The sequence below is a fragment of the Lissotriton vulgaris genome, chromosome 2_2 (genome assembly GCF_964263255.1).
Source record: "Lissotriton vulgaris chromosome 2_2, aLisVul1.2, whole genome shotgun sequence".
In the NCBI taxonomy this organism is placed as follows: domain Eukaryota; kingdom Metazoa; phylum Chordata; class Amphibia; order Caudata; family Salamandridae; genus Lissotriton; species Lissotriton vulgaris.
In genome coordinates this window covers 87,548,194-87,692,372 of record NC_141688.1, presented here as the reverse complement: position 1 = coordinate 87,692,372, position 144,179 = coordinate 87,548,194, and positions in this window count along the sequence as shown.

Here is a 144,179-nt window from a genome sequence, read left to right as displayed (position 1 = left end):
TTGTATTGCTAAGATAACCTGCCTAGTTTACTGATAAAGACTTTGAGAATCTATCCTTGTGTGGTGTCCGTCTGTAGTGGCGTAGTGTTCGACCTGTACGATCCTAAGAGAGGAACCTCACTCAGAGGCCTCTCGACCGCGCTCGGAAGTTCTCAAAGGAGGGGTGAGACTTGGGGTGGTCTGGCAGGGAGCCCCTGCCCTCCCCCCTAAGGTTGTCTTTCTAACATTGGTGGCAAGCGGTGCGATCCGAGCCGACGCAGATCGTACAGAGAACGACTCAACCACTACTAACGGAAACACACGACCATGACTACCAAGGAAACCAGACCAACCGCAGAATTCTAGATGGAACGGCTGGAAGACTACAGCCACAAAGAATTAAAACAATTCTGCAAAGACCTGGGCATATCTACCACTGGACTAAGCACCAAGGACGATTTCAAGCAGGCCCTGCAAACTTGGGTAGACACAGGTGTAACGCTACCCCAGAACGAAGTTATCACGATGCCAGATACCCAGCCAGAAGCCATCGCAACTCCAGCGGAGGAAAGAAATGCCAACATGAACATGGGCCTCTCCCACGAAGACGCCCGAGAGTGAGAGAAAAACCGGCTTCACGAGTTGGAGCTGGCCCGACTCCGTCTGGATGGAGAACTACAGTTGGCCGAGAAAAAGATAGCCCTCGAGCAATTACGGCTACAAGGGGACCTAGAGGAGAAAAGAAGGCAGAGGGATTTAGAGGAGAAGAGGCTGGCGTACGAGCATGAGCGGGGTTTGAAAGAACTCGAGATCAAAGCCAAAAGCGGGGTGGCCGGTGCCTCCGAGAGCCGGAGCCCACCTCCTCCTGCAGACACCAAGGTCCACATCCCCAAGGATGTCATCAGAGAGTACTATAAAAACAACGACATCCAACAATGGTTTAAAGCCTACGAAGTAGCCATGACCTCACACCGGATACCACAAAAAGACTGGGGTGCCGGGTTGTGGGGGAGATTCGTCAACGAAGGGACATACGCCCTACTACAGCTTCCCGACGCCGAAATGACCTCCTACGAGCACATGAAAGCCGCCCTTCTTACGCGCTACGGACTCACTCCCGAGATGTACCGGCAGAGATTCCGAGACTGTAAGAGAATCCCCGGTACTACCTGGGTGGGGTACGTGAACTACTACAGCAGAGCCTTAGAGGGGTGGATTAAAGGCAGCCAAGTCACCACCTACGAGCAACTGTTCAATCTCATTGTATGGGAGCACCTCTCCAACAACTGTTTTGTCGAGCTCAGGCAGCATCTCCTAGACAGCAAACTGACCGAGCCCCGTAAACTTGCCATCGAAGCTGATCGCTTGGAAAGCACCCGGGTCTTCAGAAACTCGATGGGAGACCAAGGCAGAACCCCCCAGGGGTCCCACCGTCCGCGAGGCGGAGGAGCCGGACAGACACGGAACTGGGACGCCCCCGCAGTGCCGTTCCCGACCAACACTTCGCCCTCCCTGGGCCGGGGAGGAGCCCCCTTAGCCCTGCCGGGGCCACGCTCAAACGTCGTCTGCCACAAATGTCAGCGACCTGGTCATTATGCCAATGACCCCAACTGCCCGATGAACCAGCGACTCAGCACAACTGGGCCGCCACACCGTCAGATCGCCGCCGCCGCCCTGGTAGAGGAGACGGGCGAGGAAGAGAACTATGACCCAGAACCGACCGAGTGGGAGCCCGCCGCCATGTCCCTGGTATGTCTGGGTGAAAGAGACATGGTCCCCGGGCCCCGATCCCGGCCAACACTCAGAAGTACAGCCAGTGGGTCACCATTAATGGACACCGGGCCGAAGCCCTCCGCGACACAGGAGCCAGCGTGACGGCCGTACGTAGCCACCTGGTGACCCCCTGACCAGATCCTGCCCAATATACTGTGCCCAGTACGGTCCGCAGACAATTCTGAAAGCCTGTCCCAGATGGCTCGCATTCCCTTCGAGTGGGGGGGAGTATCGGGCCTACTGAAGGTGACCGTCCGGGATGATGCCCCCGTTGACTGCCTCCTCGGGAACGATCTGGAAAGTTCCCCCTGGGCGGACGTCGAGCAAAGAGAGCATCTGGGGATGCTTGGCCTCCCTGAATGGGCCTGTGCGACCACCCGATCCATGACCGCCCGGGCCACCCCCCCCGTAGAAGAGCCGGAGTGGCCCGAACCTCCACCACCCGCCGTCTCCGAAGACTCCGACCCTGAGGCCGGTCGCCAGGATCCCAACCATGAAGAGATCACCCCACTCCACGACCTTCCGGAACTAGCCCAGTGGCACCAAGAAGGTGGCCCCACACGAAAACAATTCCGACAGGAACAGAAGACCTGTCCCTCCCTCGAGGGGATACGACAACAAGCCACCGCTAAAAGCACCGGAGACTCCTCGGGGTCCCACTGGGTCTATTGGGACAACGACCTCCTCTACAGTGAGCAGAAAATTGCCGAGCTAGGGGCCAGCCGGGTGCTGGTGGTTCCCCTCCGGTTCTGAGACTTTCTCCTGTATCTGGCGCATGATGTGCCCCTCGCCGGGCACCTGGGGCAGGACAAAACGTACAGCCGCCTGGTGACCCATTTCTACTGGCCCAAGATAAGGAACGATGTGAGCAATCACTGCCGGACTAGCCCCACCTGCCAAGCCAGCGGGAAGAGTGGCGGAAAACTAAAGGCCCCTCTACAACCGTTTCCCGTCGTCAACACTCCCTTCGAGCGGGTGGGGATCGATATCGTGGGGCCCCTGGAACCCCGAACATCCCAAGGTCACCGGTTCATCCTCGTCCTGGTGGACCATGCCACCCGCTATCCCGAAGCCATCCCTCTCTGGACCGTGACGGCTCCCGTAGTGGGCCGGGCACTAATGGGGATCTTCTCCCAGGTGGGCTTCCCCCGAGAAGTCATCAGTGACCGGGAGACGAACTTCATCTCCCGCTACATAAAGTCCTTGTGGCAACAATGTGGGGTCACGTACAAGTTTACGACCCCCTATCACCCCCAAGGGAACGGACTGGTGGAACGCTTCAATCGAACCCTCAAGGGAATGATCACAGGCCTGGAGGAGCCCTTACGACGCCAATGGGATGTGTTGCTGCCCTGCCTTCTCTTCGCATATCGAGAAGTCTCCCAGAAGTCCCTGGGTTTCAGCCCCTTCGAACTATTATACGGGCACCCCGTCCGGGGTCCCCTAAGCCTGGTCAAAGAAGGCTGGGAGGTGGCCGCCCAAGATGCTCCACCCGACGTGTACCGGTACCTCCTAACTCTCCGAAACCAGACTCGGCGGTTCCGGGAACTTGCCAGAACCAACCTCGAGGCCAGCCAAGAAGACATGAGGCACTGGTATGATCAAAACGCCTCATCCATTGAGTTCGAGCCCGGCCAACAAGTATGGGTCATGTCCCCGGTCGAACCGTGTGCCCTCCAGGACAAGTGGAAGGGGCCCTTCAAGGTGGTGGAACGCAAGGGCCCTGTCACATATCTGGTGGACATGGAGTCCCCCAGGAACCCCCTCCGGGTCCTCCACGGCAACAGACTCAAACCCCACTTTGTCCTATCAGAACTTAGCCTCCTGATGGCTACTGATAGTGGGACCGAAGACGACTCAGAGCCTCTCCCGGACCTCCTAAGCACCTCCGAGAAAGACGGCTCCGTGGAGGGAGTCCACCTCTCCTCCACCCTAACCCCCGAGCAATGCTGAGACTGCCAAGAGCTGTTGGGACAATTTGCGGACCTGTTCTCTCTCACCCCCGGAGTCACCCCGTGGTGCGGCTATGACGTCGACACCGGGGACAGCCCGCCTGTTCGGCACCGGGCCTACCGAGTCCCTGAACGAGTTCGGACTTGCATACAGGCCGAAGTAACCAAGATGCTGGCTCTGGGGGTGATCGAACCCTCTGACAGCCTGTGGGCCAGCCCTGTCGTCCTGGTCCCCAAGGCCGCCGCCCCGGGCGCGGCTCCCGAGCTCAGGTTTTGTGTGGACTACCGGGGTTTGAACGCCGTTACCTGGACGGACGCCCACCCCATTCCTCGGGCTGATGAACTGATCGACCGCCTGGGGGCGGCCCGCTACCTGAGCACCTTCGACTTAACCTCCGGCTACTGGCAAATCGGACTCACCCCCAGGCGCCCAAGAACGCTCCACTTTCTCGACCCCCAATGGCCACTACCACTTCAGGGTGATGCCCTTCGGAATGAAGAACGCCCCCGCAACGTTCCAGAGACTGGTGAATAAGGTGTTGGCGGGACTAGAAGCGTTCAGCGCCGCCTATCTGGACGATATAGCAGTCTACAGCCTCCACTGGGCTGAACACCTTCAACACCTCCAGGAGGTCCTGGCAGCCCTCTGCCGGGCCGGATTTACCATAAAAGCAAGCAAATGCCAGCTCGGCCAAGGGTCCGTGACCTACCTAGGACACCAAGTGGGAAGCGGCCAGGTGGCTCCACTCCAACCCAAGATCGACGCCATCCTGGCCTGGGAGCCCCCGGTCACCCAGACAGCGGTCCGAGCCTTCCTGGGGCTCACTGGGTATTACCGGCGCTTCATAAAGGACTAAAGTATGGAAGTATTGTGGGCCCTCTCACTGAACTAACTTCAAAGAAGCAACCACGGAAGGTACACTGGACACCCGAGTGTCAGGCCTCCTTTGAGACCCTAAAGATAGCGATGTGTACCGCTCCCGTGCTCCAAGCCCCCGATTACAGCCGGGAATTTGTGGTCCAAACAGATGCTTCCAAGCATGGTGTCGGGGCAGTCCTGTCCCAGGTCAACACCGAGGGAATTGATCAACCGGTGGCCTTCATCAGCCGGCATCTGCTGGCCCGAGAGCAGCGTTGGAGTACCATCGAACGAGAAGCCTTCGCCGAGGTGTGGGCCCTCAAGAAGCTCCGACCTTACCTGTTTGGCACCCATTTTCGGGTGCAAACTGACCACCGGCCCCTACGGTGGCTGATGCAGATGCGAGGGGAAAACCCGAAGCTACTACGTTGGTCCATCTCTCTGCAAGGGATGGACTTCACTGTGGAACATCGCCCCGGCAGCGACCACGCCAACGCCGACGGCCTGTCCCGCTTCTTTCGCCTCGGCGAGGAGAACCCCCAAGAAGATGGGTGACTCTCCCTGCCTTCGGCTGGGGGGGACGTGTGTTGGAACCGGCCTCGTGGCGTGGTCCTGCTCCCCCCGCCTGGCGGGCCCTGGCCAACATCCCCCCTGTCCTCCGGGCTGAAGAGACCCTCTCCAACCCTGCATGAGGGCCGCCACCATGGGCGAACCCCGCTCTCCCTCCATCAGGACATGGCGACTCCGACTCGCCCACACTACGGGCCCGATACCTATCCTGGGCCACCCTCACAGGCCTCGACTCCATCTTGGGCCTCCCTCATCCAGGCCTCGTGGCCTCGGCCCGGCTGAGCCCCCAACGCAGCCCCAACATCGAGGCACCAAGATCCGCCCAGGTGGTAAATCGCCCACTTGGCACCTCACTTAGGATGAGAGTTTTGATGGGCCTTTAGCCGCACCCGGACGCCAGGTTTCGATCGCCCTCCTGCCTCCCTGGGCGCTGGCTCCACCCCCTGCTGAGTGTCTGGTCGCTCTCATCCCGGCCCCTCTGGCCCCCAGGTGCGAGGGTCCGGACATCAAAGGACTTCAGACCTATATCTGGGGCAGCCCTGGAATGGGTCTGCAGTTGTATCCTGGAGTCGAGAGACACCGAGAAGAACTCATTTGAGACCTGCTGGCGCTGCCGCAGTCCAACCTCGCTGAAACCATCTTTGGAGCACTGCTGGCGCTGCCGTGGCCCATCCTCGCTGAAACTATCTTTGGAGACCTGCTGCGCTGCCGCGGTCCAACCTCGCTGAAACCATCTTTGGAGCCCTGCTGGCGCTGCCGTGGCCCATCCTCGCTGAAACCATCTTTGGAGACCTGCTGGCGCTGCCGCGGTCCAACCTCGCTAAAACCATCTTTGGAGCCCTGCTGGCGCTGCCGCGGCCCATCCTCGCTGAAACCATCTTTGGAGCCCTGCTGGCGCTGCCGCAGCCCATCCTCGCTGAAACTATCTTTGGAGACCTGCTGGCGCTGCCGCGGTCCAACCTCGCTGAAACGATCTTTGGAGCCCTGCTGGCGCTGCCGCGGCCCATCCTCGCTGAAACCATCTTTGGAGACCTGCTGGCGCTGCCGCGGTCCAACCTCGCTGAAACCATCTTTGGAGCCCTGCTGGCGCTGCTGCGGCCCATCCTTGCTGAAAACACCTTTGGAGACCTGCTGGCGCTGCCGCGGCCCAACCTCGCTGAGAACATCTCCGGAGCCCTGCTGGCGCTGCCGCGGCCCGACTCTAAGTAACCCCCCGGCTCGAGGATTGAGAGCTGAGCGCAGAGTATCCCCGTACCCGACTGGTACCAAGACTGTCCCGCTACCCTATTCCCCCAGCTACCAAAGACTTTACGGATCCCTCGATCCCCTTGTATTGTATTGCTAAGATAACCTGCCTAGTTTGCTGATAAAGACTTTGAGAATCTATCCTTGTGTGGTGTCCGTCTGTAGTGGCGTAGTGTTCCACCTGTACGATCCTAGGAGAGGAACCTCACTCGGAGGCCTCTCGACCGCGCTCGGTCAGTTCTCAAAGGAGGGGTGAGACTTGGGGTGGTCTGGCAGGGAGCCCCTGCCCTCTCCCCTAAGGTCGCCTTTCTAACAGGGGGCTACGCTGGGGACCTGACTGGAATTCCCTCTGTATTCCTTGGTTCCCCCCCCTCTCTGGCGGGGAGGTCCCTGACTGTTTCGGGCGTAGTCTCCCACGGGGCCCCGGGGGACCCGGGTGTTCACCCATCGATCAGCTCCGACGGCCAGCTTCCTTGGATCTGTGAGCTTGCTGTCGAGGAGATGCTGGCGTAGTTCTACAAAACAATTTGCGGACAAATGCTCCCAATCAGGTCGAATAGTTCCTCGAAGGTGGTGGCCTTGCTGCCCTTGATCCACCCTTCCAAGGCCCTGCTATAAAAGTTCACGTACTCCACCCAAGTGGTGCCAGGAATCTTCTTGCAGTCTCGGACTCACTGTCGATACATTTCGGGGGTGAGCCCATATCTGGCTAATAGGGCCTCTTTCATGTGGCTGTAGGAGTTCAGTACTGTAGATGGCACGTCTAGCAGGGTGTCTCTCCCCTCGCTTAGGAACCGACCCCACAACCCAGCCCCCCAATCCTTCTGTGGGACTCGGTGAGAGGTCATAGCTACCTCATAGGCCTTAAACCATTGCTGGATTTCGTCGTTTTTATAATACTCCTTCACCACCTCCTTGGGGATGTGAACTTTCGGTTCCACCGGGGAAGAGGTCTCTCGGTTCCCCGGGGGCCTGGTTTCCTCACTCCTCACCTTGAGCTCGATCTCCTTTAGGCTGCGCTCGTGCTCTAGTTGCAGTTTCTTCCCCTCGTGCTCTCGTTGGAGTTTCTTTTCTTCCAACTCCCCTTGCAAGCGTAACTGTTCCACAGCTAGCTTTTTCTCTGCCAATTTCAGTTATCCTTCTATCTTCAGTTTGGCCAGTTCTAGTTCGTGGCTGCGGCTTCTCTCTCAGTCCGCTAGTTCTTCCGGGGATAGGCCCCCATCTGGTGCATTGATTCGTACCTGGGTGCCGCTGCTTCCCCCTTGGGAGATACTGGGTTCGTTCGGCTGCTCCACCTCTCCTTCTGTTTGGGGAAGAGGGGCTCCGGACTCCACCCAGGCCTTTAGGGCTTTCTGAAAATCTTCTTTGGTGCTTAACCCAGTGGTAGGGATTTTAAAATTCTTTACAAAACTGCTACAATTCTTTGTGCGTATATTCTTCCAACTGGTCCTCTCAGAACGTAGGACTCGCGTTGGTTCCAGTGGGACTCATAGTGGTTCTTTCTTCCGTCTTTGTTCGGTAGTGCGTCAGCCGCTTACTGTACGATCTCTAGATGTGGGTTCGGATCCCGTCGCTTGCCACCAATGCTAGAAGGGGCGATCCCAGGGGGGGCACAGAATATGCTCCTGACCACCCCGAGACCCACCTCTCCCAGGAACACTGCCGAGCACTGGCGGGAGACCCTTCAGGGGAAGAGTCTCGTCTCTAGGATCGCACGTGCTGAGCTCGCACCACTCGAAAAAGGGACACCACACAGTAGGTTCTGAGGAACGGTTCTTTTATCGATCAGAATATCTGGATCTTTATGATCCTCAGGGCACGTATGTACAAGCAGAACAAGGGTTCATAGAGTCTCGGTAAGGCTAGCGGTAGCGGGACAGTCTCAATTGTTCAGGGTCAAAGGCAACAGCGTATCCGGCGCACAGCTCCCAATCCTCGAGCCGGGGGATACGGTAAGATCTTGGGTCCAGCCGGTCCAGAATAGTCTCCGAGTCGTGACCAAGTCAGCAGGGCTCGATCAGGAATGAACAGGAGGTCTTACGATCTTCGGGGAGCCGCGATCCAATCAGCAGGGCTCAGGGGTTCTTAGAGTTCAAGGGAGCCGCGACCAAGTCAGCAGGGCTCGAGCAGGGATGAACAGGAGGTCTTACGATCTTCGGGGAGCCGCGATCCAATCAGCAGGGCTCAGGTGTTCTCAGAGTTCAAGGGAGCCGCCACCACGTCAGCAGGGCTCAGATGGTTCAGGCAGAAGTCCGTCTCTGCCAAGCTTGAACCGCAACGATGTCAGCAGGGCTTGCCAAGATTCAAGAGTTCAGGTAGCGTTTCTTCTTCGATGTTCCGTTGAGCCGCGACCATATCAGCAGGGCTCTCTTCTTCCAGGATTCAACTGCCTGATCGTTCCAAAGCACCCCTTGTTATAGGTCTGTTCTTCTTTGAAGTCCGGAGTCCTCGCAGGCAGGGGTCCTAGCGCCTGGGGGCCACTTGTCAGGGTTTCCTGCCACCCGGCCCTTTGATCCTTTGAAGTTGGGTCTGGAGGGATCCCAGACACCCAGCATGCGTGGAGCCAACCCCCAGGGAGGCCGGAGGGGCGATCGAAACCCATCTCCCGAGAGGGGGTCAGAGGTGTGAGCGAAACTGCTCCTCCCTTTCTTGCTCACGGGAAACTCTCTACCCCCCCAGCTGAGCATGGCGTGTCTCGGGCCGAGGTCTTGCTGGGGCCGGGGTCGGCCACTTTAGGTACAGGGGAATGGTTACCGGAGTGTGATGCGGTGTGGGGGCGTCTGGTACCGGGAGGATAGAGGGTGGTGACTGGGAAGTCTTGTCCTAAGTGTGGGGTCATGGAGAGAATGGGTCGGGTGGGCCATGATAATCAGGGGTCTGGTGTGGTGCACGGGTCAGGGTTGGGACGCTACGGGTCAGGGAGGCCCACCCCAAGAGGACGGGTCTAACATTGTGTGTGTTTATGTGTGTTGTTGTGGATGTGTGTGTTTGGTTGTGTGGGTGGTTGTCTATGTGTGGTTGTGTGTGCATTTGTGTGTGTGGTTGTTGTGTGTGTGTGTGGCTGTGTGTGTGTAGTTCTGTGTGTGGTTTTGTGTATGTGTGTGGTTCTGTGTGTGTGTGTAGTTTGTGTGTGTCTGGTTGTGTGTATGTGTGTGGTTGGGTGTGTGTGTGACTGTGGCTGTGTGTGTGTGGTTGTGTGTGTGTGGTTGTGTGTATGTGTGTGGTTGTGTGTTTGTGTGTGTGGTTGTGTGTTCATGAGGTTCTGTGTGTGTGTGGTTGTGCATGTTGTTGTGTGTGTGGTTGTGTATGTGGTTGTGGTTGTGTGCGTGTGTGTGTGGTTGTGTGTGGTGTTGTGTGTGTGGTTGTGTGTACGTGTGTGGTTGTGTGTGTGTGTGGTTGTATGTGTGGTTGTGTGTGTGGTTGTGTGTGTTTGTGTGGTTGTGTGTGTGTGGTTGTGTGTGTGGTTGTATGTGGCTGTGGTTGTGTGTGTATGTGGTTGTGTGTGTGGTTTTGTGTGGTTGTGTGGTTGTTGTGTGTCTGTGTGTGGCTGTGGCTCTGTGTGTGTGTGGTTGTGTGTGTGTGTGTGGTTGTCTGTGTGGTTGTGTGTGTGGTTGTATGTGTGGTAGTATGTGTGGTTGTGGTTGTGTGTGTGGTTGTGTGTGCATGTGTGTGTGGGGTTGTGTGGTTGTGTGTGTGGTTGTGTGTGTGATTGTGTGTATGGTTGTGTGTGTGTAGTTGTGTGTGTGTGTTTGCATGGTTATGTGCTTGTGGTTGTGTGTGTTTATGTGTGTGTGGTTGGGGTTGTTGTGTGTGTGTCTGGCTGTGTGTGTGTGGTTGTGTGTGTGGTTGTTTTGCGTGTGTGTGTCTATGGCTGTGTGTGTGTAGTTGTGTGTGTGTGGTTGTGTGTGTGTGTGTGGCTGTGTGTGTGGTTGTGTGTATGTGTGTGGTTGTGTGTGTGTGTGGTTGTGTGGTTGTTTGTGGTTGTATGTGTGGTTCCGTGTCTGTGTGTGGTTGTGTGTGTTTGTGTGACTGTCTGTGTGTGGTTGTGTGTGTGGTTGTGTGTGGTTGTGCTTGTGGTTGTGTGTTTGTGTGTGTGTGGTTGTGTGTGTGGTTGTGAGTGTGGTCGTGTGTGTGGTTGTGGGGTTATTGTATGTGTGTTTGTGTGTGTGTGGATGTGTGTGTGGTTGTGTGTGTTCATGTGGTTCTGTGTGCGTGGTTGTGCATGTTGTTGTGTGTGTGGTTGTGTGTGGTTGTGTGTGTGGTTGTGGTTGTGTGTGTATGTAGTTGTGTGTGGGGTTGTGTGTGTGGTTGTGTGTGTGTGTGGGTGTGTGTGCGGTTGTGTGTATGTGTGTCACCCCCAGGCCCCACAGGCTCGTCCCTGGCCTCGATGCCCCTCGCTGCCCTGCGTTTCTTCTCTCCCCGCTGTTGCCCTCATTTTGTGTATTTCGTGATTGTACTTATCTTTATTTCCGTTAAATAGATTTTGTGCCTTCGTTAGTATTGTACCCCTGGTGTGCTCCCCCGCTCCCCGCTTCCCGCCGCTGCTCCCTCGCGGCCCGCCCCCTTTTTCTTTCTGTAACCCCATTGGCCGCCCCGCTCCCGCCTCCCAGCTGCTCCTCCCTCCCACTTGGCCTTATACGGAGCCCGCGCGGCGCAGGCGAGTGTGACCTGACCCAGGACACCCCCACGCTGCACGGCTCGCCAGCTGTAGCGCGTCTCTGCCCCGGCGCCACAGGCTCGTCCCTGGCCTCGGTGCCCCTCGCTGCTGCTCGTTTCTTCTCTCCCCACTGTTGCCCTCATTTTGTGTATTTCGTGATTGTACTTATCTTTATTTCTGTTAAATAGATTTTGTGCCTTCGTTAGTATTGTACCCCTGGTGTGCCCCCCCGCTCCCCGCCGCTGCTCCCTCGCGGCCCGCCCCCTTTTTCTTTCTGTAACCCCATTGGCCGCCCCGCTCCCGCCTCCCTTCCACTACGCCTCATATGGAGCTCACGCGTACGCGCAGCGGGCGCGCCGATTGTGCACCGAAGGCAAGCCCGTCTACGCTTGTCCGCCCCTGGACCGCGCCCAACGCCAGGACCCCTGGTCCTCGACGACACCAGCCCACCCGACGGACTTACGACACCACCACCCTCCACAGTCTCAACGCCAGCCGAACCCCACCTGCTACCGAGCCACCCCGAAACGCACCCACGGACCCTTCACCTGCCAAGCCTGCAAATTCACCTGCCTCCGAACCTGCACCGCACCCGCCAAGCCGAGCACCAGCAACAACCACCTCAAGTGCATCCTGCTCAATACCCGCTCCGTCCATAGGCATGTCGTCGAACTCTGAAACCTCCTCAAAACAACATCACCAGACGTTGCCTTCCTCACAGAAACCTGGATGAACGCTTCCTCAGCCCCCGACATCGCCATAGCCATCCCGGAGGGTTACAAGATCACCCGGAGGGACTGCGTCAAACAAACCGGAGGAGGCATCGCCATCGTCCACAGAAACACCACCCGCATCACGACCAACTCCGACGACACCCTCACTTCCGCCGAGCACCTCCAATTCCAGATACACACCGACCCCAAGACCACCCTCAGAGGCACTCTCATCTACAGATCCCCGGGACCACACACACAATTAAGCGAAGCCATCGCAGACTTCGTCAGTCCGCACGCCCTCACCTCCACAGACAACATCCTCCTAGGGGACCTCAACTTCCACCTGGAGAACAACAAGGACTGCAACACCGCCGCCCTGCTGGACAACCTCGCCAACCTCGGACTCAAGCAACTTGTGAACACACCCACCCACTACGCCGGCCACATGCTTGACCCCGTCTTCTCCTCCAGCAAGCACATCTTCAGCCACTCCACCGGACTACACTGGACAGACCACAGCTGCGTCCACTTCAACTTCAGGAGAACCACGACCCACCACCACCCACAACAGGTTCCCCGCAGAAGCTGGAGCAAGATCACCGCCGACCAGCTGGCCACCCCCATCAGCCAGAACCCGCCCACCAACATGACGGACCCCGATGAAGCAGCCCGCAACCTCATACAGTGGCTCACCGACTTCCCCGACGAACTTGCACCACTGAAGAATCCTTCCAGCAGACCCGGCAGCAGAAAAGCCTCGTGGTTTACCAACGACCTCAAAAACTCCAAGAAAACCTGCCGCACCCTCGAGAAAGCCTGGCACCACGACCAAACAGCAGAACACATGACAGCCCTCAAGAACACCCCCCGCAAACACCACCAGCTGATCCGCACCACTGTTAGAAGGGGCGATCCCAGAGGCCAGGTTATATCTACCCGACTCCTCCGTGACCCGCCTCTCCCACCAATAATGCCGCGCCTTGTGAGAGACCTCCACCGGGGAAGACCTCAAGTAGCAAATCGTACACACGAGGACCACACCACACTTATGAACAGACACAACACTGAAGGGTTCGTTATCAACTTCTTTATAATCACGAATAAGGGTATTATCACACTTATGTACAATGATCGAGGGATTGCAGAGAGTCTCAAGTTTTTAGGGAGGAGGTAGCGGGACAGTCTTAGTCTCATAGGCCAGTACGTAGCGTACCCTGCGCACAACTCTCAATCCTCGAGCTGGGAGGATACGGGAGGTGGTAGTCGCACTGGTGATCCTACTCACTTGAGCGTGGCTCTCTCGTGTTGGTAGCTTCGATAGTCCAGCCGGACTAGAATGTTCCTCGAGCCGCGACAACGTCAGCAGGGCTCGCTCTGGAGGAAGTTCAGGAGGAGCTGCGACCACGTCAGCAGGGCTCAGAAGGTTCGGTAGAGGTCTTCAAGATTCAAGCTCGAGCCGCAACGAGGTCAGCAGGGCTCCAATGTTTCAGTTCCAAGAATGAGTCACGACAGCGTCAGCAGGGTTTAAAGAGTTCATGAGGTTCAGTTCAGCCGCGATCAGATCAGCAGGGCTTCCTTGTCCAAGATACAACTGCCCGCTAGTTCAGGGGCGGCCCTTGATATAGTCCAGTGACCCTTTGGTGTCCGGACCCTCGCAGGCGGAGGTCCGAGGCTGTGGGGGCGGTCCGTGGGTGAGGTCCGGCGGTTGGTTCTTTGATCCCTTTGAGGATGCGGCCGGGAATTCCCAGACGCCCAGCAGGTCTGGAGCCAGCACTCGGGGAGGCCAGAGGTGCAATCAAAACTGGCCCTCAGGGGGAAGACCAGAGGTGTGATCGAAACCAGTCTCTCAAGGGAGGCCGGAGGTGCCATCGAAACTCCTCGTCTTCTCTCACTAGGGTAGCCCTCACCCTCCCAACGGGGGCTGGCGCGTCTGAAGCCTACGCTGTGCTGGGGCTGGGGTCATGCTAGGCCCACGGCATCAGGGATCTCGGGAAGGGAAAATGGCTGCCGATGGGCCTATGGGGCCTTGCGGGTTTGGGGGGCGCGGGCTGGGAAGGTGGCCGGGGACAGGCCGATGATGGCCATGGGCGTTTGGTCGGACATGGGCTGGGCAGCTATGGGCTTCTAGGTATGGAGCTGGGCTAACGGGGAGCTGAGTAGAAGGGGTGGGGGGAACCACGCAACGAGGCCGGGTCCAACAACCACCAAGAAGACAGCATTCAAAGAATGACTGGACAACAACACCCACAACAGCAAGGTACTCTTCAGCATCGTTAAAGAGCTCTCCAACCCCAGCGCCTGCAACAACAACATCACACCCTCGCAAGACCTCTGCGACTCTCTCACCTCGTTCTTCTACCGCAAGATCGCCGACATACACAACAGCTTCGGCGAACTGACCACACACTCAACTGCCGAACCAGCACCCCCCACCACCACCCTCTGCACCTGGACCCCTGTCAGCACCGAAGACACCACCTGCATGATGAACACCATCCACTCCGGCTCCCCTACCGACCCATGCCCACACCACATTTTCAACAAAGCCGACTCCATCATCGCACCCCATCTCTCGAATCATCGTCAACAGCTCCTTCGCCTCCGCCACCTTCCCGGAGAGCTGGAAACACGCTGAACTGAGCACCCTCCAGAAGAAACCCACCGCGGACCTCACGGACCTCAAGAACTACCGCCCCATCTTGCTCCTCCCCTTTCTAGACAAAGTCATTGAGAAGACCGTCAACAGACAACTCTACTGGACCTCTCAGCAGCCTTCGACGCCGTATGCCACCGCACCCAGATACAGCGCCTCAGCAACCCTGGAATTCAAGGAGCAGCACTGGATTGGATCATCTAGTTCCTCGCCGGAAGAACCCAGAGAGTCCGCCTCCCGCCGTTCCGTTCCGCGGCCACCGAAGTCATCTGCAGCATACCGCAAGGATCCTCACTCAGCCCCACCCTCTTCAACGTCTACATGAGCCCTCTCGCAGCCATCGCTCGCCAACACAACCTCAACATCATCTCCTACGCCGACGACACCCAGCTGATCCTCTCCCTCACCAACGACCCGCCACCGCCAAAGCCAACCTCCAGGAAGGAATGAAAGACGTCGCAGAATGGATGAAGATCAGCCACCTGAAACTGAACTCAGACAAGATGGAAGTCCTCATCCTAGGACCATCTCCCTCTGATGGGACAACACCTGAGACGATCCCCAGACTGCGTGCCTGTACCCGTGTACATGACCATCAGACTTCATGTTTGGCCATCCCGGCCGGCCGGCCGCCTTCTTTCCTTTCGGCAGCCCTGGCCGCTCCTGACGGCCGCTAAGCCTGCGCGTCCGGCGCGCCCAGATCCACCCGGGGGGTGAACGACTCATCAAGTACCCGAAACCAAGACTTCCATCACACCTCCGGCCCCCTTCCGAGGAACTGGCTTCCCTCACACCTCTGAACTATCCCTGGGGGCTGGTTTCGATGGCACCTTGGGCCTCCTAGTGAGCTGGCTCCAGGCCCTGATGGGCGTCTGGGATTCCATGGGTGCATGGTCCAAAGCATCAAAGAACCAACCGCCCAGACGATCAGGCGCCTGGCCCTCGGACCTCCGGCCTCCTGCCTACGAGGGTCCGGACATCAAAGATCTCGACGACTATAAGACAGCCTGCCTTCCACCTAATCGACAGTTGTATCCTGGACAAGAAAGCCCTGCTGATCTGATCGCGGCTGACTACGAGGAGAACAGACTCTGACCCACCAAGCCCTGCTGACGCCGTCGCGGCTCATCCTACAACCTACGGAACTGAACCATCGGGGCCCTGCTGACGCTGTCGCGGCTCCCTCTTGAAGCACAAGACCTGAATCTCGGGGCCCTGCTGACGCTGTCGCGGCCCCATCTACTTACGAGTACGACGGAGTACTCCTGCCCAAGCCCTGCTGACCTCGTCGCGGCTTGACGAACTCTCTGGTCCGGCTGGACCATCGACGCTACCCTCACAAGCAACTTGAACCAGAAGTGAGTAGGACAACTTGTCCCATCGCCAGCACCCGTACCCCCAGTTCGAGGATTGAGAACTGTGCGCTGAGTACGTGGCGTGCCAACTGGCCTCCTAAGACTGTCCCGCTTCCCCGACCCCTCGTTACGAGACTTTCGCGATCCTTCGATCGCTGTGTAATGCTCTTTAATTAATCTTGATAAAGTCTTTCTTGATAAAGAATTACGGTGTGGTGTCCGCTCATAAGTGTGGTGTGTTGACAGTGTGTACGATCAGTCCTCCTCGGTGGGGACTCCCCCCTCGATAAGACTCAGCAGTAATTGTGGGAGAGGAGGTTCCAGGGTGTTAGGAGAGTCTACTTGACCCCTGGGGTCACCGCCTTCCAACAACCCTCTACACTGGAACAACAGCCAAACTCCAGAAAAGACTTCAGCGCATTCAGAACACCTCAGCATGACTCATCCTGGACATCCCTCACCGCAACCACATCTCTGCCCACCTGATTAACCTGCACTGGCTCCCTGTCAACAAGAGGATCACGTTCAGACTCCTCACCCACGGACACAAGGCTCTCCACAACACGGGCAAGAAGTACCTCAACAGCCGCCTCACTTTCTACACACCCGCCCGCCAGCTACGATCCGCCAGCCTCGCCCACGCCTCCGTCCAACGTTTTCGGAAATCCCCCGTCGGAGGTAGATCCTTCTCCTACCTGGCAGTCAAGACATGGAACTCCCTCCCCACTCACCTACTGCTGACCCGGGACCATCTCTCCTTCAGGAAACAACTCAAGACCTGGCTGTTTGAGCAGTAGTGACCCCCCTCCTAAGCGCCTTGAGACCCTTAAGGGTTAGTAGCGTGCTATACAAATTTTGTGATTGATTGATTGATTGTGTGGTTGTGTGTGTGTGTGTGTGGTTGTATGTGTGGTTGTGTGTGTTTGTGTGGTTGTGCGTGTGGTTGTGTGTGTGGTTGTATGTGGTTGTGGTTGTGTGTGTGTGTGGTTGTGTGTGGGGTTGTATGTGTGGTTTTGTGAGGTTGGGTGTGTGGTTGTGTGGTTGTTGTGTGGCAGTGGGTCTGTGTATGTGGCTGTGTGTGTGTGTGGTTGTATGTGTGGTTGTGTGTGTGGTTTTGTGTGTGGTTGTATGTGTGGTAGTATGTGTGGTTGTGGTTGTGTGTGTGGTTGTGGTTGTGTGTGTGTGTGTGTGGTTGTGTCTGTGTGTGGTTGTGTGTGTGTGTGTGGGTGTGTTTGTGGTTGTAGTTGTGTGGGTGCTTGTGGTTGTGTTAGTGTGATTGTGTGTGGTTGTGTGTTAGTGTTTGCATGGTTGTGTGTGGTTGTGTGTGTGTGGTTGTGTGTGTGGTGGTTGTGTGTGTGGTGTGTGTTTATGTGTGTGGTTGCGGTTGTGTGTCTGTGTGTGTGGTTGTGTATGTGTGGTTGTTGTGTGTGTGTCTGGCTGTGGCTGTGTGTATGTGGTTGTGTGTGGTTGTGTGTATGTGTGTGGTTCTGTGTGTGTGTGTGGTTTGTGTGTGTGTGGATGTGTGTATGTGTGTGGTTGTGTGGGTGTGTGTGGCTGTGTGTGTGTGGTTGTGTGTATGTGTGTGGTTGTGTGTGTGTGTGTGGTTGTGTGTTTGTGTGTGGTTGTATGTATGGTTGTGTGGCTGTGTGTGGTTGTGTGTGTTTGTGTGGCTGTGTGTGTGTGTGTGTGTGTGTGTGTGTGGTTGTGTGTGTGGTTGTGCTTGTGGTTGTGTGTTTGTGTGTGTGTGGTTGTGTGTGTGGTTGTGTGGTTATTGTATGTGTGTCGCTGTGTGTGTGTGTGGTTGTATGTGTGGTTGTGTGTGTGGCGGTGTGTGTGGTTGTATGTGTGTTAGTATGTGTGGTTGTGTGTTTGGTTATGTGTGTGGTTGTGTGTGTATATGGTTGAGTGTGGTTGTGTGTGTGGTTGTGTGTGTGTGGTTGTGTGTTGTGTGTGGTTGTGTGTGTGGTTATGTGTGTGGTTTTGTGTGGTTGTGTGGTTGTGTGTGTGCGGTTGTGTGTGTGTGTTTGTTTTGTTGTGGTTGTGGTTATGTGGGTGCTTGTGATTGTGTGTGGTTGTGTGTGTTTGTGTGGGTGTGTGGTTGTGTGTGGTTCTGTGTATGTATGTGGTTGTGTGTGTTTATGTGTGTGGTTGTGGTTGTGTGTGTGTGGTTGTGTATGTGTGGTTGTGTGTGCAGTTGTGTGTGGTTGTATGTGTTTGTGCGGTTGTGTGTGTGGTGTGTGTGGTTGTGCGTATGGTTGTGTGTGGTTGTGGTTGTGTGCGTGGTTGTGGTTGTGTGTGTGTGTGGTTGTATGTGTGTGTGTGGTTGTGTGTGGGGTTGTGTGTGGGGTTGTGTGTGGTTGTGTGTGTGGTTGTTGTGTATGTGTGTGTGGCTGTGGCTGTGTGTGTGTGGTTGTGTGTATATTTGTGGTTGTGTGTGGTTGTGTGGTTGTGTGTGTTTGTGTGGTTGTGTGTGTGTGTGTGGTTGTGTGTGGTTGTTTGTGGTTGTGCGTGTGGTTGTGTGTGTGGTGGTGTGTGTGTGTGGTTGTGTGTGTGGTTGTGTGTGTGTGTTGTTTTGTGTGGTTATGCGTGTGGTTGTGTGTGTGTGGATGTGCATGTGATTGTGTGTGTGGTTGTGGTTGTGTGTGGTTGAGGTTGTTTGTGTGGTTTTGTGTGTGTGGTTGTGTGTGGGGTTGTGTGTTTGGTTGTATGTGGTTGTGTGTGTGGTTGTTTTGCGTGTGTGTGTCTATGGTTGTGTGTGTGTAGTTGTGTGTGTGTGGTTGTGTGTGTGTGTGGCTGTGTGTGTGGTTGTGTGTATGTGTGTGGTTGTGTGTGTGTGTGGTTGTGTGTTTGTGTGTGGTTGTATGTATGGTTGTGTGCCTGTGTGTGGTTGTATGTGTTTGTGTGGCTGTGTGTGTGTGTGTGTGTGGTTGTGTGTGTGGTTGTGCTTGTGGTTGTGTGTTTGTGTGTGTGTGGTTGTGTGTGTGGTTGTGTGGTTATTGTATGTGTGTCACTGTGTGTGTGTGGTTGTGTAAGTGTGTGTGGTTGTATGTGTGGTTGTGTGTGTGGCTGTGTGTGTGGTTGTATGTGTGTTAGTATGTGTAGTTGTGTGTGTGGTTATGTGTGTGGTTGTGTGTGTATATGGTTGAGTGTGGTTGTGTGTGTGGTTGTGTGTTGTGTGTATGGTTGTGTGTGTGGTTATGTGTGGTTGTGTGGTTCGGTGTGTGTGGTTGTGTGTGTGTGTTTGTTTTGTTGTGGTTGTGGTTATGTGGGTGCTTGTGATTGTGTGTGGTTGTGTGTGTTTGTGTTGGTGTGTGGTTGTGTGTGGTTGTGTGTATGTGTGTGGTTGTGTGTGTGGTTGTGTGTGTTTATGTGTGTGGTTATGTGTGTGGTTGTGTGTGTGTGGTTGTGTGTGGTTGTGTATGTGTGGTTGTGTGTGTAGTTGTGTGTGGTTGTATGTGTTTGTGTGGTTGTGTGTGTGGTGTGTGTGGTTGTGCGTGGTTGTGTGCGTGGTTGTGTGTGTGTGTGGTTGTATGTGTGTGTGGTTGTGTGTGGGGTTGTGTGTGGGGTTGTGTGTGTGGTTGTGTGTGTGGTTGTTGTGTATGTGTGTGTGGCTGTGGCTGTGTGTGTGTGGTTGTGTGTATATTTGTGGTTGTGTGTGGTTGTGTGGTTGTTTGTGGTTGTGTGTGTTTGTGTGGTTGTGTGTGTGTGTGTGGTTGTGTGTGGTTGTGTGTGGTTGTGCGTGTGGTTGTGTGTGTGGTGGTGTGTGTGTGGTTGTGTGTGTGTGTGTGGTTTTGTGTGGTTATGCGTGTGGTTGTGTGTGTGGTTGTGCATGTGATTGTGTGTGTGGTTGTGTTTGTGTGTGGTTGAGGTTGTTTGTGTAGTTTTGTGTGTGTGGGGTCGTGTGTTTGGTTGTATGTGGTTGTGTGTGTGGTTGTTTTGCGTGTGTGTGTCTATGGCTGTGTGTGTGTAGTTGTGTGTGTGTGGTTGTGTGTATGTGTGTGGTTGTGTGTGTGTGTGGTATTGTGTTTGTGGTTGTATGTGTGGTTGTGGTTGTGTGTGTGTGGTTGTGTGTGGTTGTGCGTGTGGTTGTGTGTGTGGTTGTGGTTGTGTGTTTGTGGGTGTGGTTGTGGTTGTGTGTGTGTGTGACAGTAATACTAAAAACATTGAGTTTGTGGAAAGAGAAAGCACATTGTAAGTCAAACAGGCTCAGCAAAGAAATTAACACAACAACATGTTCTTTGATGTTTGATGTTTGATGTTCTTTGAACGAGAACATCAAAGGGGCGCTGCTAAAGTGATTGCGGGCGAAAGTGATCTCAGGCGCTTAATGAGTATAACAAGGTTTGCCATTTGGCGCCTCTGCTCCTAAGCGCGCACCTGTGCACATGCACTGTAGCTCTAGGCTGGCTAGGCTGGCCATGGTAGCATTTTTTGAGCCCTCACTAAATGTTTCGTCAGATCAGCCCATGCGCTGTGTCAGGTGAGACCTAAACAACCTCCAGAGACCGTCACAAGTGCTTCCTGGCAGGTCAGAAATCCCAGCAAGGAAGTTTAGGGGAGCTGGGGGTGAAATCTTTATGTTCCTGAGACAGGAGGCAAGCTCTACTCAAGGCTTTGGAGAATTTCCTCAAGCAGGGGACACAGCACACAGCAAAGTCCTTCTCCTTTCCTTGGCAGAAACTGACGGCCAACCCCAGACACACAGCAAGGGCAGTAATTCTCCTCAGTTTCTCCAGCACATCTCCCTGGCAAAGGGTCCTCTTGATTCCAGAAGTAGTCTAAAAGTCTGGGGTCTGGGACTCTCTTTTTATACAGAAAAATCCTTTGTTTTCTTGAAGGCAGAGAGTGTCTATATCCAGCCAAAACCAGTTCGGTCCTCACTGGTGCAACTTCCTGACAGGAGGTGGAGACAGCATTGTGGAAGGCAGACCAGGCACATTCAGGTGAAAGGATATCTCTTCCCCCTACTCTAAATGCAGCCCAGGTCTATTGAGCCCAGCCCTGACTCATCAGGCTCTCTGGAGCCACTGCATCTCTCCAGCCCCTGTCACACTAAAGCCAGACAGTCAATACACATCCTGGCAGAAACACACTGGATGACTAAGCAGGAAAATACCTCTTTCTAAAAGTGGTATTTTCAAACACAGAATGCAAAAAGCACCCCACTAAATGATACATTTTAACATTCTAAGTTCAGGCATATTAAACTTTATTTCTCTAGCTTGTTCCCATGGGATGGTATTTTTATAAGATGTTACAAATAAACCCCCATTCTGTCCTATGGGGCAAGCTAGCCTTTCAATAGTGAAAAATAAAATTGGCAGTATTTCACTATCAGGACATGCCACAAACACCAGTACTTGTCCTACCTTTCACATACACTGCACCCTGCCAGGGGGGTACCTTGGGCCTACTATATGGGTGGTCTACATGTATGAAAAGGGAAGGTTGGGGCCTGGCAAGTTTGTGCACTTGCCAGGTCGACATGGCAGTTTGCAAACTGCACTCAGACACTGTGCTGGCAGCTCTGAGTTAGCTTTTCAGGGCTACTCATGTGGGTTGCACAATTAGTGCTGAAGGCCCACTAGTAGCATTTGATTTACTTGTCCTGTCACGCTCAGTGCACTTTACTCGAGATTGCCAGCAAATCAAATATGCCAATCAGGTAGAACCAATTGAACAACAATTTCTACAGGGAGCACTTGCACGTTGATACTGATCGCAGTGGAAAAGCGCCCAAAGCATCCAAGCCAGCAAAAACTAAATCCAGCTCAGCATCAAAAGAAGAGGCAAAAAGTCAGGGCAAACCACGCCAAAGATGTCAAGTCTCACAGTGACCTTATGGAGCTTTTTCCAAAACTTGCTCCAAACCTCTGGAACTTCTTGCTGAAGTTCCTCTTGAGGGTTGAAAGTGTCCAAAACACAAATTCAAAGGTCTGGAATCTCCTAGATGGCCCCTCAGTTGTCTGAACTACAATTTCCACAATGCATCTGGCCAAATCCTTAAATGTTCACTAAACGCAATCCAGGATGGAAACTCTTGGTGAAGATGATGCAGGTGGGTTTTGTTACTCTGTAGCTTGCAGGAAGTCCACTCCTTAATCCTTCTTGAAGCAAGGCAAAGCCCTTAGGTATGCTGTCCCAGATTGTGCAGCAGGTGAAGTCCTTCAGAGTGCAGTCCTTTGGGTTCAAATCCAGAGTCAAGCGGCGCAGTCCTTTTTCTCCTGGTAGCTTCAGACAGCAGATCTGAGGAGCTATGCTGCTCTTCCATATTTATTCAGTGTTCCTGGGTGTCAAGCAGGGGTGTACCCCTGACCAATGGAATGCAGGGTTCCACCCAGCTGTATGACCACTTCCTCCTAAGTGTGTCATATTCTTGTCCCAGAAATCACTATTCTCTCAAAATCCAAAATGGAGAAAGTCTCTTTGGAGGAGCTGGACCAGGCTAACCCAACCTACTTGTGTTGCTAATTTCCCTCAACACACCCCTTACAACCCTCTGCCTAATCTAATAACAGGAGCTCCTGTGCGGCTGGGGTGGCAGGATGTGGGGGTCAGTCTGTGCTATACTAAAGTGTCATTCTCCCTTTGAAGACCAGTTTGGCTATACCTCACCCCCTTCCTGCCATCTGCTCTGCAGCTTGTACTTCTCTGCCCACAGGAAATCCTTTGTCTCTCTAGCAGGGTTTTTCACAACTCATTAGAGCTACCTAGTCAATCAGGAGAGAGCAGATGAAAGGCTTGTTTTTGGCTCTCTGAAATGAAAGTGTAATAACTTCCTTTCTGTCATAGTTATTATAAATCTAACAGTAGCAAGTTGTTGGATTTATCTTAACTATTATTCTGATATTTTGAAGGTGCCTCCTGTCAATATTTATACTTAAATAAAATATTACAATTTTAGCCTATGGAGCCATTTACTACAATGGGGAAATCGAAATTGGCAGTTTTTCCCTCACCAGAGGTTATAAAACATCTTTTATGATGTCCCTGTTTATAGTTACAAGTCAATATACCCCTGGGGCACCTGGGGGAGACTATAGGTGTGACTTATATGTAGAAATAAGGTCATTTGAGGCTCTGGAAGTAACTTTAATACCAAAGTCAGAGCTGCACATAATTAAAATTTAAAAGCACCCTGCTAAGCAAGGCTGGCTTTTAAAATGACAGCAGGCAACACAGCAGTGTACACTCTAGTGCAGGAAATCAACTGGGATTCAAAACCTTCCTGCCCTATTATATATTAGGGACCTAAAGGCAGTTTGAATCCCCCTTGCCTTATTACACACTAAGGACTTATAGGGGTCTGTCATTGGCAATTATAATTATACCTAACCCAGTACTTTAAATCAGAGCACAGGCTCTGGGTCTTGTTAGCAGAGCCCAGGGTACAATCTGAGTCAGGAAATCAGCACTTAGAAGTCAAAATGGGGGCAAAAGGTGAGTGACACTGCAATTAGGTCCTCATTTCTCACAGTATCAGAATATTAATAGCCGGTCTTTGCAGAACTCTGAGAGTAAAAGGGCAGAAAGAACTGGACAAACTGAGTACTGCAGAAAACACAGATATTGGAAGCAGAAGGGTGAAACAGGATGTGAAACTGAGATTAGTGTAAAAAAATGTAGAAAATGTCCCAACACCAAACACATTTTTAAAAAAAGTAGCCAGACCAGCTAAAATACATTTTGTACAAACTATGAATACTTCCGTGGAGAGAGACTTGGGTGATGATGCTTCTAGTCAGTGCAGCAGAAGTGACAATACTGCACCAAAATCTTCAGGCGGTTCTGGTGATGAATCTGACTGTTGAAATATACAAGTGGAGAAACCCTGTCTCCAGACAGGGTTTATAAAGTAAAAATCTAGTCAGTCACTTGAGCCTGGGCAGGAGACTACAGCCCCCAGGCTCCACGGCTGCTTCCTGCTTCCCATTTCTCTCGTTCGCACCAGGCGGCACATAAATTCCAAAGCGAGGCCCCGCTGGGCGGGTCCAGTCAGTCACTTGAGCTGGGGCAGGAGACTACAGCCCCCAGGCTCTACCGCTGCTTTCTGCTTCCCGTTTCTCTCGTTGGGACCAGGAGGCACATAAATTCCAACATGAGGCCCGGCTGTGTGGGTCCAGTCAGTCACTTGAGACAAGGTAAGAGACTACAGCCCCCCCGCTACACTGCTGCTTCCTGTTTCTCTCGTTGGCACCAGAAGGCGCATAAATTCCAACGCGAGGCCCCGCTGAGTGGCCAGGGCAGGCCCATCCACGCCCGTCGGTACCTGGAGAAGACTGGGCTGTGCCCCCCCTAACGCCTGATATTTAGGGGCTCCGAGCTATGGGATTAGCCCCCTAAATAGGGAGGAAGAAGGCAATCACGATGGAAGCAGATGGGGTAACTATGACAGCTCTTGATTTTTTTTTTGCTAAAGCTACCACTGCCATTTTAAAGGAGATTGCACTAACTGAAAGGAGGTTTTCACATGGCAGGGATGGGACTTTGGCCAATATAATGAATGTTACTACTGACACTGACAGTATATCTCAAGATAATTGAAGTAGTAAAGGTGTAACGGGAGGTGATAGTATACCCCATGGTGATTTGGTTCCTCCTATTTCCTTAGGCAACAATCTAACGCCCCCGCCGAAAGATATATCAGGTAAAAGGAAAAGAGGACCTCCTAAAGAGCCTTTATCCAAGAAACCGAACAGACTCACAAAGACTTCATCTATCCAGACCACTACCAATACGCAGCCAGTAATACAGGAAATGACACAGCCTGTGACAAATTTGGATATTTTATTCGACAAACTGGTCTTAATCTTGCAACCTATAAGGCAACGGTTAGACTCTTTTGAATCAAAATTTCTGAATATAGTGGAAACCGCTTTATTTGTTATGAGAAATTTAGAAGGTTATGCAAAACAAACACACCCAGAACAAAATGTATCTTTAAAATCACAAGTTATTGTGTCAGAACCTGAACCTACTATAACCAATCAAAGGAAACAAGGGGCTAATACTATTAAGAGACGGCCTATATTAGATCTAATGCCTAGAGCACAAGGGATAAATGCTCCTGTTTCAAATAAACGCAAAAACTGCTTAGGGGCTTATGCGATACCAGAGGCTGATTATCCCATTGTCATAGACTTAGCAGGAGAGGCAGATGCTTATTCAGCCCAGGAAATAAGAAATCCTCCTACTAGGGATCAAATGCACTACCCTATTTCTGAGAGTATGTAGGGAGGTAGCTATCGGGCATTACATATACCACCAGCTGCCTACCCTCTTGTCCTAGTATTGGTTAATACCCCACTCTTGAAACTGGCACAAATAGAAACTACTGCCCAACTTTTGAATAAAGCAAGGTACTGGCTAACTAAGCATGCTAGGATGGGGCTCTATATTCAAGACCAACTGATTATGGCTAGAAGAACACCATGGGTTGGCCAAACATCTATGACCTGCACAGTGGACTGTATTGTTCTTAATTTTAATAATTCAAAGAATGTGGGAGAGTCACTAGCACAACTCCCAAAAGCATTACCATCAGGGTCTCAGATATATCATGTTCCTCTTGGTTATTTTTATAGGCCAGCTCATAATCTGAAACCACAGCCTTATAGGTCAGAGACTGGTCCTGCCACTGACAGAAGCTGTTATATTCCAAAAGGTAATTTGACAATCCTTATTACAAATGGATTTCTCCCTTTAGATAATCTGAATTATTGTGATTGACTTGCGAGCTTTTCTTCTTTACTGTCTACTCCAACTAGTTTATTAGGGTCCGATAGAAAGAATGCAGAAATCAATGACTCTGTAGTTATTAGTAATATAATCCACTAACCATTAGAGGTAGTGGGTGGGTGCTAGTGGGGTATTAAAGGTTGGACACTACAAGGAGATAGAGGTAGCTGAAACAGAGAAATCTGAGGTAAATTACTCTTTTTTATCATGGAATATAGCAGGATACAAAAGCAAAAAGGAAAACAAGGAGTGGCTAAATGAAATAGCAAAATTCCAGATTATATGTCTCCAGGACACTTGGGAAGTGGAACCAATTTATTTAAATGGATACCAGTCTTTTAGAACCCCAGCCCTTCCATCAATAGGAGGGAGAGCGAAGGGGGGTATTCTTACTAAGCTAGCAAATATAATTATATTTAAAGTTTTTACATTCTGAATGACTCTCCCTAGTTACATATATTGATAACAAAAGGATATAACAACTAGGATTTATTATTAATAAATTTCTATGATAACAACGTTGAGAATCACACACTAGTGGCAGAATGCCTAGATAGTGTTATGGAAAACGTAATCCTTCATCACCGATCGAATTACAAATCATCTGGGTAGGGGATTTTAATATTAGGAAATGTCCAAGCAAAGAACCAAGATTCTGTGGGACAGTGAACCAAAATGGCAACCAAATATTCCACTTTATGCATTCATTTCATGGAAATTCATTAAACTCTATCTTAATGACTTGGATATTAGAACCTAGGAATTAGCAAACTTTAAAGACTATTAATAGGCTTCCTATTTACAACTTGCACCTGTTTTTCAAAGATCAGATCACAGATGTACAATTGATTATATAATTACCTGTCATAAGTTAAAAAGTAGTGTTACGAAAATTAAGGCTAAAATGACAGAATTCAGTGACCATGGGATGCTTGCATGTAATATGGCATGGAGGGATGAAGGCAAAAAGATCAGGAAATCTGTACCTAAACCCATTCTCGTACAAAAAAAAAATGGCTATATTTTAAAGTGGGACAAAGTGGATGAGGCCTCCTTAATCACTAAGACTATAAATACCATGTATAATGAGGTATTGCTGTGTTTAGATTAATCGATCAATGACTCAGAGGAGGTTGAAGCATTTAAAAAGATTGTACAAGAGTCAAAATTACAACTAACCTGCTCAAGGCCTACCCAAGCGGGCCATGCATGTCACTGGTTTGACAAACCCCGCTCTGAAGCGTCAGAAAATTTATGGAAAGCCTTGAAAACCCATCCAATAGAAAAACATCTAACTTGAACTATAAGGGCAAATTATAAAAAAACTAGAGCAAATAGGCAGAAGCAACTGAAGGTGGAGGCATGGGATACCTTAAAGTATGCTTCACTTCATAATGATAGTAAAGTTTTCTGGTCTGTGATCAATTCCCCTTTATGTTGGAAAAAGTAGGGGCCAAACCTCGATGTGCACATAAATGAAGAAAATTGGGTAACCTTCTTCCAAGCTATTTTTCAAAAGGACAAATATCCCACTACAATTGGGATAGCCTCCACCTATTAAGGAGACAAATGTTAAGTTCTTCAGTCTACAAGAAATTGAAGTTGCTCTCTCTCAGTCCCCGTCTATAAAAGCAGCAGGCCCAGATGGGATCCAGGCGAATGTTTTTCTAGCAAATACTGAGCTATGGTCCCTACTATTGACAACTGTTTTTAATTCAATAGCCAAAAAAGGGCCACTACTTTCATGGAAATATTCATTGATAATACCAGTTTACAAAAAAGGGGATCAGGCTAACCCGGCTAATTACCATCCTATATCATTGATAGATAATACGGCAAAACGTATTTTATTAAATAGGCTGGAGAACTGGGCAGATGAAACAAAACTTTTGGCTGCAGTTCAGTATGGTTTTAGGAAGGGGAGGTGAACCCTTGACCGATGCCTGAACTTTTTTTATTGTTGCATCAAAGTATACAGGCACAGTGTAAATGATCTGCTGACGTGGCCTCAACATTCAGCCACGAACAGCCAAGCGTGCAACGTTTTCTTGTTTTTATACAACTGGTGCAAATATACATTTCCTTGAGTAATCAGTGCAGATCGTACAAACATGTCCGCAGGCCGGGAAACAGTGAATCTGCATCGCCAATAGGGCGATGGATAATAGCAGGTATGTAGGATCCTGCCTCGTGAGCGTAGGATCGAGGTCTGTACTGTCCATACAGTGATGGCACCTGAGAACGGGGGGGACAAAACTGTGGGAGGGAAGCGTGTGGGCGCTAGCAGGGTCTAAGCAGGGGGATACCGGCGACGGGCGTCAGGGGGGGGCCACGGAGCCAGTCGGTCTGCGTTTCAAGAGAAGGGGGGGGAAAAGGAGAGGGCAGGGGGTGAATACCCCGGTGCATGTGGGCATCGCGGTGGGTGGCATGACATATGAGAGTTTGGTCAGGATGTAGGGGGTACCGGGAGACAGTCCCGGGAGGGTTGATACCATGTAGAGGCTACTGGTTCTCTCGGGCGGGGGAGGGGGGGGAGGAGTAGGCGGGTCTTCTGCATGTGTGGACTGCCGGAAGCTGTGGAGGAGCATGGCCCATTCCATGGATATGGGAATTTTACTCGCACCCCTGGCTTCTTCCTCTCTAAGGGCATCCTCTTTCGCCGCTGCCCATTTACCGACCGCACCCATCCATGCCGCTGCAGAGGGACCCTCCGGGGAACGCCAGCGCATGGCTATACATCTGTTTGCCAACAGGAGTGCTAGGGACACGAAGCGTCTGTGCACCGGGTCTCGCTTAGGAGCATGAAAGATGCCTAGTGCGCTGGACTCCCAGGTGGCTAGTGTAGTGAGACCTGTAAGTTCCGCCAGAGTGTCGTGTACCGCCCGCCAAAAGGGGTGAAGGTTGGGGCAGCTCCAGAACATGTGTCGAAAATCTGCCGTAGGGGAGCAGCATCTGGGGCAAAGGAATGATGTGGAGGGATAGAACTTCTGCAATCGCGCTGGGGTGAGGTATGCCCTGTGCAGGATATAGTATTGGATGTTCTTGAAGCGGGCGTTCCTAGAGACGCGTTTTGGGGCCTCAAGCGCTTTAGTCCACTTAGAGTCGTGTAGTGCGCGACCAATGTCCTCCTCCCATGTAGTTCGCAAAGTCGTAAGGGGAGCGTGTGAGAGTTCCCGGATGGATTTATATAACCAGGTGATTAAGTGGCGTCCCACTCCCATATGTAGGATTGTATGTATTACTGGATGCGTGTCTGGCTCGCCAGTGCAGAGATTAAAATGGGGCCGGTATCCATCGAGCAGCTGTCTATATCTGAGGAATTGGCCTGGGGAGAGTCCGTATTCAGCGACCAGGCGGTCAAGCGATTTTAGCTGGCCTTCCTCGAAGAGCGATTTCAGATCCGTGATGCCACAGAGTGACCATTCGGTGAACATTGGAGCGGTGAAGTAGGAGTCCTGCCTGGGGCTGCCTATCAGTGGTAGTAGCGGGGAGTACAGAGGTCTACTGGGGGACAACCGGTGGATCCGCATCATGCACCGGCGCGCTATCGCCACTTGAAGGGGGTATGTGCGCCGTGGCTTGGTGCCCGGGAGGAGGAGACGGGTGAGTTCTGGGGTTGCGATTCTGCCGGTCGAAGTGACCGTCTCCTGAGGGTAGTGGTCCGCCGTCCAGTAAGATAGCCATTGGAGTTGTGCCGCGAGGAAATATGCCTCGAAGGATGGAGCTCCGAGCCCTCCCTGCGTCGTGGGAAGTTGGAGGGTTTTCAGGGCGACCCTGTGTCGGCCCTCGCCCCAGATAAGGGTCCCTAGGAGGGAGTCGACATCGCGGAAGAAGGACCTGGGTGGTATAACCGGCAAATTTGTGAAGTGGTAAAGGAGTCGGGGAAGCATCACCATTGTAGCTAGGGCTAGCCAGTGAAGTAGTGTGGCTCACTGGTTAGAGGCGGCAGACCCGAGAGCAGAGGACGGCCCGGGACCAGGGTTCGATTCCCGGCGCGGCAGGTTTCTGGACCAGGTCAGCGGACTCGATAATTCTCTCGCCTCGGTGCCCACTCTGATCAGCGTTCACACTCGGCAACTCTGGGCATTAGCTTGCCTCATCTTCACTAACGGCCCCACCAGACCGCCGGGGATGCCTGGTCTCACCCTGGAGATACCCATTAAGGGACCATCTCTCGGGGAAGCCAGGAAGGGTTTCGCAGCGGTCGAAGCGCCTTGGGACCCTCCGGGTAAGTAGTGCGCTATATAAATGCCTATACATACATACATACATACATCCGTCCTATCGGGGCCAGCGGGAGTTTATTCCAGAAGGCGACAGTCGGGCGCAGACTAGCAAGCACTGCGCGGTGATTACCCTCAAACATGGCTGCTGGAGAATGGTACAAGCGGACCCCGAGGTACCGGGGAGCCTCCGCGGACCACGAGAGTTTATGTGGGCCGAGTTCAACTTCTCGGGGGGTAGGCTCGGGTGTAAGGGGTAGACTGTGGACTTGTCCCAGTTCACCTGTAGGCCCGAGGCATCTGCAAAGTCCGCCAACGTCGCCCCTATGGGGGCCAGGTCCGTTTCGATGTCTCGGACGTATATGAAGAGATCGTCCGCATACATGGACACGCAATGCGTGTCATCCGCGAGAGGGATGCCCCAGTCCACACCCTCCAGGCGCAGCCGAACCGCCAGTGGCTCGACTGCCAGCACGAATAAAAGCGGCGACAGGGGACACCCCTGTCTTGTGCCCCGCCGAACTCCGAATGCTGGTGATATGCGTTTCCCGATACGAACCCGAGTGGTGAGATCGGTATACAGGAGGCGCGTGTACGCCATGAGTGTCGGGCCTATATTGAGTCGCCGCAGGACAGAAAAGAGATAGGGCCAGGTGAGGGTGTCGAACGCCTTTTCCAGGTCCATGATGAGGCAGGCGGCGCGAGGAAATCGGTCACGTACCTGATCCTGGACATGGAAGACTCGGCGGAGATTCTGGGAGGTGTTTCTTCCCGGCACGAAGCCGCATTGGTCGGGGTGGACCAAGGGGCGAATGATCTGTGCATACCGATCCGCCAGGATTTTCCCCAGGATCTTACAGTCGGCCGACAGGAGCGTGATGGGGCGATACGACCCCAAGTGAAGCGGATCTCTGTGGGGTTTGGGAAAGGTGACGATCACGGACTCTCGCAGTGACTGGGGTAACCTACCTAGATGAAGAGACGCCCCGAACACCCGTGAGAGACGGGGGACCACTAGGGGGGAGAATGTCGAGCAGTATTCTAGTGGGAAGCCGTCCAACCCCGGCGCTTTATTACGAGACATGGCCCGTATCGCCTGGGTGATGTCAGACGGGACAATCTTGGCGTCGAGGGAGTGCTTGTCAACGTCCGATATTGTGGGTAAAGACAAAGGGTCTAGAAAATTGTCTACAGAAGACGGGGAGCACTGGGTCGGGGTCCCGTACACTTGTGTATAATGACGCTGGAACGCCAGAAGAATCTCGGCCTGTGAGCGCACCAGCACACCGTCCGGGTTGATAATATCCATGATGGGCTTGATTTCGGTGTCCTGCCTTGCCATCCAAGCTAGTAGCGCCCCAGCTTTGTCCCTGTCTTTATGCACTCTAGAGGCGTAAGCCCTAAAATTGTACTTCCGGAGGTCAGCGCAGGCGGCCTGGTATTCCGTCTTAGCCTCGGCCGTGAGTACAGCGTGCTCCTCCGAGTCGTCAGGCCGTTTAGTGAGTGCGGCCAGAGCCTGCTCCGAGGTTAGGAGTGTCCGCTCCAAGGTGCGGCGAACCCCTACCACCTGTTTGATGCATTCTCCCCTAGCCACCACCTTAAACGCGTCCCACTCCACTAGTACCGACGACGCCGTGTTCGCTTTATGTGTGAAGTAGTCCTGTATGCTGGATTTGTGTGTGTCTCTGAATACTGGGTCGGTCAGGCAATCCCTAGGGAGCCGCCAGGTGGGGACCGGTGGGTGAGGGGGGCTCCAGGTTAGACGTATAATGTGAGCGTCATGATCCGAAAGGATCCGGCCCAGGTAGTCTGTAGACGTGATCTTAGGGAGAATTGGTGCAGAACAGAGGAAGCGGTCTAGGCGGACCCGGAGGTTGTGTGGGATCGAGTGGAAGGAATAAATGCGAGCCAGTGGGTGTAGGTGTCGCCATGCGTCGGTGAGCGCCCAATGTGTGACCCATGTCCTAAAGAGCTCTGCCTGCCGGGGGGCCAGGGAATGTGCGGGGGGAGGATGTGAGCGGTCCAGGGCGGGGTCCAGTGTGCAGTTAAAGTCGCCTCCCAGTATCCATGGGACTGTAGTGAACTGGGCCAGAACGCCCGTGAGGTGATCCCAGAATTTATCCTGGTCTATGTTAGGGGCGTAGATGCTGCCGAGGAGTATTCCCTGCCCGTCTAGTATTCCCTCCAGAAGCGCATACCTGCCCTCTTTGTCTACTACCCGTCGGAGCACCCGGAAGGGAGTACCCGGCCTGACCCAGATTAACGTGCCACGTGCAAACGCTGAGTATTGTGTGGCACAGAAGGTCCCTCGCCATTTAGACTGTAGGCGAGTGAGTTCGGTAGCGTTTATGTGTGTCTCCTGTAGGAGTGCAATGTTGGCTGACATGCGTCTAATGTAGGCGTAAACAGAATAACGTTTGCTGGGCGTGTGTAGGCCTCGTACGTTCAATGTTAGGACATTAATGTCCGAGCGTGGGACTGCCATTCTTGGGGTGTCGTGGTGAGGAAGAGGGCCCCCCTATAGTACCCGAGGGCCGCCAGTGTGTATATGTCACGTGTATTTCTGCGCGCCAAGCTTCCACAATCGTAGGGGAGGGACTAAGGGGATTAACAACCAGTAGAACCTTGGGTGGGCAACAGTCCCAATACTGAGGATATATCACCGGAGGTGGCATATCCAAACTAGTGTCCCACTAGGGGAGAAATACAACAGGTAACTGTGTCGTTGCTGGGCTTGTGCGCAGGTCGGGCTCTTGTAGGAGAAGAGTCCATCGCTCGGTAGCGCATACAATAAGCAGGCAAAGCAGTCTAGGCTCCTAGACGTCGCGCAATACAGTGGGCAACCATTAGAAGGATACAGTAATCAATAGTTCATTGTTCATGAAGAGGTGTTAGGTTGGCCGGCCAGGGTAGCGTCCAGTGTAGGTGCCGCCAGGAGGGGGGAAGAGATTGGGCCAAATCCCGACATTGTTCCATCGCTGTCTCGGTCTTTCTCTGGGGTGAATAGGTGCGGGTGACCTTCCAGGTCCGATGCTGGGCGTGACGTGTGCAGTTCGGTCACCGCTCGTAGGGCGTCTCGTCGCTCTTGCATGATTTGCGTGAGGTCGGGTGAACCCGTGGGGGAGGACGCCTGGCTTTTGGGGCGGCCAGATCGGGCACGGCTCGCACCCCGTCTTCTAGATCGCCTGGAGTCGTTGTTGCGTGTCCTCTGGGGTCCGGGTTTAGGGATCAGTGGGCAGTGGAATTCAGTCCAATCTTGTGCTTCCGCCACCGTAGTGAAGAAGAGGGCTTTTCCATTGTGCAGCACTTTAAGGCGGGCCGGGAACAGCAAGGAGTATTGCAGATCGTTAGCACGAATGCGCCTTTTGACTTCCAGAAAGGTGGACCGCCGCTGCTGGACCTCCCGGGCGTAGTCTGGGAACACCATAACATGTTGATCCTCCACCTGCAGGGGACCCGCTGCCCGGGCCGCACGGAGCACCGCATCTCGGTCTCGGAAGTGCAGGAATTTAGCTAGCATGGGTCGTGGAGGGAGGCCGGGTTTGGGTGCCCGGGCCGGGACTCTGTGGGCCCTTTCGATGGAGAAGTACGGCGATCGCTCACTCTCCGGGGTGAACGATCTGGTCCAGGATTCCATATAGGTCAGAGGATCTGAATTTTCAATTCCTTCCGGCAGGCCCAGGACGCGGATGTTACATCTTCTCGAGCGTCCTTCTAAGTCCACCGTGCGTTCTTCTAGGGCTTCCACGCGGCGTAGGACCTCTCTCATGTCTTCCTCTTGCATCTTCACCACGGGTTGTAACTCGGTCACGGTTCGTTATCCTTCCTTCACCCTGTCCGCCAGCTTACGATGTTCATCGCGGATCAAGCTAATGTCCGTCGTCAGGGCACCCAGTCTCTCTTCCATGGAAAGGAGAGACATTTCGATCGCCGCCAACACCTGGTCCAATTTTGCCATCAGCGTAGGGTCTGTTTGCGACGCATTAGCTTGCGTCCACGTCCTGGTGTGTGGCATCTTCTCAACGGCCGTTTCAGGGACAGCCGTCACCTGCGAGGCCTTTGGTTTCCCCATAGGTGCCGTCAAGTGGGCCCCCGGGCCTCCGTGCACTCCGGGAACAGCAGGTCGACGCAGCTGGGTTAGGGGCAGTTCAGTGTCAGCTGGTCTCTCCTGTCCCACCCGGCTCCAGGGCGGCTCCCCCCGTCCCGGGAAGCTTCCACCAGTTCAGGGTGTCAGAGGTGGTCCGCGGCCATTGGGGCCGATAGTCTTGGCGTCAGAAGGCCTTGCGGGCCCCCCCCGGCGTGTGGCACAGTGTCAATACCGGCCGGGAGGGTCAGAGGTCAGGTGGTGTGAGTTCCAGGGGGTTCCGGGGCAGTGGACGGCCACCGGCAGTGTCTCGATTTCGGGGTGGGGGGCACCCCTGCTCCTGTGGCGAGGCTCGCGTTGCTCCCGGAGTCTAGGCCTCTGTGGGCGCCATCTTGGGGTCAGGCGCTCGGGTCCGCCGATCGGTGCAAGGCAGTGGGAGCACCCTGAATCCCGGGGTCGGCCGGCGGCGTGTGCCGCGTCTTCACACGGAGCCCCCGAGGAGGTAGGGGGGCCGCCGGGACCAAGATCCCTGGGGGAGGTGGGGAAGAGACGGGCACTCACCGCCTTCGTAGGCAGGTTGCGGGCCGCTGAGTGGCACACCACCGCGCTGACAGCGCGTCCGTCGGCCCTCCGCACCTCGCAGTGGTAGTTGGCCGATGCCGTAGGATGATTAGGCTCCCGGTGAGGCAACAGCGTCAGTGCAGCGGAGCCCCGGTGCGGCGGCCGCCATCTTGCGCGCCGGGGTGCTGGAGCGAGGGAGGGCGCCGTCCGGTGCACACTCCTGGGGGCCGGTCCCGCTGTTGCTCCGGGATCCCTCGCAGGTGTCCGCAGGTCTCGTCCCTCGGGGTCGTCGGTCACCGGGTCGGCTCCCGGCGGCGTATGGGCCCGCAGGACGGAGCCGCGCCCGCCATTTTGGGTTGCGGCGCTCGGCTCTGGCTCCAGACGAGTCAGTCCGTGTCTTTCGCTCGCCGCTTTCGGAGTTCGGCTAAATGGTGCCCCAGTGTGCGGGGGAGTCCCAGGTGCTTTTTTCGGTAAGCTGAGGCTCCCGGCAATCACAGGAACTGGGCAGGATGCTAGCCCGATCGCGGAGCCTCAGCAGGACACAGCCGCCATCGTGGCTTGCTAAGCCACGCCCCCCGACCGATGCCTGAACTTGAGCCTAATAGCAGGAAAATACACAATTGCAAAGACAAGCCATCTTTACATGGGATTTATGGGCCTGTCTGCCACTTTCGATTGAGTTTCACACAGTAAATAGTGGTCAATTATGGAGATGATGGGTGTCGAGAAATTGATAATAGATTTCATAGGAAAACTCCACACTGATGCAACAGCTTCAGCTTGTTATGGGACCGAAGGGGAGTGTACTAGATCTTTTAAGATGGAGAAAGGAGTCAGACAGGGTTGTTTACTGGCCTCTTTCTTATTCACTCTTTACACAAAGAATTTGAATAAAGCCCTGATGGAAAAGATTAATGATGTTCCAAAAGTACAGGAAACCACCCTTCCGATCCTATTATATGCGGATGACGCTGCCTTATTTGCTCGCACCCTATTGGCTCTTCAATCCCTTATAGAACAATATACAACCTTCATGGCTGATTTAGACCTAAAGGTTAACAAAAAGAAAACCTTAATTTTGACCATAGGAGGAACTGTAAAGAAGCCACCTAGTTTTTATCTAGATGGGAACAAGATTGAACAAGTTGATCAATTTAGTTACCTTGGCGTACTTTTCGACTCCAAATTGAGATGGAAAGAGATGGTTCAAGACAGAATAAACCATCTAGGTAAGAGCTAGCTGGAATTTTCAGATTTTCTAAAACATTGGGAGCCAAACCTATACAAGAAATGGTTACAGTTTATCTTGCAAAAGCAAAATCGATAGGTACATATGGGGCAACGATTAGGGGGACAGTAGATGCGGAAGGGTTACAAAAGATGGAAGATACATTTGTGAAAAGATTACTGTCTGTACCTGAGGTATGTTCAACCTTCACATCTCATAAAGAATTATATCTCCCCCTTATTTGTGACACTGTCAAAATGTATTGTGCCATTGGCCCGGAAATTTAATCTGCAATATTTTAAAGAGGCATTATTAGTTCTTCAAAATCTAGAAACCCTGTTTGTATGTTATGCAATCGCCTCTTATCTTTTGGCAGTTTTAAAAGTGCGTAGAGTCGCAAATATATGATTAACTGAATAAGAGTTGAGTGTGTTGACTGCTTTAAAAGGACTCCCGATGCTGAACACATGCGCTGATCATAAAAATATAAAGTATGTGTCACATTTTAAATTGTAATGATTTGGCAGCTACGTTTTTAATTGGCAATTGTGGTATATTATGTTTTATATGGTCCTTTTTGAATAATGAACCCTTCTTTTGATTAATTTTATAAAATTCCAATTGATCTGATTACTGTTCTGGATTATATTGTAATAATTTTTAATGTTGTATATGTATGGAATGGATTTTGTCAAATGTACTTTTATGCATTTTATTTTTTGAAATGCGAAATAAAGATGATGATGATGATGATGATGGCCTTTGGTGCAGTACGAACAATTAGTTTTCTCATTCCTAGACAAAAACTATTTTAAGGATTACATTTCCCGATTATATAAGGAATTTCCACCATCGGCAGAGAGGCTCAGTGAACCAGCAAACTATAATGTATTACCACCAAATTCCTCAGCCCTGCTGGAAAGGTTTGATGTAATCTTCTAAGAACAGGTACGAGAAATGCTGGAGAAGGTTAAATCTGGGTCTCTATCTGATCCTTGTCGGAGTACATAGTCTCCTCTATGTCAACTTTGTTAATTCCTTCCATAATATATCTACTTAATTTATTCTTGGATTCAGAAAAAGTACCAAAGGTTTGGAAGTTGGGACTTGTTGCACCAATCCCTACGATTATGTGAACTATTGGCCCATTTCGCTTCTTCCTTTTCCTGGTAAAGTTTAGGAGGGATTCATTAATAAACAACTCTCCAAATACTTAGAGGACAATTTCATACTGGACCCCTCACAACTGGATTTCAGAACAGTTCACAACTCAGAGACTGTCCTCTTGACAGTTATTGATTCCACAAAGACACTGCTGAATAAAGGAACTCCAGCAATGCTGGTATTACTTGATTATTCAGAGACTGAATGAGATAGGGACATATGAGAAGGCCTTAGCATGGTTTAAAGACTTCCTGGCTGACAGAACACAAGTGGTCTTTGTAGGAAGGTGGCTACCTGACTATGGTTACCCCAGATTTTTTGCCTTGTGTTTAGCTGGTTTTCGACTTAGTTGGCCTGGTTCCCTGCTAATCAGGGCCCCAGGCTATCTGCTCTCTCTGTAAAATGGATTCCATGTACCCTAGGTGCATAACTAGATTGGCTTGGGTCACCTTATCAGCCCCTGTACAGAGCACTATAGGTGCCCAGGGCATAGGTGCATCCAAGGCCTACCAGGGGCTGCAGCATATCTTTTGCCACCCCTGGCTGGCTATCTAAAATTGACACAACTGGCTGATCACTCAGCTGGGGCAAGTGGGTGTAATCATCCCTTGCTTAGATATAGTATACCTATATCTAAACCTATATCTGGACACATATATAGCCTGTAAGCCACTCCTATGGAAGGCCTCATCAATCCTGGGGGCAGAGTGCGTGGTTTTATGTGAGATGGAGCTCTGGCATGAGCTGAGCCTGTCTGCAGCTGTCGGGAACAACTCCCTAAGCTGATCCGGGATAATGCCATACCATATACTATTAAGTGCATTATAATCCTCGCGGTTATATGTCAACTTTGGTTTGGCTTTATCAAAACATGTCGTGTAAGGTGTCATACGATATGGAATACTACCCCCTCGCCAGTCCTGGCGACGGGGGTAGCATTCCACCCCTCTAGAGGGGACGACATGTTACTTTTGCTAAAACGCGGTTGATTTTTAAAAGAGCCTCAGATCCACAAAATGGATGCTTCTGCCACAGACACATGTCTGACCTCCTGCTGCTGACCGAAACTCAGCAGAGGAGGCCTGGACAAAGGATTTCCTGTCACAGGGGGGTGTGACACCACCCCAGACAGGAGATAGTGGATTGTAGCAGGGAGGTTTGAATGAAACCAGACAGTGCCTGGGGAGCACAAGGCTTCCCCTTGCATAATCCGGTCAAACCGGTTCTGGGGCAGCCCAGCCCCAGCTCCAGTGAGACCTGGGCAAAGGAAAGAGGGTGTAACCACCCCCCTTCCTGGTCCCACCCATAGGGGAGGGACCTAGCAGGAGATCCACCCCTCAGATTGGAATAAGAGTGGGAGCAGTGCCAATGCAACTCAGATCATCCTGAAATCAACTTTAAACTAAGAAGACGACTGGACTTCGACATTCTGATGAACAGAAGACTGAAGAGCATCTCCCTTGTGGCCTAGGAGGGGCCACCCTGTGAACACAGGCATCACCCAGCACCTCGACGTCTGCTTTGCCGCCGCCTCCCGCCGGAGCCCGAGTGCAGAGCCTGACAAGACCCAGCTTCCCAGATTTTTCCCAGCCCGATCCACAGTCCCTGCAAAGAAGGGACCCGTGGAGGCACCGAGAGACGTGGGAGCGGCCATCTTGAAAGACCCCCGAGACGCTGACTGCGCAGCACCCGAGGCACCCTCGACTCTGTGCTTTGGGGTTTGAAAAGCCCCGCAACCGAGCAGCATTTGCACCAAAGATCAGCCCTCCAGCATCTCCACGATCTGCGTGGGGCCCTTTTGTTTTGTGCCACTCGACTCGCCATCCCGGCCGCTTGTCACGTGGTCAGCGGCCATCTTGGCAACAAAACCTACAATTTACACTGTGGGTCTGGTTGCTCCAGACCTGCCCTCGCTCCTGTAGAAAGGAGTACCCGCTCTGACCTTGCTGGTTTGAGTAATAAGCCTTTTTCACTTTCCCCATGGCTTGCATTAGCCAAGGCTTGTTTGCTTCAATCGAGTTGCCGACACCGCCATCAGCTAGAAAATTCGAGGGACAGCTCGTGATCGACTCCTGGACGTCTTTGACCTCTTCGTGTCCACGCAGCTGCAGAGAGAAGCAACCCCTGATCACCTGTTTGCACCCAACTTTGCCTGGTTCCAATCTGGTTCCACGGTGGTCACTGGTCAGTGACTTTGAACATTGTCCCCTCTGCTTTCAGGTCTTCACCACTTCAGATCCACCCTTGGATCCACCGGACACTTCTCTTTCACATCGCCTGCAGCATCTTCAGCTTCGAGCGCCAAGAACCTGCGTGTCAAAACCCGACGCCACTTCGACCCTGTGCACCCACTTCCTGTGGGTGAGGTAACATTGCAACGCCAGTGTTCTTACACTGGTCCACACCTCTAGGGTCTGTGTCTTAAGTTTTGTTCCTCTAGGTTCAGCGGAAGTGTCCTTAAACTAACTTTGTGTAACTTTTACGCACCATTGACTTTGCATTGGTGCAAGCCGCACTTACCGTGCTGCACCCGAGTCCCGTGGGCTACATCCGACTTCAGCATTGCTAGTCCTGACTGCTCCCAGCGATTCACTAGGCCCTAGGCCTAACCACTGTTCGATTGGTATCTCTTATACCACTTTTTTAGTATATGGTTTGAGTGGCCACCCGCCCTCATCCATAATTGTGCAACTTTCTATGTTATACTGTGCTTTTGATTTAACGCTTGTGCCCCTTTCCTCATAAAGAGTACTGGGGAGTAATTTAGAAATAAATACATATATTTTTATAATATATACTTGTGGGGTGTCCTTTCATTTGATTGCAGGATTGTATGTGGTAAAACAGCTCGCTTAACACGACCTCTTAAGTTTAGCCTTTAAGGCTGCTTAGTCCATGCTACCACTAGGATAGCTTGTCTAACAAGGTTGACTTACAACCTGACATCTTTGGGGTTTGTTTGGACTGATACCAAGTAGTTCCAGAATTGGAAACACTACATATCAGGCCAACTTCTCACATTGGTGTGCAGCGGTGCGGATTTGAGCTTGCTGTTTGTTTTACCATTGCAATCTTTACATCAAATTGAAAGATCACATCAAGTACCTTAGGTACATATAAATCAAAAGCTTAGCATATTAAGTTCTACTGAACTTAGTAGTTGTAGATTAAAGGGATTAGCACACCCTGACTACAACTCACTAGCAAGGTACAGTAGGAAAACACTCAGTGTAGGTAAGTGCATCACTTACACCTCACTAGCAGTCATGTCTGATACAGGTAGAGCCTCAGGTTCTGCTCCTGTAACAGTTGACCCTATAGGGGCAACATCCAGATATGACAACCTTAGCCACAAAGACCTGAGTGCCTTGTGCACAGCCAGGGGGCTAAAAAGGGCAGAGGCCCTACCATTCCTTCCCTAATAGCTCTCCTAGAAAAGGATGACTTAGATAAGGTGAGTCAGGCTCCCTTAGAATCAGGTGAAGGGATAAACTCCCCTGAGAATGAGGATCTTCCAGATGAAGAAGAGGAGGAAGAGGAAGAGGAAGGCTCAGATGTAGAAGAGCCTGAAGATCAGGATCAGAGGGGAAACCAGGTACAGGTTGCCAGGCTTAACCAGGCCAACCTAGACCTACATGGGAATGGAGAGGGCCAGCACCACTCCAGATCTCATAACCAAATTCTCCCAGGTAACAGGAGGGTGAGATCTAAATCAGGGGATTCTCATCTTTCTAGTGCCTCAAGAGAATCTCAAAGAGGGATGACTCCCTCCCAGAGGAAAGAGCATAGGGCCAGAATGAGGGCTGTCCAACTCCAGATAGAGAGGGAAGAGGTAGCCTTGGCTCAAGCTAAACTTGCTTTAGCAAGAGAAAGAAAATTGTGTGGCTTAGATGCCACTGGTGGCAGCAAAGTTCCTAAAGACAGGTCCTATGATAGTAGAAACCTGACAAAGATTGTGCCCCCCTACCAGGAAGGGGATGACATCCACAAATGGATGACTGCTCTGGAGAGAGCCTGCATGGTACAGCAGGTTCCTGAGGAACAGTGGGCAGCAATCTTATGGTACTCCTTTTCAGAGAAAGGGAGAGATAGGCTCCTCACTGTCAGACATGAGGATGCCAGCAATTACAAAGTCCTGAAGAGTGTTCTAATAGATGGGTTTGGCTTAACCACTGAACAGTACAGGTTAAAGTTCAGAGATACCCAGAAGACACAGACTCAGGACTGGACTGATTTTGTTGATTGTGCAACTAAGGCTCTGGAGGGTTGGCTAAATGGCAGCAAAGTACATGACTTCACAGGATTGTATAATTTGATTATGAGGGAGCAGATCCTAAGTAATTGTCAGAACCAGCTCTTACACCAGCACCTGGTGGACTCATATATGACCTCTCCCCAAGAATTGGGAAAGAGGGCAGATAAATGGGTCAGAACCAGGATTAGGCCTAAGAATCAGGACAATAACCAGAAGAAGGAGTCTACCAAGCCTCAAGATAAGGGTGGGGATAAAAGTAAAGAAAAGACTTCCCCAGGGCCCCAAAATTCCAATGAAAAGGGTGGGCCCCGCGACACTTCTTCAACAGGGAAAAAGCCTTATTGTCATGCCTGTAAACAGGTTGGGCATTACAAAACAGACAGCTGTTGTCCCAAGAATGGCAATAAAGGAAACATACCTCCAAAGCCAGCTCCAACACCTCCTGTTACTGTCAGCAGTAATCCCCCAGGAAGTGGGAGCACACCCAGGAATCTGGGTGGGTTTACTTTTGGAGCCCAGGGGGACCCTGGCCTATCCAGGTCCCCATCACCCAATGATCTTGTTCATGAGACTGGCATGGGGTTTGCCAACTTCTCTGTTTGCCCAAATACCTTGAGCAAATATAGACAAGAACCCATCATCAATGGTTTGAAAGTTGAAGCCTTTAGAGACACAGGGGCTAGCATCACCATGGTGGCTGACTGTATAGTCCCCTCTAAGCAACTTTTACCTGGTGCCACATACCAGGTAACAAACATTGATGGCATCCAAACAAATCATCCCATGGCAGTAGTAAGTCACAGCTGGGGAGGTGTCATTGGCCCAACTGCCTACTGGGTAATGATTTAGAAATCTCAGCCTGGGCTGAGGTTGAACAGGAAATCCACTCTAGAATGGTAAACTCCAATGGAAAGGTTAGTGGGGCTGTAATAGCTACAGCCCCAACCCAAGATGTCCTTCCTGAAAGGGTTGGTAGGGCTGAGCAACTCTCTGCCCCATCTTTACCAGAAGCTCTTCCAAAACAGAATAGCAAAGCTGTTATGATAACAGCAGAAACCCAAACTGAGTCTCCTCCTGAAAAGGTTGGTGGGGCTGTGATGGCCACAGCCCAAACTCAAACAGATATGTGTGTTGTGAAGCCTGAAATGATGGATCACTCCACCCAAACTGAGAGCATGGAGGAGGAAGAGAAATCTCCCCCTCACCAGACAGTAGGACAGGATCAGCCTCCTCAGGGAACTGATCTTACCCCTGATGAAGGAACTGCCCCAGAGGTTGTTAGGCCTGGCCTGACAGAGCCGCTGATGGCAGTGGACCCTTCTCAGGTGGGATCCAGTCTGGAGCAGGTAACCTGCCCCTCTCTACCTTGCCTTAGTCAGCCCAGGGCTGCAGAGGACAAGAAGGGCAGTGAGACCCAGAGGGCCCCCTGTCAAATAAAGCACCCCCATCAACAGATTAGGGGCACCAAAACTAGTAGGCCTAGTAAGGTGAAAACTTTAAAAACTCCTGAGGGAGCCCCCTTAAAACAGTTAGGGACCTCCCACAGATGGATTCTGTTGGGCACAGCCAAACCTGGGACCCAAAGGGCCCAAACCTGAACTGTCCCTCCAGCAAGCCAAACAGAGGGACCCAGCCTCCAGCTTTAGGTAGCCAGAGGCTGACCCTGAGAGCACAGTGCAACTCAGTTGAAGAGAGAAGGGCACACATGGTGGAAGATAATTGGAGGAAGCTGAGTCCTAAATTAGTTAAGCCTCACTTCAAAACTCCAAATCCAAACCAGCCTTCTAACTTGCAAAGACACACCCAAGGTAGTGATTCCCTATGGTGGAGACCCTCTGATACCCCAAGGGTGAGGGACTGCTTAGTGGACCATGAGACAGGGGGTACCCATGCTAGTGCAGGTACTTCCTTATATGGCCACTCAGGCAATATAGGCTTACCTGGCCAAGGATAGCCTTATCTCCTTTCGTTTGGGGGGGGTTGTGTAGGAAGGTGGCTACCTGACTATGGTTACCCCAGATTTTTTGCCTTGTGTTTAGCTGGTTTTCGACTTAGTTGGCCTGGTTCCCTGCTAATCAGGGCCCCAGGCTATCTGCTCTCTCTGTAAAATGGATTCCATGTACCCTAGGTGCATAACTAGATTGGCTTGGGTCACCTTATCAGCCCCTGTACAGAGCACTATAGGTGCCCAGGGCATAGGTGCATCCAAGGCCTACCAGGGGCTGCAGCATATCTTTTGCCACCCCTGGCTGGCTATCTAAAATTGACACAACTGGCTGATCACTCAGCTGGGGCAAGTGGGTGTAATAATCCCTTGCTTAGATATAGTATACCTATATCTAAACCTATATCTGGACACATATATAGCCTGTAAGCCACTCCTATGGAAGGCCTCATCAATCCTGGGGGCAGAGTGCGTGGTTTTATGTGAGATGGAGCTCTGGCATGAGCTGAGCCTGTCTGCAGCTGTCGGGAACAACTCCCTAAGCTGATCCGGGATAATGCCATACCATATACTATTAAGTGCATTATAATCCTCGCGGTTATATGTCAACTTTGGTTTGGCTTTATCAAAACATGTCGTGTAAGGTGTCATACGATTTGGAATACTACCCCCTCGCCAGTCCTGGCGACGGGGGTAGCATTCCACCCCTCTAGAGGGGACGACATGTTACTTTTGCTAAAACGCGGTTGATTTTTAAAAGAGCCTCAGATCCACAAAATGGATGCTTCTGCCACAGACACATGTCTGACCTCCTGCTGCTGACCGAAACTCAGCAGAGGAGGCCTGGACAAAGGATTTCCTGTCACAGGGAGGTGTGACACCACCCCAGACAGGAGATAGTGGATTGTAGCAGGGAGGTTTGAATGAAACCAGACAGTGCCTGGGGAGCACAAGGCTTCCCCTTGCATAATCCGGTCAAACCGGTTCTGGGGCAGCCCAGCCCCAGCTCCAGTGAGACCTGGACAAAGGAAAGAGGGTGTAACCACCCCCCTTCCTGGTCCCACCCATAGGGGAGGGACCTAGCAGGAGATCCACCCCTCAGATTGGAATAAGAGTGGGAGCAGTGCCAATGCAACTCAGATCATCCTGAAATCAACTTTAAACTAAGAAGACGACTGGACTTCGACATTCTGATGAACAGAAGACTGAAGAGCATCTCCCTTGTGGCCTAGGAGGGGCCACCCTGTGAACACAGGCATCACCCAGCACCTCGACGTCTGCTTTGCCGCCGCCTCCCGCCGGAGCCCGAGTGCAGAGCCTGAATAGACCCAGCTTCCCAGACTTTTCCTAGCCCGATCCACAGTCCCTGCAAAGAAGGGACCCGTGGAGGCACCGAGAGAGGTGGGAGCGGCCATCTTGAAAGACCCCCGAGACGCTGACTGCGCAGCACCCGAGGCACCCTCGACTCTGTGCTTTGGGGTTTGAAAAGCCCCACAACCGAGCAGCATTTGCACCAAAGATCAGCCCTCCAGCATCTCCACGATCTGCGTGGGGCTCTTTTGTTTTGTGCCACTCGACTCGCCATCCCGGCCGCTTGTCACGTGGTCAGCGGCCATCTTGGCAACGAAACCTATGATTTACACTGTGGGTCTGGTTGCTCCAGACCTGCCCTCGCTCTTGTAGAAAGGAGTACCCGCTCTGACCTTGCTGGTTTGAGTAATAAGCCTTTTTTATTTTCCCCGTGGCTTGCATTAGCCAAGGCTTGTTTGCTTCAATCGAGTTGCCGACACCGCCATCAGCTAGAGCCTTTGAGGGACAGCTCGTGATCGACTCCTGGACATCTTTGACCTCTTCGTGTCCACGCAGCTGCAGAGAGAAGCAACCTCTGATCACCTGTTTGCACCCGACTTTGCCTGGTTCCAATCTGGTTCCACGGTGGTCACTGGTCAGTGACTTTGAACATTGTCCCCTCTGCTTTCAGGTCTTCACCACTTCAGATCCACCCTTGGATCCACCGGACACTTCTCCTTCACATCGCCTGCAGCATCTTCAGCTTCGAGCGCCAAGAACCTGCGTGTCAAAACCCGACGCCACTTCGACCCTGTGCACCCACTTCCTGTGGGTGAGGTAACATTGCAACGCCAGTGTTCCTACACTGGTCCACACCTCTAGGGTCTGTGTCTTAAGTTTTGTTCCTCTAGGTTCAGCGGAAGTGTCCTTAAACTTACTTTGTGTAACTTTTACGCACCATTGACTTTGCATTGGTGCAAGCCGCACTTACCGTGCTGCACCCGAGTCCCGTGGGCTACTCCCGACTTCAGCATTGCTAGTCCTGACTGCTCCCAGCGATTCACTAGGCCCTAGGCCTAACCACTGTTCGATTGGTATCTCTTATACCACTTTTTTAGTATATGGTTTGAGTGGCCACCCGCCCTCATCCATAATTGTGCAACTTTCTATGTTATACTGTGCTTTTGATTTAACGCTTGTGCCCCTTTCCTCATAAAGAGTACTGGGGAGTAATTTAGAAATAAATAGATATATTTTTATAATATATACTTGTGGGGTGTCCTTTCATTTGATTGCAGGATTGTATGTGGTAAAACAGCTCGCTTAACACGACCTCTTAAGTTTAGCCTTTAAGGCTGCTTAGTCCATGCTACCACTAGGATAGCTTGTCTAACAAGGTTGACTTACAACCTGACATCTTTGGGGTTTGTTTGGACTGATACCAAGTGGTTCCAGAATTGGAAACACTACATATCAGGCCAACTTCTCACAGTCTTAATTCATCCCTTCAAATCTAGAACAGTCACAATTGATAAGGGGGTACCTCAGAGCTCTTTCCTGAGTCCTACTCTTTTCAATATGTATGTCGCCAGCTTCCAAAGTTTGTGAAGGCCTGAGGTTTTGAACTATTATCTTATGCTGATGACATCCAATTGTTAATCTCATTTGGGCAAAGTCCTGAGACCTTGAAAGTTAGATCAATTGATTGTATGAGAAAGGTGTCAGCTTGGATGAGTCTCCATTGTTTAAGGCTGAATGGAGGAAGGACAGAAATGCTCTTGTTTAGGAAAGTACAGGAACCTTGGTCAGTAGACTGGTGGCCAAAAGAATTGTGGCCAGCACCCTGCCCCAAGGCAGTGGTAAAAAGCCTTGCCTTTTTGGTGGATAATAGGCTATCCATAAAGGAACAGGTAACCTCTATTTGTGGTACCTGTTTCAGCATCTTCCAACTGCTCAGAAAAGTGTTCTCATGGCTTCCTATGAGTTCCAGGAAAATGTTTATCCAAGTCCTCATTACGAGTCTTCTGCACTATGGGAACACACTTTTGGTAGCTGCAAACAAGACTTTCCTGCCTAAATTACAGTTAGTCCAAAAGACCATGGCCTGACTGGTTTGTAAACCTCCATCTGGCTCCTCCTCTGTACCTACCTTAAAAGCACTACATTGGCTGCCAGTCAGAAAGTGTAATCTGTTCAAGCTCCTGTATCTTCCTCACAAATCATTTCTCTGGAATAGACCCTCTAGGCTCTCTTGCTATTGCCCGGGCACAAACTTGTGATCTAAGTATAAAGCTCTCTTGAATCCTCGCATCGGAATGAACATGTTTAGGGGTCATTAGTTTTCTTATTTCGCTCATCACTGTAATAATCATCCTCTTTACATTTGATCTTACCCTGATTTTGAAGGTTCAAAACACTGATGAAAATCTGGCTTTTTTGAACATCTGTTATTACTTTCCTAGATCTTCTATTCTATTGCTGAGATACTCCTTCGGGAGTGAGTTGTTTGTGCTTTATAAGCTCACCTATATTTTAAAACAACAAGGGACCCCAAGTTGGTCAGCACAGGACCTCAGGGAGCAATTATTATAAAAACAACAATGGTCCCATGCAACATAGGATAAAGCATGCAAATGAATACAGACACAGTGGATTCTTTATTTAAGTGACTTGTCCAGCCGGATAGTGGTCAGAATGTATTTACTTATAGCAACAAATAAAGGGAGAATGTCCTTCGAAAGTCTTACGTTGTGGGGCACAAGCCTGTACCTCATTTAAACACAGACAGTTTAGTACACTCAAAGTGAACAGGAAAGGGCTTTTAGGCAAAAAGCTTAAGTTGTTCTTTAAATCATAATATGAACAGATATTTAGAAATGCGCCATCACATCAACATAGTACACAATATACACACTGTATAAGGCACATAAATTGGTCGACGGCGTTTCGATCCCACTTTTAATTCAAAGGGATCATCATCAGGACATTTGATAAGTGCCTAATAGTTGCAAGCCTCTAAAACCATGTTAAATCCAGGGCTTAGGGTTCATAGGGGATGCGATCACCGGAATCAGGACCGGCCAGGCAGAGTCGGAAGTTCCGATCGCTTGCAAGTTGCTGGGGGTACCGGATCAGTCGGTATCACGTCCCGCTCTGCAATGCGATCTGCAGTTCGCATTGCCGAGCGGGACTGCATAGTTAGCACAGTTAGTAGAAATTCATGCATTGTTGCTTGCTCTGCAGAAGGCTGATTCCGCAGTTCCCACACTAACAGTCTTGTATTCATCCTTCTGCATTCAAAGTTACAATGTCAATTTAGCACATTGGTGCCTGAATAATTAAAGGATTCAAAAGGTAAATTGATAAAGAGTAAACAGCTCAGGTGTAAAAATGGCTGTCTTAAAAGCCAAGTATCTGGGTGCAGCCAAGTTAGCCACACAGTGGCTAAGTTGTAAATACTCCCACAACCTCAGTTCAGATAACACACTAATGGCATCTTAACCTGGAGTAGAGTATTACCTAATGAGCTGGGTAAACTACATCTAATTATTGTAGCTCATGAGGGGCTAGGATCTGCCCACACTGGCAATCATGCCACAATAGCCATGCTACAGCAGAGATACTGGTGGCCAAACTTACCTAAGCATACTAAAACCTATATGTGACAATGTAATATTTGCCAACAAATTAAACCCCTAAGATACAAATTGCAGCACAGACTTACCTTACTATCCAAAATCAACTATTTGCTGTGATTTATCTTGATTACATCAGGCCAAACAAATCTACCAATCCATATAGGTAGATATTGGTTGTAATGGATTCATGCTCCTAATTCCTATGGGTTTGGCAAGATGGTATTGATGATGCCTGAGCGGTCATAAAAGACTTGCAGTAACAAGAAGCCATGGGTGTGGGTCATACCTTTCATCCGGACAATGATCCTGCGTTTGCCTTAAAGGCTTTCAGGCCTGCTATATCTGTTCTGAAAGTAAGTCTGCAATATTCACACCCGCTTACTGCTGAGCAACAGCTTAATAAAGCATGCCAACTGTACAATTAAACAGGCCTTGCACTCTAGGCTGTTAAGTCCAGCACTGAATTGATTCCATAATCTGTATGGGCATCATAAGGCATTAAATAATTTGGCCAGAGGAGTATCAGCTGGTCAAAATCCATACGCGATGCTCTTTGGAGTATCTATGTATGTGCCTGACCTAGTTAATCCTAGAAAAGTGACGGAAGTGAAAAAAAATGACCCAGATCAACATTTGAATGTTTTGCAGAGTGCCTCTTGTCAGACCTATCTAATTTGAAAATTGGCTATAGCTCTACTTACAATTTTTGATATACAGCACAGATACAACACCTCAGGAAAAGGGCTAGGAGTCAGAAACGTGCCGGCTCTCTTTGTGGAATTGCGCAGAATTCTGGAGCGTTGTTCGGTTATCGCGAACCAATGCTCCAGAGATTGGATGCTACTCATTGTGGAGACGGTACGTGAAATTATAGTGATTATACACCAGAAAATTCAAGATCTTGAGGAGAAACGTAAAGCGAGTCCAGCCCTGGACGATGCTAAGGCAAAGTTACAAAGTATAAATTAGGAGATTCAAGAATTTGATGATTACTTAATAAAGAAAAAAACTGGAAAACTCAAGAAGGATGTCAGATGGTTTTCGCAGGAAAAAATCTACCCCTATTTGATGACTAACTACTACCAAGAGGGACCAGTAGAGCAGGCCCAATACAATCCACGACCAAACAGACGTGGAAAAACTCTTACCTTTTCTGACACTAACTCTTCAGACTCAGATTTTGATGGTCTGGGAGTAGGTTAAGATCCTAATTACAACTATCATGAAAGGAATCAGAGAGGCCATTTCTCTGACCAATATCCAAGAGCGCAAACGCATTCCTCTTTTTTTATCGAGGGGCAGAGGCAGAGCCAGACCCTCCACATCAGCAGTTATACATGCGGACACAGAACCACCAATATTGGAGGTCGTAAAACATTAAAGATTCACAAATCCCTATTTTCAATCTATCATAACACATTCTGTCCACATAAGAAGTCAGTGTGCTAAGTAGGGGACTCTCGTTTGTCCCTAGTACACAGCTTAATCGATTCAAATTAAATCAGGACATGTTTTCATTTTTTCGAAAAATAAGATTAACATTTTTTTTCAAACAGCAGAAAGTAGAGAGGAGGAAGTCAACTTTTCAGGATGCAAACCACCCTCCACCTTCACATCAACATTGGATATGGTGTGGTGTGGCTCACTGGTTAGAGGCGGCAGACCCGGAAGCAGCGGTCGGCCCGGGACCAGGGTTCAATTCCCGACGCGGCAGGGTCGTGAACCAGGGTCAGCGGACTCGAAAATTCTCGCCTTGGTGCCTACTCTAACCAGGGATCACACTCGGCAACTCTGGGCATTAGCTTGCCTCATCTCCACAACGGCCCCCCACAAACGCCGGGGATGCCTGGTTTCACCTTGGAGATACCCAGGAGGGAACATCTCACAGGGAAAGCCAGGACGGGTTCCCCAGCGGTCTATAGCGCCAGGACGCCTCCGGGTAGCAGTGCGCTTTACAAGACACACACATTTACATTTACATTTACATATGGTTGGTCCGGAGGTAAGCATATTTGAAATTTTTTTTATCGAAGAGCTAAAAAAAATCACAAAATGTATCCCTAAACCTCAACCTAATCTGAGCATCACAGAAAGAAATGCTTTAAAAACTTTGGAATGCAATCCACATATCACCATTAAACCATGTGATAAAGCAGGGGGCATAGTGGTAATGGACACGGCCAAATATACAGAAAAAATAAACATCATGCTGAAAAAACCTGAACATTAAAGGGAAGGTAGCACAAGAGCCCTAACAAAATTGAAAATCTTGATTGACACCACTGTTTAAAAAGCATTTACTGATGGTTTTATTTGTCAAAAGGAAATGGATTTCCTTGTCAAATCCAACACGGTGACACCTGCCCTTTATGGTGTACCAAAAACACATAAAGATGTCTCTGACCCTCCTCTGAGACCTATTGTCTCTTCGAGAAACTTGTGCACTGAGCCACTGTCACAATACATTGACACCTTTTTATGCCCACTCACCACCCAATATGCTTCCTACATCAAAGACACGGGCACATATAGCAACTTTAAAGCAGGCCCCTTTTAAATCATGAAACACAGTTTCTTGTCTCCCTGACATTGAATCGCTTTATACCAACATTCCCCAGGACCTAGCCTTAGAGTCGGTGGCAGCACTCTTGGCTAGGACACTGAGTGAGAGACTAGACACTTTTATTTTAGAGTGCCTCACTATAGTGTTACAACAAAACTATTTTGAGTTTAAGCAGGATCTATACCAACAGATCAAGGGCACCAGCATGGGGCCTTCTTGTGCCCCCAGCATAGCGAATATCTTCATGGGGGAGTTTGAACGTAAGCATGATTTTAATGAGGCAGCCCCCTTTTATGAAAATGTAGCCAAATGACATAGATTTATTGATGACATTTTCTTTATATGGACAGACTCAGAATCAGATCTTCAGGAATACGTTTCTGGGCTCAACTTAGCAGATAACAACTTGAATTTTAGGTTTAATTTCTCCTCAAATCAAGTGGGATTCCTAGACATTTGGATTAAAGGCATGGATGGCATTTGGAAGTTAGCCTTTTTACAAAAACAACTGCTAAAAACACAATATTAGAACATAGCAGCTTCCACCCCCCATGCCAAAAAGATTCTATCCCCTTTGGGGAATTTTTAAGAATTCGAAGAAATTGTACCAGAATGAAAGACTTCATGTACCATGCAGAACAGTTACAAAATCGCCTCACACTGCGAGGGTATCCCAGAAGACTAATACGTCAGTCTCTTAAACGAGCTAAATACTATAATAGGGATGCACTGATCAGCAATACTCCTAAGCAGACCTCTGACAAATTGGTATGTGTGGTGGACCATTCCAGTATAAACTATAAAATCAGGCAGATACTGGATAAACATTGGAAAATTCTCAATACAAATGAAGGAGAGGACATTCTGCAGAAGCCCATGGTGGCTTTTAGGAGAAACCCCAATTTAAGAGATAAATTGGTGCACAGCAGATCCAAACCACATAGAGATTAGACAAACAACCATAGATGGCCTACCACCGCCGGCAGACAATCACAGATGTGGGAATGGCCACGCCTGTAATACTGCTATTACCACCCAGACATGGACGTATGGTGAAAAATCAGGGACCATTAGACATATGTCAAACTGTAGAAGTTCTAATGTCATTTTTCTTATACTTTGTCCTTGTGGACTAGGATACATTGGCAAAACTTCAAGGGAGTTCCGTATTAGACTCTCGGAACACAAGTCTGCAATAAAAACAAATAAATCACAAGCACCAATGGTTAACCTCTACCACAAGCAGCAACATACAGAAAATGACATGAGGTGGCTGATCTTGGAACGTGTTAAAGTGACACCAGGAAAATACCCCACAAAAATGAGAAAACAAACAGAAACCTACTGGATTTTCTCTCTGGACACAGTCCGCAAGGCACTAAATGAAGAAATAGTCTGTGTAGTTACAACCTGAGGTACACAATAGGAGTAGTAAATCTACTTAGGTCATTTGTTTAATTCTTCCACATATCTGAATGGGACCACCTACTCTCCAACTCATGTTGATCTACCCAATAGTAATTACAACATGGGTATTCTTGACCCTCAACATAGATAGTAGATTAGACACTTCCTCATGAGTATATAGTCCTTATGTGTTACCCACTCTTTGTATAACATCTTACTTAGATGGATAGTGGGTTCACCTTTCCCCCATGTAAGTTAATTTACTGAGACCCTTATTACATCTTGCTGGACCCTTGGTTCCTAGTAGGCATCTGGCCGTCACAGTCAATGAAATCCTTTTATTAGGACAATTTTGATATACAGTGACATTAGTGTCTTGTTTCTGCCCAGAGATGACGAATTCCATGAATGTGGGTAGTCCTTTATCCCCCCTTTTTTAGGAAGAGCTGTTTCCCTTTTTATTCATGAAACACATAATAATACATTTAATTACTACCCAATGTGTGTTCTTATTTACATCATTATTACACAATTTAGTGCTTGTCCTGGCAATCTTAAACAATATGTAGTTTGTTCATGCACAGCGTTGCCCTTTCCAATATGGCGCTCAGACATCACACGGTAACATTTCGTCCGCACCCACGTTACGTCTGGCCCACTATCGCTGTTTTCCTTCAATCATCGCTATAGTTTGAAGCATAAATAATGTTTGTCTCCTATAGTTCCCTCTTTGCCGACCTGCACTAGAAAGAAAACATGATGTTATGACAGCCGAGTAATCGGGTAAGATCTGCCCAGCTATTTCGTCATGTTATGGGTTTCTCATAGGGTAGCAGCCCACTCACTTAACCCGGCAACCATAAGATTTATGCCGACATAGTATTACAAACCATAAGAGTGTTTCCCTTGTAGTTTATGCAATTTCTTATAAAGGGTTCTTTTCTCGTTCTACTTTGGTTAGATTCTTACTTCATAACTTTAGCCATATATACGCTTCATTATGTAGAAGCAGCTAGACTTATCATCTCTAAACAATAATCTTAGCTAAAGGATAATATTAGCTTCACACGTTGCTTTCACCAACATGGCGCCCTTAACTTTATAGCCCATGCAACACAACTGTGGTGTCTTATTTTAATCAGCTATATACACGCTCCACTATGTAGAAGTAGCTAGACTTAACATCTCTAAATGGTAACATTAACTTTATACGTTGCCTTCTCCAACATGGTGCTCACGCAACGCCCGGCCACGACCGTGGTGTTTTATTTAATCATCGCGATAGCACTGTAGATAGATAGTGCCCGTTCTTAACAGCAACAATCTTGTAAGATAACACTAGGACACTAATAGGAGGTTGCGACATTTGCCTAAAGGGTTATGATCTGCCTCCTTTCACTGTTACGCCACGTGCTACCTTGATGATAGCAGCCCGCTTACTAATCCCGCAAACAAATAGAAGTCCAGACGGGATAGATAACATAAATAACTAGAGTGCTCTCCCTCGCAGCTCATACAGCATCATTCAAATGGTCAACGGGTCTGCTGGCCTTGTTTGACCTTATAAAAGTTTAATGTGCTAGCACTACTGTTTGAAATCTCAGTATAATTTGCCATTGCACCGATATCTCTTCTTTAATTGTATATCTTCCTGTTTTTGTAAATTGGCTACCCACAAATAACAGTTGGCTACGTGCCTTATTAGTATGGATATAAAATAAACAGGATCCCTATAGTAATAATCTAGAGGTTTTAATTAGGTAAGATAGCATCATACCATTAGAGTGTCGTTTGAGTTAGGAGTACTAATTAACCAAATCATTGAGCAATGTCCCCTATTTGCAGGTCTCATGCGATATCCTGAATAACCAGATATCGGGACCCACTGGATACAATTACGTCCAGAGCTCTCAACATAACCACAAAATCTTCTTATCACTATGGAGTAGATTCTCCATTTTCTTATTTAGCTGTAAGTAGCTCTTCTTAGGCATACCAATTCCTTTTGGCAAAATTCAGTATTGCTAAGACACCTAATCGGCAGGCACTTGTTTTCCTTCTTTAGCCACTGCCCTTAAATAAGACGGCGACATATCGACCTAGAGATATTGAAAATACTCCCGCATTCCTTCCAAGAAGATGCAGGTCATTGTCTGATCTTTTACTCATCTTGGTTGTAGGTTCTAAACAACACGGACTCAATTAGTCCCACTCTTGGTGGCATCTTCAAGCTCTTTTGCCCAGACTTGGGGCAATTTATTTCTGTTTCTTTATTCTTCTAATGATCACATTACCTTTGGTCTCTGATTTTAATGTGATGTTTAATGCGATGTTTGGTGAATGGTCACAGCACACTTCTAAGCCCATAAATGTCATAAATGTACTCTTTAGGAAATAGGAACAGTCTTTTTGGTATTTGATATATCACAGAAATGTATACATGTATTAAATGATTGCAGATACCACAAACCCCCAGTCTTTACTTGGAAAAAGTACTTTTTTGACCCTGATGAAGGTGATAACATCTTGCTTTCACTGAAACGCACGTAGGCCAACAACACACATCTGAGAATTCCATTCAAGAATGCCATTTGAATGAACATATATAGGACAAACTGTAATGCTTGTAACAGGTCCCTGTCTCAGATGTGGTTTTTCTTATAAATATGTTTGCATAGTATGAGAGTTAATATGCTTGAGAGGATTGAACGGTGAGATAGGTTGAATGAGAGAATGTGTCTGATTTCACTAGTGTTTCCTTGTGTTGTGGGGGTTATTGAAAGAACACATTTTCAATGGAGAAGTAACAAAATATGATGTCTCTTTCTTATCATGTCACTGTAAAGATTGATTTGTTATGTACTTTATGATGAATTAATAATTTGTTTGCAAAATATATATATTTGTATACAAAAAAATTAAAATAAGAGAAATCATGTTTTTGATAAATAAAACACAATCTAAATGAAAGTCAATTCTCCTCCCTTTTTCTGAGGTGTTGTATCTGTGCTGTATATCAAGAATTGTAAGTAGAGCTATAGTCAATTTTCAAATTAGATAGGTCTGACAAGAGGTTTTCTATTTTTCTATTATTGTATTTACCCATTCCCCCTCCTCTTGGGCCTTTAATAATTAGGGGGTAGCTTAGCTTTATAGCATGTTTTGCAGAGTGTCCAAGAGGTCAGAGACCAGTTATCTAATATGAAATATTGGGTCTCCGCCACCAGTGAAGAATTTTTTTTTAAAGCTGTTGACAGGTAGATTCTCAAAGTAGGTGATCTAGTGCATATGAAGCTCCATGGTAAACAAGTATTTGGCCCAATTTACAGACCACCCATTCTAGTTCTTGACGTAGAAGACACACAAACTGTAATCTTGTCTCTGTTATCTGAAGAACGGAAAGGTGTCCATTGATCATATAATGAGACCTATTCTATTCTGCAGATCCTCTCAGACACCAAGGATCCTTCAAAGTAGAGCCTCGCAACATCTCCCTACTCTAAAGCGGCTACCCCTGGAAGAGTACAGGGAAGATAATAGCTTAAGCCCCTATCTGAGGACCTCTGAGCTTACTGTGTCTCCATCTTTAAATCGAGTGTCAAATTCCATGGAAGAACAAGATGCTTCAATTTCTACATTTTCAGCAGTCCCAATTTATGCTGTTGTTTACTATGAACATCCAACTATGCCAACATTGATTACAATGATGCCTTTGCAAGAAATATTGAGCAGTTCTTAACCTGTGGCCTGGGATGCCAGGGGGTCCACGACGCCTACTCCAATGTTCCGTGACTGCATAGAAAATTAAATATTATTAACAGATTAATAAAGAATATTTGAATAAAGAAGCAAATTGTAAAACTGAAAATGTTAAAATATTCTGTAAATGTGAATGAATTTGAGATTAGGGACCTAAAATGAACTTGGTATTCTCAGATTGATTTGCGGGAACAGTGCAAGTGCATCAAACAGAATATAGCATGGATGATGGTGGCCTCAATTTATTTCAGTAAAGCTTCAACCTTCGCATTAAAATAAAAATGTTGATTTTTGATTGATGTGTTTGTGAATTAAAAAAATATTTCATTCATTTTGTTTGATGAATGATGTTTATGTATTTTGTGTATTGTTTTGTAGTTCAAATCATTGAAATTGCTTAGACCGTCTGGACAGACAGGGGTCCCCGGTGTCTAGTGATGTCTCAGTGGGGAGTCCGCAGATTCCAGTAATGATTAGGTGGGGGTCCACATGGGCCACACAATTAAGAACCCTGAAATAGTTGATTTACAAACACACTCTTGAGTCACTCAGCATCACTAATTGCTTGTTGTTTATCATTGGTTATGTGCCAGGTATCTCATACGATCGTGGTCCTTCTTCTGGATTGCTACAGGACGGTTCTTCCTTAAGTGGCTCATCATGCTAATTGTTATTTTGCTATTACTGAATGGACATTACATTTCCCATGGTTTCAGAACTGCAACCACATTCTTTTTCTTACAGTGCATGGTGTGCTAATCATGCTGTGAACATAACCGATTATCCTGTACTGGATGACAAGGCTTGAGAAGGAGTTCTTTGTCAATCCATGGGAACCACAGAGACTTTGCAAATTTTCGGTTGTAAAAAATGGATTTAAATGATGTAATAATTGTGGGATCTTTTTCAGATGCATGGGACATTAAAACTGTTCAACGTATGATATTGGACTTACAGTCATATAAAAACTCTGACAATGTGGATCTTTACTTAAATGATGATAATTATAAAGAAATGTATACTACCATCATTTTGCAGCCACAATGAAATGTTATATAATTGCCACAAGTTATAAAATATATAATGAAATGGAAAAATAAGTAGCTAAAGAAGTGGCTCAGAGAATTCGACAAGCTGACAGAGACACTTTACAGATGACATTTAACGTACGCTACGCAAACGCTCCCTAAAAGAGTGCATTCCCTAAACAGCATATTCCTTTTGGCCCTTTCCCTTCTAAGAAAGAGCTTAACTCTTCTCCAACATGGACAGGCTCAGTTGCTAACAATTATACAACTGAATTGGGCTACATTGGGCATTACAAACACTACAGTCTGGCATAGTACAGTGGCAGCTCATAAATAAGAGAGCCGTGTTTGAATTTTACAATTTGACTTCTATTTAAAAACCTATGGCTAAGAAAGAAAGAAGCCACTTATACCTTCTCAAGTGTAGAGCAAGTGGAAATAGTCCCATACTCTGTAGCAGAAAATCAACCTATCACTTGGCTACTATATGGAGTCCCTTCCTTTTTCAACTTTCCATTTTCACGAATGCCAGAGATAAAGGTCCTGGGCCTAGCATGAAAAAGTACATAACACTTTCCTCCACCATTTGTGGGGGTTACCATTAGAAATCTCCTGCCATGTTCAAAACAATCCAGGATTCATAAATACATCTGAATGCACAAATACCCTAAGGCAGTCACTCCTATATAATTCCTTAACGTTGCATGGAGCATATAACCCTTTGAAGTCAGGTTTAAGCTGCACATTATCAGTCGCACCTGTTTCATCCATCCCAACTTATAAAACACTTCTAATAAATGTTTCGTATTTAATAATCACTAATGAAAGTTGCTGTGGCATGGCCAAAGGCCAACCATATTTGTCAACTGTATCAGACAAACAGAATAAACATGTAACCCCCTTCTCGAAGGGTTCTCATGTTGTGGAGGTATTCTGGACAAGTGTTATGTAGTGCCTTGTGGATGAGGAGTTTGAATTGTGCTGATTTGTGTATAGGGATCCAGTGGAGCTCCTTAGGTGTGGTGTGTTGTGAGTGCAGTGCGGGAGGTTGAGAGTGATTCTGGCTGCTGAGTACATCATGGTAAGTAACCTCCTGGTGAGTCATTTGTAAATCTTCCTAAGCATCTTCAGGGTAGTGAAACATGCGGTATTAAGTATAGCAGCAGGGTCACAAGGACACAATGGGGACTCAGAAGGCTTGTGTCAGCCCACTAACAACTGAGGAAAAAGGAAATAGATCAAGAGTCACCTATGGCGAACTGGCATGTCAAGCAACAAATATAAATCAACAGGGTTCCGAAATTTTACCATAGTATAATGCAGTAAAGACTTTTTAAGCAAACCCTTCATTGTCCTATTTTCCTGGGCATAATGTAAAAACCCTTTCTTAACCCAGGCAATATCTTTCTTGGTAATTAAAATGGTTCAGTACTATAGTACTAAAAGAACCTTTGACATAATTTAACCAAGGTATATCAAGCCCTTGGTCCAGGGCAAGGCAATCACCTAAAATCCTCCTGTTAAACGTTAATCCTTTCTTGATCCATTGAGTAGTTATGATGGCTGAGCAAGGGCTTTATATTTATCTCTAACTTCATTTTGCAGTGGGAGGCCGAATTTTGCAAGTTCGTGAGTTGTCGAATACTTTCCAATTGCATTAGTATTATCTGATTTAATTGTGGGATGCATATAGTAGGAGGGGGGTGAGTTTTGCTGTCAGAGCTATCGAGGATTGAGTTATTGCTCTTCCTCCGTAGAGTCTGAGAATCTTCTGAAAGCTTTTGTAGTCTCAATTGCTTTTTGCAGTTTGGTGCTTATTTTCCCTCCATGTTAAAGAACAGTAGATGTCTCAGCACCCAGGCTAATGTCCTGCCTAGCTAAATACATATAAGGTCCCACAGGCGAGACTGATTGCCTTGCAAATGCTTGTTTATATTTTAGACATTAAGCTTTGACAGCTGAATCATCAGAGCTTTTGAAGTTTGTGAGAGCAGAACATTATTATCAGCATATGCCAGATGAGCGATACCATAGATACTGAGTTTTCTGGGGAGACCCTCCAGGCCGTCCTAGTGCTTTGGAGATCAGATATATATCAGATATATACAGCGAGGATAATAATGGAGCTAGAATACAGCGTTTTTAAGGGCCGTTGAAGTATGCATTTCAAGCGACAGTATCCATTTGTCTCAGTTCAATTCAATTAGGAGGTAAACTAGGTTTCAGTGACTCTTGCAGCTCCCCAGTTTGTTCCAGAGACTAGCACGATTGATTTTGTCAAAGGCAGAACTGTAGTCGATAAAACAAGTGTGAGGGGTGATGTTTTTCTTTGCCACAATAATTAAAGCTGAAATATTATTGATTGTAGAACAGCCTTGTTAAAAACCTGTCTGAGTGAATGGAATTAAATGTTTGTATTTGCCCAGTCTGACAGTAAATTAAGCAGATATTTAGCAAGTGGCTTTCCTTTACAGCCTAACAAGGCTATTAGACGATAATGTTGTGGGTCAGATTTCTGTCCTTTTTTTAAAGATAGGGTGAATAATAGAACCCTTCCAGGAGCTGGGGATAGATCCATAGGCAAGCACTTCAGTAAATAGCTTGTATATCATGACACTCCAAAGGTTGGGATCGCCTTTTAAAACATCTATTGCTTACCCATTTGGGCCTACTGCTCGGCAGGAGTGAGACTTCTGTATTCAAGTAGTGATTTCTTTGTCTGCGAGTGTAAAAACAGGATTCTCATAAGCAATGTAAGGTAAAGTGACCAATGTAGAAGAGAAATATAATGCTTTGAATGGGATGATCAGGAGCCAATAGAAATAAAGTGGTAATTTGCTGGTCTGTGTGCTCATGAACCTGAGCTGATCAGTGACCAGAATTGTTTGATATTATTTGTTTTAATGGCCTTTACTAACTTCATCACTGTCTCTTCCTGTAAGTTTCGAGTTATACCTTTAATTGTAGACTTCATCTGTGTCTTGGCAGATTTGATCAAGGTATTCCTCTCTGAGAAACCAGTTATTTAAAGAATACTGTTTATTGTTTGCAAAAGGAACCAATGATGGACGGAATGCTGAACAATGCAAACATTCGTCCCCAGTCACTAGTAGATCTGGGTTTAATCCATTGTTCTTTTGCTCACAACGCCACCCCAGCTTTGACCCAGCCATATGCAACTCAGTCTTGCCCCTGTTCCTCACTGGAACAGTCCAGCCCAAACTGCCAAGTCAGGTCCTCCCTGGACCGTAAACAAGCATCCTGGGACTGGTTTCAGGCATCACCCCTCATCAGCCAGGCTAGCTTGAATCCAGTGGCGAAGAGCACGGGAGCCATGTCTGGGCATACCCTTCCCACTTAGGGCGACAAAAGCAAAAGGATCGAATGATGGACGGAATGCTGAACCATGCAAACATTCACCCCCAGTCACAAAGATCTAGGTTTAATCCATCATTTTTTTGCACGCCACGCTCTTCCAGTTTAGATCCGGCACTGCTTAAATCAGTCTTGACCCTGCTCCCAATGGGAACAGTCCAGCCCGAACTGCCAGGCCAGGTTCTCTGTGGACCAGAAACAAGTATCCTGGCATGGTTTTGGGGTTTCACCCCTCATCAGCCAGCGATTTTATAGCTCTGATTATATGTAAATCGAAGGGTAATTACATTTGTCATAGTTGGAGACTGCAATACATGAAAACGGCTCAGTAGTTTAACCCTTTCTATGCTGATGAGGGAGCCGCTCCGTCATCAGCTGCAGTGGCGCTGTGCTGATGACGGAGCGGTTCCGTCATGGCCCTGCCGCCGCGCCTGCGCGCCGCGTTATATAAAGCGGGTGGGGCCATGATGGAACCGCTCCGTCATGAGCAAAGCCCAACCGCGGCTGATGACGGAGCGGTTCCGGCATCAGCATGCGGCTGTCGAGCGGCCGCCCCGCCCACTTAGCGCTGCGGCGGAATAGCCGCCGCAGCGATGTGGTTAAAGATTTTCTGATGGTTCAAAACTTTTGTACTACATATACAGATATAATTATACTGTTACAAGTGACTGGTTCTCCTTACAGCATTTCAGTACATTCTGATAACCAAGTGTCAATTTGGTCCACATTTTATTTATTTTTTCTCTCGAGACAGCAGAATTTATCAGATTTCATGAGTGAAATGAATACCTTAACCTTACACCAGCGCAGGTGTTCCGGAACAGGAAGAGTGGAAAGAATACTTTATCAACTATTTTTCCTATGTTTAAGGAGAATGAAATGACACCAGACAAAAAGAAGAAAAGACTGCTACATTGTTTGGCGCCAGGAGGCTTACAAGTCCTAAAACCTAGAAGTACAACGAGTTTCACAAATAACATGATTGTCTTGAAGTATCTGTTACCAGAAAATGCCTTTCCTAGCTGGGGGCATGCTTGCAAGTGTTGCAGCTTTTGACCAATACCAATGTTCCTTTGCAAACAGGAGATGTTCAAGCACACCTCCATTTGTGTGCATATTTGTTTATTTTGTCATTCCCAGCATCATGACCACTTACTTCTCATGGTAATTGAGAGTCAGACCCTGCAGGAAGATGCAGAATCTTGGTCTTGGTTTTCCTTCCTAGCTCAGTTCGGCTCAAGAGACACCTCTGGTGCTGCGTGGAGTGTCTGCAGTTGTGCAGGTTTGACAAAGGATTTCTAATATGGCTGATCAAGTAGCCATGATCATCTGGAGAACCTCTTTAAAGTGGCCATAAATTTCTCTACAACGCGATGTGCCTGGGGTTATAGGGGTGTCATCTTCCAGTGTTCAAAAGCTTGAAATGTTGCAAAGAGCAGACTCCATTCCCATTGAATGTGGGCTCATTTCTGATTTAACTAGGGGAGGTGTATGAAATGTGGAGACGACTTTATTCAAATCAGATATGACCACCTTCGCAGTAGTCCTAGGGACGGCCATGACTTTAGGAAAAGGACGACAATTTTCTATTGCAACAAGCAGATGTTGTACTGCTGCAGTGGTAAATGACAAACAAGTCAATGGTTTCATAAGGTGGTGTGAACATCTTAGCGAACATAGTCCATGGTTTTTTTTGGCAGAAAGCGTGTGGATGGGAATGTCCCCTGCATCGTATTACATGCTTGCACCCATGCTCTGGGTCGTCCTGGTTGTAGTTTATCTGGTGTCCTGATTTTGTTTCAGCCCAGTGGGTAGCAATCATGCCTGTGCGCTGAGGCCTACGCTTTTCATCCTGGTTCTGAGACCAAGAGCTTAGCTCTGTGGTTTGGAGGGGCGAACAAACTGTGTCTTCTAGTCAACATGGCACTAAAGCCTATGTCCCGGGTCATATATGTGTACCGTGTGTGTTGTATTATTTGTGGCTGGTACAGAACTCTGTACTGTTTGTGAGTGTGTGACTGCAGAAATCAGTGAGTTCCCTTTTGGGTACCCATTGAAAAACATACCAAAAGATAAAGCTTCCCCAGGCAGTGGAAGTGTATTGTTTGCATTGTTTTGGGGGTGGGGGCGTTTGTTGCATATTTTTATATAGCGCGAACTCGACCCGAAGGTATTGGAGTGCTTTACATGAGCACCGTATTTACATTACACATTCAGGCACGGGGAGATTAAGTTGTTTGCCCAGAATCACAGGATGTGGACACGACCTCGAGGCTCGAACCCTGATTTCCAGCACCAGAGTCGGCAGTAGAGTCAGACAATAAAGTGTGGAAGGGTGCAAATGGAGGCCTTAGTTATTCAACTATGACCTGACAGCAAGGGTCTGATAATGATCTCTTCTTAAGTGCTGTCCTTTGGATTGATTGTGGGGAAGGAGAGGTGAGTCATCAGATTTTCTTGCTAAAGGGAGGTGAGTCATCAGATTTTCTTGCTAAGGACAGGTGAGTCATCATATTTTCTTGCTAAAAGGAGGTGAGTCATCAGATTTTCTTGCTAAGGAGAGGATATCTTCAAGGCAAGGCTTGCCCCCGTTGTCTCTCAGAAGCCTGATAACCGGCAAGTGCACAATCTTCACACTTCATTGTGCTCGTGACTCAGCATCATCACTACCTACTGTGAAAGCATCATCTTTGACAAAAAAAACTGTGTCTGTGGTTGCTCTGCAGAAGGGCAAATTAAGAATGAAAAGAACCTCCTCTTCATTTGGTTCCTGGCCACTGATCAACACCTCCCCGCCATCACCCCAACCCCAACCCCAACCCCCCACACACACACACACTTGGTTCCAGTTCGTTCCAAGTACTCTGCAGAGTACTTAATGACTGCTGAGATTCAGGGCTTCTATCTTTGATAGCCAGTCTCCCAGGGGTGAAGGGACATTACTTGAAGGACCTGCTAAGTGAGGGGAAGAAGTGCCTGACCATGCAGAAAGAGGCGTCCTGGGGAGGAGGAGAAGCCCAGCTGCTGTGCCCAGAGTGTGGGACAGCTCAGAACAAGCAAACTGAACTACTGATCGGAACTGGTGCGGATCCGAGTCTGACGAGGGTCTCCAGGTCCCCTGCGAGATTCTACAACAAGCAAAGTGAGCTGAATTATTCTACGAACCCTGTAGGTGTGAGCCAGTGTGTGCCTGTCTTGAGGCAAAGGCTGGAGAACTGGTGCGGACTCTGCAGGGGCATCAAGTCGTCAGCTTATGCCTAATAATAACGATGGTGTGGTTGGCTGCTATAAAAGTTTCACGGGCATGGTTTTCAGTCTATTTTTCTATTCAAATTGTGGATGGTGTAGCCTGCCCCAAAATGGCATTAAGCCACTGATGGAGGAAAGTACTTTATTTATTTATTTGTTTTATATACCTAGGCAAGTATCAGTAAATAGTAATTCTGGGTTAAAACAACCAGTGATAGAAAGATATAACTGGAGTGCCTTTAAGATGTTTATATTTTAACTCCAGATCGATTCCCAAACACTGCTTAGAGGTCTGGGATTCTATTAATAGTGTAAAACCGGATGTAGCATTAATTACCGAAACTAGGCTCGGTGACCACACCACACCAGACTTATCTATGGCAATAGCAGATGGGTATAAAATAATAAAACATGATAGAGTGGGAAGGTCGGGGGAGGTGTGGCCATAGAGTACTAAGACATTCTTGAGTGCTCACTTGTGAACAATGACATGTTGGGAAATGTTTACTTTTTGCATCACAATGAATAAAAAGATAGTGCTTGTTGAAGCTTGTATTTACAGACCCCCAGGTACAACTCTGCCTCTGCAGCTAAATTAGCTGATATGCTGTCCCTGTTGGTGTTAAGATTTCAAAATTTCCTATTAGTGGGAGATTTTAACCTACATTTTGAGGACCAGACCGACAACCAGAGTAGATTATTGGGCAGTGAGATGAAGGCACTGCAGTATGAGCAGTGGCTAGAGGGACCTACACACAAGGCCGGGCATAATTTAGACTTATTTTTCTCTAATGTGAATCCTATAAAAATATAAAGAGTAGAGCCCAACACATGGTCCGACCACTTTTTGGTATTGTTCTCATTTTTGTTGGAGAATGGAGTTGGAACTAATAACACCCCTGTCACCAGTAAAGACGTCCATGGAGGAAAAAGAACCCTGAATCCTTTATTAACAATTTTAACCTGCCAACGATGAAAGAAGACTGGTCAGTTGACCAAGCAGTCGGGGAGTGGGAAAACGCTATATGTAAAGCTTTGGACATCTGCGACCCTGATAGGACTAATTACCCCCCAAATAGACATCCTACTGAGAAGTGGTATACTGGAGAATTAAGGAAACAAAAAGGGGAGTGTAAAATCTAGGAGTGTAAGTGGCGACCCCGAAAAAATTCAGAGGATCGAACGATTTATAAAAATGCATTGAATGTCTACTATTAACAACTAAGAAAGGCTAATTGACAGTATTTTATACTAAGAGTCCAGGGAGTTGTTCAAAATTATCAAAGAATTAGCTCAACCTACTGTATTGAGTCAAGCAATTAAAGCCTCTGCATATTTATGTGAGGACTTATCTAAATTGTTCAATGATAAAGTCATGTCCATCTATTCAACGTTTGGGGTACAAACCCCTCCTTGGAAAATCAACATATGTTTACTACAATACACCCAAATGCAATGACCAACAGGGGAAAAGTTATGGATCTGACAGTTGAAATGGTGGAAAGGACAATGAGAATTGTAAGGTCTGGGTCAGCCTTGGACCCTTGTCCTCATTGTTTCTATTCTCTTGTAATCCCCGTAATTGCACCTCAGGTACATTTCTCCTAGATAAATTATTGAAGGAATAAGACATTCCCACATTCTCGAAACAGGCCTTAGTAGATCATTAGCTAAGAAGAAAGGGGTGGATGCCTCCACTCTTTCCAACTCTATGCCTTTTTCATTGACACACTTATCTGGGTATGGTGGGAGAAGTGTGGTGCAGCATCCAGAGCGACACTCTGGAGCATGGGGCTCGAGGTTCGATCCCCGGTGACTGCTCATCTCAGCATCACGTGACTCTGGGCAATAGCTCACTTAATCTTCCCGACGGCCCCCAGTTCCTTGAAACCCTTAATGGGTGATATGTTCGTGCTTTACAAATGCAAATTATTACTGGAGTGATTAGTCAATGCTCAATTGACTCAGTATTTAGAGAACAACAACATCCTAGATCTAGTTCAAACAGGGTTCAGGGCGAAAAAAAGCATATAAACAACTTTTGTGGCAGTGACTGACAGTATCAGGACATTATTAGATCTATCTGCAGCCTTCGACACTGTGTCTCACCATCAGTTACTTTGAAGGCTGCATGAAATTGCTCTACATTCATTGGTTCTGTTCTTCCTTAAGCAATAAAACCCAATGGGCACAGCAGTCTTCCTTTAAATGTAGCCACAAAGACCTGCAGTGTGACGCTCCCCAGGGCTCCAAGTTGAGCCGAACACTGTTTAACGTTTATCTGGCTCTAATGGCCAACATTGCGAGGAAAGGAGTATTTGAGATCATTATGTATGCCGATGACACTCAACTATTCATCTCTATCGATGATAAGTGTGATGAAACAAGTGATAATTTAGTTGAGTGTCTGTCTGAGTTGGTAGGGTGGCTGTGTCCCCACTGTTTAAAATTATATGCAGATAAATCCAAAATTGTGTTTTTCTGAGGTGCTGAAAAATTTTGGACTGATTCATGGTTACCAGTTACGCCAGGCCTCACACCAACACCCAAAAAATGGTTAAGCATTTGGGTTTTCTCATTGTTAGTACTCTGTCCCTACAAGAATTAGTAACCGGGGTTCAAGGGATAATTTTCGGACTGCTAGGCATCCTATGGAAATTGTCCCAATGGATTTCAGTAGCTTGGAGAAGGAACATAATCCAAGCCTTAATCCTGAGAAGGATCAAATACGGAAATGCATTATATGTCGGCATGGACAATTACTTGCTCTCAAGGTTTCGAACTGATCACAATACACCTGCAAAACCTGTATGCAACATAGGAAAAGGTAGCTCAGAATCTGCGGGTCTTGACAAGTTTCATTGGCAGTTTGTAAGCGAGCTATCTATAAACTCCAGTACCAAACGCATAGAGCACTAGTCTATTGTTAAGCAAAGTCAACTTTCACTAACCCACTCAGAATCTCAGATCAGCCAGCAAGGCCTTGATATTCTGTAAAAGAATTAAGAAATCCGAAATGGGTTGACGCTCCTTTAATTTCTTAGCCGCCACTCACTGGAATATGTTTCCCCAGGATCTACGCAGTGTCAGATTTGCTGACTTTTAGAAACAAAATTGAAAACAAGCTATCTCCACTTTAATCCTATTAACCAGGAAGGAGTTATTTACTCAGACTAGCACCAGGATATCACTCTGGGGATGAGTTATGTGCTTACAAATACCATATACATACATATACATTAAAATCGAAAATGTGAGACTGCCCTGCGAGACTGGAGAGGATTCCAATGAGCGTATGACATTGCGGTATAGCTTGACATGTGCTGCTCAAATCCATAAACACTGTACTCAAGCACCAATGCTGAGAGTCACAGTAAGTGGGGATGCTACCAACAATATTGGGAGATGCACGCAGGACCATTCCCCTGGGATCCAGTTAAAAGTCCCTCTGTGATTTGGAGTTTTAAGTTCCCTGTCCACCAGGTAACTTGAGATGAACGAACCTGAACTAAGACTTGTCGCTCTCTACTAAAATGGCAGACAATTAATTACCACAGTGAGACTAAACATCCATAAAGAACATGGAGAAGAGAGAAGGGAGAGAGGACAAAGAGTTGCAAAGATAGTAGATTTCCAGAATGTACAGGGCACTCTTGGCTGTGACACAGCCTCTGTGTGGTTAAGTAGCAGAAGGGGAAACTGTATAGAAAGAAATACAGAATATGACTAATCAGGATGATTATTACTGCTCAAGGTATGTAAATCAACACAAACTCCACTGGAGACTTACCGTCTTTTCATCAGAGAGGAAATCCTGTAATGAGCATCTGGACCTCAGTCCATAGGACAGACAAGAGGTTTTGCAAACAACAGAGGAATCAAAAGAGGAACAAACAAAATAAAGGGCAAAAGAATCCTCAGTGCACCCTGACAATATCTAAGAAAAGCCTCACCCCCCTGCAGGGAGAGCAAATCAAATGTTAAGGGAATGCAGCGAGTGACAAGCAAAATGGTCACCATGCCTTAGAATAGGCTAACATTGTCAAGCATCTGTGCCTCTTTGCTAATGTGCCTAAGAGTATGCCCATAAACTGGAAACTTCCAGCATGACTTTACGCTAGCATGCTTTCCTCGGCTGCCAAGCACTGAATTTCCATCGGCACCTGAATATATTGATGCGCGAGATGCATTGAGAGATGTCTTCCCTGAAACTCGTTGAACTGCTAGACTTTGGGACTTTTAAGCCTTTTGGCGCCAAACAATAGAGCAGTGTTTTCTTCTTTTTCACTGGTCAAGTAAATCAATCAATCAAGTGTCTTGTAATGCACGACTACTCACCTGTAAGGGTCTCAAGGCACTGGGGGGAGGACTGCTGATCCGTCAAAGGTGCTGAGGTTCAGTCGATGAGACAAGTCGAGATCCTTCCTAAATTGTGCTGGTGACACTGATTGCCGGAGGTGGAGAGGCAGGGTGTTCCAGATCTTTTATGCGAGGTAGTAGAAAGATTTTCCTCCAGCCATGGTCTTGCACATGCGTGGGATGGTGGACAGTGCCATTTGGGCGGAGCAGAGGTCTCTGTGGGTGAGTGGAATGCGAGGTGGTGGTTAAGGTATGCCCACATCGTGTAGGGCTTTGGAGGCATGTATGAGGAGCTTGAAGGGGATTCTTTTGTTGACTGGGAGCCAGCGGAGATCTCTCAGGTGGCCGGTAATGTGGCTGTGGTGGGGGGTGTTGAGGAGGTGGTCTGAATGTTCTGCAGTTTCTTGAGGAGTTTCTGGGTGATGCAGGCATAGAGTGTGTTGCTATAGTCGAATCTGCTGCTGATGAGTGCGTGATCGACTCTGTGGGGATCCATTTGAAGATCTTTCAAAGCAGGCATAGCATGTTAAAGCAGAATGATGAGACAGAGTTAATATGGTGATTCATTGTGAGCGAGGAGTTCAAGATGATGCCAAGGTTTCGTGCGTGGTCTGTGGGTGTGTTCGGGGTGTCTGGTGAAGGAAAAATGGACGCAGTAGAGTCACGTCCACAGGAGCTCGGAGGTGTAGCTGAAGGCGATGTTGATGCTGGCGGAGAAGATGGGGTTGAGGGTGTGTCCTGCTGAGTGGTTTATGGAGGTGAATAGTTGTTTGAGTCTGATGGTTGCAAGGTTCTCCAGCAGTGACCAGTTGTTCTTATCGTTGGAGTTCTCCATGTTAAAGTTGAGGTCGCCCAGGAGGATGCAGTCTATGGAGGCGAGTGCATGGGGTGCGATGAAGTTGATGATGGAATCGCTGAAGGGTCAAAGGGGTCTGGGGTGCCACAGAGGGTGGTGTTCGGGTTGGTCTGGACCTGGAAGTGGGGTGCTCCATGTTGGTCTAGTGGTCGTCTGAGTGGGTGGTGAAGCGGAGGATGCTTTTGTGTACGATGGCGATGCCTCCACCCAGTTTGTTAATGTGGTCCTTGTGAATAAACTTGTGGCCATCCAGGATAGATGTGGCGATGTCCGAGACGTAGGTAGAGTTCATCCAGGTTTCCGTGAGGAAGGCGATGTTAGGGTAGAGAGTGTTGAGTATATACTAGATCTCCAAGGCATGCTTGTGGAGCTTGGAGCTGATGCAGTCAGGTCGGGTCTCGTATTTGTCGGGTGTGCGGTGGGTGGGTTGGTGAGCAGTGGCAGGTGAAGGCGCAGGTGCAGCTGCAGCTGCAGTTACGGCAGGAAAAAGGGCCCTGGGTGTAATTTGACAATGCCTGGTGGCAAGAAGGGGCGTCCGGTATTGAGAGAGTGGAGGGTGCTGGCTTTGTAGTGGTGGATGGTCTCAGAACCAGTGTCCATGGCTCAGTCCAGGGGTGGATGGATTGCAGACGGGCTTGCCTTTGGTGCACCTTGGGCATGGCCACACAGAGGCCGCCATTAGGAAGTGTGAGGGGGAGGGCTGGACAGCGGGGAGATGGGGAGATGGAGAAGTGGGAAAGCGGTGCTGGAGGGGGCACGGCCGCGGGGGAACAAGATCGACCAGGACAGGGAGAGAAAAAGGTGCAAAAAGTAAAGAGGCAAGAGTAAAAGAAAAGGGACAAAAGTGACAAATAGCAAAGAAAGATGAAAGAAAGGATAAAGAGATCAGTAAGGCAGAAAATAGAAAGACAGAGGGCAGAGCAGCAGCAGAGCAGAGATGCTCCCCACTGGCCCACCAGGGATTAGGCACGGGCAGGAGGAGGGTCTCAAACTCAGACCAGCAAGGGTCAGGGGCAGCAGCTACCTAAGCGGAGCTGTGCGGGAAGGGAAGCAGTTCACTGACAAGGTGAGTGAGATTCATGAGTGTCATTTAACCCTCTTCAAACATAGGAACAATAGTTATTAAAGTATTGTAGGAAGATGGATCCTTATATACTATATCAAAGTAAGGTATAGCTTTTAAAACAGTTTCTGAAACATAGAAATTACTTTTTGATAAATTTTCAGTTACTTTGAAAACTTGGGGTGATATACCAAGATATCACACAAGGGAATTTGCAATTTACAGGTCAAATTTTAAACTGAAAGAAATGTACCTTGTTTTTCATACAAAAAGTCAGTTCAACATTTCATAATCATAACATTGGTTTCCATGGGACAAAAGAAGGTTATCGGTTTGCAGGTAAATTTCAGTTGGGCACCCACGGCGCACCACCAGCGGCACTAGGGCGGCTGGCTACAGAGTCCAGAGGCCCAATATTAGCCAATGGGGCTGGGGGCACCTATGGTGGGGGCTGCTCACGGGCAGGCCACTCGTCTTGAGAGCCAAGCTCCTAGGGTTAAGGTCAGAGCAAAGGAGGTCGCAGGTCAGCACCAAGTCCACATCACCAGCGCGCAGGGACGGCCGTTTGAAGGGTGCTTAGGAGGTGTCGGGAGCCCAATACAATTCTATGGGGGTCGTCTGTTTGGGATTTTGGCTGCAGGCTCGGTCCAGGAAGTCTTCCTGGAGGAACCAACAGCAGGGCAGCTAAATTGAAGGGTTCGGAGACGTAGGTGCACCTCAGGTCCTCTTCTTCAGGGCCAGGGCGGCCGGATGCAAGAGTGCCTATTGAGGTTTGGGTTTCACCTTACCGGGCCACTCGCAGTTAGAGGGGCGTCACCGTGCAGAGGCTGCAGGCGACGTAGGGGAGTAGTGGAGAGGTCAACCCATGGTGGACTCTCATGAAAATGGAAAATGGTCAGGCGGTTAGGTCGATGACTCTCAAGTATTTGCCCGGTGTTAAACGCCTCTAATACCCTGGCAGGGGTTATCAAACAAAGAGGCAGGCGCTGGAGACAGGAAGGCGGGAAACAAAGTTTTATTCCGACGGAGCAGAACACATCAGATCGGACAACGAGGTATCGTTTCGAGGTGCTCTAACAGCCTCTCTGAGGCCTGGCCTCTTATACCCTAGTTTATGACATGTGAGCATTCTTTATTGCAACAAAGACACTTTGAAGTATGAAAAGACATCCCCGGAATCCCCGTTTCAGGCACATTCTCACACGTATCTACAGTAGAGGTCCCCACCCCACATACAATAGGAGGGGGCTGTCACGCAGCTGGACGTTCCGCCGATTCTTAGAATGTGTGCGCCTGATCGGATCTCAGGGGGTGGGGAGGCCATGATCAATAGTAGCTCTTTTGAGGAGGAGCGACTCCATACAGTAGGGGGCAATAAACTGTATCCTCTGGCTAGGTGATGGCCTGGGATCCGTACAGACAATCGGGCTCAGGGGAAGGGGTCATCAAAGGAGAGGCATTCATAAAAGGAATGGTCTGCGTGGACAATCGAGCGTAGAAAGGAGGTGTTGGTCAGGCGCGGGGTGTGACTCCCGGGGGCAGAGTCACGCGGATGGAGAGGGTTTATGACTTGTGCATGTGAGAGCGGGGCAGCCAGGGTGCACGGGAGATGCTCGCAGGGTCAGTGGAGCGCGCTGGCGATTGATCGGGAACAGGGAGACCATGGTACCTAAAATGGCTGCCGTGCATGCATATTTGTACGTGAGTCTGAGGAATGGACAAGATGGCGCAGGTGATGTTCAGTTCGCAAACTAAAATTTCACAGTCCTCCCTTTTAACATGTCTCGCCAGCTTGTCAATTCGGATCTATCCCCATAAGGCCACGTATTTCTACCTCATAGAGGGGACTCATGTGCTCAGTTCCGAAGTCCAAAGTCTTAGGGCACATGCAGTTAGAAATTAGTGAACACAAAGGTGGCAAGCATTGAATACCTAGGCAACACCCACACAGTATCACGACTGGTATCAATATAAATGTAAACAACCTCCATCCCCAGTCCTTCAAAGTATCCCAAAACCAGCTTCCAAGTGACCATCCTTCTTGCTCTTGGTGAACCTCTGAGGAAAGTCTGTGGAGGTGCTCAATTGCTTTGTAGACTGAGGGCGAGTTATCTGGTACGTAGGTGCAACAGCTGGATCCGATGATGCGGCATGCCCCCCCACGGTCGGCTAGAACCACATCCAGAACAAGGCGGTTTTGAAGAGCCACCAGGTGGACTGCCTGAAGCTCAGCCGTGTTGTTAGCAAGGATGCCAGCCGTGATGTTGATGGTCGTTTCTACTGCCTGGGTCAGGTGTCGGATGGCGCAGCTGTTTGCCATTGGGCCCCACAGAGGAACAAGTCCCTTCACCGCATCCAGGAACTGCGTTCCGGTGGAATCGGCTTGTCCAATGTCTCCTGCGCGCTTCTGCCGGTGATGGTTGGCTGGGGCCACATACGTGGGGGGGAGAATGAAGGCGATGTAGCAAGTACCCCCCCAACCTTTCGGGAGCCAAGTGTAAGCTTTGGTGCCACAAACAAAGTACATATTTGGGGAAGCAACAAAGGAGGGGGGATCAATTAAGTCCAATGACCTGGTGATGTGGCAGGAACTGCGACCCACCAGCTGTGTTCCCAGGCCTTCGATGCACACAAGGCCTGTGACATTGATAACAGACAGAGCCACAGTCAGAGTGGCAGCGGTTCGTTTCCGTAGGTAGGAGAAGGTGGGTCTAGCTGGATTATGGAGCACCTGCATTTCAACCCGTTCTTTGGCAGGGATGTCCATATGGAAGGCGGAACCAGGGGTCAAAGGACAAAAGGGAGCAGAAGTCCTTCCGGTTTTGTTCAGCCAGAACCCATAGTAGAAGTGCGACACTGTTTGACCAGAAGTGGCATTGTTCTTGTGGCTTTCTTGCAAGAGGATCAACCATGCAAGGCAGGAGCCGTGAACTGAGAAAGGAGAAGGGATGAAGGGGATGGAGTGTCCGGTGGCATGCGGGAGCAACCCACAGATCCAGCAGTTGGTGGCGTTGGCAGCAAGGTTGTGCTGGTGCAACAGTTGCACGAAGGAATTGTTCCAGAACTCCTTACGCCTTTCTCGGAGCTGAGGCGAAAGGGAGATCTGGTGATGCTCTTTCATGGTGGTTGGCTGTGCAGTGGTCAGCAATATCTGATGAGCAGGTGTGCTTTCCTCCAAGATCCAGAAGGAAGTCATGAGGAGGAGGCAAAGGAGGAAGACAATGAAGAAGGCGATTGTCTTTGATTTGTGCATACTGTCAGTCTTTGGGTTCCTGTAGTGGGTATTTCCGGTTGCTTCCATCATCTTCTTATCTGGCGCTTCCATCATCTTCAAGGTGCTCGGTAGTGGGCAGAACCACAGACTTTGTTTAGCTTCTCTCCGGGTAACCCTTGGTTGTGCTTAGGCCACCGTTCTGAGATTTAACTTAGTCCGTGGTCTGCTTAGCCGAAGCTCCCTCCTTTCGACGCAGGAAATACCCTTCCCTGGATGGCACAGTGGGATCGGAGAATTTCGCAAGTTCGAGTGCCTCGGTATCAGGATAACAGTTCAGTGATGGCCGATCTTTGTTCAGGAGCTCTTCCTGGGTGTTGACGTTTTCTGTTGTGGCCAGGGTCGAGGAGACCTTCTTACAGTGGTGTGCATGCAGCCAGTGCCGTTTCCCTTCCACTCGAAGGGCCGTCCGGGTGGTGATCAGTACTTGCCAGGGGCCCGTCCACCGGGGTTCCAGGCTCTTTGTCCGTTGAAAATTCCGGACTAGCACATAATCTCCCGGTTGGATGTCGTGACCCGGACCCCTGGAAGCATCGGGGATGGCCTGCTGCACCTGCTGATGAATGACAGACAACGTTTTAGTTAATTTGTACAAGTAATCAGACAGTAGGACGTCCGGGGCGTCGTGAATGGAGGTCGGTTTGGGGGCAGTCCAGAGGTTCATCGGTCGCCCGAATACAACCTCGTTGGGGGTCAAATGGTGCTTAGTGGGAGTGGAGCGCATTGATAGCAACGCCAGTGGGAGGGCATCTGGCCACTTAAGTCCTGTGGTGGCCACTATCTTCGACAGTTTTAGTTTCAGTGTGGCGTTGTGGCGCTCAACTAAGCCAGCGGATTGGGGGTGGAAGACTGCATGAAACCTCTGTTTTACACCCAACCCTTTCAAGATTAGTTGGATAACTTCAGCTATGAAGTGGGGGCCGTTGTCGCTCCATAAAATTCGACAAAGACCGTAGCGAGGGAAAAACTCTTTCAGTAGTACTTTGGCAGTAGTCATGGAAGTGTTATCACGGGTTGGATAGGCTTCTACCCATTTGCTAAAGGCACATACAATGACTAATACATATTTCAGGCTTTGGCATCTTTCTAGCTGGATGTAATCCATCTGGAGGACCTCAAAGGGGTGGTCGGGGACCCCAAACCCTCCCCGAGGTACCACAGTTCCTTTCCCAGGGTTGTGTTGCAGGCAGATGATGCATTGCTAGACCAGGCGTTTGGCTGAGTCGGGGATCTTGTCGTTGTGCCAGACTTTGGAAATGAGTTTGATCATGGGGGTAGATCCTATGTGTGCGGGAGAGTGTGCCATAGTCAGTATGGGAATCAGGTACGAGTCAGGCAGCAACCATTTGTTTGCATCTTTTGTCCGCCAGCAGCCTTCATCGTCCTTTAAACCCGCCCGTGCCCACTCGGTCAGTTCGTGAGGGGTGCTGGCCGACTGGATGTCCCTAATCGTCTCTCTAGCGTCAGTCCATTTTTCTGCTTGTGACCTGGTCACATACATGCGTGTCATCGTCCTATTCTCAGCTGTGGTTCGGGCAGTGGTGTCGGCCAGCGTGTTTCCCTGTCCGACTAAGTCCGTCACCTTCTTGTGGTCCTGACATTTGATCACTGCTAATCGTTTGGGGAGGAGAACTGCTTCAATCAGGGCGGAGATTAGATCTCCGTGGAGGATGGGCGTGCCGTGGGACGTCAGGAATCCCCTTTCCCTCCACAAGAGCCCAAAATGATGAACCACCCCGAAGGCATACTGGCTGTCCGTGTAAATGTTCGCCGTGGTCCCTGCCGCTATGATACATGCTCGTGTGAGGGCAATTAGCTCTGCCGCCTGTGCGGATCGTTGTGTGATGCGGGCTGTCTCAACTACTGTTCGGGCTGTCGTTACCGCATAGGCAGCTGAAGTGGTGCCGTCTGGGAGTTTGATGCAAGAGCCGTCTACCCATAGCTCTCCATCAGGGTCTGAAAAAGCAGTGTCTCGGAGGTCAATTCTACTCCTAGTCTGTTTGTCCGTGCGGGTCACACAGTCGTGTGTAGGGGGCACGCCGGGGTCATTTTTGGACAAGGGCAACAGTGTGGCAGGATTCAAAGTCGTGCATCTCTTCAGAGTGATGTGGGGTGCAAGTAGTGTCAATTCGTACCCCGTCAGTCGTGCGCTAGTCAGGTGTTGAGTCTTGGTCTGGTTCAAAAGGGTGTCGACCGCATGGGGTACCAGCACAGTGAGGGAGTTCGAAAGTACGATTCCCTCGCTCTGACGGATAGAGACAGCAGCGGCGGCTACTGCTCGAAGGCAGGCAGGCAAAGCTCTGGCGACGGGGTCAAGAGTGGCAGAGAAGTAGACACAAGGGCGTTGTTTAGGGCCGATGGGCTGAGTTAGAACAGACAACGCGCATCCCTCCCTTTCGTGAGTGAAGAGGGAGAAGGGTTTGGAGTAATCTGGTGTTCCCAGGACAGGTGCTGATCAAAGGGCATCTCGCAATTCTTTAAAGGACACTTGACATTCGGGGGTCCAAGGGAGCAGGAAGGGGACATCTTTGGCCAACAGGGAAAGTAGGGGTTTTATAATGAGACTGAAATTTGGTAACCATTGTCGGCAGAAAGAGGTAAGACCCACCAAAGAACGGACTTGCTTCTGTGTTTTCGGGACAGGGGTGTCTAGGATGGTTTGGATTCGGTCGGGCGTACGTTTCCTCCCTTCTTTGGACAGGAGATGGCCTAGGTATGTCACTTGAGGCTGGCAGAACTGTAATTTCTTTTTGGAGATTTTGTGGCCATTTTCCGCAAGAAAGTGCAAGAGTTGGATAGTGGCCGTGATTGCAAGTGGAGTGGTGTCGGCCGCCAAAAGGATATCATCGAAATATTGGATCAACACCACTCCATCTGGTAGCTGGACGGCGTCCAGCTGTCTTTTGAGGGCCTGGCTGTAAATGCTGGGACTTTCAGTGTAGCCCTGGGGAGCTCTACAAAATCGGTACGAACGGGCTTTTAGGGTGAAGCAGAAGAGATAACGGCTGTCTGGGTGGATGGGGATAGAGAAAAATGCATTCTTGAGGTCAATAACAGTGAAGGTGGTGGCAGTGGACGGGATGAGGGTCAGAATGGTGGTGATGGCTGAGACTACGGGGTACTGAGGCACAACCACTTTGTTAACCTCTCGCAGGTCGATGATGAAGCGGTACGCTTTCTCATCTCCCTCGCCTTGTTTCTTAACAATGGGTAGGATAGGGCTGTTACAGACATTGCTAACTACTTCCTCTACCACTCCTGCATCTACCAGGGACTGAATAATCGCTACCAATGCCTTCTCACCTTCGGGTGATATCCGGTACTGTGGGAGTTTCGGGAGCATTGCGTCTTGTCGAACAGTTATGTGCACAGGGTCAATCATCATTCGCCCTACGTCCGAGTCGTTTTTGGCCCATAGGTACCGGGGCAGGGTGTCGAGCAAGGACAGGTCAGCATCAGTTATAGAGTACATATGTCGTGCGGGGTAGGATCTGGACATGCTCGGGTTGTCGTACAGGATGACTCGGACTCCATCTGGGGAACACCTAATGGTAGCTCGGAAATGTTTTAGTAAATCAATACCCATAATGGCGTCAGGGGAGTTGGAGGAGAGCAGAAATGTTGTGTCAATTGGGTTGTCTCCTAGGTCGAAGGAGATAGGTACAGACAGGGGATTAGTGGAGGGCGTTCCATCGAAACCTATTGATGTAATGTGTGAGCCAGACAAGGGTGCCCTTGGAATCAGTCGTTTTGATAACACACTACGTGTCGCCCCAGTGTCTACCAAGAATGGAGACTTTGTACCCAGGACCTTAGCGGTGACGTAAGGACCTTGCTGGTCAACACAGAGCTCGACTGGATCCCTCCCTTGCCCCTGGCAGTCCTGAAGGACTGGGTTATTTAGAACCCAGCGGTGCCAGGGCATAACACCTGAAACCTTCGTGGGTAACCTGCTCCGGCGTACGAATCACAGAGACACGGGACACTTCCTTCGACGTCAAAGATTCAAGGTTTATTTACTGCAGGGAACACAGAAATCACGACAAGTACAACTCGTGCAACTTGGGGAGACTGCTTCAAATTGGTTCTGTGAATCGCTCCTTTTATACACGATTTTCCCATAGAGTTACATTGAACACAAAAGTTTATGACCCGGTTCCCACAATCATTCCCCAGAGGGGTCGTTCTGGTCACTTTGGAACGCACAAGGTCCGGGACATAAGTGCGGAAACATTTGGCGGTTCCCAACTGAGAAACCCATCTTCCCACCATTAGTGCATTCCAATCAACAGTAAAACAGATCGAAATAGGGACAAGGACAGGTGCGGAGGAAGAGGGAAACAGTGGGGAGATCGGAAAGGGTGTAAAAGGGGAGGTATCGGGAAACACGAGATACAGGCATCAAAGGGACGTGCCTAATGAGATGCACGGCTGAGACAATAAGTCCGTGCGGCAAGATGAGCCTCGAGCGGCGCCATCTGCTTTACAGTAGCATCCCCCTCATCATAAAGACACTTACAAAGGACATGTGTCTTCCGCAAATATCTTGGGAGTCCCAGGGTCGCGAAGCGGACAACGTCCGTTCGCTGGCTACTTGAGGGCAAGAGACAAAATGGATGCCGTATCTAAGATGGAACCCGTGGGTACAGATAGAAATACCCACGTAACAGACGAACGGTTTAGGTTAGCACAGCGAAACTGCGTACACCCACTAAACTCGTCATTTGCGGTTCATAGATACCAGACTCGACTATATTCGTGCGAGTCGAAAGCACCACTTACAATTGTCACGGAACCTCAGACGCTCCTTTTGCCCTCATGTAGGCAAGCACTAGTCGGAATCATACTCGATATTCATCAGACCATCTAGATGTTGCTGTAGCATAGCTCTGTCCAACCGAGTCCCATTGGTGACAGGCGGCTGTCTCATACACGTTGTAGCACAGAGGCCACATAAGGCAGGACCGCACTGCACGCAAAGGCAACACGTGAACAGGAACGCCACGACAACTCCGATAATCATCAGAATCTTCCAACCCCAAGTCGACATTAGGCCCCAAAACCATCCAAGTAGCGTCCAATCCCCTACATCCACGTGTATGGATTCAGAGATCTTATGCAACTTAGAGATGGCTTGATAGACAGTCGGAGCATTATCTGGAATGAAAATGCAGCAGCTCGAATGGATCACCTTACATACCCCACCTCGATCTGCTAAGATGACATCTAAAACCATACGGTTTTGTAACGTCATAAGTCTATCCGCCTGAAGTTCTGTGGTGATATTACCAAGGGCACTGGCAGTAATATTAGCTGTCGATTCTACCACTCGAGTCAACTGTCTCAGGTTCCTACTATTAACCATAGGTCCCCAAAACGGGAGGAAACCCTTGAAAAAGTCTCCTGCCTCTTGACCGGCAGTGTCTTCTTCGCTTATTACGCCTCGCACAACTCTAGTCTTATGATAATCGGCATCTACAGTGAAAGTCGGAGGCAACAGATTTGCAATGAAACATGAGCCCATGAAGTCAGCGGGCAACCATGCGTATGCACGATCATGGCAGATAAAGTATGTACCCTTGGCAGCCAGAAACACAGGGGACGAGACCATCGGCAGCATGTAATTTTCAGTGCAAGCACTCTCTCCAAGTCGGGCTTTCGATCTTCGGCCACGACCCATCAGACAAAAATTACCAATGTGGGGTACGACCCATATCGGAGGTGAGCTTTTAAGCTGCTTTTCACTCGTGAACACACTATACTCGCCTCTACTCAGGACCCTATAAGCTTGTACCTCCTCTTCGGGAATAAGCGAGGGATCATAGATATCGCTGTCTAAGTCCTCTATTGCTATCGACAAAGGTTTTTGATACGAGGTAGGACCAGAGTAGGGGGAACGTGGTTCTCGAATGGGGTGGAAACCCAGTGCGCTTCGAAACATTGTTTGAAATGCTCGAGCAGACCCTTGGGAACTATACGGTAACACCAGATATGGAATTCCCTTATCCGTAGTATGTGGCATCAACCCACACACCCAACAATTAGTAGTGTTAACCACTAACTGATGCTGGTGAAGGAGCAGAATAAAGGAATTATTGCGGAATTCTGCACGTCTAGCCTGCTCGTGTTCGGGTAAAATATGGAAAGAATGGGGAGATGCAGTGGAGGTAAGTTTAGGATCAGGTGTAGGAGTAGGTAACACAGGAGATAGAAAACCAGTCATCATATAATACACCCCACCCGCCAAGAATGCAGAAACAATCAAGAATAACACAAACACTTGAAACATGAAACATTTCGTACGACTAAAATGTTGCAGCTTGAATCTTTGTAGCTGAGCTTCCTCCAAGTCCATCAGCTTCGAAAATGCCATTCCCTACGACCGTCCGCAACGTTTCTTGACGCACTTCGTTCTGTGTAGCAATAGTCAATCCCTAGGAGTTCCTAGGAACCGATGGTCTTTAACCTAGCGTCAAGACCTACTATCCAGAAGGAAGTACGCGCGCGGCCCTACGGCCTTTAATGCACAATATATATATATGCGAAAGCAAAGTCTCTCAGCTGTGGAAGCAAAAAGTATAAGGAATGAAGCTCAATGTACATATACAGGAATAATCACAATAATATAAATGTTCAAAACTGATCACGGAAAACGGAATAATGCAGTTATCAATACAGCAAAGCAGGATCTTTTATTAGTCTTTAGTGCTAGATCGCAAAAAGTATCGGGTTTTCCCAGGATGTGTCTGCTCATCAAACAAAGGATCCGTTGAAGAGACAGCGTCCTGCTGATCAGTTGAGTGTTCTGGTCTTGAGTCTTTTGATGACAATTGTTCAACAGAGTCTTTCTGCTGCGCTGAGGATTCTCCAACAAGCTGTGCGTCGCTGAAAGGTACAAACGCCGGCAAACCTTCGGTTTCAGTTGATGCAATGCCTCTCCTCACCCACGGGTCTGCTGGTAAAGGGATAGGGACCCTTTTGGTATGGGTGGCGTGCACCCAATTCTTACGTCCCTCGAGACGAACAGCAGTCCTCGTGGCAAGGAGAACCTGGTAGGGTCCGGTAAACCTCGGGTCCAAGTTGTTCTTGCGCGAAAAGTTCCGCGTCACCACCCAATCTCCGGGCTGGAGCTGGTGGCCTGGACCCTCCGTCTGCGTCGGCAGTGCGTCGTAAACCTGTTGGTGAATTAACCTCAGTTTAGCAGTCAAGTCATGAAGGTAATCGATCAACATTGGGTACTCAAGATCGCAGAACATTCCTGGCCTAGGAACCCCCCACACATTCGCAGGACGGCCGAACACTATTTCATAGGGACTAAGCCCTACTCGGGAGTGTACAGTCGCCCTAGTTGACAGTAATGCTAAAGGTAAAGCGTCAGGCCACGAAAGACCAGTCGTAGCCTGAATCTTTGCTAGTTTCAGTTTAAGGGTGCCGTTATACCCCTCAACCAATCCAGCTGACTGGGGATGATTGGCGCTGTGGAATTTCTGATTAATTCCAAGGCCCTCACACACACTCTTCATCACACTACCCACAAACTCACTTCCGTTATCTGACCACACGACTCTAGGCATTCCATACCGAGGAAAATATTCCTTCAGTAGGATTTTCGCAGTAGACAAAGCAGTATTATCTTTGAGAGGATAGGCCTCGATCCATCGGGAGAATGCGCAAACCACAACTAAAACGTATTTCAGGTTATTGCATCGCTCCATATGGATGAAGTCCAATTGGATCACCTCAAAGGGACATGAAGGGGGAGCAAAACTGCCAGGAGGAGTTGGGGTTCCTTTGCCAGGATTGTACATCATGCACACCATACAATTCTTCACCAGACGTTCGGCACATTTCGTGATACCATCATTCTTCCATACAGGAGACAACAACTTACAAATACCTTCTTTCGCGCTGATATGTGCTAATCCATGCGCCATTGTCACAACGGCCAGCACATACGCATCGGGCAACAACCATCTTTTCTGATCCGACAAATCAATCCAACAACCATTCGCATCCAACTTTCCCGTGCTTTCTTTCCACTTCACCTTTTCAGTCTCGGTGGCCTCATTCTGAATTTCTTTTACACTTTCGATAGTGTCTTCACACATGCTCGATTCTGTAGGCCACCTAACCGAACTCGTCACATACATTCGAGTGCTAAGGTTCCGGGAAGTCTCCTTAGCAATCTCGTCCGCAAACGCATTACCACGACCAACATCATCCGTCACCTTACGATGCGCACTACATTTAACAATCGCTACCTGTTTAGGCAACGTCAGTGCATCCAAAAGATCATTCACAAGCTGTCCATGCTGAATCTTCGTACCATGCGACGTCAAGAAACCTCTCTCTCTCCACAATCGTCCAAAACTATGTGCGACGCCAAACGCATATTGGCTGTCGGTAAACACATTCACACGTTTCCCTTTTGCTAACACACATGCTCTAGTGAGAGCGATCAACTCTGCAGCCTGGGCAGAGTTCTGATTCAACCTTGCAGTCTCAACAACAGTATTCAACGTTACAACAGCATAAGCAGTAGTCACATCGCCATTCGGCAACTTAAAACATGACCCATCCACATACAATGTACCATCCGGATCTTCCAATGGGGTGTTTTTAAGGTCCACTCGACCTTTTGTTTCTTCTTCTGTCCTCAAGTAACAATCATGTTCTGCTACTTCATCTGACTCTGCGCTAATTGGTAACAAAGTTGCCGGGTTCAGAACATTGCAACGTTTTATCTGAATATGACTTGCCAACAACGTCAGCTCGTACCCAGACAACCTCGCACTCGTCAAGTGCTGAGTTTTCGTACGATTCAAAAGAGTATCGACTGCATGCGGAACCATCACCGTAAGCATATTATCCATGACCAGTCCTGCTGATTGTCGGATGGAGACCGCAGCTGCCGCAGTTGCTCTCAAACAACTCGGCAATGCTCTAGCTACTGGGTCCAAGGTCGAGGAAAAATATGCACATGGACGTTGTTTACCACCAAAAGGTTGCGTTAAGACACTCAAAGCACAACCTTCCTTCTCGTGAACATATAATGTAAACGGCTTACTGTAGTCGGGAGTACCCAACACAGGAGCCGAACACAATGAATCACGCAATTCAGAAAAACTTTTCTGACATTCCTCCGTCCATGGTAAAGGAGTTGAAACGTCCTTGCACTTAAGAGCCACCAATGGTTTCGCTAGCAATGAAAAATTAGGAATCCATTGCCTGCAGTACGACGTGATACCTAGAAAGGCACGCACATCTCTTCGGGTTTTTGGCACAGCCATTCGCGCAATCGCTGCAATCCTCTCTGGGGTCAACCTCCTTCCCTCCTTTGACAATAAGTGACCTAGATAGGTTACTTCTTGACAACAATATTGGAGTTTAGAAGGGGACACCTTATGATTCAACTCACAGAGATGTTGCAGCAACGACACCGTAGCAATTTTGCAAATGTCCTGAGTATCAGCAGCCACCAATAAGTCGTCGACGTATTGGATTAAGGCCGCACCGACCGGCAACCTAAACGCATCCAGTTGACCCTTCAAGGCTTGACTGTAAATCGATGGACTTTCACAGTAGCCCTGAGGAGCGCGTTTAAACCGGAAGCTGCGTCCACCGAGAGAGAAATCGAAAAGGTCTCTGCTCTCCTCGGCAATCGGGATGCTGAAAAACGCATTTTTCAAGTCAATCACCGAAAACCATGATGCAGAAGCTGGAATCAGAGTCAGTAGCGCCGTGATGTCAGGCACAACAGGGAATTGAGGAACCACAATTTTATTCACCTCCCGTAAATCGATAACAAAGCGATAAACAGGCGGTTTTGAAGGATCAGTACGTTTAAGAATGGGCAGTACAGGGCTGTTGCACACGTTTCCCCGAGTCTCTTCAATAACGTCTTTCTCGATCAGATCATAAATGATCGCTAACAGTGCTCGTTCACCATCAAGAGAGATACGGTACTGGGGAATACGTGGCAATCGCACATTAGATTTCAACTGAACAACATAAGGGGAGATGTCAAGCAGGCCCACGTCATTTGGACCCGTTGCCCACAAAGACGCAGGAAGAGAACTCAATTCCGGTGGAAGCTTATCGAGAGACAAATACATAGGAGAGACAACCCTCTCTCCTAACGTAAGCTTTACACCCGCAGGAGAACAATACAAAGTTGCATACAAACGTTTAAGCAAATCCAGGCCCAAAAGATTTTCACCACAGCCAGTAGTCAAAATTAACGGAGCTTGAAGCTCACGTGGCCCAATTGTAAGGGGCAAAGGGCGTGAAACTGGATTGCTAACGGGGGCGCCAGAGAAACCAACGGAAACATTTGTTAAGCCAGACAAAGGTGCGCCAGGGAGTTTCGAATGCATGATAGAACTTTTCGCTGCACCAGTGTCCAACAGAAAAGGCTCAACGACGCCCGATGTAGCAACTGCGACGTAAGGCCCTCTCTGATCAACCGGAACTGATACCACTCCCTCTCCTTGTCTTTGGCTGTCCTAGTAATTACTGTCGTCAGTTCCCTGATCGACGTAATAATCGTCTACATTGTACTGCGCAGATCGTCCTTGCGATGATCCACGTTGATCGAAACAATTATTAGAATTAGAGGAGTTGTCAGAACGATCATTCTGAGCACCACGACCCCTACCACGTGATACCTGATGAGAACCACCACGACCTCCTTTGGACGAATTACCACTATTGCGGTCATTCAGAACAGGGCAATTGAATTTAATGTGTCCCTCCTGTCTACAATAAGCACATTGATTGTACCCTAACGATGATCTTTGGGAGGAGGAATCATTACGCGGCTGCGATCGATTCGATTGCGACTGCGATCTATTCTGTTGGGATGCATTCTGGTTTGAACGAGGAGGATACGCTTGTTGCAACAACACTTTAGTTTTTAGTTCTTTCGTTTTTTTATCAGCACGGTTGTTCTCCTCTTTCTCTCTATTCTCATAATATTGTGCCGTAGCCAATATCTGAGCTGAGGTAGAAACGGCCCATGCACTTTCCGAATTCTTTAATTTATTGCTCAAATCGGGCAGTAAGTTCAAAACAAATTTATCCACAAACAATCGCTGACCACCCTCGGTATCCATATCCTGTCCACTATGGTCAATGAATGCTTCCTCAAACCTCGTAAAGAACTCGGAAACACTCTCGTCCTTCTTTTGCTTACAAGCTGACAATTTGTCCCAGTTCACCCTCATAGCTGGCATAAGAGTTTTCATTAATGTTATAATTCTTTGAGGGAGATCAACAATCAGCTGGTCGGGTTTAGCAGCAGCCGTTTGTCCGGCATCTGCCGCTACAATGGCAGCCCAAGCACCACCTAATTAATTCGGATGGTTTTCATGGCGAATCTTAGCCCATACCGGTTGCGGTACGACATTGCCGAACAACATATCGATATCGGCAAGATTCATTACCGTAGCATCTACGAGCTGCGATAATTCTTTGTAATACCCTGTAGGATTTTTGCGTGGGTCAGGCAAAGATTGCTTCACCTGTAATACTTCCGAACGTTTCCATGGGAGATGTATCCATATTCTCTGGAAATGTCCCACTGTCGTCGGAGGAGCGGCATTAGGATTAGGTGGTATCCAAACCGGTTGAACTTCTCGCATAGGAAATTGACCAGACTCGTCTGGCTGTTTTTCAATATCCTCAACAAACAACGCATGAGGTATCGGAGTGGGACGAAAGGATAGCAACCGCTAAACAGCACGTCGAACGTTGGTATCCACTATCAGCCCATTCGAGAACTGAAGCTGAAGATCAGACAGGGCGGTCAGCACCTCGTCAGGCGCATCGGCCGATATCTGATCGCGAAGGAACTTACACATTTCATCGAACACATATCTCTGGGTTGGTATATTGAATTGACAAAATGTTTCGAGTACAACACGGGGTGGACTTCTAAGAGGGTTTACCATCCAACCCATCGCCATATTATATAGCGCAACGCGTTCTCTGCTACCAGGAAGCTGACTACGTCTCTGAGGACCATCGGAACCAGCGGACCCATGAACAGGTCCGAGCGAATGAAAGAAGCTAGCCGCAAGAGGAGTAGTACGAGAACGAGTAGAGGGAGAAGTATAGGACACAGGACTAACAAGTGAAGGAGTAGAAACAGTAACAACAGCAGGAGTTAACAAAACAGGAGCAGTAGCGGGACAGGAGTATGTGGAAGCGGAGGAGCAGTAGGGATAGCAACAGGCAAAGGAGCAGGAACAGTCGGAAGAGCGGGTGCAGGTTGAGGAACAGGCGGAGGAAGAATAGGCGGAAGAATAGGTACGGCAGGGACCACAGGAGCTGCGGTACCCTGTACGTACGGAGGTGGCGACTTCATAAGATAGGACATTAAAGAATCCTCAACTGGCTCTTCCTTCTTTTCCGACTCCGTAGGCAAAGCGGGATAACATTTATCTACGGTCATACGCTGTAGTCTGTCAAACACTTCCTTATCCTTAACCTCCTTGTCGCGCTGAAATTGCTCTGCTTTCTTCACTATGGTAGCAACATTATCTTGCTGATTACGTTTAGTCTGTCTGATTTCTTTCTGTCGGGCTTCTTTACGCCACAACCGAAAGGCATCAAACATGGCCGGCCTTGACTTTCTTTCAAACAATTTAATCTCTAGATTATCTAAAATCGGGGCCTCGAAGCTACCATGGGGTGGCCAACGAAGGTCACCGTCCTTCTTCGTGTATTTGATCCAGTAATCATTAAAGGTAATCGGGCCTAGCCCATGTTTACTGTACAGTTCATAAGTGGGAGTTCCAACCGGAGGTATCGGACACGAGTCCTCCAGTCGGGAATCCGTACCACAAGGTCTAAAACAACTAAACAAAGTACTACGACCAGGCATCTTGCACACTAGCCGAGTTTCACAAACTTCAAGGGTTACGGGATTTACCAAGTCCCAGCAAAGAACAAAACCCTCGGTTTTTGGCGGCTGCAGTCGTCAAACAACACAACAAAAGTACCAAAAACTACAAATGCAATGGAACCATGCAACCACTAAGTAACCACAACCAAGAACTCTGGGAGCGACCCACACATACTTAACTCAAAGATCGATGGCGTCACCAGGAAGGCCCGTCAATCGTCTCGCTCTACCAAGGTCTACGCCAGGCGCCAAAACAGGTCTACAGTCAGGGCAGCAGTCCGTCGCAGCCGTCAGGAGGCGGGAATCTTCGCGGGAAAAGTCTTCGGGCCACTTATTTCGACAACAGGATCGATGAAGCGGGGTGCACCTTCCCTCGGAGATTTCACACGAAGTTCCTCACGATCGTCGGGCTTGGACCGGTACCACTGATGCAGCCCCACGTTGGGCGCCAACTGAAGGACTGGGTTATTTAGAACCCAGCGGTGCCAGGGCATAACACCTGAAACCTTCGTGGGTAACCTGCTCCGGCGTACGAATCACAGAGACACGGGACACTTCCTTCGACGTCAAAGATTCAAGGTTTATTTACTGCAGGGAACACAGAAATCACGACAAGTACAACTCGTGCAACTTGGGGAGACTGCTTCAAATTGGTTCTGTGAATCGCTCCTTTTATACACGATTTTCCCATAGAGTTACATTGAACACAAAAGTTTATGACCCGGTTCCCACAATCATTCCCCAGAGGGGTCGTTCTGGTCACTTTGGAACGCACAAGGTCCGGGACATAAGTGCGGAAACATTTGGCGGTTCCCAACTGAGAAACCCATCTTCCCACCATTAGTGCATTCCAATCAACAGTAAAACAGATCGAAATAGGGACAAGGACAGGTGCGGAGGAAAAGGGAAACAGTGGGGAGATCGGAAAGGGTGTAAAAGGGGAGGTATCGGGAAACACGAGATACAGGCATCAAAGGGACGTGCCTAATGAGATGCACGGCTGAGACAATAAGTCCGTGCGGCAAGATGAGCCTCGAGCGGCGCCATCTGCTTTACAGTAGCATCCCCCTCATCATAAAGACACTTACAAAGGACATGTGTCTTCCGCAAATATCTTGGGAGTCCCAGGGTCGCGAAGCGGACAACGTCCGTTCGCTGGCTACTTGAGGGCAAGAGACAAAATGGATGCCGTATCTAAGATGGAACCCGTGGGTACAGATAGAAATACCCACGTAACAGACGAACGGTTTAGGTTAGCACAGCGAAACTGCGTACACCCACTAAACTCGTCATTTGCGGTTCATAGATACCAGACTCGACTATATTCGTGCGAGTCGAAAGCACCACTTACAATTGTCACGGAACCTCAGTCCTATGCAAAGTCGGGGGTGCTCTCACAGTCAGACAGTTGATACTGGTTCTGTCGGGGGCGGTCAAACGTGTTCGATCTACCTGGTCTGTCGTTGTTGGTGTCGTTTGTGTGCCCTTGTCCCTGCCCTCTAGTCCTGGGGCCATTCGTCATATCCCTCGTCTCTTTATTTTTAATTAGTTCCAGAAGAACCGGACATTGAGACTTCCAATGCCCGAATCCTCTGCAAAATGCACACTGATTATCCTCTATGTCCCTACGTCCAGAGTAGGGAGTGGGTGTGCGGTCCTTTGGGGGTGGATTTCTAGGGGCGGCTGATTGGTAGCTCCCCCTGTGGGGTTCTCTTCCGACTGCCACCCCTTGTATCTGGGCTATCATCACCCTTTCTTTCAAATCTTTCTTCTTTCTCTCGGATGCCCTATCATTCTCATTCTTTTGGTGTTCGTAGTACTGAGCCATCTGAAGGATAGCTGCGTGTTTGGAGGCCCCCCAACTACTCTCGCTCGTTTGTAACTTTTGGGAGACCTCTTGCGATAGACCCTTTACATAGTTTTGCACGAATAGGTGTTGTCCGGTTGCGGTGGTCATGTCTTGGCCACTGTAGTCGGAGAACACCGTCTCAAATCGGGAGAAGTATTCTGATACGTCTTCCTGGGGTTTCTGACGACAAGCCGTGACTATCGACCAATCTACCTTGTTCTCTGGGATCAATGTCTTTAGTTTCTGAACTATTTTATCCGGGAGTTCCAGTATGTCTTTTACCGGTCTCTTTCCGGGCTCTCGCCGTCTGTCTAGCTCACTGAGTTGATTCCAGGCATGTCCGAACAGATGTGTGGTCGGCTTTCCGGATTTGCTTCCACACGTCAGCCGGCAGACATAACCCGAAAAACAAGTCAATGTCCGCTAGAGTCATTATCGTTGAACCCAAGGCTGTGCCTAATTCGGTATAAAATGCTGTCGGGTTCTTTCTTAAATCGGGCAGGGTTTGCCTAAAAGTTAAAATATCCTGTTGATCCCATGGTTGATAAACCCAATTGTACACAACCCTCCCCTTTGCATCTGCGTGGTTGATATCGTCGTTTGTCCCCTGACCTCGTGGGGGAACCCAGTAGGGGGCGGCTTCTCTGATAGGCATCATAGTGTTGGCTACTTCTGATGAGGACCCAGTCGTTTCAGGGACTGTAATCTTAACTTCTGGTTTCTGTTCCGTGAGGTGGCGGAAGACCTCAAGCTTTTGCATGAAGAGGTCCGCCACATCGTGCTCAGTCCCATCTCCAACATCGACCTTCCTATATAAAGTTGTCAGTTTAGCAGGACCCTGATTCTGATACCTATCCTCATATGCGTTCAGGGTGTGGTAGCTGAATCGTAGAATGAAATGCCGTCTGTGGCTACCGGCATGTGAATTGTGCATATCCATCGTGTATTCCTCACTCTCTTTCCGTTCTACCAGTGTCTTTGCTATCTTGTCAATCCCATCCCGCTCGTCTTTGCTCAACCTATTTGGTCTGGCTGGTGGTTGTTTGCTAGCCTCGAGTTCATCTGATGTTGTTACTAATGCGGCCGGTGCGGAGGCCGCGAGGGCTGGGGCACTAGCGCTAAGGTCACTCTCGTTCGCACTCAGAGCTGGCAGGTGCTGTACTAGAGGTTGGCAGGGGGCATATGGAGGGGGCATGTAGATGATCGGAGGACCTAGCAGTAACTCATTGTTCGCCCGTTGTTTGGAGGGCAGCTCAGGGTAGAGCATAGAGGGGGTCCTAACAGGGCATTGGCCTGCCGACCCTGATTCCTGCTTTTGTCTAGCTTCCTCTCTTTCTTTTATTTCTTCTTCTAGTTTCTTAGTGGCCAGGTGGGCTGCCTTTCGTAACTCTTTCCCTATTTTTGCTTCTTCTCTTTTCTTTCGCTGCTCTGCTTCTTTGCGCCACATGCTGACACTATCGAGCATGGTGGGCGTTGTCTTATTTTTCCGAAGAGCTGCTTCTAATGTTTCTATTTTATGATCATCAAAGGAACCTATCAGTGGCCACTGACTTTCGGGGTCCTTCTTTGTATATTTATGCCATAACTTACTATAAGCTACAGCTACTAGTCCATGCTTAGTGAACATGTCCTTATTAGGGGTGCCTTCCAGTGGAGCTGGATGGTTCATCTCTAATAAGCGGTCCGGGCTGTACCAGCTACCAATCAGTGGGGAGAAGACAGGCATGACAGATTACAACGGGGGACAAAGGTCCGCACTACCTATCCTTCACTACTTGCAAAGACTAGGCAGGATATTTTTTTCCTTTGTTATTTGCAAGCAGAGAATATCTCAAAGGCCCTATTCTGTAAACAATCTATGTTCGGCAATCAATCAGTGGGGAGAAAAATAGGCACGACGGGTTACAACGGGGGACAAAAGTCCGCGTTACCTACCCTTCACTGTCTGCAAAGGGAGACCGAATATTTCTATTCCTCCCCATTTGCAGGCAGCGAATGTCTCAAGGAGCAACCGAGTATCTCAGGCATCGAATCTAACGAACCAGAGAACCCATGAGTCCAACAATCAATCAGTGGGAAGAAGAGATAGGCACGACGGGTTACAATGGGGGACAAAGGTCCGCGTTACCGACCCTTCACTATCTGCAAAGGGAGACAGAATATTTCTATTCCTCTCTGTTTGTAGGTAGCGAATATCTCAAAGAGCGACAAAACAAATACTAGTATTTCAATTAGTCAAACAATCAATCAATTCGTAATTCGTCGTGTTTCACGACCTTACCCGGACCGCATGGACAGTTTCTCGTCTTCCGTTTCCAACGCCCGATCGTCCTCTATTTTCTGTTGTTACTGCGGCACTCCTGATGGTTCCCTGTCAGGACCGTAGATCACTCGAGAGAGGTCTGCTCGGAACCAGTGAAGTTCGGATGACCGGCTGCCAGACGAGGGTCTATCGGGTAGGTGCACTTCCGATCGTTGCAGTCGTTCACTCTGTCGTCGGGACCTCTCCCACTGGATCCACGTGTCGCTGATGGGCCCCACGTTTGGGACGCCAATTGATGAAAATGGAAAATGGTCAGGCGGTTAGGTCGATGACTCTCAAGTATTTGCCCGGCGTTAAACGCCTCTAATACCATGCAGGGGTTATCAAACAAAGAGGCAGGCGCTGGAGACAGGAAGGCGGGAAACAAAGTTTTATTCCGACGGAGCAGAACACATCAGATCGGACAACGAGGTATCGTTTCGAGGTGCTCTAACAGCCTCTCTGAGGCCTGGCCTCTTATACCCTAGTTTATGACATGTGAGCATTCTTTATTGCAACAAAGACACTTTGAAGTATGAAAAGACATCCCCGGAATCCCCGTTTCAGGCACATTCTCACACGTATCTACAGTAGAGGTCCCCACCCCACATACAATAGGAGGGGGCTGTCACGCAGCTGGACGTTCCGCCGATTCTTAGAATGTGTGCGCCTGATCGGATCTCAGGGGGGGGGGGCATGATCAATAGTAGCTCTTTTGAAGAGGAGCAACTCCATACAGTAGGGGGCAATAAACTGTATCCTCTGGCTAGGTGATGGCCTGGGATCCGTACAGACAATCGGGCTCAGAGGAAGGGGTCATCAAAGGAGAGGCATTCATAAAAGGAATGGTCTGCGCGGACAATCGAGCGTAGAAAGGAGGTGTTGGTCAGGCGCGGGGTGTGACTCCCAGGGGCAGAGTCACGCGGATGGAGAGGGTTTATGACTTGTGCATGTGAGAGCGGGGGCAGCCAGGGTGCACGGGGGATGCTCGCAGGGTCAGTGGAGCGCGCTGGCGATTGATCGGGAACAGGGAGACCATGGTACCTAAAATGGCTGCCGTGCATGCATATTTGTACGTGAGTCTGAGGAATGGACAAGATGGCGCAGATGATGTTCAGTTCGCAAACTAAAATTTCACAGACTCAGACTCTAGAGTGCTGGGGGATATCGCTGGGACAGCGTAGCGTAGCTGTGCCCCTGGTTCCAGGCGAGTGCGGCCGCTGCTCGCAGCGGTGCCCCTGGTCCCCGGCCGCTGCTTCTGGTTGTGCCCTGCCTGCGCTGCCTGCTCCTTCTTCTCCCTGTTAACTTTGGTTCCGCTGAAGTTAGCTGTTTGTAGCCTGTATTCTGCATCTGTATTTCTCCCTACGTTGTAAGTTTTTTCTGCCTTAGTCTGCTGTTGTCCCCTGTGTCCCCTTGTTGAGCCCAGCCCCTGCCACATTTCCCGCCACCTCCCCGCCGCTGCCCTGCTGCGGCCCCGCCCACTCCCCTGTGTCGCCCTTCCCATTCGCCGCCCCGCTCCCGCCTCCCAGCTGCTCCTCCCACCCACTGGACCATATAGGGTGGAGGTCGCCCGGTAGTGAGCAGTGACCTTTGGGCCGGTCACCCCACGCACCGAGCTCACTCCTCCGGGTGTGAGTCCAGGCTGCCCCCGCTCCCGCCAAGTGCCGCCACTGCCCGTAGCTGTGCACCTGGTTCCAGGCGAGTGCGGCCGCTGCCCGCAGCGGTGCCCCTGGTCCCCGGCCGCTGCTTCTGGTTGTGCCCTGCCTGCGCTGCCTGCTCCTTCTTCTCCCTGTTAACTTTTGTTCCGCTGTAGTTAGCTGTTTGTAGCCTGTATTCTGCATCTGTATTTCTCCCCTACGTTGCAAGTTTTTTCTGCCTTAGTCCGCTGTTGTCCCCTGTCTCCCCTTGTTGAGCCCAGCCCCTGCCGCGTTTCCCGCCACCTCCCCGCCGCTGCCCCCCTGCGGCCCCGCCCACTCCCCTGTGTCGCCCTTCCCATTCGCCGCCCCGCTCCCGCCTCCCAGCTGCTCCTGCCACGCTCCGCCCCCCCACCCTGCACATATGGCAGAGTGCCTATCGCGCAGCGGTGACGCGCAGCGGGCGCACCCTAAGCGCGCCAAAGGTAAGCCCGTCTGCACCCGTCCGCGCCTGGACCATGCCCAGTGCCAGGACCCCTGATCACTGCAGACCCCAGCCCACCCGCCGGACGTACGACGCCACTGAACTCAACGCTCTCAACGCCGGCCGAATCTCAGGCTGCTACCGAGCCACCCAGAGACGCACCCACGGACCCTTCTGCTGCCACTCCTGCAAGTTCACCTGCATCCGGACCTGCACTACACCGACCAAGACCGAGACGAGCAACAGCAGCAGCCACCTGAAATGCATCCTGCTCAACACCCGCTCCGTCCACAGACACGCCGTCGAGCTCTGGAACCTGCTCGACACCACAGCCCCAGACGTCGCCTTCCTCACGGAAACGTGGATGAACGCCTCTTCAGCGCCCGACATTGCCATCGCCATCCCAGACAGCTACAAGATCATCTGGAGGGACCGCATCAACCAGACTGGAGGAGGCATCGCCATCATCCACAAGAACACCATCAGCATCACGACCAACACCGACGACACCCTCGCACCCGCCGAGCACCTGCACTTCCAGGTCCACATCAACCCCAAGACCACCCTCAGAGGCACCCTCATCTACAGACCCCCGGGACCACGCACACAATTCAGCGAGGACATTGCCGACTTCGTCAGCCCGCACGCCCTCCCCTCTGCTGACTACATCCTCCTCGGGGACCTCAACTTTCACCTGGAGAACAACAACGACCGCAACACCACCACCCTGCTGGACAACCTCGCAAACCTCGGACTCAAGAAGCTGGTGACCACCCCAACCCACTACGCCGGACACACACTCGACCCCGTCTTTTCAGCCAGCAAGGACATCACCTTTAGCCACGCCACCGGACTCCACTGGACGGACCACAGCTGCGTCCACTTCAGCTTCAAAAGGACCATGACCCACCACCACCAGCAACAGGTTGCACGCAGAAGCTGGAACAAGATCACAGCCGACTAGCTCGCGACCTCCCTGAACAAGAACCCACCCACCAGCGCAGCGAACCCCAGCCAAGCGGCCACCAACCTCACGAAGTGGATCAGCGACTGCGCAGACGACCTCGCCCCTCTTAGGACCCCGCCTAGCAGACCCGGCAGCAAGAAGGCCCCATGGTTCACCGACGAACTCAAGAGCTCCAAGAAGATCTGCCGAGCTCTCGAGAGAGCCTGGGGCAGAGACCCAACACCGGACAACATGACTGCCCTCAAGCTCGCCACCCGAAAACACCACCAACTGATCCACGCCACCAAGAAAACTGCGTTCAAGGAACGACTGGACAACAACGCACACAACAGCAAGGAACTCTTCAACATCATTAAAGAGCTCTCCAACCCCAACGCCGGAAACAACGACATCACCCCGTCGCAAGATCTCTGCAACTCCCTCGCCTCCTACTTCCACAACAAGATCGCGGACATACACAACAGCTTCAGCACTCAACCGACGCACGCCACGACCGAACCACCGCCCCCCACCACCACCCTCCGCGCCTGGACCCCGATCAGCACCGAAGACACCGTCCGCACGATGAACTCCATCCACTCCGGATCTCCGACCGACCCCTGCCCTCACCACGTCTTCAACAAGGCCGACGCTGTCATCGCACCCCACCTGCGGGACATCATCAACACCTCCTTCAACACCGCCACCTTCCCGGAGAGCTGGAAGCATGCCGAACTTAGCGCTCTACTAAAGAAGCAACCAGCCGACCCCACCGACCTCAAGAACTACCGCCCCATCTCGCTGCTCCCGTTCCCTGCAAAAGTCATCGAGAAGACCGTCAACAAGCAGCTGGCCGCCTTCCTCGAGACGAACGGATCCCTCGACCTCTTGCAGTCTGGCTTTCGGGCCAACCACAGCACCGAGACCGCCCTGATCGCAGCCACCGATGACATCCGAGCCCTGCTTGACAACGGAGAAACAGCAGCCCTCATCCTCCTAGACCTCTCCGCGGCCTTTGACACTGTCTGCCACCGTACACTAGTGCAGCGCCTCAGCAACGTCGGAGTCCAGGAGAAGGCACTGGAGTGGATCATCTCCTTCCTCGCCGGAAGGACACAGAGAGTCCGCCTCCCCCCGTTCAGATCAGAAGCCACCAAAGTCATCTGCGGCGTTCCTCAAGGCTCCTCGCTCAGTCCAACCCTCTTCAACGTCTACATGAGCCCCCTCGCAGACATCGCACGGCAGCACAACCTCAACATCATCTCCTACGCCGACACCCTGCTGATCCTCTCCCTCACCAACGACCCCGCCACCGCCAGAGCCCACCTTCACAAAGGGATGAAAGAGGTAGCCGAATGGATGAAGAACAGCCGCCTGAAACTGAACTCAGACAAGACGGAAGTCCTCATCCTGGGATCTTCACCCTCCGCCTGGGACAACTCCTGGTGGCCCCCCGCCCTAGGCAATGCACCCAAACCAACAGACCACGCACGCAACCTGGGCTTCATCCTGGACTCCTCCCTCTCCATGACCAGACAGGTCAACACCGTCTCCTCGTCGTGCTTCAACATCCTGCGCATGCTACGTAAGATCTTCCGGTGGATCCCCACCAAGACCAGGAACACGGTCACCCAGGCCCTCGTCACCAGCCGTCTGGACTACGGCAACTCCCTCTACGCCGGAACCACTGCCAAACTCCAGAAGAGACTCCAGCGGATCCAGAACGCCTCAGCACGACTCATCCTGGACATCCCCCGTCGCAGCCACATCTCCGGACACCTGAGAGACCTGCACTGGCTCCCGGTCAACAAGAGAATCACCTTCCGTCTCCTCACCCACGCACACAAAGCCCTGCACAACCAAGGCCCAGAATACCTCAACAACCGCCTCAACTTCTACGCTCCCAAACGCCAGCTTCGATCGACCGGCCACGCCCTCGCCGCCGTCCCCCGCATCCGAAGAGCCACCACAGGGGGACGGTCCTTCTCCTACCTCGCCGCCAAGACTTGGAACTCCCTCCCGACCCACCTCCGCCTGACCCAGGACCACCTCACCTTCAGGAAGCAACTCAAGACCTGGCTGTTCGAGCAGTAGCGGACCCCCCTCCCCTAGCGCCTTGAGACCCTCTGGGTGAGTAGTGCGCTATATAAATGCTGTGATTGATTGATTGATTGACCACTTAGACTTGTGCCATAGGTAATAGGTGCAGTGGTGTTTCCAGGTGTCGAGTATCTTTGTCCTCAGCAGGCTCAGAGCTTTTCTTTGGAGTTTCTGTGGAACAGAGCTCCTGTTTGCAGGAGATCCTGTCTTTGTTGAAGGTAGTCAGTCCTACCAGGGGTTCTGGAGGTCACTGGCTGCAGGAAAAGCAGACTTTTGGTGCAGAATATCCGGAAACTGCAACGGGCTGGTAGGGCTGGGGCCATGTCAGTTCTTCTCCACAGTCTCCTCTGCTGTGCGACTTCTTCCGTCCTTCTTCTTCATAGGTTGCAGAAATCTAGGGAGGTAAGGTTCAGGGTCCCCCGAAATACTACATTTAGGGACATTTCAGGGGTGTGCAGGTCGGGACCAATAGGACTCTTCCTTGGGGTGAATACACCTCTTATTATGTCACCCTCCAGGTGGAGAGGGGGCAGGAGCTTCTCTCTAATTGGCTACGCCCCCTCATCTGCAAAAGGGATGGGCCTGAGATGTGTACTTCACATCGCCTCCCCCACCTGAGGGGTGGGGTTGGCAAAGGTGGGCACACCTCTCCTCCTAACTTGGTTTTCCTGCAGATTCTCCTGCCCAAAGTGGAGGTCAGAATCGGCGGGAGCCAGTTACTGGGGGCAACAAAAGGCAGGGACAGCTAACAAAGGCGTCAGGCTTTTGAAGCTTCCCCCTCGTGGACCCAGTCCATTCCTGGGTGAGGAGGATTGACACCTCTGTCCAGGATTGGCTTTTTTTCTGGGCCTAGAGAGCGGATGCCCTCTACCTAGTGGTCCAGAAACCTGTCTGGTGGTGGCAAATAAAGGGCAGCCTTTCGGGAACCACACCTTGAATGGTTGTTTGTCAGGGGGCATCTCTAAGATGCCCTTGGAGTGCATTTTACATTAAATCCCACACTGGCATCAGTGTTGGTTTAATGTGATGAGAAGTTTGCTACTAAACTTCCCAGGTTTCAGTAAATCCATTATGGAGCTGTGGAGTTCGTAATGAACAACTCCCAGACCATATACTCTTTATGGCTTTACTGCACTTACAATGTCTAAGAAGGGACTTAGACACTGCAGGGGTACAGTGCTCATGCAACTGTACCCTCACCTGGGAACTAGTGAATCCTGCTAAAGGGATGACTTACCTAGGCACCAGGCAATGTGCCATGTCGACTTTACTTTTCTCTGCACCAAAACACGCACCTTGCAATGGCAGTGTGTGGGGTGAAGGTGCAGGGTCTCTAAGGGTGGCACAATAGATGGTGCAGCCCTTTGAGGCTTTCCCTGGTCACAGTGCCCTTGGTACCCATGGTACCTGTTACAAGAGGCTTACCTGTGGTCAAAGGTGTACCAATTGTGGCTACAAAGGTACATGTTTGGGAAAGAACACAGGCCCAAGGAACCTAATTGGCAGTGATCCAGGGCTCATCAAGTCAAAGTGCATCAAGTGTCAGGGAAAAAGTGGGGGGTTAATGCAATAGACACCCACTATCCTACAAGTATTCTTTTCACTTTTACGATTTCTGAACGCCTGCGTTGGTGTAAAGTTCGAGTATGTATTTCACACATGTGAAATCTGATAAATTCAACCTAGAAACTGGGCTGTGTATACAATACACCTGTGCTGAAGATCCCTTACCATGGCCAGCCCTTCATTGTAGAGACTTGCACCTAAGACAAGGGTGTTGGAGCAGTCCTAGCTCAACTCGATGATAAGGGCATAGAAAGTTCAATGGCATTCACTTGTTGCAGACTGCTCTCTTGGGAAAAGAACTGGGGGTCATATGTAGGTAGCTAAATACCGGTCAGTAAAGGCTGAAATTCAGTAAATTTGCCGTTTCCGACCGGTATTTAGGCATTTGAGATGTTGGTGGCCAAAAGTAAGGATTCGTTAATTATGAAGCGGTAATTACTGATTCATCATTACCGATTTCGAAACTACCGAATCGGAATTACTGAATCCTTATTTACCGAATCGGTCAATAAGAAACGGTAAAAATGAGAATAGAGATGTAGGTAACTAAAATACTGAATTTCATGAAATTCGGTATTTAAGAGTCGTTAATTACCATGGATTGAAAGCAGGTGGTAACCAGGTGCAGGCCATAAAACAGGTCCCAAAATGAAACAGTGTGATCAGAATGGTGGCTTTCTATGTGATAGCAAGGCGGTTACGGCTACAGGCAGCAGGAGAGAGGATTTGGAGACGGGAGGAGCAAGTCTACAGACAGCGGATCACACTCTTCGAACTTACTGAGGCAGAGATCCATGAAAGGTACAGGCTACACCCCCACACCATCCTGGACTTGATAAGGGACCTGCACCCACTCCTGGAGCACCCAACACCAAGGGCGTACGCCATACCATCACATGTGCAGTTGCTCTGTAGGCTGCACCTGCTTGCATCTGGCAGTTACCAGGGGGTGATAGCTGGATAGGTGGGGTGTCCCAGAGCTGCCTGTCCCATTTCTTCAGGAAGTTCCTGGAAGCCATGATGCAGAGAATACATAATAACATCAGCTTCCCTGACACACATGAAGATCAAGACTGACTTTTACCACATGGCACAGTTCCCACATGTCATCGGCTGCATTGATGGCACACACATCCCAATCTGCCCACCTGCAGCCACTGAGTACATCTACAGGAACAGAAAGTCCACCCACTCCATAAATGTGCAGGTAATCTGTGATGCTTCCAACATAATCACAGACATTGTGGCCAAATTCCCTGGAAGCACCCACGACTCCTACATCTTCCAGAACAGTGGGATCCACACACGCCTGGCAGCATGGGAATTAGGAGAAGGATACCTGCTAGGTAAACCACTGTGACACACCCTGATAGATACTGCAGATGTAGGTGTTATTGTGCATGTGATTAATGGCTCTCTCTTTTCCACATAGGCGATAGCGCATATGCCGTCCTCTCGTTCATCCTGACACCCTACCTGAACCCATCAACCCAGAGTGAGAGACGATACAACGTGGCACACAAATCTACACGCAACATTGATGAGTGCACTTTGGGCTGTTAAAAAGCAGGTTCTGCTGCCTCCACAAAAGCAGAGGTGCACGTCAGTACTAACCCCTCATCTGCTGTAAAATAATTGCAAGTTGCGCAATGCTGCACAACCTTGACAATAAGAAAGGAACAGCAGTAGAATGAACAGATATTGAGGATGACGATGATGAATTTGCACAACCTGAACCCAACACAGCAGGAGTGGCGCCAGCAAAAGATGGGAGACAGAGACGGGCAGAGATCACACGCAACTATGTCTAAGTAAGTAAGGAGACACAGCCAGTTGTAGTATGTACACAACGTAGTTTTAATATGTTTGCACTGCATCAGTACACAAAGGCCCAAATGTGCCAGTCCAATTGTTGCCATACATTATGGAAGTCCTGGGTTACTTCACCCATTCCAGGTCAGGTAGTGTGGGCACGCCTTCTGGTGCTGGATGCCATTGGCTGGCTGTCCTCACTGGCTGTGTGGGCAGTGCCAGCCCCATGGAGTGTCAGTAACAGGGGGGGGGTTATGCTGCTCCTACTGGTGCTCTCCTCGCTCTCCCCCACATCCAGAGCAACAGTCTTTGCCGACTGAGCAGTCAGCAGCACCTCAACTGCACTTGTCACCCTCACAAGGCCCCTGGAGCCTTCACTACTGCTGTGTGCCAGTTCCTCCTGCATGTTAACGCAGCTCCTGCAAAGCAGAGAAGTGGCAGTGGCTAGGCGGTTCACCGCCCTTGTGTGTTGTTCTGACCTCTGCCTCTCCTTGTGCCTTGTTGCCTGTCCTCGTCCAGCTTGCTGCACAGCAGCAGCACTGACTGAGACATGTCCTGCATGCCTGCACCCATCTCTCTCATTCCCTTCGCCATTGAGATGATGCCCTTATCAATGTTTTTCACATTTTCATTTAGGTGCCTCATCTGACGTTGGACGGACTGGATGGCCTTCCCCTGCATGCGCTGCACCTTGACCATACTAGCCTCCAGTCCGCAGAAGACACCAGGACCCTCGCCATTTTGGTTTTGACTGCTGTCTATAGCCCTGCGGCATCTGGCACCTGTGTGGGGCCCCTCGGTGGTGGACTGCTGATTAGCATTGCTGTCCTCCACTGCCACGGTTGATGTGTTACCCCCCACCCTGTCTCCTGCGGAAGACTCCATTTCCCTGAGTGTAGGCAAAACATGCCTCTTGATTTTTTGCACTGCAGGTGTTGTTGCAGTCGGTGACGCTACCAGTTCAGGTGAGGACAGGAGTAGTGGTGAGGCAAACCGCTCTGGGGAGGCCAGCAGCTGTGGTGACGCTGGAAGGTCTTGGGAGGCCTGCAGCTGTGGTGACGCTGGAAGGTCTTGGGAGGCTGGCAGTGTGGGTGATGCAGCAGTTGCTTGTGTGGTTTGCCCTGCACTGGTACTCGCCTCCTGTGTGTCTTCCCTACGTGGTGCACTACCTTCCTTGTCCTTGGGACGCTTGCGAGATGTCTCGCCTGTGGACAGAAAATCGTACATTATCTCTGTGGTCCTGCAGCCCTGCTTATACAATTAAATTCTCATCTCTGAAACACTGTTGCTATTGCCTCAGCTTGCTCATCACTGATGTGTGTCGCATGCCTTGTTGTTTGGTGTGCTGTCTGACATGGTAGGTGTTTCAATGACTACATCTCCCATAATGCATTGCTGGTGTATACTAAAACCTGTACTGGAGTGGGGTTAACACTACCACAATGGGGAAGGGGAAAAGAAGGAGAAGGGGTGGGGTTGATTGCTGAGCATGCTTCTTACCTTTTCTGGTGACAGCTCGGGCTGAGTTGTCTGCATCCCCAATCCCACAGACGCTGTGAGGTTCAATGGTAGACTCCACCAGCTCCTCAAGCTCAGTCAGAGCAGGTGCCCTGTTGCTCCCTCCTCCTGTCAGGTTTGCTTGTTTCTGGAGGTCAGCCATTTTTTGCTTTGCCACATTCCGGAGGTCATACAATCTCTTCTTGAGGTCGTCAAAGTCCCGTGGGGTCACTCCAATGGCATTAACCTTTGTCTGTATTGCCAGCCAAATCTTCCTTTTGGCAGATTCCGCCACCCTCAGGGACTGCTTGCCAAACAACTTGTGGTGTTCCTTCACTACCTCCTCCACAAGGACAGGCAGCTCCATGGTGCTGAATTTCACCTTCCTCTTTCTCTATGCACCTCCCCTTTCAGTGTCTTTGCTTGTCATTTTGCAGGTTTTCTGGAGTAAGTTTCCCAGTGGCTCAAGGGCTCTGCTCTGCTCTCCCAGCCTCTTCAGCAGCTACAGATTGAGTGCACCTCATGGGTGTGGCCACTTCCTGGTTGGGAGGAGGGGTGGTTGCACCGGATTGGCTGATTCCTTAATTGTTTTTAACTTTGTATTACCGATTCGGTATTTACAGAATCTGTATTTACAGATTCTGATGTTACCGAATCGGTATTTACCGATCGGTGTTGGGGATTCGGTATTTATTTACCGAATTATACCGATTCAGTAATTTTTACCAATTTTTTGCCTACATCCCAAATACCGAATTCTTATTACCAATTCGGTAAAATTCTTTAAAAATCGGTACTTAAGAATCGGTATTTGGGATTTACCTACATATGGCCCTGGGTTACCACTGAGGAGTGCTTTCAATAGTCTGGACCATGAGAATGTTCGATCTCATTTATTTGCCACCAAATTTATGGTCTAGGTGGATAGCATGCTACTCTAGTGGTTGATGACAATAAAGGGTGAGAACCCTAAGTTGCTGCAGTTGTTTGTTTTCTTACAAGAATACGACTTTGCTATGGGCAGCCTGCAACACAGGATTGCAGGTGTACTTTCCTGACAGTTTGGCCAATTGGACAGCAAAGTTGTGGAAGGCTGTAGGTAGTAAGATTTAGGAGCAGCACCTGTTGGGACAGGAATGTCCCCTCCATAGTAATACAGGCTTGGACCCTTGCCCAGAGTGGTCCCACCTATGGGTTATGATGTAGGGAAAAATAGGATACATTATATCCAAACACACACAGAGTTGAGGCCTGCAACGTCCATTCAAAGGTTTGAAGTTAGAAGTAGTTTTAAGGCTCCAGGCCTCCGCGAGAAATAGTGCAATAATACCATGCCACAAAAATGTGTTTAGCTGAATTAATCAGGTCCCACAGTTCGTTGAAATGTCAGGAAGTAGCCTGCGAGGTCAGGAAATAGCTTGCGGTTAGCAAATTGAATTGTTAGCTACTATTGAAGTATAGACCTTGTCTTCTTCCTGACTCAGGTAGACACTACCAAAATAGGTGACCACTACTTCCATCTGCCAAAGACGTGCCAAAATGCACCAATAACATAAGAGCCTGCTTCCTCTGAAGCGCTGCGGTTTCTTACACCTTTAAACTTAAACACGTACATAGGAAGAAATACCAGGTACACATCCTGCCTTAGTACATACTGATGCACATGTGTACGCTACTGCCAAGATCCCACCTACAGGTCAGATAGCTGGTCACTCGTTTCTGCAGAAACCACAGCTTTACACCTAACCGGCTAGATGGCCTGATGGAACAAACCACTTACAAAAGGTCAGATAAGCTTGGCCAATAGAAGTTGAGCAGGACATTACCACGTGCTGTGCAGTTAAATAAAGATATTTTTGATCCTCTTAGATTCCGAGAACCGAAACCCACAGTGGGGTTTCCACACTTATCATGTGAGGTTCGGCACACCTACCTGCGCTTCTGTTTCCAAGAAATTGCTACATCTACTGATGCCATCTTGTATGTCCTGTGTGAACATTGCTTACGTCAATGGTCAACTTGTGACCTTTTCCTCTGTAGTTTGGAAGAATAAATAGAGCTGACATTGAGCTAAAAGGAGAGACATCAAGTTGCATCTCGTTTGAGGTAAACTGATCTCTCCTGTTGTGACTCATCTTCACTACAGTATTGTCAACTTGCTGTTCTTGGTGTTTTTTCAATAGATTTCCCTCTAACAGTTATCTGTTTTCCTGATATTTGTTTTGGCTGATCACTCACGACAATCATATGTGCCTAGAGGCCTAGGCATTACATCATGGTTCTGAAACTAAAAGCCTACCTCTGTGGTGTATACAGGCCCATCAGGCATGCTCTCTAGTCAACCTAAGACTCCCACCCGGAACATATATAATACACATTAAGCAAGGCTGCAGCATTCCATTTTTCTGATTGCTAGTACTGATCAGACCTTTTTCTGTCCCGGGATATGTGTTGTGCCATCAGGCTCAGGTATATACATTTCTGCTTAAATTTAATCCCAAGATCTTGTATCAAAATCCCCATGTGTATGTTGTATGACTGGCGATGAAGGACCCTATATTGTTTGCAAACTTGTGGCAGCAAATACCATTTGTATCCATTTTTGCTAACCCTGGTAAAGCGTAGCAAGATATAGAGGGAGTGGTACAGCCTTCCCGAACAGCAGAGGTTCATAGCCTGCCCTCCTGAGCTAGAGGGCTTAGCCTTAGACAATGAAGTGTGGGAGTATAGAAATAGGGATACATTAGTTATTTGATTGTGACCTGTAAGGAAGGGTCTGATAATTATCTCTTCCTGAGCACTGCCATGTGGTTGATGGTTGGGAATGAGAAGTCAATCAGCAGACTCTTTTGATAAGCAGAGGGAAATTTTGAGACACAGCCTACCCTCTTTGTGTCTTACCTGACTGCTATTCCAGAAAAACTGATGACAGCCAGGTGCATAGTCTTCACACTTCTCGTGTTTTGGGTGCTTTAACTGGAGCTAGCCCCTTTGACAAAGACTGACGACCGATTATCTCTTCCTGAGCACTGCCATGTGGTTGATGGTTGGGAATGAGAAGTCAATCAGCAGACTCTTTTGATAAGCAGAGGGAAATTTTGAGACACAGCCTACCCTCTTTGTGTCTTACCTGACTGCTATTCCAGAAAAACTGATGACAGCCAGGTGCATAGTCTTCACACTTCTCGTGTTTTGGGTGCTTTAACTGGAGCTAGCCCCTTTGACAAAGACTGACGACCCGATTTATATGCTAGAGGAAAGAGTACTCTGTCACAATGGTAATGGATTGCCCTTCCTGCCAACATAATTGCCCACACGCCAAATTTAAAAGCCGGCATACCACAGATTGGTGACGGCAAAGACCACTTCGTTTCTGCAGTGGCCAAACTTCTCCGACAATGTAAGGGCCTTTGAAGTATTGACTATATGTCGCCCAGCCCAAATTAGATGGTAAGGTCATATAGTGGTATACTGTAATTATTGGTATAGGTTTGTTCTTGATATTGTCAAAATCCAGTTTTGAATTTTAATTAGAATGCATAATAAAGTCCATGAGTCATCATATATTTATCGATTGGCTTATTGATCTTGTGGTCCTGAGTAAAATTACAGTGTTTGGCAAGATATTGCAAAAAGTGACCAGACAAAACGTATTTTGCCCCATGTAGGCCTTGGGCTCTTTCAAAGCAAAATATAAAGATCTTCGACTCGAGTCTGAGGCAATAAATGAAATAGAAGCAAAAGATCCCGGTTGAACAATCTCAAAGTCAGAAGAGCCTGTGACTAGATGCCGTCTTAATCAGAGCTAGGGCATGATGTGTCAGTCCGTGTGGCCTTCCTAAGAGTTTTCATAACAAGCTAACTAATTCTATGACACCACTGGGCATCATGAGGCATAACCACAAGTACCTGTTATCTACAAGTGGCGGGAGAAGTACCTTTTTTACATTCAGAGACCCAAGTATTCCACAGTGAGAGAATTTCTGTTGGTGTGGGATTGACAGAATGCACTAAAGTTGCATTCTGGATCCAACTGCAGTGATGTGTGCATGCACATTTCTCAGAACCGACTGCCACTATGTTGATTACAAGTGGACATGGGAAGTGAGAATTGGATATCAGAGAGAAAGAAAGAGAGATATACTAATCAGGCCTCAAAAATTCCTCTCGCTATGCCGAGCTGATTTTTGGCCGAGTAAGAGCTATTTTGGGCCTTCAATAGTCCTTTGGGTCGGGAGTACTATTACACAAATGGACAGAAGCTGTGCCCGCTGCTCTGAGTTCTTTCTAGTTAAATCAGAAGGCTTTAGCTCCTCCGCACAGTCAGTGGTGGGCTTGCCTTTCACAGCTTCATTCACAGTAGCGGTCACTCAAGGCTGCTCTCTGACTAAAGCTATTAGAAGTGGGCAGAGCCAGATAGTGTTGCTATTTCTTCTGAATGTCTGTGGCCCAGCTCTCTGAATGTGGTGTCTCAAAGCAGCATCGTGTATCGTGAAGGAGACTAATCCAGTTGAGGACGTTGGAGGCTGGGATCCTGCTAGGGGTTCCAAAAATGCCTGCGTGTCTAGCCTGTGTGGTGGCTCCTCATTGGGAATTGGGTTGCACGTTAGCAACCCAATTCATGTTTTCTGTTTCATAGCAGTATGGTGGGCCACAGATTTTAGGGATGGTGGGCTGGCAATTTAATCCTCATTTGTATGCCGACTAACTGATGGATTCAATCGGGGTCCTCAGTTTGTTGCATTAAACTCCTCAAAAACGGGGGTCAGAATTCCTATGCGTTCTCGTGTCGGATTGGCCGCCCGGTGTTCTTGGGACCCTAGCAGGATAATTATAAGAATCTAACAGAAGTTTTCCAATCAGAAATAAACCTGAGGGGCCACACAACGAAATAGGAGATGTCCTCTAAGGAATCTGACATATCGCTTGAGAAACCCGACAGGCTTCAGTTACCTTAACTTGACCTCAAAGTACTCAGCCCTGAAGAAGACCTTCCCTGAAATACACCATAGGCCCACCTTGAAGGTCGAAACGCATCGGCACACTTATAAACGGGGCCAAGAGCGGTCACTGAGTGCAACTTCTGCGCATTAAATTGTTCATCACGGCTAATGAAATGAAAGATCCCACCTGAATAAGCTCTGACCACCAATAGAACAGGGCCCAGTAGTACTGTTGTAGACTACAAGTATGAGGGCCACAATTATAAATGCCCAAAAACTTTGACAGTGTAGGACACTGGACACAAAACGGTATTTACGTTCCTGTATGTTTTTTCTTTAGTTTTCTTGCCAAATGTACAATTAATTATGTCATGTATTGTTTTTTGTTTATACATGTCCTGTCCCAAACTAACTTATGCAATGACTGTTAAATGAATATAAAACTCCTCAGATACAATGTTTGTATATGTTTACAAGTGTCTTTTCAAAAAACAAAATGAATTGAGAAAGAGGACTCTTTGTTGATTTGTGGCGAAATATAGTCCAGTGTACACGACTGAACAACTCATTCAGTAAAAATCTGCTAGCTCACAAATGTTTGAAGAAACAATAATTCCGTTTCTTGAATTGAGAATATATGATTGATGGTCTTGGAGGTACCTCTTAATGACAAAATCAAAGTCGCATTGGTCACACTTGGCACCCATGACTAAACATTTCAATGACAGGCTTTCTTCAGAAAGGCTTATTTGCATGTCTTTCATCTACTCAGACACCACACCCATAGACTGTGTCGGGGGGATACCCAACTAATCTGAGAGCCAGATCAACTGATATGTTTGAAGGACGAGACTAAGTTTCATAAGGAGTGTAAGCAAAGTAATCTTTAACTATAAATTAGGTGGTCACTGGTGCCATTCTCAGTGAGGCAGTTGAGATGTGCTGACTAAGCCAAGTTACAATTCCACATCAAAATGTTGTGTTTGTTCTACCATTTCTGTTTACTTCTCCTCTTGGAACGCTTGTGGCCCCGTTTTAGATCTAATGAGAGTCTGATCTTTCCCTCCCCCATTGTACTTGGCACAGTCTCGGTCAGGAAAGGGGTCCCAGGATACCTGACCCCAACATTGCTGACAATGATTACTTCTACCTCCTTGCCTGACTTTCGATTTCTCAACCCCTCCAGGACTATGCCTGACCTCAAGAGGACCTCTAAAATTCCTTCGGTCCATAACTCCCCCTCTTGCTTTCTTGCTCTTTTGCAGGAATTGATTGGCTGGTCCCTGAAATTCTCCAAGCCTGGGTGGCGCGGGCCTGGGGCTATTGGTGGTCCTGAGATTCACAGAAGCGCCCCGTGGGGCCGAAGGGGTGGGCACGTGATCAGGAAACGTGAGAAGCCTGCTGCAAGTGGTAGACTGAGTCAATTCCACCCGCCGACACCTGAGTGACGAATGAACAGAACTACAGGAACGCTGGTTTCTCCTTCATTTTGCATCGGCCTATATGGTAGCCCCAGCTCCCGTTTGGCTTGTCTTTACACCCCCCCGCCCCTCCCACCTTCTTCGTTTACCTCTATCCTCGTAGCCTATGTATCTATTCTAAACTGTTTGCTCGAACTTTGAGACCTGAGCAACATGGCTAATGCCCGATGGAGTTACTAGACAACTAATAAGGAGATTGGCCCTGGTTTACCCCTCGACCGTCACCTACCCAGTCAGACATTGGACACAGTTCTTCCTCGTCTCCCTGCTATGGCTTCTTCCTCCCCTCCTTTCCAATAAATTCTCTCAACCTTGTTGTTTGTTTACTATACTTTACTATGCTATTGTAACTGATGTAATTTTAACGCAATGTGCCTCTGTTATAGTGCTCTGATACCGACGGGTAAAGCCAGCGCTTTATAATCCTCTTTATGTACCTTCTAATGCATCGTTCCCCTGGTTTTGCGCTCTGATACCTCTGGGTCTAGATAGAGCTATATAACCTTCGCAAATCAAATAAACGTAAAACTGTTTTTTCCTGATCGCGGAGACCTGAGCAACATGGCTGTTGATCGGTGGAGCTGCTTGACAGCTAATGAGGAGATTGGCCCTGGTTTCCCCCTTGACCATCACCTACCCTGCTGGACATTGTTCCTCCTAGCCTCCCTGCTATTACTCCTTCCTCCCCTCCCTCCTCGAATTACTGTAACATTTTTTATGTGTACTGTACCCTACTATGCTCTTGTATCTGATAGAACTTGTAATGCAACGATTCAAAATGTAAAGCGCTATGATACCCTCTTGGGTCAAGTTCGCGCTATATAAAACTTTATAAATCAATAAATAAATCAATAAATAAAATAAATCAAGGTAGTTAAAGTGCTCGAAGAAACTCAACTCAATAAATTGAATAGTCACTGATGAAAAATGTAGTAATCGGAAGATCATGAGTTTAACTCTCAAGATGGTGACTCAGCCTTTCACCTGTCTCAAAATCAGTAAATCATGTTATAAATTGGAAATAGTAACATCTGTGTACAGAGGTTCTTAAAAGCAGCAGTACTAATAGGGAAGTGCCTGAATCGCCTCACTGAGGTGTTATTTTGCGCACTTATGCGGTTTTGTGTGTATCTATGTTGCTGGTATCCTGTCAAATTTCCACCACTTCTGAAACACATGGTCCCTTCCTCGGGGAAGTACGTTAGCAACCCAATTCATGTTTTCTGTTTCATAGCAGTATGGTGGGCCACAGATTTTAGGGATGGTGGGCTGGCAATTTAAATTTGAAAAAAAACATACAAGACCATATCACGGGTCGAGTAAATTACGGATCGGCCAAGTAGATTATCTCAGTCATTAAACCTACAGGTCTAACAACATTTACATTTTCAAGGCGTTTACTGGATATCATCACTCTGTCTGGTCACATAGTTGGGCACCATCTGTGCTGTAGAAGAGTTCCTACCTAAAGAAAGAGGCAGCTATTAGTGATTTATATCATCCTCAATCCAACACCCTATTCCTTATATTGCTTTTGATATACCTTATAACAAACTACGCATTTCTGACTCTCTGTTCTGGTGGCACTTTGGCCCTGATTACTACTGGCTCGGTGTGTTCCATCCCTTGAGTAAGCTCCTGTTTGCACAGAGTTCAGTTGTTAGAAATTGAGCTTGTAGTTGACTGGAGTATGAGCCTTGGTCAAGCAGCAGCCACAATACTAATTATGGTAAGAAGCAGGCAAACTCTAAATTAACCTGTGCTCACCATCTGGGAGCTTAGCACAGAGCAGTCAGGCTTAACTTTAGAGGAAATGTGTAATGTATTTATGCATCACTACAAACAGTAAAACAGTGAAAACATCACCCAAAAAGATTCCACACCAGGTTAGGAAAATAGAGCTTAATTTAATACAAAAAATAAGACCCAAACACAAAAAATCCAATAAGTAGAACTGGGGATACTGGATTTCAAAGTTTTAAGAAAAATAGCGCAAAGAAGCAAAAAGTGCTATTGGGAGATATCTGGACACCAACACGGAGCGTGGGCCGGCTGCAGGGACCCAGTTAGACCTGCAAACAAATCGCTTTAATCCTGGTTGCAGAGCGTTATGTGGATCCACGTCAAAGATGCATTGCACAGCCGATGTGATGTGATGCGTTGCTTCCGAGATGCGATGAGGCTGTGGTGCGAGGTCCATATGCGTTGATGTCAATGAGGCTTGCGATGCAAAGTCCGGTGTCGTGTATGCGAGGTGCAGTAGGGGTGATGCGTTGGTTCCAATGAGCAGTGAAGCTGCAATGTGGAGTTCTGGTGTCTGTATCAAGGCTGTCGTGGATAAGGGATGTGATGAGTGTGCGCCTGGTAAAGCGTTGAGCAGTGGTGGTTTCAAAGGCAATGTGTTGGTCCCAGTGCAGGAGGCTGTGGCGATGCAAGTCTTTTGCAACGGGTCCAATCCATACAACTGCAAAAATTTGTCGGTTCTGCACAGGGATGTGACGCCAAGCCAAGAAGATGCGTTGTTTCTGCTCGAGATTGCGTCGCTCAGCAGAGAAGATGTGTTGCTTCCGCTGGCAAGCACCTTAGGCCCACTTCTAAATGTCCAGGACTAGGGTGGCACCAATTGACATAGTAGACTCACAGATGGCAGAGTCCAAGTGCAAAGGATGGAAGTCTTTTATGTCCAGGAGATTTCAGATCAGGAAGCCAGTCAAAAAGTTATGAAGCTCTGGTACTACCAGCAGGTCACTCTGGTGGAGTTGCAGCCTGGCCAGATAGTATGTGTTATGGAGCCAGCAGAACCCCATAAGGAGGTAGTCTCAGTTAGCTTTGGAGAGCAGAAGGAGGTGCCCCTAGTTTCGCTGGGGGATACGGAGATGGTACCAAAAGCCCATATGCCTGCAAATACTTCCAAGTATAGAAAGTGGGTCAAAATCAATGGGCAACACGTGGAGGCTCTGAGAGTCACAGAAGCCAGTATGACTACTGTCAAGAGTCAGCTGGTGTCCGCAGAGCAGGTCCTTTCAAACAAATTCCACCAAGTCATAGATGCCAACAATCGTGAGAGCCTTCTTCGCTTTGAGTGGGGGTCTCAGGTTCCCTGACAAAACTTAGAGTCTTGCCATGCCTGTCGGGAGGGAGGGCTCAGGTCACACTTGGAAATATTGGGATTGCCTGAGTGGGTCTGTATGACCTCATGGTCCAAGGCCGCTCGCGGAGAGAGTCAAGGGCACCTGAAACGGTGGCCCAGACAGCTGCCAAGAGGAGCGGGGGTGGGAAACCAGTCCCAGAAGTTCCCAAGTTTGAGGTTGATGGCCCCTGAAGAGAAGGCCTCTTGACCAAATGGGGAGGACATTGCTGCCCTAGGTGACCTACCTGAGCTTGCTGGTTGGCTAGTTGAGTGTGGGCCAACCAGGGAGGAATACTGCAGTATGTAGAAAGCGTGTCCCACTCTTGAGGCAGCATATCACAGCCCAGGCAGCAGGTGAAGCCTCTGGGGCTCACCTAATCTATTGGGACAAATATCTCCTAAATAGTGAGCCCAAGGCTCCTTGTTCTGGAGCAGCCCATGTGCTGATGTTCCCCCCGTGTTACAGGACCTTCCTACTGTGTTTGACTCTTGATATACCCCTGGCAGAATAATTAGAGCAAGACGAGACCTTAACCAGGCTTGTCTCCCACCTATATTGGCCCAGAAGGAAGACAGCCTCAGATGCATTCTGTAGGTCCTGTCTCACCTGCTAGGCCAGTGGGAAATCCAGGCAAAAAGCTCCCCTGACCTCATTATAAGTTGTTGGCACCCCTATTGCAAAGAAGGGCATCAACGTCATTGGACCCTTGGACCTCAACACTGTCTTACGGAACAGGTCGCTCCTGGTCTTGGTGGACCATGCCACCCATTATCTAGAAGCCATATCTCTGTGGTCAGTGACTGCACATGTGGTAGCTAGAGCTCTGATGGGGATTTTTACACATGTGGGGTTCCAAAGGGAGGATGGTTGTGGGGTAACTAACAAATTCAAAACACACTTTCACTTCCAAACCAATGGTCCTATGAAGACATTCAATAAGACCTTGAAATATATAATTATGGGCCTCCTTGAGCTCATAATGCATAAGTGGGATGTCATCCTGCCATGCCTTCTCTTTGCCTACAAGGAGGTGCCACAGAAAGGAGTAGGGTTTTGCCCCTTTGAGCTCCTCTATTGCCTCCCTGTCAGGGGATCTCTGAGCCTTGTGAGGGAGGGGTGGGAGGAGGCTCCCAAGATACAACCTCCAGCCAGAGGTGTTGTTTGTGCAAAAAGTAATCAAGTAACCTGTGAAGCTCTGGTACAACCAGAAGGTCACTCTGGTGAAGTTTCAGCCTGGCCAGAAGGTATAGTTCATGGAGTCAGTAGAGCCTAGGGTACTCCAGGCCTGCTGTACCGGCCCATGCGAAGTAAAGGAGCGAAAGCAGGAGTCCACCTACTTGGTAGATCTCCAGATCCCTAGGGGGCTCCATGTGAACCGCCTTAGGCCTCAATTAGAGGTCCAAAGTGAGGATGCTCCCTTTGACAGATTAGGTAGTGGAAGAGTAAAGTGAACCTTTCCCTGTCCTCCTCTCTGCCCAGGAGCACAATGGGTCAGTGGAAGGTGTCAACCTTTCTTCTTCCCTGGCCCCAGAGCAAGAGAGCGACTGTTTCCGGTTACTGGGACAGTTTGCCTCTCTGTACTACCTCACGCCTGGATTCACACACCTGTGCGTCCATGATATTGACACTGGAGAAAGCTCACCTGTGAAGAAAAAAATGTACAGGTTGTCAGATAAGGGGAGAGCCAGTATCAAGAAGGAAGTCTCGAAGATGCTGGCATTAGGGATGACTGAGCCCGCCAATAGTGCCTGGTGCACAGAGGCCCTGCCTTGGCTCCAGACTCACTACAGGGAGTTATACATCTGTTAGTGTGGGAACAGGACACAGCCTATTCAGGTATACGTGAGGCTGGGTCCACCTCCTCCCTTCAATCGTGACAGGATGGCCCATCAAGTCACACACAAGCTCCCACTGCATGTGGCCCTCTATGGGGACTACACAAAGCCCAACTGTCACCCACCCTAGATTTGTCATCCGAGACAGGCAGCAGGCTCCAAATAGCTAAATTAAAAAAATGCAAACTTTATAAAAGTGGTATTTTCTGAATTTAAAATCAAATTTCTCAATAAGTTTGGATTTTAAATTGGGATTCCAGAGACACCAAACTTGAAACTATTATCTTTTCCAAATTGTGAATTACACTTGCAAAATATCATAAGGAAATGCCAATGTTTTCCTATGAGACAGATCGGCCTTGCAGTAGTGAAAAACAAATTTGGGAGTTTTTCACAACCAGGACATGCAAAACTTAAAAGTAATTGTCCTGCCTTTTAAATACTGCACCCTGACACCTGGGTTGTTCAGGGCCTACCTTAAGGGGGACAAATGTAAAACAAATGGGAGGTTTGGGCCTGGCAAAAGGTACATTATTCAACTAATTGCAATTGAAGAACCTGCACACCACTTTTTTTGTTTCTTCTTCTCCTTTCGCTATCCTTTGTTTTGTGATATCTTGTTTAATCAATTGGTGCAACCCTGCATATGCCTGATTAGCCCCTGTCAGGTCTGCAACGTAACCACCATTTTTTTTAACTGTGGTCATTGTGGGAACGTAATAGTGGGCAACACATTCATGCACCCACAAACAGGCAAAGCAATCAAGTTACGACACACTTCAGATTGCAACTCGAGTCTAGTTATATATGCCATCAAATGTCCTTGTGGACTGACATATGTTGGGAGAACGACTAGAAAAGTAAAGATTAGACTCACAGAGCATACGTCCACAATCAGAACAACAAGTGAGAAATCAAGTTTGGCGCTACACTGGGCAGAAAACAAACACACCATTCCTCAAATAAGATACACGGTTCTAGAGCAGGTGTCGGTTCTACCGCATGTTGACCCACATAAACAGTTAGCGCAAAGAGAGACCTTATGGATCAGTTTCTTGAATACAGTTAAACCCTATGGTCTGAATGACAAAACAGAATTTTTATGTTTTTTATAAACTAGGAAACACCAATTAATCGTCTGTATTAAAATCAGAATGTGTTTTTATAAGCATGTTAACATTTTGGAATGTACACATAATCAAAGTGTTTTCAACGATAATTTTATCCCTTAACTGATTTAATGACTCTCAAACATAACGCAACTTGAGGCACGTAAATAACACATACAACCGCAATAGAAGCAATACACGGTGTGCATGTAATGCTGAGAACGCGTAAAGTTTTGGTTCAAATACCCAAAAAAGTTGGGGACACAGATATTTAGTCCCTTATCAATTTCACTCCTCTTGCAAATACAGTCCACTTTCTATTTTTACCACGCGAGTCATGGGCGCGGTAAACACAGAGACGAACTGCTGAAACACCGGCTTTTCAAATATCCAGGGTCAACGCACGGAAACACGAACAGACGCTGAAATAAGGTACACAATGCCGTTAAACGTAAGGCACTGAAGCATTTTGAGGCTGAAATGTTTAAACAACAACATATTCGTATGTTTTACAGCCAGAATTCCGGCATCATACCCAAGATAGGACATTGAGTAGCACTCGGTCTAGAAGCCTCAAGACATGTAAGTTACGGTCTAACTGCATTGGGAGGCACATATAACGTATAACGACGGCGCCCTGAATTTACATTTACACTTTTCAGATTCATATTGAACTTTCAAACGTCCGGCACATAACATACAACGATATCCCAGTAGGTAAGATATCGTGCACGTATACGTAAATATTCGCAATTTTAGCATGCCGATCACAGGAATGAACACTGGGTATTTGGTTTTTACATGGCATAATTATCCATTTAAAACGCAAACAAAAACTATGCTGTTAAGGATTTTTTCAAACACAGTACCTTTTGTGCATAACAAACAGCACTTTGACAATGTGCACACTCTTAGAATAAAAGCATGCAAAACAGTTTCAGCTGGTGTAACCATAAAGATAAGAATATAATGCTTGATAAATGAGATAGCTTTTGAACTTTTTGATGCAAAACAATAGTAACAGAGATGATACTAGTTATTGTTATTGTATTTCATTTAATTTCAGCAATGTTCCCCTGACGAAGGTGCAAGGCACCGAAATGCATTGGGAAAGAAAATGTTTGAACTTTCAGTAATCAAATAATAAGACTGTGGAATGTCGCACTTGTGTTAATTTGTAAAAAATATACTGGAAACTGAAAAATAAAATTGTACTCGTTTGGAAATTTGGTCATTTGAATTTTTGATTTTCGCATTGATTAACAATCACTTTTAAGAAACGCTAACGGTATACAGCATCACGTGATTACAATGTGATAACTTTTGATGCACGCAAATGTATGAATTTGGTATAAAAATGCAATGAAGTTGATTTAAAGTTTTTGTTACTTAAAGAAAGATTTTTGTTATAAACTAATAGGGCAAGTTGAACAGTGCACCCCAGCATTTAAACACATAGTGTTTAAAAAAAAAGGTGCATTATGCCAGGTCGGCATGGCAGTGTAACAGCACACACAGGCTCTGCAATGGCAGGCATCAGCCTTGGTTAGAGGTCTACTATGGTGGGTGGGCACAATCAGTACTACAGGCCCACTAATAGCATTTACTTTACAGGCCCTGGGTATATGTAGTAGGTCTTTACTAGGGACTTATAAGAATATTAAGTATGCCAATTGGGGATGAACTAATATTACCAAGTTTAGGTGAGAGAGCAGAAGAGCTTTACCACTGGTTAGCAGTGGCAAAGTGCACACAGAGTCCTAATACCAGCAAAAACGAGGTCAGAAAATGTGAAGGAGCAAGGCAAAAAGTTGGGGGGAAGACAACGCCAAGGCTGTCAGGTCTAACAATGGAATAATAAGTTGGGTGGTATTAGTTGCATCCAGTAATTACCAGGAGTGTCAAATATCTCTATCTTCATATATTTTGGCAGTAAAAACCTGCCGGAATTTAACAGTGGAAAGTTGTATGCTATTCACAGTGCCACAAAGATTTTGGTGTGCTAAGCACCAAAGTCCGCCTGTTATACCCCAGAAAGTCATAATGGGGGCTGGTTATAAATACATACTCCAAGGTATTGTTATTCATCTTTCTAGTGCTGTTAGAATATATAATATGCAGAGTTAAGCTGAGCTATTATTTCTTTGCTACTATGCACAACTACCTTCAAAATTAAACAAATACATTCTTTGGTTTGACTTGTTCCCAGCATGACAGATTTATAAACTGTAACATTATAAATGCATATTAGTATTACAGAGTTCACAGAGCAACAAGCAATCACCTCTCTGCTTAAGTTGATACTTTAATACCATACATGTCTCAATAGAAAGTTTATATAAAAGTCTGTGCAAAGATGAGGATATTTTTTGCTCCTGTAATGAAAACAACTACTTGCAAATGTTGATGTTCATAATCCTCACTGAAGAACTGCTGAAAATAGTGTTCAATCGCAAAGTCTAAATCCTTAAACACAAATGTTGGCCTAGACCAGTGAAACTCAAAGTATGGACCGCATGCAGCCCTCCTTTTAGAAAAGGCTCCCTGGTCAACAGCAGCACTGGGCAGGTTAATTGAAGTTAAAGAAAGGAAGTAACTAAGGTTTTCTGCACCACTTAACTATAGGAACACTTTCATTTTTAAAGTTATCTTTCAATAAACGTATGAAAATATGATACATTCTCTTCAAAAGTGTATTTCATTATCATACAGAACCAATTCGCCCTAGTGCATTAGATTATATCAGTGCATTGAGTAGTGTTTTTTTTAAGTGATATTTTTCAGACGTCAATTTAAGAAACATTCATGCTTCCGTCCACTCATGCCGACAACAATCGCAATAGTGAACTAACAGACACGTCTCTTGTTATGTGCACTCTTTGAGTCAGAGAAAGAGAGTAAAAGTTGACATTTTGTATAAATATATTATGTGAGTTGTTTTATGAACAAAGTTTATATATATATATATATATATATATATATATATATATATATATATATATATATATATATATCTATACTACTATTATAAAGAGAGAACAGACACCTTTTGGCAAGGTAAACTCGGGAACCACAGCGCCAATCCACACATCCAATATATTGTTGTAATCCTCAGGGTGTGTAGATGGACATAGGCTGTATAAAATTTAAAAAAACGTAAATTAAAAAATGTAAGTTTTAAAACAAAGTAGTCCCCTAAAACAAGCGCCAGCCGCGACGTAGCGCTAACCGTGACATACACCTGCGTGATGACGACAGGCGGGGAGGAGCGGTGACGAGTGGCAACGTGCGGCGAGGAGTGGCGCGGCACCTCAGGTAAGGCGAGGCGGGAGGCGGGAGCCGGTCCAGGCAATGTCGGTGCGGGCGGGCGGGGGCCCGGGAGTGGGGGCTAAGTCCGGAGCGGAGGTAAGGCAGAGGCGGGAGGCGGGAGGGAGGCGGGAGGCGGGCACAATAGTTTGCTAGAATGCTTGGATCAGCGCAGTATTTCTTCAACAGGGGCAAAACATTGGCATGTTTCCAGCATGCGGGAATGGTAGCAGCAGTTATCAATGTATTCAAAATTTCACAGAAGATAAGGCAAGGGAGGCGGGAGGCGGGCGGGAGGCAGGCGGCGGGCGGGAGGCAGGCGGCGGGCAGCTGTATACGTAATGTCGGGGTGGGCGGGGGGCCGGCCAGGACTAAGCAAATGCACAAAATGCAGTCCCCAGCCCCCTTCTGCCCCCAGGCAACGCCGGGCGGGCTGCTAGTATATATATATACTAGCAGCCCGTCCCGACCTTGTCCGGGAGCATTCAGGCTTCCCCTACCCCCGCCTGCCCCGACATTGGCAAGCAGCTCGTGCCCCCGCCCGCCCCGTCCCCCGCCTGCCCCGACCCCCACCTGCCCCGACATTCCCTTTCCTCAGCCTATCTGTTTTCCCGCCTGGCCTGAGTCAATGGAGGTCAGACAGTGCTACCTTCAAAATGTTCAACCCGTCACCTTGTTAGTCCCTGTCCCCCGCCTGCCCCGACCCCCGCCTGCCCCGACATTGCCTTTCCTCAGCCGATGTGTGTTGTTGTAACTCCCCGTCCCCCGCCTGGCCCGACACCCGCCTGCCCCGACATTGTCCCCGGAGCCTTACCTCAGCCGCCGCTCCTTAGTTCACCACTTCTTGCCGCTCTGCTCCTCACCGCCTGTGTTGTTGTAACTCCCCGTCCCCCGCCTGGCCCGACACCCGCCTGCCCCGACATTGTCCCCGGAGCCTTACCTCAGCCGCCGCTCCTCATTTCACCGCTCCTCGCCGCTCTGCTCCTCACCGCCTGTCCGCCGCCGCTCCTCCCCCGCGCAATGTTCACCTCTCCGCTGCTCGCACCGCCGCTGGCCTGTCCGCTGCTCCTCAGGTCACCGCTCCTCCCCCGCGTCATGTCCGCCGCTCCTCGTACACCGCTCCTCCCAGTGCTCCTGACGTGAGCACGCACGTCGCGGCCGGCGCTACTTTGGAGGGACTACTTTTTTTTAAAATATACATTTTGTAAATAACGTTTACTTTTTTAAATTTATATAGCCTATGTCCTTCTGCTTGCCCTGAGGTTTTCAAAGATGTCTTGGGTGTTTGGATTGGTGGTGTACTTTTCGAGTTTACCTGGCTCAAAGGACACAGTTCTCTCTTTATAATAGTAGTATAGATATATATATATATATATATATATATATATATATATATATATATATATACTACTATCATAAAGTAGAAACTTTCAGGCTTTGAGGCGGGTAAACTCGGGAACCACTGCGCCAATCTACACACCCGATACACCGTTGAAATCGGCAGGGTGTGTAGATGGTTATAGGCTATATAAATGTCAAAATTAACCATTATTTACAATATTTATATATTTTTTAAAAGTAGTCCCCCCTCAAAGTAGCGCCGGCCGTGACGTGCATGCTCACGCCAGCACGGGGAGGAGAGGCGTCCGAGGAGTGGCGGACATGGCGCGGGGGAGGAGCGGTGACGTGAGGCCAGCGGCGGTGGGAGCAGCGGAGAGGCGGACATGGCGCGGGGGAGGAGCGGCGGAGGACAGGCGGTGAGGAGCAGAGCGGCGGCTGAGGTAAGGCTCTGGGGACAATGTCGGGGCAGGCGGGTGTCGGGCCAAGCGGGGGACGGGGAGTTACATCAAGGAAAGGCAGGCGGGAAAATTTAGCAGGTAGTACTGTCCCATGACTCAGGCCAGGCGGGGGTCGCGCCAGGCGGGAAAAAAGATCGCTAGAGGAAAGGCAATGTCGGGCCAGGCGGGGGTCGGGGCAGGCGGGGAACAGAGCGGGCGGGGGCAGAGGCTGCTGGGCAATGTCGGGGCAGCCGGGGGTTGGAGAAGCCTGAATGCTCCCGGACAAGGTCGGAACGGGCTGCTAGTACTAATATAATAAAGAGAGAGCCCAAACCTTTGAGGCGGGTAATCTCAGGAACCACAGCACCAATCACAACACCCAATACAGCGTTGGAAAGGGCAGTTGCAGCAGAAGGACATAGGATATGCAGACACCCACCATATAAATTTAAAAGGTAAAAGAACCGTGCCAGCAAAGTAGTCCCTTGTGGGCGTGTTTGCGTTGTGCTGTGGGCGTGTGCTGGGGGCGTGACAAACGCTGGGGGCGTGTGGTACGTTCCGCCCTTCATGCCATGTCCCATATCGTGTGCTAATCCCACCCTGCTCCCTTTAAATACCCCTGCACCCCATAATCATAGCCCAACCTTACCCCTATAAATATACCCTGTACCCCAAAACCCAAACCTATCCATAAACCCTAAAAATACCCCTGTACCCCAAACCCCAAACCTAGCCCTGAACCCTATAAATACCCCTGTACCTCAAAACCCAAACCTACCCCTGAACCCTAAAAATACCCCTGTACCCCAAAACCCAAACCTAGTCCTGAACCCTAAAAATACCACTGTACCCCAAAACAGAAACCTACCCCTGAACCCTAACATACCCCTGTACCCCAAAACCCAAACCTAGCCCTGAACCCTTAAAATACCCCAGTACCCCAAAACCCAAACCTACCCCTGAACCCTAAAAATACCCCTGTACCCCAAAACCCAAACCTAGCCCTATACCCTAAAAATAACCCTGTACCCCAAAACCCAAACCTACCCCTGAACCCTAAAATACCCCTGTACCCCAAAACCCAAACCTAGCCGTGAACCCTAAAAATGCCCCTATACCCCAAAACCCAAACCTAGCCCTGAACCCTAAAATACCCCTGTACCCCAAAACTCATACCTATCCCTAAACCCTAAAACTGCCCCTGTACCCCATAACCCAAAACTATATCTGAACCCTTAAAATACCCAAACACCCCAAAACATATACCTCAGTACCCCAAAACATATACCCCTATACCCATCCTTACCTTATCCAAACATTAAAAAAAAACATGCTTTTACCATTCATGCATTTACAACGAATTTCGTTGTAAATGTACCCGTGGTAAAAGCATATAAAATGTAATGCCATGCGATATAATGGCATTGCGAAGTCATGGTACTTTCGTAATGAAAGTATGCGTAGTGATGGTATGCGGAAAGAAAGTTTGCGGAATAATGGGTGTTTACCCTCCCCCGGTAAGTACATTGGTGGCACGGCGGCCCACATCTCCAGCAACATACTCATATTTTTTCACCACCCATTTGAAAAATGCACAGGTCTGTCTCATTGATGGCCAGCACCGACATATACTTTTAGACACACTTCCCGCCACAAGTTCTAGAATTGCGAACTTTAGAGCTGGGGAGCTACGTTCGAATCAGCATCAGCTCAACATCCTGTGATTCCAGTCAAATCGCTCTGTCTCCCCGTGCCTACCACAAATGAATTGTGTGTGTGTCTTGTAAAGCGCACTTCTACCCGCACCGCAGGCCTCGTAGCGCTATAGACCGCTGGGGAACCCGTCCTGGCTTTCCCTGTGAGATAGTCCCTCCTGGGAGTCTCCAAGGTGAAACCAGGCATCCCCGGCGTTTGTGAGGGGCCGTTGTGGAGATGAGGCAAGCTAATGCCCAGAGTTGCCGAGTGTGATCTCTGGTTGGAGTAGGCACCGATGCGAGAATTATCGAGTCCGCTGATCCTGGTCCAAGACCCTGCCGCGTCGGGAATCGAACCCTGGTCCCGGGCCGTTCTCTGCTCTCGGGTCTGCGCCTGTAACCAGTGAGCCACACCACTCCACATGTGTTCTTCTGTAATGTAAATTGTGCTCATGCCATGTTGTCGAGTTCGCGCTATATAATATTGCAAGGAAAAATAAAGTAGGGAAACTCGAGTTCACACACTACTGAACGCGCACTCTTAAGTGCGTCAGCAGTGCACTGTGAATCGGAGCGTTTCACAGGTCTGTCACAGATAAGAAATGCTATTAAAACGAAATCCTACAAAACAATATACTACTGGCCGGCAGCAATTCATACCCGGACAACGTCGGGACGGGCTGCTAGTATATATTATATACCCAGTATTTTCATCCGATATAAATCCATACTAATATAATAAAGAGAGAGCCCAAACCTTTGAGGCGGGTAATCTCAGGAACCACAGCACCAATCACAACACCCAATACAGCGTTGGAAAGGGCAGTTGCAGCAGAAGGACATAGACTATGCAGACGCCCACCATATACATTTAAAAGGTGAAAGAACCGTGCCAGCAAAGTAGTCCCTTGTGGGCGTGTCTGCGTTGTGCTGTGGGCGTGTGCTGGGGGCGTGACAAACGCTGGGGGCGTGTGGTACGTTCCGCCCTTCATGCCATGTCTCATATTGTGTGCTAATCCCACCCTGCTCCCTTTAAATACCCCTGCACCCCATAATCATAACCCACCCTTACTCCTTAAAATACCCCAACACCCTTAAACACTAACCCATCTTAACCCTATAAATATACCCTGTACCACAAAACCCAAACCTATCCCTAAACCCTAAAAATACCCCTGTACCCCAAAACTCAAACCTAGCCCTGAACCCTATAAATACCCCTGTACCTCAAAACCCAAACCTGCCCCTGAAACCTAAAAATACCCCTGTACCCCAAAGCCCAAACCTAGCCCTGAACCCTAAAAATACTACTGTACCCCAAAACCCAAACCTACCCCTGAACCCTAAAATACCCCTGTACCCCAAACCCCAAACCTAGCTCTGAACCCTTAAAATACCCCTGTACCCCAAAACCCAAACCTACTCCTGAACCCTAAAAATACCCCTGTACCCCAAACCTAGCCCTGAACCCTAAAAATAACCCTGTACCCAAAACCCAAACCTACCCCTGAACCCTAAAATACCCCTGTACCCCAAAACCCAAACCTATCCCTGAACCCTAAAAATACCCCTGTACCCCAAAACCCAAAACTAGCCCTGAACCCTTAAAGTACCCCTGTACCCCAAAACCCAAACCTAGCCCTGAACCCTCAAAATACCCCTGTACCCGAAAACCCAAAATAACCCATGAACCCTAAAAATACCCCTATACCCCAAAACCCAAACCTAGCCCTGAACCCTAAAAATACCCCTGTACCCCAAAACCCATACCTATCCCAAAACCCTAAAACTACCCCTGTACCCCATAACCCAAAACGATATCTGAACCCCTAAAATACCCAAACAGCCAAAACATATACCTCAGTACCCCAAAACATATACCCGTATACCGATACTTACCTAATCCAAACATTAAAAAAAAACATGCTTTTACCATTCATGCATTTACAACGAATTTCGTTGTAAATGTATGCGTGGTAAAAGCATATAAAATGTAATGCCATGCGTTATAATGGCATTGCGGAGTCATGGTACTTTCGTAATGAAAGTATGCGGAGTGATGGTATGCGGAAAGAAAGTTGCGGAATAATGGGTGTTTACCCTCCCCCGGTAAGTACATTGGTGGCACGGTGGGCCACATCTCCAGCAACATACTCATATTTTTTCACCACCCATTTGAAAAAAGCACAGGTCTCTCTCATTGATGGCCAGCACCGACATACACTTTTAGACACACCCTCCGCCACAAGTTCTAGAATTGCGAACTTTAGAGCTGGGGAGCTACGTTCGAATCTCTGCATCAGCTCAACATCCTGTGATTCCAGGCAAATCGTTTTGTCTCCCCGTGACTACCACAAATGAATGTGTTCTTCTGTAATGTAAATTGTGCTTATGCTATGTTGTCGAGTTCGCGCTATATAATATTGCAAGGAAAAATAAAGTAGGGAAACTCGAGTTCACACACTACTGAACGCGCACTCTTAAGTGCATCAGCAGTGCACTGTGAATCGGAGCGTTTCACAGGCCTGTCACAGATAAGAAATGCTATCAAAACGAAATCCTACAAAACAATATACTACTGGCCGGCAGCAATTCATACCCGGACAACGTCGGGACGGGCTGCTAGTACAATTATAAAGGAAAGATGAAGCGCGGACCCAAAGTTCTTTGTGCCAGGTATTTTTTATTTTCAAGCACCCTGTATCATCGCCGCCACCTAGGTACCCTGTATCATCGCCGTCACCTAGGTGGCGGCGATGATACAGGGTGCTTGAAAATAAAAAATACCTGGCACAAAGAACTTTGGGTCCGCGCTTCATCTTTCCTTTATAATTGGACTAGCAGCCCGTCCCGACGTTGTCCGGGTATGAATTGCTGCCGGCCAGTAGTATATTGTTTTGTAGGATTTCGTTTTGATAGCATTTCTTATCTGTGACAGGCCTGTGAAACGCTCCGATTCACAGTGCACTGCTGATGCACTTAAGAGTGCGCGTTCAGTAGTGTGTGAACTCGAGTTTCCCTACTTTATTTTTCCTTGCAATATTATATAGCGCGAACTCGACAACATATATATATATATATATATATATATATATATAGGTGGCGGCGATGATACAGGGTGCTTGAAAATAAAAAATACCTGGCACAAAGAACTTTGGGTCCGCGCTTCATCTTTCCTTTATAATTGGACTAGCAGCCCGTCCCGACGTTGTCCGGGTATATATGTACATTTGGGATTATTATAGCATGTGTAATAGATCACGAGTTCTCTTGCATTATCAGAGGTACCAACAGTTTTGTAGTGTTAATTCCATTAGGACAGGAGCCTTTAAGAATAGTCAAAATTGGGTCTACTAGGATACCAGGTAGATTTATTCCATGTAATATAGATCCATCTGATAAGAGTGTAGGTCTGTCGTGTGAAACTCTTGTAAGTATCCCACAACTTGCTTATTTAGGGATAACTGAAGACGAGGCTAACCAAAAGGGAGTAGTCAGTGTTATAGTCCACATGTTATTTCCCCATCAACAGGAATAGTAAAACTTTCTGGTAGATTAAAAGAAAAATTGTGAGGTCATGACTTTCTTTAAGAAATCTTCCCTAGGGTGGCAGGGAGAGACAGGGATTCCTTTAGGTTATATGATTTTCCCATTTCCAGGAGACTCTGATAGAATAAAAACACATTATCAGGAATGGGCAGAAGGTACAAAGACTTCCCTGGTTCCATGGCCACTAGATGGCTCTTTTGATAATACAGTGCTAGTCCATGTAATATCATATATCTTAGGGGCATATAAGGGAGATAAAAGAACAAAAAGAATAGCATCATTAGACATCTGGAAGATATTCAGTCAGGATTCCTATGTAGAATCCACAGCACCACCCCGACATATTCTGAGATAATAAAAGGCCTTTATATCTTCAGGGTATGTATCCATCATTGTCAGTGGAAGAAAAGGAATCCACTGCCTCAACATACTCAGTGGACACTGATGTTCCAGCTGTAGGCTACCAAGATCCGACATAAATAACTCTGACTGACATAAATAAAGTTACACCAAAGGTTGATGACTTATTAAAAATGGGGGAGATGGATCTTGCTCAAACAATTCATAAAGATTCTCTTAAATCTGAAAAAGTATATGAGGGAACAGTGTCCTTAACTGGAGACATTTCAGTAAAATTAAAACAAGACAATAATGGAAAATTGCTGGAACAAAAGTCAAAAGACATATTAGAATGGGCTAGCAACATTCCTCAAAACTCAAGTGAAGGAAATGGATACTATACTAGTACCCAACAGGTGAAGTTTAACTTAGGGGCATGATCAAAAATACACCAGGAAGAGGATAAAGGTTATTGTGATATGACCACCAGTGTAAAGGGAGTACAGAATGCATTTGAGAGACTAAGCCTTATTGCTGATGACTGTTCAAATATATGTAAATCCATATTATTTAAACCAGATGAAAAGCCAGTTGTAAGGTATATAGGATATGATATAGAAATCAAGAATGTGACAATAAAGAATCCTATTTCCCTCACGCGGCCCGGTAAGTCGCAATACCTTACAAAGGGTGCAGTTAATGACAGTGGGCGAGGTGGTGGGGGATGGGGGTGTAAATCCCTTCTCATTAAGAGAGTTTGTGGAGTCGGTGGAGAAAGTGGATTAATTGTAGAAGAGCAGAGAACTGGACTTCTTATCCTTCACACTCTCTGCCCAGTGGGATTTCATTGGACTATCATAGACCACAATAGAATACAATTGAGTATCTTGTAATGCCATCCAGGTGCTTGCGCTCAAACGCATCAGTAGAAATAGTAACAGGCCAGTCAGGGCCATCAGCCAGCTCAGTAAGTCGCTATACGAACCACAGTAGTTCCCTGAAACTCCAAAAAACCATCCGGCGTAGGAGAAATAGGGATCACCTTTCACACTTAAAAACGTACCCATCGGTGATGTCAATGCTTACAAAAGGTGTAAGGTGCTCCAAGCGTGGTAAGGGGACAAAGGAAGAGAAAAAGGAGGCCCAGGAGGATGTGGAGATGGACACCCATGTAATATCAGAGAATGAGGAGGGCTTTCAGTCCACTAATCCAGAGGTTAAAGAAACTCTTTATCCCACCGTAATTGTTCAACAGAATAATAATGGTGAAAATATTAAGTTGCCGCCATCTACACAGCAACCCGGTGAAATTGTTGTTTTACAAATATGAGGGTAGGATAGTAAGATGGAAATGGATCTGGCGGTAGGCAAAGCAGAAGGCCCCCGAAAGAGAACGTGAATTAAAGGAAATTACACCATTATCACCATTGGCAGGGTTGGTATCTCTGTTTGACAATCCTCAAGCCAATCCAGGAAGTACGATTGGATTTAAGTCAGGTCTCTCTCCGTTTAAATTGGGTGCGCTGTCGCTAAAGGTACCACATTGCACAGACCTTAGCTCTAGCTCTGAACTGGCGAAAATGGAGGACAATACGCTACCGGATATTGCTAAACAAATGGAAAAGAACGAAGAACTGATGGTGCATATGAAAAAAACAAGCGCCTTGAGATGGATCCGCATTTGGGAGTGTCTCCGGTCTTATTAGCTGGTCAACCACATATGCCCGCCCTGTATAATAGTACCCCTACTAGTTTATCACATGCTCATTAGAATTTTCCGCGGAAGGGAAATCGGCAGTATTACTGGATAAGGGGGCAGTGATTATCATGAACTCAATTGAGAATACACCGAGGGGGGGAACCGTGGAGATTTTTTATGCATTGGAAAGAATTCTCTCCTCAATTTTATCTTTGTTAGAAAAAAGTATGGTAAATTCTGATCATATATTGGTAGTCTTCTCTTCCATATTAATAGGGGTCCAAGAACTCAACCAGATCAATCAAGCCATAAATAAATTGGTAAAGGATCCTGAGGTAGCATGCCGCTCAAGTCAGATATGTAACGGGATGCCAAACAGTGGTATTAAATTAGAGGATGGGGAAACGGAGGAAGCAAATGAGGGTTCTAATGTTGTCCCGCTCAGAGGTAGCCCAATTGTACGTTTATCCCCAGTTAAGCAACATCCAGAAAGCGCCCAGCATACTAGCCAAGGGGAAAACCTATATCTAAAAGCATCTCCGGTTACGCCCCATTACGGGTATACCCTATATTTTAAAAAAGTATCTCAAACAACTCATGCTTACAGTTAATTGAAGAATCAGCAAATACTTTAGATATTGCACCCTTAGGGGAGGTTCCCATATTAAGAGAAAGTAATACCAGACTTGGTAGGAGGGGTAAGACGAAGAACAGGATTCGATGCATCCCAAAATGGAAACAGAAAAAATTGAGGTTCCCTCTCGTAAGTGAGGAGTTAAATAGTGCAAAATCACCTCCAAGTAGAAAGTTTCACAGGATTTTGGGGCAATCCACATTGAATACGGGTCAAAAAACTGGGCAAGATAATGACAATCAGTCAATCTGCTTGAACTGGGTGCTGAATAACCCACAGAGCCAAGAGGGACAGGAAGAAAGTGGGTTTCCTAAAGTAAACATAGGCAACAGTGAGAATCAGGACCAGAATCTTCGCCGGAACAATAACTTGGTTAATTATGAAAAAAGTAGAGACCCCATACCTGGAAACGTATTGGAAAACTCACATGAGCCTGTAATAGAACAAGTCTTAGCTACTGGAGGTGCCCCTCTTCGTCCCTGTGGATGGGATACTTTCCCAGTACGGCTTGATTCCAGCCATGGGGAAGGCGGGGAGGGGGACTTGATCAATGTTTGTAACAGTAACAGGGTTATGTTAGAGAGGGGTCCCATCTTAGGGCAGCCTGGTAAAAGGCCAATAAGGAATACAAGAACTTGCTCTTTGTTTCTCTGTTCAAAACTGAATCAATGTTACTGAATAGACACGCGGAGATGTGGCCTCATCTGGGACACTATGTTGAGCCTGGGATGAGTTGCATAAGAGAGTGGGTATCCCAGTGTTATATGCCTCCTCCATCCCTCTAACACAGAATCCAATGTTGCCTTGTATTCAGGATGGTGTCAGTAGGACACTTGCATGAAAGATGAAGCTTCAGACTTTTGCTAACTTATACCCGGGGACTCGTTCAGGCCCCCCCTGGCAGCGGATGTGGGACAAGCGGTGTCATTTGCTGAGCTCTTTTTATATCACAAGCTGCGCACTGCATGTTGATTCCGCTGGCTACGCCGCCCCTGCCCGCACTGGAGAACTTGTTGAAATCCCCATCTCCTCGTAAACTCATTACACAACTGTTTTACACAAATGCAAAATACTACCGCGCTAATAACACCCAAATCCTTGCAACACTGGAACAGCGAACCCTCAGCCCCGTTGACTGAAGCAGAGTGGGATATCTGTTGTGGACAGCTAACTGAACTCTCTCCTAACTATAAGCTGCGATTAATTCACTTTAAATATTTACATAGATTCTATAGAACACCTGTGAGTCTCTATCGTATGGCTGCTGGCACTGTAGAAATACCCCTGCCGCGTTTTTGCATGCGGCGTGGGATTGCCCCAAGATTGCTGAACTCTGGTCCCTGATCTTCACCTCAGTGAATCAAATCCTAAGTACGTCCGTTGTCCCATCCCCCACCCCTTGGTTTATTAGGCTATGTTGAGGACACGCCGCCAAAGCTGCAAGTTACATGCACTCTTTTTGTTGCTTGCAAAACAACATGTTGCAATCCATTGGAGTAAAGTGCCCTCCATTAAAGGATGAATTAATGATGTCACATATGGTCACACACAGCTGAGCACATATTGGGGGAACTTATGCCACCTACTTCTAGACCTCAGAACATATGGGAACCATTTCAGACCTGGGCTCAGAGTCAGCAAGAATCTATCAGACAGCCAAATGAAGGTGAAACTCAGACTGCGACATTGATATGATGGGGTATTACTTTCCACTTGTTTTAGGATCTGTTCCCCTTCCTTACCTTTTGGATAATAAGGGTTTCATAGATTTAGACAGAGACATATTAGGCCCTCTGTATGATTTCATGCAAAGCAATTGCATTTTACCATTGTTCTTTGTTGATCCTTATGCCTATCTAAACATATGATGAATATGCACTCCTGTATTGGCGGTGAGCTACCGGAGCGTGTATTATTATAAAGCTACTGTGTATTCTATAGACTGGGAACATTTAAACTCCTGTACAGATTTGATATAATGCTGACCTGTTGTATTGTAAAGCAACTTGGTTGGAAAAATGTCAATAAAAAATAAAATAAAATATGTTCCTGAATAGAAGTGTATAATATACAGTTTAGAAAAGGGTCTAAGGGGAAAATATTTAGAGACCAGGGAACACTATACCCCCATTCAATATCACTAGACAACAACAAGTAGTGGGTTTTGAACTAACCAGTCATCCACTATTTTTACCCACAATTAGAGCGGGCCTCCATCCCTGAGCAGTGGCCAGGTGAGGCGACGCCTACTCCCAAGACACTTTGGGTGAGTAAATACAACCATTAATCAATATTTGATCGTATTAATGATTGAATTAAAAGTAGGACACATGTGGCGCAATTTATATGTTTGTCTGTGATTTACCCGTTTGTCTTGTACTTGTGTATTTTTTTAGGAAAGAATCCCTTTTCTTGAACGCACATCCTACACATTGGAAATTCAGCTTACCTACCCAGAGGGGAGAGTCTCATAGTGAACCTCAGTTCTCTGATTGTGACTGATGTGGAACAACAAGTTCTTAATAAGGGACTCGGATTAGTACCCACGAACAAAGGGGATCCTTTTCAACTGCGTTGTGAAGTAGAGAAATTCTTTCGGAAGATAAGACTTCATTTTTTCTTCAAGGACAGAACCAATGAAGGAGAGATGATAGACCACAATACCGGTCTCAAAAGACCCTCTACTTTCACTCCTTTATTGCAGCAAGTACCCCCACAAGTAGGCGCCTTCGAAAAAGCAGTTGCCCATGATATCATGGTTTTGAACACATGTGGAGAACAACCCTTTGTCAATCTCTCAAAGATGGAGAAACAAGCAGTAGAGGCCTTGACAAAAGATACCACATTTATAATAAAACCTGCAGACAAAGGGGGAGCCACAGTTATTATGGACATCAATACTTACCGTGACGAATGCCTAAGGCAACTCGGTGACTCTAGGTTCTACCGTCCTTTGGCAGAAGATCCTACACCCAGATTGATGACGGAAATAGGTCATATGGTGGAAGAAGCGAGTGCTGAGGGGTGGATCACGCCTGGAGAGGCCAAATTCCTCATTACGACCATCCAGTTACCCCTTATTTTTATGTCTTGCCAAAGATCCACAAGACCCAAAGGCCCCCACAGGGATGTCCTATTATCTCAGGCATTGGTTCATTGTTAGAACCTTTGTCCACCTTTGTAGACTTCTTTCTGAGGCCTCTTGTTAAGAAGATGCCTACCTTCTTGCAGGACACAAAGGATGTTCTGAGGCTGCTCCCTGAGACAGAGTTCAACATCGAGACTGACTTTCTAGTCAGCTTCGATGTTGAATCTTTATACACCTGTATTCCTCAGGGTGAGACTCTTCAAGCAGTCAGAGGGCTGCTTGAGGCAAGTAATCTGGACAGGATCACTCCATTGAATTTCATAGTGGAGTGTGCCCGTGTAGCTATGACTGAGAACTTCTTCAGGTTTGAAGACAACATTTTTCTACGAACATCGGGCACCTCGATAGGCAGCGTATTTGCGCCATCTTTGGCGAATCTATATATATCATATATCAATATGTCCTTCTTTTTGAGGAGGATTGTGTCCTCAATCACAGCAACCCGTTTTTTCACCAGGTGTTGCTGTGGAAGCACTATATCGACGATATTTTGGTCATCTGGCGCGGGGAACAACAGTCCATTCTAGAATTTCAGGTCTGGCTGAACAGCAAGAACCCCTTTTTGAAATTTACTGTTGATTTCAGCAAGAAAGAACTCCCTTTTTTGGACATCTCTATATTCCCTGTGGGTGGCAGACTAGGGAGTAGATTGTATTGGAAGCCGATGGCTAGAAATTCATTACTGACTTTCAATAGTCACCATCCCAAATCTCTTCGGTAGAATTTGCCCGTTGGACAGTTTCTGCGGATATGCAGAAACTGTTCAGACAAACTGGATTTTGACTGTTATGCCAGAGACCTCACTACCAAATTGAGAGAGCACGAATATCCAAAATGCATGATTAGGAGAGCTCACAAACGCGCTTCTAATAACAATCGTGAGGCCCTTTTGGCTCCTCCTTTTGAGAAACCCCCCCTACATAGGCTAACTTTTGAGACAACATTCAGCACCCTATCAAATAAGGTACAGAAATGTGTGCAAAAAAACTGGAGGATCCTAAATGTAGCTGGATCAAATATCCCGACCCCTTTATTCTCATTTAAAAGAGGGGCGAGTCTGAGGGACAATTTGGTCCACACCAGACCAAGACAGCAAGAAACAGAATCCATGAACACCCTGTGGAACCTGCCAGCAGTTCTGGGCCATTTTCCCTGTGGTTCATGTACAGCTTGTCCTCAGACGAAAAAAACTCTCACTGTGGACATAGGAACAAACAGGCCATGGGTCCTCAAGAACCACACGAACTGTAACAGCGAGAAGGTAATTTATCTAATCACCTGCTCATGCTCCCTACGCAACGTAGGTATGACTACGAGGAAAGTCAAGACGAGAATAAATGAGCATAAGAGCACTATCAGGTGCAATAAAGAAGCCACTCGGTTGACTAATCATTTTCTACAGGTAAAGCACAAACCAGAAGGGATGAGCTGGACAGTTTTAGAACAACCTTTTGTGCCTCAAAATGTGAGCGCTATCACAAGGTATCTCTATCTCAAAGAACAAAAATGGATTTTCAAATTAAAATGTGACATAGACGGTTTAAATGACGAAATCCCCTGGGTCACCATATGATCTGCTCATTCACATCCTTCCGATCTGTTCAATATAGCCTGATGAGCTGATATCCTACACCACTAGTTGTACTATTTATAAGCAGACGGCTTGCAATTATGCTGTCTTCAAGCAAGACAAACATCTATGTGCATGGTTGTACATGTTATCTTTTTTGCATGCTTTAAGCCCGTCTTGTCTGTGATTACAACTCCACTATCAGGCAAGCACACTTATGCATTAAGAGCGTGATATGACTATATGCTCAATAAAGATTTCTGTAAACCATGATGTATGACCCCTCTCTAGCGTTAGGGTGGTAAGGTCAACCATATTAGGTTTTATGTATGGGCAAACTAAGTTAGAATTGTTGTTCTTTATAATCCAGCAACTTAAGTAGGATCGTGCTTGCTGACAGTCTTCACACTAGACTGAATATGGCATCCTTTTATCCATCATTGCATGTCAAATAAATTCTTTCTTTTTTTGACTATGGCACTATTCTGGTCACATCTTTCTAGAATGCTTAATTACATTCCTGGTACTGTGTATGTTCGCGCAATAGCTCTTCTTTCTATTTCATCAACCTACTGCTACCAGAGTCGCGCATGCTCAGGCAATACATTGAGCAAGTCACCTCTCTGGTCCGTAGTTAGAATATCCGCTCACCGTTTGGAGTGTAGAATGCGCATGCGTAGCTCTTGTTCCTATCACACTCAACTAAAGGACCGAAGTCGCTCTTGCTCATGAAATTGATCAAAGAAGTTGCCTCTCCGGTCCGCAGCTTATGTAGTGCCATATGCGCATGCTCAATTTTGAAAAAAATTTCAACTAGCGTGCCGGTTTGCATCATGATAAAATACTTATTCAGCAGTATACGCATGCTCATTACATTTGACCTTTGTGCCTGAGCGGTGTATGTGCATGAATTCCTTCTCACAAGGCACCTCTCTGGTCCGTAACTGTTTTTCGGCCTCCGGCTTTACTATTGTTTTTCTGACACATGCGCAGACTGGATCCTAGAAAGGTTGGCTTCCCACTAGGTCCGCAGCTTCAGGCTGATATCAAACGCGCCTCCTAGAAATGCCATGTGATGTTTCCTACTAGGTCCGACCCTCAATAAGTCTGTGTCGGATTGGGTACCGCCTTGTTTAAGAGCAGCCTTCCTGTTCCTGTCAGGTACCTCCCCCTCGGCTCAGGATCAGTGAAGGGGTACCGACGGACAGCTAAAGCAACTCGTACAGTGGCTCCTGGTTCTTCAAAGCTTTGGAGACTCCAATGATGACTTCAAAATAAGAAATGCAGTTGTTGACTATCTGGAGCTACTATGTATGCAAGAGTTTGAAAGTTTTGACTCTATCTATGCAATTATTACTATTATTGCTGAAATAGGTTCAGAGTACCTATGATTGCACAAATTTCACCTAAATGAAGGAATTGGAAAGGAGATGATAAATGTGAGGGTCCCTTGGTGTGCCTGTGAGGCAATGCTATTTCGATGCTCAGAATTAAAGCCAAGGTTAATTAACTGGGAATGTAGTGGGTTTTGAACTAACCAGTCATCCGCTATTTTTACCCACAATTAGAGCAGGCCCTCCATCCCTGAGCAGTGGCCAGGTGAGGCGAGGCATACTCCCAAGACATTTTGGGTGAGTAAATACAACTATTAATCAATATTTGATCGTATTAATGATTGAATTAAAAGTAGGACACATGTGGCGCAATTTATATGTTTGTCTGTGATTTACCTGTTTGTCTTGTACTTGTGTATTTTTTTAGGAAAGAATCCCTTTTCTTGAACGCACATCCAACACATTGGAAATTCAGCGTATGGTAGGATGTATGGTGTCATCTAAATTTTGTGTAGAAACAATTTTACACATTGGTATATTTCTTTTTGCAGTAGTGTGGTCCTGGTCCTGATGAAAGCCAGGTAGGTCACTAATTCCTACGATGGCTGAAACATGTTGACCGTTTACAACTTCTAGACAACAGTTATTATTTCAAACTGTCCAACACTCTGTTTTTTAGATCTTGAAACCATGATATCTCCCTAATAAAATTTTCCTTATGTAATGGTAGCCAATTTTATATTGCACTTTTGATCACTCCTACACAATTTTTCAACACTGCAAGTTTTATCCCACACCACAGAAATACACATATTCCAGGGCATGATCCATCACTGGTGGTTTCTTTGGATTGGAGCAACACACGATACCATCAGGTGTGTGGCCCAAAATCTGGACTATCTTTTTCAGCAATCCCAGATGATGAAGCTCTGCCATTGGGTGGGCTTATGGGATTCATTTCTTTTCCTTGTGAACACATCCTGGGTAATCAATGAGTTTACTGCTTTTCGCCCATGCCGACTTATAGACCACTGAATAGAAGTGACATTCTACAGCTGTTAACAGAGATAAAGGACTTGGGTCGGATAACAAGCAAAGACCTTGAGATGGTCTACTTAGATTGGAGGAGCATCCTCCCCCCCCCCAAGTACTAGAGTTACATTTACGTCAGAGGTAGTTTCAATGTTAGTAATAGCTAATGTAGATTGTAGATTAGATCTCTAATAACAGGGGCGCAAACATCCCTATAAACCTTTAAGACATTGAAATAACGGTAGGGAGAAATTTAGGAAACAGTGAAATTAACATTTTAGGTCCCGAAGTCCGAAGGTTTAGTAGCCCCAATGTGGAGGATGAGGTGGCTAAGTGGAGTTGGGTAGCTGCTACCCTGAATGGGTCAAAATAACCATTAATAGAATATGACCCCACAATAATTTGCCTCCAAGAAACCTAGATGGGGGAGAATTTTCAGTTTGAGAACTTTTACGTGTATTGTTGTACAGCCAAAACATCTGTAAAAGGGCATGTTAGTGGTGGTTTAGCTACTTTACTCAGCTGTGCCATGAGATGGGATCCAGTGATCTATAAGTATCCCTCAAAATGTTGTATTGGAGTGAAGTTGAGGATTGGTCCCCCAAGATAACTTGGGGCAAGCAGTTTTTCTTTTACTGGTAAACGTGTATATTCCTTCATGGAGAGCGTCAAACTCATTGGTCGATTCAATCTGTACTTTTGTACAAAGGTTAAGTAACATTGAAGAATGCTCGACGATTATGATGGTGGGTGACTTTAATGCTAAATTATCCAACAGTGCAGTCATTTCCTTTGCAAACCTTGAATTGGAGGAAGTATGGTCCATTCAAGATTCTATATTGCCAGACCATTTAAGATCAGAGAAACGAGGCTTGTTACTTCAGCATAATCTCAGAATGTTAGACCTTGTAACATTAAATGTGTGTCCAGAGGACTCCCCTGCTGTTTATACTTTTCGGGGGGGATATGGCCACTCCCTAATTGATTACATGGCGGTATCTTACCAACTATTTCATGTATGCACAAAATGTAAGGTATTTTCCACAAATATGAGTGACCACAGTATTTTAGCCGTTAATGTAGATATAGAAATTCAGAAGCCTGAACTCTGGAATCAGAGGGATGAAAATGTTGCGTGCTTATCTAGGATCCTGATCGATACTGTGACCTTATGCCCCTATTCGGCTATAAATCCATTTATTCCCTATATTGGCATAACCGTTCAAGTGCAATATTCAGAAACTCATCTCTGGCCTCACACGAACAGAGCCACATTTCAGAATAGTTTTCTCTGCCACTTCCTTTACAACCAATTAGTGCAATGACATAGCAGAAGTCACTATCTGAGATTCCTAGATTAACACTCCGAGTTCTTCAACAAGATAAAAACTCAGCAAACCTAGAAATCCCCGCTTGCTGTGTTTTGATTAGTAATAGAACTCTAATGAGCAACTGATAAGCGATCACTTCCTAAGTGACATATTTATTGACGTCTTATGTCCAGCAAACGTACGTCAAACATGGCACCTTTCAGGTATAAATACTACCAACGTTGCCTTAAGCAATTGCTGCTGTCTGCTGCTGTCTCGTTGCTGTTGGTGAAGCAACCCCCCTGTTGCCCGTCGCCTGAAGCTGCTGTTATGCTGAAGATATCATAGCTGCTATCGCTACTGCTATCGCTGCTAACTAGCGAACGATGGTGTGGTGAACCTAGGAGCTGAACAGCCGTCCTCTGCGAAGAGCCCAGCAGATGCAAGCTGCCCGCGGACGCTGTCCCCCCTCCTCCTCCTCGACGCGCTGAAGAGAGACGCTGCCTTTCTCCTGCCGAGAAATCCAGCTCCAGCGTTTCTGGTCTACCCTTGCGGGTGACTTCGATACCGAGTTTCCCTGAAGGAGATACCAGACCTCCATCATTCTATTCCAGAGGTATGGTGTTGACTAAACTCTTGAGAGAGAATTCTTGAAGCAAACCTTGGCAAAACCAACTTAACTTAAAGCTACTTACTTACTCCCCTCCCACGTATTAGGCTTAGGTCAGGTACACTGGGGTAGGCGTAGTTAGAAGCACCAGTTGAGTATTTTAGCCTAATGTATATATATGACTGTATATATGTTTTATTACTTTTAAACCATTGTATGGCTAAGAAACCATATCAATGCTTTTACAGTATTATCTCGCAATACTTATCTTACTGTACGTACTTTTTATAATAACAAGTCTTGCAATTGTGGCAATTCATTTCTCTTGTACGAGAAGAAAGACTGTTCAATAAATGTTAACCCTTTATTGACAAACGCCCGTCTCTCTATTCTCTACATATTGTGAAAGTAATCTGCACTAACCTGACTGAGTAAAATAACTGTCTATTGTTTCACACGACCCTAGAGATTGACTCTTGATCTGAGGAGCAAAGTTGTCATGTTGCACGGTTGTTGGAAAACTGAATCCCTTCTTGTCTGTGCCAGGGAAGCTGATCACTTCCTATTTCAGTCAAGAAAGTTTCCAGTGACCTCTGAGCTAGTTGGTAACAAACCCAATTAAGTTTAGCATAGTCAGTGGAGGCCTGGAAGATCCGCACTTCTACGTCGATACTACTGTTTATGTTATTCCAATGCGCAGGGCCTATTGGGAAAATAGGAACTACACTACATGGCGCCCAAACGTTTGGTAAGGCGATAAACTAACGCAAGACGTTAGAGTAACTCAGTCGTGCATATTTCACACAGACCCCTTTCTCCCGTAAATACTCCAATAGACGTCTGGAGTGGGTGAAAGGTTAAAATCCGCCCGAACTCAGTAGGAAGAGATTCCTATGTAAAGCTCTGGTTTATTCAACGTTGAAGGATACAGTGTTCCAAAATATTGTGCACCTAATCTTTGTCTCCTTGGAGACCTACTCTGCAAACCCTGCATTTATAAAATGTCAGACTTAGAAAACGGAACCACTGGGGCCGCAGCAGATGCGACTCAGCAGGATCCCGACGATACGGTACCGGGTGCAATAATCATCCCGGCACATTTAAGAAAATCTATAACGTTAAAACTTATAGAGAATGGACTGACACCACGAGGTGGTACAGTAACTTTCGTGATAGAGGCACACGAATATCGGCAGACAGAGGTATTCTATTCATGGATAAACTTTCCAGCGGCAAACGCTAGAACGAAAGAGTTTCACTATTACAAAATAGAGGAACCACCGGAAGAGTACGCTCCTTTCGAGGAGACTGAAATCCCACTAAAATTCCAAGAGCACCTGCTCTGGTTTAATGGCGCCCTAAAACATAATGATCATATTACCAGGCTCGGTCCACTAGGTAGACCAGGAGCAACGTGGCCGGTTCTAGCCAGCTACACACCACATCCGGACATTGCAAAAATGTCTAAAGAAGAGCTGTTAGTACAGCTAAAAACACTTATAAAAATACATAGACAATTAGTCCAATATGTAATGCGGACTGCAACAGTCCAACCAGCTGTTAATGTACCACAGCTGACCCCTCATCAGGGGAACACTAATAAAATTACACCACAGAACATACAGTCATGTCTTGGTAAAACACCCGTAAAACGGGAACAAATTCCTTTCTGGTTAGCACAGAAAATCACTCAAATAGAGGCAGTATTTCCTGATACTACCCCTATAGAGAAACACAGAATCTTGACCATCTGCCTTCCTATGGGAATCGCTCCACACGTGGAGGACTGCGACACTTGGGGTACAGTCTTTGCTTCCATTTACACAAAAACACATGGTGTTCCGTCTATGGCGGTAATACCAGAAGTGCTAAAACAGATATCTTTCGACCATTGTCCCTAAGGGACACTCACCGTGATGCCTTCCTATTATGTAGGGTACTATGCCGCCCGGTCTCCGGGATGCGGGCTGAATGGCTGTGTAGGGTATACGTTTTAATGATTGATCGGGGGACATTACGAGTGGACTGGTTGAACATTTGTATTCTGTGGTTTCTAATTCTGCAATAAAAACAAATTTAAAAAAAAATAAAATTAAAAAAAATTAAAAAAAAAAAAAGTGCTAAAACAGATTCAAAATGAATACGGTCCAGAGCCCGCTTTAAATCTTGGTATGAAATTACTGAAAGACTTCAAGCAGGTCTCGGCTATATTATTAGCCAATATAAAAGGAGAAGCAGCATCTGTGGCGATTCGCCAGAAGTTGAAGGAAACAGATATAAAAGATCAGCCAGTTGAGCTTGCCAAAATCATAGAAAAATGCTATGAAGAATTAGGTAGAGACAGCTTGGGTGGAAAACCAGTAAAGCCCCAACTGCTCGAAAATCCTGAAAAATTATTTATTAAAAATAATTCAAACACTCCTAAAAAGAGCTGGGATGGAAATAAACAATCCACTCCCAAGGAAAAAGTTTTCCAGTCCAGAGGAAGGTCTCCTCGACGGAGGGAAAGAACTCCGACTCGAGAACACCAGTCTCCCCAGAGGGAGCCCTCTGAGAAAAGATATAACCTTAGAAATAGGGATAATTTGAAAAAACCTGATAGATATCAAAGTATTGATACACGTCCCTCTCGATCTTTTTCGCAGAAATCGGAAAGAAGAGGACGGTCAGACCCAGGAGAGCACACCAAGTCCAAAGACAAGGAACCTGCTCAGAGTAAAAAATCTCAATTTCCAAAAAAGAAGGTAGCCAGTATTAGAGTAATCAACCATGCCGAGAATACTGAGGACACAGTTGAAAAAGTGGGCATTGACAATGTTGGACAGTGCAGCAGAAATCAGTATAGCGCGCAAGATCTTGATGAGTCATCTGGAGACAGTGGACACGAATGAATTCATTCAGGTTGAAACTGCCGACACCAGACTTAGCGAGCCCCATAAAATATACGAAATAACATTGCGTTTAGAGGGTGATAAGACTAGGAAAATAAAGGGTCTATTTTGGGATAAACTCTCAAAAGGCTATGATATTCTGTTAGCTGAAAAAGATTGGCCCCCAGAGTTTGTCAGGGAGTGCCCTCGTGGCGAAGAAGTGATTATGCCTGCCTTCTCGAATCACATTCCGATTCACAAAAAATATACATATGCAAGGAAATGGGCAGTAGCCCAGGCACCGGCATTATATAAAAATCATGTAGGATGGGATGAGGACTCACCTCCTCACAAAATCCAATTAAAAAGTGAACCAACTGCCCAACGGCAGTATCCCATTAAGCAAGAAGCTAAAAAACAAGTCAGGGAGATTTTAGATCAACTTGAATACCAGGGGGTGATTGAAACATGCACCTCTCAAATGAACAATCCTTTGTTTCCTGTCTCCAAGCCAGACAATTCATATCGTCTAGTTTTGGACTACAGACACCTGAATACATGTTGCAAAACGTTTGCAGTACAAAACTCGCATAGTGCAGCCCTAATGAATAACATAGTTAGGAAAAAATATAAAACGACATTAGACATATCTAATGGTTTCTTTTGTCAAAACATTGCACCGGAAAGCAGATATTTGACCGCTTTCTCAGCATTTGGGTCGCAGAAAAAATTCTGTCGACTCCCACAGGGGTTCAAGAACAGCCCAGGACTATTCTCAGCTAGGGTAACAGAGTTACTACAAATATATGATGATGAGGCATTATCTTACGTAGATGATATCTATCTCACAGACGACGACTTGGATACTCACTTGAAAAGAGTGAACACCATTATAATTGGGTTTGCAGCAGAGGGTTACAAATTCAACTTTAAAAAGTCCCGAATTGCCCATCTGACAGTACTATTCTTAGGGTACGAATTATCAAGTGAAGGGAAAAGCCTAGCGGACAACTTCTTAGAGAAGTGCGCTGTACTCCAAGCTCCAAAAACGCTGAAGAATTTACAATCCATACTAGGTTTTCTGAATTTCGGAAGAACTTACATTCTAAATTACGCAGAGAGGGTTAAACCTCTCTACGAACTAATTAAACCTGATTTTAAACAAATCAATTGGACTCAAAAACACACAGAAATTTTGAGATCACTGCAAACAGACATGTTAGCTAAAACTAAATTAGATACACGTGACAACACACGCGGTCTTGTAATCCGAGTCATCCCAGGAAGATGCGGATTCACATACCTGACCTCTAATGAGGGAGAAAAGGTACCAATTTCAATTAAATCTCACTTGTACACACAAGCAGAAAAAGCATTCAGTCTCACAGAAAGAACTGTGAAAGCAGTGCAATTTGCATTAGCAAATGAAAGAGAACTAGCACACGGCAAACGGATTACTATCCTCACAGCGGAATCCGCCTTCGAGGCGCTATTCAGCCCAATAAACCTGCCTACAGTGTCACTGGATCCGAAATGGATACAGTATGTAGATTCTCTAGGAGCGGAAGATGTGAAATACTATTTCGCCCCGCAATTCGAAGAACTGAATGATTTAGAGTATGAAGAAGAATATCCTCTGCCAATCGAACTTCTGCCTCTCCCACAATACGCCTGTATAATCTATACAGATAGATTTGTACAGCATTTCAACGTAGAGAGCAAATCCTACGATGCAGCCTGTGCGATTATTAAAGGTCGTTGGCTGTGCGGTAAATTCAGACCGAAAGTAACAAAAACTGAATCTGTAAGAAACTGTTCGGTTCAGAGAGCTGAAATCAGATCTTTAAAGATGGCGCTTGAAAATGCAGAACGTGAATTCCCGACACTTATCGTGTGCGATTCTCATTTTTGCGTCAACTCTTACAATAATAAACTGCAGAGCTGGATTGAAAACGGTTACAAAGATGACACAGGTGCCACAATAAAGCATAAATTGCTCTGGAAACAGGTAGCTCTTTTACAGAAAGAACTACAAAAGACTCACGTTATGCACGCACAGAGTCTTCAACGTGATGGCGTTCACGTTGCAGGGAATTAATTGGCTAATACAGCCACAGCGGAAGCAACTAAACCGGCTTCCGTAGCCACAAAAAAGCGTACAGAAAAATACATAGACGGGGAAACCATGCTGGCAGTAAAAACGACCGTAAAGGGCGACTGTGCAGCACTACCCGTGAACTATCCACTCAATTATGCATACGTAATCGATGCAAACTCCGTTCCTTTTGCTCGAATCCCTGGAGTGGGGGATAGGGTAATTCCAAACACAAACAGGAGAATATTTTTAATAGCAGACGCACACATGGGTTTGGGTCCTAGGCACAGAAAGATCAAGGAATACCTGACTGAATTACAATCAGTATACTGGTGGCCGGGAATGAGTGTACAACACCAAATATATGCAAACAACTGTGAAAACTGCAATAGGGATCGCAGTAGTGAACCATGCTCCCGGATACCGATCAGAAACAGCGTAACGCTGTCTACACCCCATCCTGCGTCCTATTAATAGTTAAGGCTAAACACACTTAAAAAATGTGGCCTCCAGCGCTCGGCTGACGCTAGAACGGTTATAAAAGATCTGCGAGTCTTTATCGGCACATACGCAATTACCACGTTCCATTCTGACCAGGGTCCTGCTTTCAGCTCTCGAGCTTATAGGGAGGCCATGGCCAGCATGGGAATTGGGTTGCGGTATTCTTGTCCGTCGCACCCCGAAGGGAATAGTGTGGTAGAAAGAAAAAACCGGGACATAAAGCGATCTATAACACCGAAGGTATTAGGTTCAGGCGCTGGGTGGGTCAAACATCTAATAAGTGTCCAGACCAGTCTTAATAACTTGCCAAGAAATTCTCTAAAAGGTGTCAGCCCATACGAACTATTGTTCGGAATTAGAATGAACATTCAGGACCTCGATAGTCAGATGTCAGTGGTACAAGAAAAAACAACAGACTTTGACATCAAAGATCGTTTGGCTGTTTTACAGGAACTGAATGAAACAAGAAAATCCATAAGCAACATAAAGTTAAAGCAACAGCCATCTACCACTGACGAGGCACCACAAGCAACAGCCCCAGCAAGGCCTGTCTGGATTCCAAAGATTGGGGATCTAGTCAGAGAAAAAATTGCGATGAAGAAGGAATTTGGGCCTTCTTACAGAAAAGCAGTACCTGTCTTGGCAGTCACCGGAACAAGATCAGTTGTACTACCGCCCCTTGCTGGTAAAAAGGAGAACAGAGTCGTGTCTATCGACCTGGTAAAACCACAAGCATGTGGCCTATAATCAACAGTAGGCCCAGTGGACTCCCAAGAAACAACAGAATACCCAAACTTGCAACAATCCAAGAGGTTCAAACTGAAAGACTCATCACATTCGATCAGCCTGCAGTACACAGAGAAGGACTATGCAATAATGCCATGGAACTCGTGCCTCTTGAGACACAGATTGAAATGGTTCGTCAAGAAACACCAGTCTACAATAATGTGGCATCAGAAAGTGCTACCGAGAGACAGATTGAAAGAACAATCCCAACAATTGACAGAACTGCCTCTGGTTATTTCATCAACTTCGACAACTTCTCTGAAGATCAAAACGACCCCGAAGTGATGCCAGAAACAAAAAAGACTTTTAAAGAAAAAGCAACGGAACTCTTTAATCAACTGAAGAAAATCTACCTTGTTTCCCCTTGGTTAGAGTTCTGGTTCGGTCTAGGTGTATTTTTCCTCCTGCTTTGGCTCATCATGGTACTTTGTTTGGGAAAATTCATTGAGGGAAAATATAGTACAATGGACACAGCAAGTCAGAACATCAACCGAGTCCTCAAACCACACAGATCATCCCACGTGAAGAAAAGAGAACTGTCAACAGTAAATGTCACAGCCATTCCAATACCTGGTGGGGTAGTATGGGAGAAAACTGACTATGAGATCTATGGTCCGGTCGAAATCCTGAAGTATCCTCATCAACTGAAGGTTTCTTTAAGTGACTTTGTAAAAGCTAGTACATTCTCTGATGATTGTGACTTTAACAGTATTAATGAGATAAGTATTGAGGTTAGGACCACTAGCCTCTAGACTGGGCTCTCCAATTATCACGAAAACGCAGTTTTCTCATTAGGTTATTCACATTTATTGCAGTTCAAACATTTCAAAATCTGTTTTTAGACTTGATATTTGATGTTTATATTTCTTGCCAACATAATACCGTCTTATGTTGTGTTAACCATAGTTGAATTAATCCAAAACTTTCAAATTTTCGAAATACCCAATGCATTTCGGGTCAAACAACAGCCATGACCCTTCGTCAGGGGTCTAAATAAAGGAAATCAAACAGGACCAAATTAGTCACCCGGCAACATGGTCAAAAATATTGTCACCTCGCTATACCTCTCACAGAAAAGGAAAACGGAAAAGGTAGTGCAACAAGAACCCAAATGAGCCCAAGTCAAACAATTCATACCTGGCTAAACAATGCAGAAACGAGCAGAAGAAGGCTCCACCTATGTGCTTATAAAAGAATCTACGCATTAGTTGCTGGCTTAAGTTAAAACACACTGGCATAGCTGTACACAAACGAAATGCAAACCAATAAATAAACTTACAAGTTTAAACGCGCGTTCGCGCTTCAGTGGATATCAACCGGTTTGTCACTTCCCAACTAACTGCGTACTCATAGGTTGTAATGCATGTCACGTGATCGCGGTTGCAACCAATGGCGTTGCAGAACGGCGGTCACGTGAACTGAGTATAACGACTTCAAAACAACAAGACTGCAGTGATCGCGTTAAATAAATATGCCAATAAGCGCATAGTGAACGCGAAGCATAAAACATTGCAACTGCATGAAAAACTAAATGAAAAACGGAACACACATATATACAATGAAACGAAAAGATATCAGAATAATTTGACATAGCTACTATCGAACATCATCTCATGGCAACTTGACATGTTATGTGGGGAAACAGGGTCTGGGCACAAGACGATGAATCATAGAACCCACGCGTGCTCTATGCGATCATTCAACCCAATCGGCTGGGCAGAGTTCAATTTTTTAATCCAATAAAACTCTGCTTTGAGTCTTTGTTTCACAGGATCCGTGTCGGGGCGCTGATGGATGACCTCTAGAACCATGAATTTTAACTGAGATATCTGGTGGTTAGATTCTTTCCAATGGCACGCTATTGCTGACTTCAGGTTACTGAGCCTGATGTTGCTTTTATGTTCTGTGATGCGGATTTTCACTTTACGCTCGGTTTGACCGATATATACCTTGCCACATGGGCATTTTATTAAGTATATGCAATTCATAGTATCACAACTGCCAGAATACTCCAATTCAATAGGAAAGCCTTTGGTTGGATGCATCAAGGTGTTTCCGCAAATGACGTTGTTGCAATGAATGCAATTAAAACATTTAGTCATTCCTTTCCAGTTCTTTTTCTCTTTACTAGGGGTATTCAGCAATTCCTTCAAATTTTTAGATCTTTGATATGCGAAAGTGACATGATCATTATATATGTCTTTTAAATCCGGCTCATTTTGTACCAGGTGCCAATGTTTGTTGATGATTCTTTTGATTTTTGCAGAATCAGTAGAATATTTCAATACACATACAGTTTTTTGAGTGGTTGATTTGATTTTAGGTGTCAATAGATCAATTCTCTTTATTTTGTCAACTTTAGCTAGGGCTTGTATAAGAATGTCATTAGGGTACCCTCGTTTTTTGTACTTAGCTGTTTGTTGCAACATTGATTGTTTGGCTTGTTCTCCGTCTGATGTTATTCGCTTTAGTCGAGTATATTGCGAGAATGGCAAATGTTTTTTCAGTGGCTCAGGATGGAAGCTTTGGAAAAGTAAACTGGAGTTTCTGTCAGTGGGTTTTTGGAACACTTTGGTACTGATCTCATGATTGGCGATGTTAATGTGTACGTCAAGAAAAGATATCGAGTCTTGAGATATGGTGTAGGTAAATTTGATCCTTTCATTTTGATCATTGAGTGTCTTAATGTTATCTTCCAATGTCTCTCTAGAACCGCACCAAATCAAAAAAATATCGTCGATAAATCTTTTAAACATGGTGAGACCTTCAGTCCATGTTCGGTTGCCAAGTATATGATCATTTTCAAATTTTTGCATAAAAATGTTCGCGTATGAGGGGGCCCCCCCAAAACCCATGGATGTTCCATTGGATTGATTGTAAAAAGCTCCATTCCATTCAAAATAGCTGTGATACAGTGCATACTGCATCAGTTCCAATATCAAAACTCTCTGATAGTCTTCTAAGTCACTGTTCAATAAACTCCATTCCAAAGCTTCAATACCCTCTTTGTGTGGGATTGAAGTGTATAATGCCACGACGTCAATCGTGCATAACCAGTATGTGTCGCTGGGTGATAGTTTAACACTGTTTAACATGTTCAAAAAAGAAGTGGTGTCCTTGATGTATGTGACGCTTTTTTGAACAAGCGGTTGTAAGAATTTGTCGACGAACTTGCCAATCGGTTCCGAGATCGACCCACAGGCCGAGACAATGGGTCTGAATGGTGGTCTAATGGAGTCTTTATGTATCTTGGGCAACATGTAGAGTTGCGGTCTCCTGGGAAATTTAAGATGAAAGAAAGCATGAGTCTTCTGGCTTATCCATTTCATACTCAATGCGTGGTCTACAATTTGGTACAAAATTTTTTGATACTCTGCTGTTGGATCTGCAGTGAGTGGTAGATAAATGTCTAAATTCTGAACATGATCATTAACGCTGGATGTATAAAATTCAGTATCCATGACTATCAGGGCACCACCCTTATCGGCTTTTTGGAAAGTAAGCTCTTTATCA